At 38.6% G+C, this 130,274-nt stretch overlaps 1 protein-coding gene across 3 annotated transcripts; it reads left to right on the top strand.

The window, feature by feature from the left end:
• The first annotated feature begins 17,095 nt into the window (after positions 1–17,095).
• Positions 17,096–89,974, top strand: Glrb (glycine receptor, beta). Of its 3 annotated transcripts, none has more exons than NM_053296.2 (10): positions 17,096–17,226; positions 18,563–18,713; positions 53,485–53,591; positions 55,130–55,197; positions 71,948–72,177; positions 72,284–72,366; positions 74,130–74,270; positions 78,147–78,299; positions 82,685–82,977; positions 88,278–89,974. In NM_053296.2, exons 2-10 carry the CDS (start codon positions 18,592–18,594, stop codon positions 88,569–88,571), a joined length of 1,491 nt encoding a protein of 496 aa, NP_445748.1. In that variant the 5' UTR covers positions 17,096–17,226; positions 18,563–18,591; the 3' UTR covers positions 88,572–89,974. The 3 variants fall into 3 exon arrangements, with proteins under 3 accessions (NP_445748.1, XP_063137429.1, XP_063137430.1); XM_063281359.1 differs by lacking the exon at positions 17,096–17,226 and adding an exon at positions 17,304–17,579 and having other exon boundaries at positions 88,278–89,970; XM_063281360.1 differs by lacking the exons at positions 17,096–17,226; positions 18,563–18,713 and adding an exon at positions 38,464–38,602 and having other exon boundaries at positions 88,278–89,970.
• The last annotated feature ends 40,300 nt before the right edge of the window (positions 89,975–130,274 follow it).

Genomic DNA, 130,274 nt, shown 5'->3' with positions numbered 1-130,274 from the left:
CTATGATCAATCTACATTAGGAGGACTTGAAAGGGGGAATGACTAATTCTTAGTGCCAGCTTATCATATAAAAAGTGTAAAATGTGTTTTGCAGCATGAGTGTTACAGGCATTCTGTGTAAATAAGGCTTCTGTTTGTTTCAATCCTTCATGATCCCCACCCGAGTTTCTTGTTTTCACTCATCTCTCCCTTTAGGTGACAGACAGCCACTTCTGCTATGCAATTGTCATTTAGGAGAATTCTTTCCTTCACATTCACGATAAGGCAGTTTATTCCCTCATCTGTATAAATGATTTTATGTTTACTTAGTTTATTAAATTTATATTATTTAAACAAATTCTAAATATATTTTGACCATATTCTTTCTATCCCACAAAGACCTTCCAGATCCTCTCTTCCTCTCCACTCAACTTAAAGTTCTTACTAAATAAAACAAACAAAACAAATAAAATCAAACAAAAACTCAATACAACAACAAAACCTCCAAAGCCAAGAAAATGAGATAACTCCCTTCCCAAAGCCACCAAACAGTAACCAAATAAAAGCACACAATAAACTGTGGAGTTCACTGTATGTTCGTCAACTATCCCTGAACATGAGGCATGCTCTGAGTGTTTGATGTACCCAGTGTCACTTGATTGAAGACAACCTCTTCTGTAGGTATAAGTGATTGTTCAGTTGTTAAACTAGTTATAGGTTTCTATGCGTTCATTCATTTACTCATTCATTCATTCTCTTTTTAAATATAACAAAATATAATAAAATAAAACAACAACAAAAATCCTATCACAACAACATTGGACAAGACAAACTAACAGAAGGAAAAACAGTTCAAGAGAAGTCTTATGAATCAGAAGTTCACTTGTTTGCACACTAAGGAATTCCACAAAAACAATTAAAATGGAAGTCATATGCAGAGGACCTGGTGCAAACCTATGCAGGCTATTTTAGTTTCTGAGTTCATATGAGTTTTGTGTATATGATTTAGAGGGTTTTTTAAAAATATTTTTATTTTATTTTATTACTATTATTATTATTATTATTATTATTATTATTATTATTTTAGTTTTTGGTGTTCTCTATTCCTTCTGGCTCTTACACACTTTCTGCTTTCTTTTCTGCAGTGTTCCCTGAGCGCTGAAGGATGAGATTTTTTGCAGATATCACATTCAGGGCAGAGTCCTCCAAGGTCTCTCACTCTCTGGCTGTGGGTCTATACAATTGTTCCCATCTTCTGCATAAGGAAGCTTCTCTGATGATGGCTGAACAAGACATTGACTATCATTGGAAGTCATTTTATCACCCCCCCCCCTTTTTTGACGAGTGTCTGGTTCTTGGCCACCCAAGAAGTGTTGTATATGTGTTCCCTCCCATGGAGTGAACCTTAAGTAAAATCAGGTATTGGTTGGTTACTCCCACAAGTCCTAGCATATCTTGAAGGCAGGACACCATTGTAGAAAAAGGGTTTGTGACTGGATTGGTGTTCACATTTATCTTTTGAAGATGTACCAAGTATGTGCCCAATCCAAGATACTGGAATACAGTGATGAAGGCTCTATATAGGCATCAGCTTGAACTCTCCATGTTCAGTGAGTTGTGTAGGTGTTGGCTTCAGTAATGAGAATTTGCTGGCAGTTGTGGAGGGAAACCTATAGTCTCAGCAACAGTCTGGGTTGTTTTTGGATTCACATGAGATGGCTTTGGCCAGCAGCTCAATTAGATGTAACCCATCTCAGTATTGGAATCTTCATTTGGCAACAAGAGATGGCCAACTGGGACTCTGTCTTCCCCATTATTTAGGATTTCTTTTTAATCATCATATATTTATATATTTTAGAAGTTTCTGCTGTATTATCGTTCTGCACTGCCCTCAAATGCCCCTTAATTTTAGTTGTTTCTTGCTTGGCACTAATGAAGGCATAATGGAGGAACAAAACTGAGCTATTAGTAATTGTGTTTTTGTGCTAGTTTCTGGGCATTGAGGACTTGAAAGATTATAATTCTAGATCCTAATATCTGGTTTTGTCTTTGTTGTCTGGGTTCTTTTTCCTTGTTTTTCATTTTCTGCCTGATTCTTAGAAGACTGTAGTAGGAAAATAACTGTGGTTTTTCTGGTAGGAAAATATCTGTGGTCATAATAAGTGTGTCCACTGGTGGTTCCAGGTAAAATGTGTTTCTGGATTGTCTTAGTTAGGGTTTCTATTGCTATGATGAAATACTATGACCATAAAGCAAATTGAGGAGAAAAGAGTTTATTTAGCTTGGACTTCCATATTACTGTTCATTATTGAAGGACATTAAGACAGGAATGCAAACAGGGCAGGATGCTGGAGTCAGGAGCTGATGCGGAGTCTATGGGGAGATGCTGCTTACTGATTTTCTTCACATGTCCTGTTCACCCTGCTTTTCTATAGAGTCAACGACCACCAGCCTAGGCATGGTACCACCCACAATGGGCTGGGCCCACCCACACAGGTCACTACTTGAGAAAGTGCCTTAAAGATGGAGCCCAGGGAGGCATGTTCTCAATAGAATCTCCTTTCTCTCTGACTGTAGCTTGGGTCAAGTTGACACACAAAACCAGATGGTAAATGGATATTGGGCTTTGAGACTTAGGAATGAGGAATAGGCTGTGGGTAATGAAGGAGCTTCACAAGAAGAAGGAAACCAGGGTTTTCTACCAGGTTCTGTTTCATTGGTCCATTTGAATGGGTGCAGAAACACTTATTATCTAATCCTTTCCTCTTTAGGTTAATGGTAATTAACTTATTAACTTATTGCTAGTTTTCAACAAAAATGTATAATGCATGAATGTTATAAAATGCACTGAGTGTAAAAATGTATCTGTTTCTTGATTCTTTTTATTATCCCCTACACAGACACCAAACCCAGACACTACTGCGAATGCCAAGAAGTGCTTGCTGACAGGAATAAGAGGCCTCCAGGACCCTTAATCTCCAGGATGAGATTAGTTGAAATGCCCAACAAAGGGGAGGGAGAACCTGTAGAGACCATATCCAGAGGTAAGGAAAGGTCCTTGGTTGGGGGCCACACACTCATCCAAAATTCTTAACCCAGAATGGCTCCTATCTTAAGGAAATACGGGAACAAAGTGTGGAGCAGAAACTAAAGGAAAGGCCATCCAGAGACTGCCCTACCTGAGGATCCATTCCATATATGGACACCAAACCCAGACACTATTGCAGACACCAATAAGTGCTTGCTGATGACAGGAGCCTGTTACAGCTACCTCCCAAGGCTCTGCCGAAGCCTGACAAATACAAAGACAGATGCTCACAGCCAACCTTGTACCTTAATGGGACCTCAATGGAGGAATTAGAGAAAGGAGCTGAAGGGGTTTGCAACCCCACAGGAAGAACAACAATATCAACCCCCCCCCCTTCCAGCTGGAATGAATCAAACCCAATACTGTTTATTTCCTTGAGTATCTTCTCTGTACTAGAGGGCCAATGGATATTATAGTTCACTATTGTATTGACCATAATAAGTGCATCTGGCTCATACAATGTGGTCAAGCTTCCTGAACTCAAGAGGGAGTTCTTAATCAGCTTCCCGAGCAGAGAAAGCCTTGCTGTGTTTACACCGATCCTTCAGATCAGTGGTCAGAATGAGCAAAAGGAAAAAGAGAAATTCTAATTAGTTGCAGAAGCAAAGATGAAGACAGATATAAAGTATGTTGTGCAGTGACAGTTCTCTAAAGAGGTTATTTTGCTAGGACATAAATAACTGGTGATGTAAGAAAAGGAAAGTGAAGATAGGACATGATACTTCAAGAATACCTAAACATACCCTGAGAAATAACAGCACCAATAGACATGCTACAGAGGAAAGGGGAATCTCAGGCAGCCCCACAGCTAGACAAGAACAATAGACAACTGAGATCTCTTGAGAGTGGAAGACTTAACCTTCCCCACTGAAAAGTTAAGTCCCTAATTGGCTATCTAAAACTCAGTGATCAACCCTCAAATATATATCCATACTAATAACACTAAATGAACTCAGCAGGCTATATGTACACAGTAATGTTCATGTATATGCAATATATTATAAATGTGTATATATGTAACAATAATAAAGAAAAGGAGGCCATCAAGTTTAGAAGGAGTGGAGGAGCATGGGAGAGGTTGCAGGGAGGAGAGGGAGGGGAGAAATGATATGATTTTATTTTAGTTTTTAAAATAAAAAATGAAATTGACTGAAAATTATGTTGAGGCATTATTTGAAACTATATTTAGTATCTTCATTCAAAATGGTGTTTATTTTAAAGACTGGAATATATCAGAGAATGGTCTTCAGAAGGCATTGTAAGATTTGTTTCCTTGATTTTCCCATAGAAAGAGACATTGGAGAATGTAGGTAGGAAGAGGAAAGAAGGGGAAGAAGAAAAATAAGAGGAGGAAGGGGAGGAGGAGAGGAAGAGGAGCAGGAAGAGGAAGAGGAGGAGGAAGACGGGAAGGAGGATGAAGAGGAGGAGAAGATTATTGATGGACTTGAAATGCCCTTCTCAGAATAACGTGTACCAGAGCATAGGCAGAGTGTCGGGACAAAGAGGAAGGCCAAGGAATAGCAGAGATTATAATGAAGCAGAATCTCCAGGAAGAGTGTTAAGGAAGGATGGAGGTGAGGAACTGGTTGAGCAAAGAAGAGACTAGAATGAAGCCAATCCCAGAGTGAGGACAAGGAAGTTGGCATTAGTTTGTGTGTTTTGTTTGACTTTGTTTGACTTTGTTTTGCTTCATTTCATCGGCACAGAAAAGAGTACAAAGTGTGGTCAGACAGTTAAAGGAATAGCTCTCTAGCAGACAGTATGAACCCCAGTGCTTTGTCCTTCTGCTCCGTTCTTACAACACAACTTCAATAGCTGCACATGAGCTACTTCACTTGCAAACTGTGGAGAGAGGCTAATAAGCCATCATTAAGGTTCCAATGAATTATAGTAAGGGAACTCTATATTTGCTCAGCAATCTTCGTGGGTTGTTCTTTTTTGGCTTTCCATGGTTATTTCACAGATCTAAGTCTTCCCACACTTCTACACAACCAAAGCAGGTGACAAAATAGAAAAGACAAGATTATAACTTTTCTGATGTGCTCTGAAGAAGTCTGTTTGTCATATGAACTGTTCTTGTTTGCTGTTAGACAATTAAAAACTCTTTCGTTTCTTCCCCTGTGCTTCAAGTATCATCATGTCTCAGGTACAGAGAGACATCATTTCTCTCCCTAACTTTACATTCATACCCATCGTTTCTAAGGACATCATTGGACGCCAAGGCTTTCATCACTTAAAAGTAGAAATCTTTTTCTGCCTTTCCTGACCTTCACTTGTTTACTTGTCTGTCTACGTTTCTTGAATTTAAGATGATCAGACTCCTCCTACCAGCACCTCAGGGGCACACACATCCTCTCTTTTACTTCTCTGATTTACTGATGATTCTTGTTGGTCTAAAAGCCATGATTTTTGCCTACTCTTCCTTCCTTGGCTAATTTTTCTCTCTCATCTCATTGAATGCTCCTTTCAGTTTTGAGTTCCTGTGGGTCCTTTCTGTTCTTCAGTCTTTGTCCCAGCTAACTGTATAAAACCCTTCTCTTCATTTCATACATTTTGGCCACGTCAGTTGCCATCTAGATGAGGATGACTTAGTTCAGATTGATATAGGGATTGATATAGCAGAATCCCATAGAATAGGTGGCTTAAACAATTTCTTTTTTTACAGTTCTAGAGCTATGAAATCAAAATTAAATATTCTCTCCCTGCTCTTTTTATAATAATATTTTAATGTAGAAAATCCTGAAACATTTCTTGGTGACTACTTTCATGTTGATTACACATTCATTTTATCATTTATGTTCTCAAGAATCCTTTCACATCTCCACAGGACCAATGGCGTCTCCTCTCATTGATGCTAGACAAGGCCATCCTTTGCTACATATGTAGCTGGTGCCATGGGTCTATCCATGTATACTCTTTGGTTGGTGGTTTAGTCCCTAGAAGCTCTGAGTGGTCCTTTTAGTTGATATTGTTCTTCAACTCCATTGGTCCTTCCCCTAGCTCTTTCATTGGGGTCTCCGGGCTCACTCCAGTGGTTGGCTGTGGGTATCTGCATCTGTTCTAGTCAGACACTGGCAGAATGTCTCAAGAGAAAGCTGTTAGCATGTGCTTCTTGGCATCAACAATAGTGTATGGGTTTAGTGCCTACAGATGGAATGCATCCCTATGGGGTGGTCTCTGGATGACCTTTTCTTCATTGTCTGCTCCATTTATTGTCCCTGCCCAGGAACTATTCTGGGTTAAAAAATTTAAGATGAATAGTTGGCCCCATCCCTCAACAGGGGGCCATGACAATCTACTAGAGGGGGTCTTTACAGGTTCTATCTCCACTTTATTGCGTATTTCAGCAAATGTCATCTCCGTTGAGCCTCTGGATTCCTGGGCATCTAGGACTTTCTAGTGGTTACCTCCAGTTCCCCATCCCTCACTGCTACATATTTTTATTTCATTTCCCGACCCTCTGTAATTCTCTCCTGTCCCTTCCAATACCTGATCCTGTTCCCCCTTTTCTCTTCCCCCTCCTCTCTCCCTCTCAGGTCCCTCCCTCCACCTCCTCTGATTATTTTGTTTCTCCTTCTATGTAGGACTGAAGAATCCACACTTTAGTCTCCCTGCTTCTTAAGCTTCATGTGGCTTGTGAGTTATATCCTGGGTATTCTGTACTTTGGGGCTAATATCCACTTATCAGTGAGTACATGTCATGCATGTTCTTTTGTGTCTGGGTTACCTCACTCATGATATTTTCTAGTTCCAACCATTTGCCTGTGAATTTCATGAAGTCATTGTTTGGAATGTTTGAGGAGGAGAAACTGGGAAGGGGGATGGATATCCTTTGAAATGTAAACAAATAAAATGATTAATAATAATAATAATAATAATAATAATAATAGAATCATCTTATATTGCCTGAAGGGGTATGTGTGTGTGTGTGTGTGTGTGTGTGTGTGTGTGTGTGTTATTAGTGTGTATGTGTCTGTATGTGTTATTAGTACCGGAATGGAACACATTACCTTATGAACTTATGAACTTATGAACTTTTTGCCAATTGTTTATCACTGAACTGGCCCCAGCCACTGAAGTACTTTCAGATCTATATTTGGCTACATGTCAATCAGAACTTTAAGGTTATTTAGCAATGATGCCAACTCCATTTTCCAGAAGAATAAACCCAATTTATTTTTCACTGGATATTTACTATTTCTCTGGAAGATCTATGGAGTTCAATACTTTCTATTTCCTTTTATGACTGATGCTTAACTTAGATTTGCCCCTCACATTGTGGGACATGTAAGATGCCTAGACAGACACCATATCCAGTTCTCCTAGAACACATAGATTCTGCCTCACCACTCCTTTCTTCCTCCAGCACTACGTTTTTACAGTTTGGCCTTTTTTCCAGAGAAACATTTTCTGTATGACATTAGTCATTTTTCATGGAATCTTTGACTTATGAGATATATCTATCTATCTAAAAAATTATTTCTTCATCAAATATTTTCAAACACTTGATATCCCAAGTTGCTATTTAAAAAAAAAGTACCAGACTGAATGACTTAAACACATGTTTCTTCCTAACAGTGGTAGAGTCTGAAATTCAACATGAAACAGTTGGCAGATTTGGTGGGTAAAGGGTTCCATGCTGGTTTGACTGTGTTCTTTTTTTTCTTTCTTTTTTTTTTTTTTTTTTTTTTTTTTGTGCTGCCATGATAGACTAAGGAGGCAGGTGAGCTGTCTGGAATTCCTCCATCAGGTCATTAACCAATTCATTAGTCTATTCCTTTAGGACCTAATTCCTATTCAAAGTTCTTTTCCCCTAAGACCGTCTCATTTTCAATTAAATAGAATTTCAATATAGATAGTTTTGAGAACATAAACTTTCTAAAGAGAGATTTCTCTTTATGTGATAAAAATTGGCTTGGTAATTATCATATAAGTCTTACAAAGAAAATATGAAAGACAACATTTTCCTTTATTTTTACCACAGCAATCATCCTAAGTGCTAATATTGTGTTTTACAAGATGGTGGAGTGTTACATTTTATCTGAATAATTTACTCTGCATCATTTTTCCTGACTGAATTAGTTACTCTCTCAAAGTGACTAAATATGTATCAGGTAGAAACTGGAAGGAGACAGAGCTTATTTTGGCTTACAGTTTTAGGGAATACAGTCCCTCATAGAAGGGAAGGCATCTGGACATACAGAGTTTGGACTAAAATATATACTTTTGATATAATTTATATTGGAGTTCTGGTCTAATTGCTTATCAGCATGTAAAAGTATGCAAATAAATCCATATTTATCACTCTACAAAGCTCAACTCCCAGTGGACCAAAGACTTTGCCATAAAACAGATACACTAAACCTGACAGAAACAAAAGTGAAGGGTAGTCTAGAATGCATTGGTACAGGAGACAAGTTTATGAATGGAACAGCAATCATTCAAACAGTAATATCAACAAATAGTACCTCATGAAACCAAAAAGCTTCATAAGGCAAAGGACATCATCCAAAGGATAAAATAGCAGCCTATAGAATGGGATTTTTTTTTTTACCAGTTCCACACCTGACAGAGAGCTGACATCCAAAATATATTAAAAAAAACTCAAGAAATTAGACATCAACAAACCAAAAAATCCAATTAAAAATGGGGTACAGATCTAAACAGAGAATTCTCAACAAAGGAATCTCAAATGGCCAAGAATCATTTAAAGAAATATTCAACATCTTTAGCTATCAGGGAAATACAAATCAAAACTCTGATATTTCATTTTATACCTGTGAGAATGGCTAAAATCAAACCCACAAATGATACCTCATTCTGGCGAGGATGTGGAGTCAGGGAACATTCCTCTACTGCTAACAGGAATTCACACTTGTACAGCTGCTTTGGAAATCAATATGATGGCATTTCCGAAAATTTGGAATAGTTCTACCTCAAGATCCATCTATACAACTCCTGGGAATATATCCAAAAATGTTCCACCATACCACAAGAATATTTGCTCAACTATGTTCGTAGAAGCTTTATTCATAATGGCCAAAAACTGGAAACAACCAAGATGTCTCTCTACTGAAGAGTGGATAAAGAAAATGTGGTACATTTACAAAATGGAGTTTTACTCAGCTATTAAAAATAATGAAATTTGCCAGCAAATGGATGGAAGTGGAAAGGCCATATTGACTGAGGTAACCCGGACCAAGAAAGACAAACATGTACTCACTTATAAGTGGATATTAGCTATAAAGTAAAGGACAACCATGTTACAATATACAGACCCAGAGAAGCTAAGTAACAAAGAATGAGGACACATGAGTCTCTTTGTGAAAGGGAAATAGGATATCTCATGAAGAGGGGTCTGGAAAGGTAGGGTGGGGAAGAGGAGGGATCAAGCTGGGGAGGATGGGGGGACAGAATAGTAGGAGAGACAACTGGAATCAGGAGGGTATCTCTGGGACAAGCTAGAAATTTAGTGCAATGAAAACTCCCAGGAATCCATGAGGGTGACCCTAGCTAAGACTCCTAGCAGTAGGGTGATGTGTAGCCTGAACTGGCCAACTGAACAACTTCCAACAGACTGAACAACTTCCAACAGAGGTGTTGGGAAACAAGCCTAGCCACAAAACTTTCAACCTACAATTTCTTCTGCCTGCAAGATGTGCTGAGGTAACAGAGTTGCAGAAATTGTGGGAGTGGAACTGTTCCAGGTTGAAATCTAAGCTAAGAAAGGGATCCCATCCTGACACTGCCTGGAGGACAAGACTGGATAGACCATAGATCTAGGATAGATCTGAACAGAAATGGAAAAAAATCCACGAAATGAAATGATTCCTAATGATATTCTTCTATATTCATAGATTATTGCCTAGCCCAATAGTCATCAGAAAGACTTCACCCAGCAACTGATGGAAAGAGAAGCAGAGACCCACTGTTGTTGTAAAAATATAAAAAATAAAATGTCTTTTATCCCCTACTAGGTCTGTCACCACAGTGCCTCAAGATATCTGATAGATATCTTAAAACTCAGTCTGCAAAGCCTCTGACCCGCTTTGCTCCATCTTCTATCACACTGCTGAAGGCCGCTCTCTGAGCCTGGCATCAATCTCTCTACCTATCTAGTTCCTAAGGCAGGTTTCCATGCCAGAAACACACATCCCATTTTCACGGCAGCCCAATGTCTCTAGCCACTGCACACCTTCTTACACTTTAATCACTACATGAAAGATCACACAACACAATAACCTTTGATCCAATTGATAAGATATAATTGCCCACTTAAACCTCCATCCATTAAGAACATTCATAACAATCTGTAAAGGTATAGCATGGACTCTTTAAGGACAGCCTCCATGTTGTCTTCTCCTCCTCCCTTCAGTTCCCATCTGCTCCTCTTCCTTCAAACTTTTCTCCTGCTCATCCTTCCTTCTCATCCAATGACAGGCCTCCTTCTATCCTGTACCTGCCCTCACCTGTGACATCATCCCACAGATCCACAACTAAATATTGGGCAGAGCTTGAGGAATTCTGAGGAAGAGGGGAAGGAAGGATTGTAGGAGCCAGAAGGTCCAAGATTGCAACAAGAAAACCCACAGAATCAACTAACCCGGGCCCATAAAGGTTCACAGAGACTGAACCACCAACCAGGGACACTGCATGAACCACCACCAGGGACACTGCATGAACCACCAACCAGGGACACTGCATGGTACTGACATGGCCCTCTGAACATATATTACAGTTGTGCAGTTTGGTCTTTTGTAGGATTCTTGATAGTATGATCAGGGGCGGTTTCTACTCTGTTGGCTGACTTTGGGACCCTTTGTCCTACTGGGTTGGCTTCTCTAAGCCTTAATAGAAGAGGAGGCTCCTAGTCTTATTGCAGCTTAATAGGCCACAGCTGGTTGATATCCTTGGGAGGCCTGCCCTTTTCTGGATAGAAATGGAGGAGGAGTAGATGGGAGTCTGGGGAAGAATGGAAAGAGAGAAGGAAATAGAAACTGTGGTCAAAATGTTAGACAAACAAACAAAAGGTTAGAAAATTACATTGAAGTTAGTAGTCTTCCCAAATTGAATAAACAATATGCCTATTTTTTCCTAAGGCTCATTTTAAAAACAGTAATAATATGTCATTTACCTAGACGGTGATGTTTCTTTTTTTTATTTTCACCAAGGGTTTAGGTCATATACCTAAATTACCTAAGCGCTGCATCGTATCATGAAAATGCAATTGTACTGAGAACTTCAACAAAATGATACACCGCAGAAAATTATTTTAGGTCCATACATCATCAACTATAGATTGTTTTTCCCTGTGGGCAGAGCATGAGCATGGGTTAGTAGATATTATGATGGGCCACGTGCTGGTTCTAAGCAGTGCCCTCAGTGTTGACAGAATATATATTGAAAAGCAAGTCTCATTCATTTAAATCTCACTCATTTTGTAGATGCAGTATCATAATTAATATGAAGTTTTCCTCGAATGTCATTTCTATTTTATTATGTGATGATGTCAAATAGAAAATATTTTAAGGACACAGTTTCCACAATCAGACATATGTAGTTACATGTTTCTCTAAATAATTTATTGGCAAAGTGACTTTGGAAAAATTGCATGATATCTTCTTAACTTCATCTATAAATTAACACAGAATGTATGTGAATCTCAGAAAATTGTTGAGGTTATAATAAGTTGAACATACTGCACAATAATGAAGAATCGTAAGTTATATACAACCTTAAACAATATACAAGAAAATTTAATTTATGCAATTTCCATTATCATTCCTACATTGAGCACAAAACATTTTAGTAAAAATATTGCCAATATATTAGCTAATACTTAAATTCCAGGTGGAGCTTGAGATAACAGCCTGCTTGGCTTCCCTTTTTCTGATGCACATAAACATATCTTTGTCTAGATATTGAGCTGTTTTCTTTGCTTTCTCTACATGTAACTAGAACCAATTTGGGGCGGAGCATTCTTGGGATTGAACAGAGGTCCTCATATGATGAAGCAGAAGGAGCAGCACTGGGTGACACCTGAAGTCCCTAGAACCAGTGTCTTGATATTGCAACAGACATCAATTCTGAAGTAACATTCTCATTTTCTTTCTTGCTCTATTACTTTGGTTAATTTAATTTCCCTTTCTGGCCCCAGGTTTGAGATAAAAAATAATTAATAATAAATAGTGAAGTTTTTAATGTACAACACTAAAGGTATGTTTTGCAATTAGTATGGGATTAAGAAAATGCACCTCTTATTTGAAAGTGAGCTTCAAAAGTTAATTATATGATTGGAGAGTAGGCTAAGTATAATCTGCTGTGTCAGGAGAGTATGTGGAAGTGACCATGGATTACCAAATACTATTCTCACTGTTTTAATAAGGCTGGCCATTCATTGTCTCTTGCTTTCCTTTACAGCTTATGAATAGTGCTTAACAGAGGCCAACAGGCCCAATGCTCCCAACTTCATCACTTGTAATCTTCTCCTTTACATTTATACTTCTGTCTTTAATTTTCATAAATTTTAGAAAATGATGGTTCATGAAAAACACATCTCAAGCAGCTGGATATCCTTTTTTTTTTGCTATTATTTGATGATTCTAATGCCAAATGCACTGTAATGGATAAAAAATGTCACAAATGGTGACTCTATCACATGCTCTCATTATGGAATGAGTCAGGTAGAGCTGAACAATAACGAATGAATTCGAACTTAATGTTTTCTCTATGTTCTGAAACTACTTAAAAGGATGAGTAAAATGTGCCTTTCTCAAAGGCCAATTGATATAATAATTACCTCTCCTATTCCAGTGTTCAGTTTAAGATATCAATGAATATATTTAAATTACATGGCCAGGAAATATGAGATTGACGTATTTTAGGGCTGGTCGACCTACGTAGAGCACGTGCTTGCTGTTGGTGGTTTTGAGATGGGCCTACAAAACATCTGCAGCTAGTTGGAAACAAATGAGACCAAGAGCAGCAGAATGTAATATCTAACTGGGTTCCCCCAACCTCACATCTATCATTCTATGAAGCAAAGAGAAATAAACATAGATGGGGAAAGGTATTCTGTGTGGCTTCTCCTCTCTCTTTTTTTTCAAATATATAACATTAATTAATCTGTTTGGTACTGGAGCAATTCTCCAAATTATGTATTGTCATTTGCATTTTGTTTGAGCAATATCAGTAGATTAAAAAGTCAGAGAAGCTCCTGCTGTCACTGAGCTTAGGACCCAATCCGAGGGGAAAACACAAGAAGAGTAGTCTATTCATAGTATCTTAGAATGTTATATTAACATTGACAGTATACTAGAATGTAACAAATACCATGAGAAAGAAAAAGAAGGAAGTCTAAAGTTATCCTTAAAAGTTATCAGAAATCCTTAAAAGTTATTAGAAATCCTTGGATGGAGGAAGATGTTGAACTTTTAAATAATATTTAATGAATCTCCATGAGATGTTGATATCTGAGAAAAGAGACAATGGTATTAAAGTATAAATACATGGCTTTCTGAGGGAAGATTACTTTTATTACAGGGAACAATTGGAGACACCCAAGGTCTGACAAGGATGGAGAATATCAGAGCAGCTGAGAAAGAGAAAGTGGGAGATGTAGTACAGAAGCAGAGTCACAGGGGTGTGTGGGTGCGAGTCGGGGTGTAGAAGATCATGCAGGCAAATGTACGCACTTTGGTTCATAATGTCCAGGGGTCACATTGCTGGGATTCGAGCTAAGGAGTGACATAATACAACATGAAATGCATTCCAAGTATATGCTGGATCATCTGCTGAGAAGATTCAGAACAGGAGAATAGTAGGAAGCGAAGTGTGTGTATCACTGTTGAAGGACAGCTTGGGGATAGTTGATGGGGACCCATTCTAGGGTGGTTGCAGTACATATGGTCAAAAGTAATTGGATTCCAAGATTTCTACATTAATGGTAGATGTTAGAAAAAAAAAGAGAAAACTTGAACAGCTTTACAATTTTTAGTCTTGCCATCACAGACAATCAGTTTCTGTCAGTGAAGAAGAGGAGGGCTGCTGTGGGTCAACCCATTTTAGAGAAAACATGCTCTTAACATGTTGAGGCCAGCATATGCAATGGTTAGCAGTAACTGCCATCTTGAAAGGCTGTAAATTTACCTAGGAGACAAATATCTGGGCATGCTTATGTATGAGGGTGTCTTCACACTATGGTAACCTGGGTGAGAAAAAGGACCCTAATTTGGGTCCATTACAAGGGCTGAGCTATCAACTAAACTTAATACACAGGAATAAGCAAGCTTGGGACCAGCATTCATAGACCCCTGCTTCCTGACTTTCGATGCAATATGACCATTTGCCTGGCATTAGTACCACCAAGCCTTCCCCACCATGATCGACTATATCCCCAGGACTGTAAGCAAATACGTCATTTCCCTTAAGTCATTTCTTATTGAATATTTATTCACAGCAATGATAAAAACAATCGATACTGCATATACATTATACACATGCATACACATAGATATAAAACATAGGAAAGTTTTGATGTTGAGAAAGCATTTGGATATTTAGTGTCTAAAGTTCTGGAGAGAAGTCTAGTCACATGAGGAAAATTTAAAAATCAACACAGTATTTAAAAATGTGTAGATCAGGAATGGAGAAAGAAAAATCTAGAAAGGCAAATAAACACTTGACAAATTATGAAAAATTAACTATATTCTGACACTGATTTAGAAGATTATTCTTTCACAATATCACACTCAACAACCATGTTACTATACGATGATCTTTTTCATAGAAAATATTCAAAATTGTGAGTGTAACTATACTCATGCAAGACCATTAACTCTGTTCCCTAAGATTTGGGTACAAATCCTCCACAAATCCACCACAACTCCTTGGTACATTTTAATAAAGTCTCTTTTTCCTTTGTAATTTTAGATTGTGGAGTGCAGAATACAGAAACAAAAGGCGGGAAAGAGATGAAAGTTTGACCTCAGCAGACAAAACTGCACCTATTAGGACAGCAACAAGGAGTGTCACCTTTCCTCACAGGAAGGGAAGTGTGTGTCAAGGGGAGGGAACTCCTGTGGGCTCTTACAGGGATGGGCAGGGTTCTTCAGTGTAAGGATGTTGATGGAGCTGCGAAGGGTACACGTGTGGTGCAAGACAGTCTTGAGTAATTTGTGATTGTCTTTTCTTGTGTGTCAGCAACTGCTTCCTTGGGCAAAGAAAGCAGTGTAGCTTGAGAAATGTCTCAACAAGCAGTTCTCTCTGAGTTATGGAAGTGGCCGACCCATAACATCTGAGGGACTGGAACATGACCGCTTAAGCAGCAGGACTTCTAGTTTTCTGAAGCCAGGGCATACCTTTTATAATACTTCATATGTGTGTGTATTCACACCTTTAGCAGGAAAACCAAACTGGTTGTGGAGATTTTGAGCATGCGTACAAACATGACTGGATAAGAGCTGAGTCTATTTCATTACTCAGACTCCCCTGAGTAAAAGTTAGGTTTTACTCAGTTTCAATACTCACTTCTTCTTCCTTCTTTGATCTTTTCTCCAAGTGTTACATGGTATAGTGTAGTAAGCCTTTCTATCCTGTATAAGCCTTTAAAATGCATGGCCATATTTAGAAACAATTTAAGGTGTGCTGTTCTATTTAGTGAAGCCTTAAAACAAGGCAGCCATGACTTAGCGCTGTAAATAATGTTTGCTTCCTAGTTATCACTGCCCTTGTGAAGCAGAAAGCTTTGTGGAACTGAAAGATGATGGCTGGGTGCAAGGAATGTTCCTCTCCCATGGGACAGGTCTATACATGTATTAGTGGACACATCTGCACTTCTACAAACAATGCTGGGCCATGCTCACTTGATTTCTAATCAGTTAGGCTTCCCTTTGGAGTTACTATCAGGTGGCATGGGGACACAGGTGTAATAGTGTTCCAACAGTAGCCTGACAATGCAAGAGCATCTGGACTTCCAGGCCAGGCAGCCTGGGCCACATAGGAGATTCACATTTCAACACACACACACACACACACACACACACACACACACACACACACACACACACATACACACACACACACACACACACACACACACACACACACAGTGGGAGAACAGGGAAAGAGACAGGGAAAGGGCACAAACCATGTCTCTAATCAAGGAGCCCTACATCCAAAGCACACAGTCTAATCTCAGCAGACAAAACTGCCTTTATTAGGACAGCATCAATGCGGCATCAACTTTCCCCACAGTAAGGGAAGTTGAGTGAAGGGGAGGGAACTCCTGTGGGCTCTTATAGGAATGGGCAGGGCGCTTAAATTTAAAAGGAAGTTGTTTCCTAACTATGGAAAGGAAAGCTAGAGTAGTTTAGTACCAAGAGGCAAAAACCAAGTAGGACTGTGCAAAATCATTGTGCATTTCTGCTAAATCCTTTCTAAGATCTGTAACCCCCAAACGAATCTCTTACTGGCACGAATTTCAATTTCGCTGTCTATAAAATTGAGAAGGATGTGCAATTGTCAGTAGAGACTCCGTGATCCCAGCGAATGAAGGGTGCCTGTTGTGTACAATGTCAATTGTGCAACCAATGTTAGGAGCAGCATTCCTTGCACTGTACTACTGGAAGGATTCTGACCAGATGAAGCCTGCATAGAGAGGCCAGACTTCAGAAATCGGAAGTATCATTCTGACATTAAGTTAGAAGCCGGCAAGAGAAGGAGATGATGAAACCATAGGAACCTGGTCCAGTTTGGTTCAGGAAGGCCAACCTCTGTCCCACATCATATACTGGTGTCACAAGCCTCCCCTTGAGCCCTGTTCCTTTATTTTAGCTCTTTTTCTCCTAGCAGTCTCCCCTTAGGGTCCTGTGATGGTGCCCCCCGCAAAGAGCTCTAAGGTCCATCCCTCCTCCCTTACCCCACTCCCAACCAACACCGTGAGGTGTCTTGTCCCTTTCGGTGGCGACCTCCGCCCGTGGTCCCCGCAGTTGTCCGCGGCGCGCCACGGCGCACGCTCGGGGGCGGAGCAGACGCGTCAAGCTCGGCGGCGGCGGTGGCGGCGGAGGCGCGGGCGGCGGCGGGACTCGAGGGTCACAGCTGCCTCTGCGCCCGCCACCTGCGCCGCCGTCACCTCGGCGGAGGGCTGCGGGGCGCGTGCGGTAAGGCCTGGCGGCGAGCTCAGCACAGCGCGGGCTCCGGGTCTGCGCACTGCGGCGGGGCCGAGCTGGGGCGAGCTGGGGCCCGAGGCGGGCTCGGTGCAAGACGCAGTGTCCGATGCCCGCGGGGGCCGGGGCCGGGGAGGGGGACCCGAGACGCTGAGGGCCCTGGAGTGCTGTGGAAGGGCTCACCTAGCCCTTCAGCGGCCGGCCGCACTGGAAAGCCACTGAGCCTTGGGGACAAGGGTCGCCGGAGCCTAGCTGTAGCGGCCAGCATCTTTCCTGAGGACAGGGGGCTGTGAGCCAAGGGGGTCAGCCTTACTGCAGTGCTGGGACTCTCATCCCCAGGGACAGAGGTGGCTGCGAATAAAAGACCCAGTGACATGCCCTTTGGGCCTGCTTTGGGGGTGTAGAAGATAAATGTGGGGTAAACCTGAAGGGGGGGTAAAAACAGGGCACTGGCGTTGCAGATACAAGAGTGGGATGGGAATTGGGTGTTTCGGTCTCAGATTGCAGAAAACAATTTTATGGTCTGAAAACAAGCACGCAAAAGAGGTTTTTTTTTAACTATTCCGCGGTCAGTAAATGCTTGGTGGTTGCTTTAGTGTTTATTGTACTCTGGCATAGATATTCTCTTCTGGGCATACAGTGATGATAATTTGTAGGTAGGAACATTATCTGAAGCTCACTTGCAGTTTTGTTTCTTTACTATTACTCAGAACTATCTTTTTTTGAGTTCCCACATGAATGGAAAACTAACAAGCCAACGTACGTTACTGCATGGCGTTTTCAGGGTACAAAGTAGCATGCAAATGTAACGATAGTTTGTAAGCAGTGGGTTTAGAGTGTGAAGCTGTTTCGTGCTACTCTTCCTGTGTATGTCTTTAGCTTTACTTTGAATTAAGTCCTTTAGTTGTTTTTGAAAAAAACAAAAGCCTAAAAATCCACACAACATAGATTTTAAAATTTGACATCAAATGTTCTAGCCAGAGTGAACCATTTTAACAGAGCGTTCCTTACAGGTATCTGTGTGAACCTATTTCGGAATACCCTCCAATTTAATGCCAAATTCTAATTTCATATAACCCAGATTTGGAAATTGTACAATCCCCAATTGCCTCTTACTGGAATCTTGTTTTCTCCATCTGTTTATTTAAACTGAGTTTTACCGTGAGTTTAAACTCGCTTTCCTGCTATATAGAGGACACTTAAACGTTCAGTGATGTAGGATTTGAGATACGCTTGCCAGTTGGGTAGCCTTGGTGAAGCTCTTTAAAGAGAAGTCACAGGCTTGTCACATGTTCCTTAACTGTGAACTCCTTCTTGTTTTCTCTTGTAGATTGAGCGGCTGTGCCTTCAGTTTTCAAGATGAAGTTTTCGTTGGCAGTCTCCTTTTTTATTTTAATGTCCTTGTTGTTTGAAGACGCTTGTTCTAAGGAAAAGTCTTCCAAGAAAGGGAAGGGGAAAAAGAAGCAGTATTTGTGCCCATCGTACGTTCCTCACATCTTATATCCTTCTGCAGAACAGTGTGGCTGCTTTCCTTAGAGAACCAGACAGGTTATTAACGTGCCCGCCCACATCGCTTTTTGCGATGATGCACCTATTGTGTCCTGCCCGCAAGAGATCAGAGTAGACAGAGGTTTCGGATGTGATGGCCCCTTCCTGGTGGTAAACGGGTCATTGTACATACACCTTTACAAATGGTTTGCAAAAGTGAAACAAGTTATTATGGCTGTCTATGCCTGGTATGCAAGTTTTAATTGGATGCGGTGGGCCCATGCTTTGAGCAAATACTAGTTTAAAAGATAGATTTAAGAATAATCTGAAATGAGAATTCATTAAGAACCAGATAAGTATTATCTTGAGGTCTATTATATTTGCCTTGATACACATGGTGTAAGTAAATTTGAATGGAAAATCTGAAGGTTTTATTTTTTGTTTTTTGTTTTTTTGTTTTTTGTTTTTTGTAAAAGACTTACAAAAGGAATTTAATGTATCCCTCAAAAAGTGTGTGATAAAATATAGAATTACTTTTGTAAAAAAAAAAATCCAGTTACAGTCTCCCAGAAGTCAAAGTATATCAGTCCGGGGTCTTTTCCAAGAAGGGTTAATATTACTGGTCAATAAAAGCTGAAAATATCCAACTGTTACAGCAGATAATCACTATATAAGGACTTCTAAAGATTATGATGTGTTTTTAGGTAATGATAACAACACATGTAGTTACTTTGCTGATACAGGCCACTTTTCAGTTGTGAGAAATTATATTGACCACAGACACCATTTGAATCCAGCTTCATGACTTATGTATGAACCATTGAAGTTTTATAAATGTCTGTAAGAAACAAAATGTCTTTTATGAAGAAAAAGTTTGTAAATCAAGGATTTTAGATTTGATACGTTCCAGTTGATACTTTAGAGGTGTGAGGGGCTTAAAAGTCTGAAGGCAGTGACATGAAGACTAATATCTATCGTTCAGTAAGTTTCACATCCCATCCAGAGGCATCTTTACCATTGTCAGCCTATCTATTTAGCAGTTTTATGTCAGGATGAAGTGTAGGCTATCCTGAATTTTGTGCATACCCTTCCTCTGCATCATTAGGCATCTGCTGAGGGGTGAGGGGCAGGCACAGGCCTACCATGAACTCCACAGTGTTACGATTTTTGTGTCCTAATCAGAAGATCAGCCCTTGAGGGAGCTAAATGATGTTGGGCCTTTTCATGTGCAAGACACATTTTTAAGTTGTAAATACTTTTTGTTGATACAAGCTGGTATATTGCCTTATAATCATGGTGGTTGGGTGTGGTCATGGTAAGTATGGACCAGTCATGCTTTTTTTCCAAGTAAGTGATGTTCTGGTTGTTTCCTTGTGGTCAAGCCTCTGCCATACTTCCCTGACAATATCAAAGGTCATATTGTTTAAAGATCATAACAGCAAATCTTGTTACCTCCTTACAGTAGTATTTAGAGGACACTTGTTCTTTTCTGCAACTGCACTACTAAATTGCCCAACATATATAAATGGTCAATATATATGGTGTCTATGGTTATTTAAGAGAGATTTTTTTAAGTTAGGGTAAGATAATAGTTTTCTTGGAGAATGTGAAAATTGTGAGGTTTGGTAATATGCCACCTATGCCTGTTGATCTCTTGTCACCATACTTTATGAAGTTATATAATGAGTTGAAAATCCATCTTTGCTAGTTTCTGCCATTTTTTTTATGAGACTAAGTAAAGTTTCGTTGACCACTGTAGTAATCCTGTCAAACATCTGCCTTATCAATGTGTAACTAGGGCTGAGATTAGCCCTCATGAGGTAAATGTGTTCTGCTGAGTTTGATTGCTGGAAGGCATACAGTGGAAGGAGAGAATCAGTTTCTACAGAGGTCCCCTAACAAACACATGCTTTCTATGACACACATGCACGTGCATAGATGATCATTAAAATAGATAGAGAAATGTGCCATGGTAAATTGCACTTGTATATTTTGGGCTGGATTCACTTCCTAAGTAAGTATCTCTTGCCATAGGACTATAATTCTATAATCCCAGCACTAGGTAGGAAGATTGCGAGTTCCTTGCCATCCTGGTTTGCACAGTGAGACTGAACCTAAAAAACAAAACTGAGGTAAAATAAATGAAAATCAGCCTTAAGACTAAGAGCATAAGAAATTCAGAAGTGTTTTCTCTGGTCGGAATTTGGTCTCTTATAGGAAAGTTCTCTTAAAAACTCAGGTTAGAATCTCAGCCAAGGTAATGTGCTGTAAACATATACAGTTATTTGTAGTTTAAAATCTAAACTATCTATTTTGTGTGAATTTATTTCATGTATTGATTAGCAGAGTTGGAATTAGAAATCTCAGAAATTGAGGATAGAAAATGAATGCATAATATCTTGGGATTCTTGCCTGGTGAACTTTTGAACACTTCAGAAGTGGCATGAGCAGCCATGGGAGCCTATAAGCCTAGCTAATATATTTGCAGTGAACCAGAGTTAACTCTTTGTTTTTCCACTAGAACAGTAGTTTCCCCCCTATGTTATGAGAATGCACATTTTAAAATACAGGACAGGGGCGGGAGAGATGACTGTGTGATTTTTCCATTCTGCCGGTAAGAGTTCACCTATACCTGTGTATATAGCTAGCTGCTCACTCACCATACATGAAGCATAACATAAAGTCCCCGAACTTCATGTCTAGTTCAGACTTGGGTTGAGGGTAACACCCTTCATCCGGCCTGTCCCATCCTGTTCCAAAGTGAAACTCAACATGCAAAAACTGCTCTCAGACCTCCTCCACAAGACTCCTAACACAGCGGCCCTTTGCCAGCAAACGACCACACCATCACCTTTGCCATCCTTGGATAGGTTGGGCGGATCGCTCTTGGTCTACCCTTCCTGTGTCAGCCTTTCAGTGTCAGCACCAGGACTCAGCATCTCAGTAGCTCTTCTTTGCCACCTCTGGAGTCCTGCCACGTTCACCTCTTTACAGACATTGTTTGAATTATTTTCTCTACAATCTGTAATACTTTTCCTTTTACTTCTGTTTTAACTTCACCACCACTTCTTTTTTTTTATTTCTCTTAATTGGCTTTGTTTATATAGTAAATAAATAAAGATTGCCACTAATGTTTCTTCCTCTGGAATGATCATTTCAAAGATGGCATTTTATAATCAATTTCAGAAGACTTGAGTTTTAAACTCAATTTTGGTGAATGGAAGTTTGATTTTTTTCTTTTTTCTTTTTCCTTTTATTTTTTTCCATACTTGTTATTTTTATTGGATTTTTTTTACATTTCAAATGTTATCGCTTTTCCCACTTTCCCCTCCAGAACCCCCATCCCATCTCTTCTCCCCCTGCTTCTATAAGTGTGCTTCCCCGCCCACCCACCCCCCTTCCTCCCACCTCCCCACCCTAGCATTCCCCTACACTGGGAAATTGAGCCTTGACAGGACCAAGGGCGTCTCCTCCCACTGATGCCCTACAAGGCCATCCTCTGCTACATAGGTGGCTGGAGCCATAGGTCTATCCCACTGTGCTCTTGGGACACCACTTTTTTTTCCTGGCTATTTCTGCTCCACACAGATTCTACAGTTTTTGTTGTTGTTTTGGTTTGGTTTGGTTTGGTTTGGTATTTTCCCCTCAGATCTTGCTTCTAATAAGGTCATTCCAACGTTGAGATGCCTTGCAGGAATTCCATGGCTTTTTGGATATGGCTGACATTTCTTGTCTATACACAGAAGATCTTCAATGGCTAGAGTCCGACATCTTCATCAGTATCTTCTCCATTCCAGTCTGGATCACCCAGTGCCCACATGTCTTTTCCCATCTCCACCAGCTTCTTCTCAATAGTTAAAGCACCAGGGTTCTCTGTCTGTGTTAGTTAACTCCCACCTCAAGGCTCGGCTTGAAATTCACAGCAGTAACTATCACTTTTCACTATTGAACCTCAGTCTGTATGCCTAGACCTTTACAAACACTGATGCATGTGTCCTTTCCATTCAGCATTTTAAACTGACAGTTCCATAATGATGTCAAAATCAACTCAAATGTAAAACCATGACCTCTACTGAGAGCCCATGGTGTGTGTGTGTGTGTGTGTGTGTGTGTGTGTGTGTGTGTGTGTGTGTGTTTGTGTGTGTGTAGGCTGGCACTATGCTGTAATATCTGTAGTGAAGGGATCCTGATCTCTTTCCTCATTTTGCCAGACTGATTTTGATAATCACATTCTCCATTTGTACAATTGTCTTTATATTCATGGTCATGATTGTTCCTGGAGCTTCTCCAGCTCTTTGTAAACTCATGAGAGAACATGCTTACTTGACTCATTACCAAGAATCCACAGAATGCCTGGCACAAAATATACATCAGGTGAAGGGAAATCTAAAAGCCTTTGTTTGTTTCTACTATGTCTGGATTTTACAGCAGTTGACATGGTCTTAGCATATGGACAACTAGATTTATTCACAACTAGACTAATGAGTGGAATATTTTTATCCCTGGTTATGTTTGATAGGGGTGGAATTTTGGCTTCATCATATTCAACATTTTATCAGCTATTAAAAGGAAATATTAAAGAAAACAAAAACTCACAAACTGAAATTTGTAACATTGGAAAATATAATTTGAGGTACAATTGGGGTACAGTATAACCCTGAATTAAAAGACTAAGACCCAGAAAATAAGAATTTCATACTAAATATTATATGCAGTATATATCCATATATATAGATATAGTAATATATATATACACACACTATATGCATATACATATGCATATACATATAATACACATTTATACACTATATGCATATACACATGCATATACATATAATACACATTTATACATATTTATGTATATACTACATGTATATACATAAATCCATATATATTGATCTATCAATAAATCTATCTATCTATCTATCTATCTATTCATGGCAAGGAATGTGAAGTGGTTCTATCTTGCAGGAGGATAGGGGGCTGACAAGAGTGTATACTTGGATGAATATGTATACTTGGATGAATACAATGATATACAGATAGAAAAATGTCACAGTGAAACCCATTTTTATGATAATAATAACAAAATAAAAATAAAGTGATGGACAAAGACCTAATTAGATAGGGAAATTTGTTCACCTGCTATTTATGCAACCACAGTAAATAGAGTATTTGGAAAATGCTTGATGGTGTCATCATATTGATACAAACGTATGCATGTATACATGTATAGTGTTTATTTACATGTTCAAAGCAAAGTTTATGGGCATTTCTGCTTTTTACTGCTTTTTACCATACGGTAAGTATTCCCAGGACAGAGAAGTAATAGTAGAAGCAATTAAGATCTTTTCGTACTAGAACGTGCTAAAGGAACTGACATAATTCAAGGGTGTTTGCAAGCGTTTGTAAATCTGTGATACGAATAAGAAACTGGACTTTACAATAAGAAACTAGACTTTACGGCTTGGCATCAGCTTAAAGCCAGGCTGATGAATAAAGGCTATATGGAGCGAGACTTTTGGCTTCAACTTAAGAAGGTTTACTAGAGATCAGATGACATATAAGTGACTGGGTCAGGGTATTGTCATTAGAGCCACTGTGGTATGGGAAATTTGTTTGGCTGGCCTATGTTAGGGGATTTGAAAATGAGTAGTTAGGTAGATCATATATTGTGTTTAAGGACATTTCAATTTGTGAGATTTTTAAAATTTCTGTGAACCTGACATTGTATTTGATTACCTAATAATAAGAGAAAATGGAGTCATCATTCTACAAATTTAAATTTTATCTGGCTCCAATTAGGCAGATCTGCCTTTATTGTTTTTGGTGGATTGACTTGGAAGGTTCTAGTGTATAAAATACATATGCCTTGGTCTTAAGTGAGTAATAAGGATTTGGTGACCTTCCTTAACATAATTTCTGTTTAGGACAGACTTGGTCATGCCATTAATCCCAGTACTCAGGAGGAAGGGACAGGAGGAACTCTGTGAATTCATGGCCAGCCTGATCTACATAGTGAATTCCAGTCACACAGAAATACATAGAATGGCACTGTCTCAAAAATCCAAACCCAGCAAGCAAAAGAAAACAAAACGCTATAATTATCCTCTGAAATTTCATATCCAGTTTTATTTAAATCTCCTTCAAGCCCAGAAAAAGCTTTCTGACCTAATCCTGTAGGAAAAGATAAGTCGACCAACCATACCTCCTCAGAAATGACTGCGGGGGACAGATGCAAATGATCAACACTTCCATAGTCAGAAGCCTTGTGATTATGGGTTTGTATTTGCATATTATAAAAACCAGAACTGAAATATATTTAACAATACCAACAATAAAAATACAATTTCAAAAACAGAGGAACATTGATTTGCATCTCAGTTTTCAGTCACGGGAGAAATGGCCATTCCTTTTCCTTGATCTTGCCTGGGCAGCATCCTGGTATGTATCACTAGTTTTGCCATTTCTGAACTACAGGTGCTCCTTCTTATAATGAGGTCTCTGCATTCCAACCATCTGATCTGGCAACTGATAATTTTAAGTTGAAGTAGTGTGTTTATGAAGTGTATTAGAGAACTTCTTGAACATGCTGCATATGTCGGAGACAAGCATGTAGTATGTGTTTTTCAAATGCATGGTTTATTATGCAAACATTACAGATGTGGGGCAACTAACAGAAAACATATATAACAATCAAAAATGTTGCTGTATATGACAAAACCAATACTTGGAGGCAGGGTCCATTCAGAGACTGTGGGTAGAAACAGTAGGAAGTAAGCTGAATGTCAGACTGCTGGCACAACAAGGCACCACGATATGTCCAACGCTGTTGGAGAAGGATAGTTTGTGGGTGTTGACACTGTATCAGATTCTTAAGAACCATATTATTACTCAAGAGTGCTGGATATTAACTATTTGTGGCTTCAGTTGTACTTATCCAGGACAGTGAGGGTGCTGGATGGTCACCAGTGGTCACCAGAGTCAGAATAGGAGATCCTCCTCGTGGGAGACATGATCACTGGAAGGGTCCACTTTTGCTGGAGTACATGGCTCACGTGTTCAGGTGTTTTGGAGGCCAGCGTCGACTGAGGTGCTTGGAGCCTAGGTTTCTGTATAGCTTTGGAGCCTCATCTTGTCTTCTCAACCCATTTAGCCCCTGCACAAGACTGATACAGGCTGCCAGATCCCAGGACTTTTCTAGGTACACACGGGTGCTCACTTCTGCCATGGGCAAGGTCTGGTATCAGGACACAGCAGGGGTGCCACCATCTTGTAAAATACTTGGTGCTATTCTCAGAGTTTTGATCTAAGTGTTTCCTACATAATCTTTTCTTCCTTTTCTGGCCCATATTATGTCTTCCCTCTGAGGAGTTTCATATGAAGCCTGTAGAGACTGAGGTAGCTCTACCTGTAGCGGTGCAATCATGTCAGCCCATGTTTACCATGTCCTCTACGTGTTCTCCAACCCTTGACACTCTAGTATGAAAACCATGACGTAAGTAACTCAGGTTTACTTTTGCTCTTGTGCCCACACTGGAAAAGAGTGGGAGATATTTCTATAAATTTCCTCATAACCTAAATTATTATGTATAAGTATAAATGCACTTGATAGCCTCCCTGAGAATTTTTGTTTCTTTTAACATTTAATGCTAGAATATATGCACGTCAGTTGTGTGTATTGGTGAGAGGAAAATTTACAACGAACAACAAAAGCCATCATGTTTATGCAAATTATGGCAGTCATTAGTCTCTCTAGTTTCTTTTATCTAATTTTCATTAGCAGAGTAGATGGGTCTTTATTTAGTTCCAGTTGAGGTTGTGCTTAGTTGTACTTTCTTGTAGTAATGTTCAAGATGAAAAAGTTGGCCAAAGATGAGAGACGTCTGAAAAAGATATGACTCATGTAAAAATTGGATGCACATGGAGATTGTCTGTCATCATTGTACACTTAGGCCAGGTTTTTCCATTTTCTTCTTCTAGTGTTTGGTTCTGTATTTTCCTACTATCTATTTTGCAATTTCTCTTTGCTGGCATACTGTTATTTTGCGATCACTTAAATTAATGATCTTGTCCTTCCAAACAATTCTTCAGCTTTTCAAATTGGCATCCCTGTTACTCCAGTCAGTCAGGTGTGAAGCTCAAGTGGGAGATGCCTCTTCCCTTTGAAGCAATCTCCTCTATCGTCATATTCAGGTTTCGTTTCAATGCCTCTCCTCTTACCACCATTGTCAACAGATTTGTCATGGTATTTTCCTGGTGACTCGCCTTATTGTTATACATCTCAGCATACTGTTTTCAATCTTTTCTTGATAGTCTTACAGTCAGTGACATAATTTCCAACACATTTCCTTTATCCCCAGATTTCAAGGGACTCTCAAATTGATATTCTAGACTTGTTTTAGAAAGGTTAATCTGCTCCCACTTCCTAACCTTTCCTTGCTATTATTAGTAATTTTATTATTATTTTACATTTAGAAGCATAACTTTGTTTATCTAGGTTTTAGGTTTTACCAGTTCTTTAGGATTTAGCTGAGTAAATATCGCTTCGTCCTAACAGATTTTTTTTTTTGTACTAACAGCTTCAGTCTGGAGTGGGAGTTCTGTGAAGTAACAGTATTCTGTAGAAGGGTATCTAGTTAATGTCTTGAAAATTGATTGAAATTCAGTTTTTAGAAGGAAAAAAGTATCCATCTTCTGACTTATTCATCCATAATACTGTGCTAACTGTCTGCTGTTGCTATTATTTTCAATAGTTAAAATTATGTGGAAGTTTGTTCAGAGAGTCTTGATTGGTACTTGCTTGGTCGTGAGTGTCTACTGTGTGTTGCTGGGTTTGTTTTACTGTAGTTTGTTTTTATTAAAAAGTAGAAAAAGAAATAACTTCTGATTAAGGCTTTATCTTATGAAGTAAATTAGACTGTTTTTGGATAAGCCAAATTATAGAGCCATGAGTAAGGGAGGAAATGTAGAAAACATAAGTAAATTAAAGGATACTTTAGATGCCTCTAAAGAGAAAAGGAAAATTTTTAGTAGTTAGTTTTTTGTTTGTTTGTTTGTCACCACAGTGATTTTAAACTGGAAGAGATACAACCCAAATCAAGTATTCCTAGGATATTAATAGTATTTAAATTGATTTTCATCATCCTATGGTTAGGACTGACGTTGGACTTTTTTCCTTTTCCAGAGTCTTTTTCTTTCACACCAATATTTTCACAGTTGATTAAACTAAATCCTTCATAAGATGAGGTCTTTATGTTCTCGTTAATCATATGCATGTTAGCAATCTACATTGTAAACAGTTGAGAGGAGGCGGCCGTATGTAGTTTTAGCACATGGCTATTTAAATGTTTGTGCCTAAGAGCTCCAAGTAAGGTTAATAGTACAGTTGAATCAAATAAGTAAGTAATAGCAAAGGAAAACCAGAGTTAGTCTTTTGACACATCCATAGTTTGGTAACAGTGCAGTTGGACGTGATATTGGTAAGATGAACTCACCTTGAACATCTCTTCACACATGCTGGACAAGACATCGGGGCATAGCAAGAAGAATGTGGCACACGCTGAAGAACATTAAGCCAATCCATTTGGGTTTCAGTTTTCTTAGGTTTACAGTAAAATATTTAATTGTATTCAATCAATCACTCACCTGTTAATGTGAGACAAATTAGTCTTGGAACTTATGTTTTTATGATTGTTTTATAATCTTCTTAGTCAGGGTTAACTTATGTTCCTTTTTTTTGTTTTTTTCTCTCATTTATTTTTTTTCAGCTTTCAAATAATAAAGCCTGATTTTTTAAGCTTATATAAATTCAGGTTGTTAAATAAGTTAGATATAAGTGGATCCAGTTTGAGATTCAACATTTCAAAGTATAGGTATTTAAAAGTAGGATAATGCATGCAGGGTTGAACTGCTCAGGTCTTCAGCATCTCATATTTTCACAAATTAAGGAAATTGACTTTCAGAAATGCATCCTCTTCTTTTGCAAGTAAATAATTTCGTTGGTGTAGTAAAGAATCATATATATATACACAAGTCTCCTGCATTGCTCTTCTAGCTCCTTAAAGAAATATTTGACCACCCTGCTATATTTTATGGAAATTTACACTCAATTCAGGGAGCAAGTTATATAAGTTTATGCACCTATACATTGCAGGTCTGAGAAGTGACATACACCTGAAATGAAATTTCTAGGGTAACAGTGAACTATGTAATAAATTGTTAATACCGCATGTTAGATAACACGTCATCTGATGTTTGTCACGGCTTTTCTATTGACATGTCCTGTGTTGGTTTGTCTCACCCGCTGATATGCTCATGTGTTTTGGCTGTGCTGTCTGTGTGCATCTGAAGCCTTACCCCAGACTCCTTCTCATTCTGTGCCTCACTTTCTCCAGCACTTCAGCCTTTCCTCGCACTCGAGTCAGTTCCAGCATGATATTTTAACTTTTTGTTATAGGGCAGTGACTGTCAATCATCGGGGTTGGCAGCCCTTTTACAAATATTTACATCGCAACCCATTACTATAGCAAAATTACAATTATGAAGAAGCAAAGGAAATAATTTTATGGTTGGGGGGTCATCACAACACTAAGAACTGAATTAAAGGTCACAGCATTAGGAAGGTTGAGAACTGCTTCTGTAGAGGAGAGATTTGGCAAACATTCACAATGTCTGTTCCTTCTTTACCCTGAGGTGCCATTCCCCTTTTTCCCCCTCAGCTTTGAAAAGAGTCTCCCTTACTGAGGAGCCCCTGGGATCCCCTTCCTGCACTCTCCATTGTATTTATCTTCTATTTCCTTTGTCCTTAAGGGTTTAAAACATTCTGAAGGGGCTTCCACCTGAAATAAATATGGAGTGTATTCAGATTTCCTTAGTGGTTCCCTCTCTTAATTGTTGTATTTCCTAAACTAAAATGAGCTGTTTTCTGAGCTCTACTATGCTGCTGTCTCCTTGTGGGCCCCCTTTAATTAACCACACATTATCTTTAGAAGTGAAACACTTTGGTCATTTATTTATTAATGTGCACACCTCGCTCTACTACTTTTTGGCGCAGTTATAAATTAATCTAGTCACTTTCTTGAAACCATTATTCCTTGGTAAGGACAATGTGTTTTTCTCTACATCCTGGTACATCACTATGTCTACCTCTGGGTCTTTTCCTTGTTTCATGGTTAGCTTCTAGAATTCCCTAGTCTGAGCCTTTTCCCTAACATTTCTGACTACTGATAGATTGCTTTCACTGACTCGCCAACCACTGGGTCTTTCCTGATAGTCGTTTTTGACTCTTACATGACCTTCCCATCCATATTTTACCCAACCATTCATTTTGCATTTCCTACTATATTTTACTGTACTGCACTGCACTGTAAATGCATGGGACAGAGCTCAGTGGTAGAATAATTGTGTAAGGTCCTAGTTTTAATCTCCAGTACAGTACAACAAACAAATAAGCAAAAATTAGATTTTATGTACTGTAGACATTAAATATTAACAAGAGCAGCTCACTTTATAAAATTTTCATGGTAAGTATTATCTTAAAATTAGTGAAAATAGCATTTTGGTTTGCAGTGTTGTGTGTTAGTTTTGGGGGCTGACTTCATTGAAGGATGCTTACGTGCACTCTCCCATGTGTGTTTGCATTAAATTCACTGTGGTATATTAATTTGGCTGACCATGAGGAAGAGATGAGCACATGGAATTGGAAAAGGGAAGAGCACTTAAATATCTTTTCCTAATTTTGAAAGTTCTTTTTTTTTAAATATCACCCTTTTATTAACTTTCCAATAAACAACATCAGTACTTTATGTCATTGGAATTTTTTTACTTCTACTTTTGTATGATAGTTTTTCAAAAAATCATTATAAATATTAGTATGATTTGCTAAGCAAAAGGGAATTTGAAGCCAGCTTTGAACAGTATTGTTTGCCCCTATACTATACCATACTATATTATACTATACTATACTATACTATACTATACTATACTATACTATACTATACTATACATAAAGGTTGTCAGTGACATCTAGGCTAATCCCCCAACCCCATTTTCTACATTTTGGTTTGTACCTGGGCATTCTTTTTTTTATTATTATTATTAACTTGAGTATTTCTTATATACATTTCGAGTGTTATTCCCTTTCCCGGTTTCCGGGCAAACATCCCCCTCCCCCCTCCCCTTGCTTATGGGTGTTCCCCTCCCGACCCTCCCCCCATTGCCGCCCTCCCCCCACCAGTCTAGTTCACTGGGGGTTCAGTCTTAGCAGGACCCAGGGCTTCCCCTTCCACTGGTGCTCTTACTAGGATATTCATTGCTACCTATGGGGTCAGAGTCCAGGGTCAGTCCATGTATAGTGAAAGTTCTTTAATGTTGTGCCAAAGTTAACAAGTTTCCTTAAGAGAGAGTTTTTATGTGAAGCCCACAATCAGATCAGTGAACATTTTGTTCTGTTTCATTGCAATTCATTGGTCGGGCATGCACATTGAATGGACTCTTTTGTCCAGAAATGATTTTGTAACAACATAGAGTAGCAGCTAGAAGATACTGGCTTGCCTGCTTTGGACGTCGTCCAGAGGTTGATCCTGTCATTGCACAGCATCAAATGACGCTGCCCCTCTTTGTGTCAGTGGAGAGAGGACATCCACATTGGGAAGTACTCAGAGTCATAGGAACTACTGTCCTTCTCAGACTGTGATTTGCATTAGAAAATGAGAATTTGTCACTAGCAACTAATACAGCAATGTTTTATCTTTTTATTACTTAAAAAAAATAGGCAACCAACCAAAGAACAACAAAACAAAACAAAACAAAACAACAACAACAAAAACCCCACCTCTGGTCACCCTAGTTTTGTTCTTGTTTTGTTTTGTGTTTTGTGAATGACCTTCTGTGACGAATAAGAGTCTAATTTAGCCCTTAAGTCAAACTACCAAGTGCTTTTCTCCCCCAAACTCTTCAGTTTAGATTACAGCACTAGCACCATGCAGGTTGTCGGGAATATTGTTAGCACAAGGCTGATTTCAGTTTTAAAAGGCAGCTTATGTTTATCTGAGTATTTCTTTAGAAACACTGCTTAGAGACCTTAAAATTTTTGCCTAAGTTGCTGTCAGGTATTAATGTTTGATATGTTTTAAAGGCATGTGGTGTCATGTATAAATTGTGCAGATTTATATATTGGGGGTGTGTCGTATATTTAGATTTTGTGGGAACTTAGGTTTTGGTGTGTGGCTTATGTTGGCAGTGTGTGGTATGTTCTGATGAAATCGGGTGTTAGGTGGGTTTATGTTTTGGTGGTGTGTATTGGAGATGTGTAGCGTTATGTGTTGGTAGTGTATGTCATATTTTGGTGCTGTGTGGTGTTACATATTGGTAGTGTGGGGTTTCGTGCATTGGTGTGTAGTGCTATAATTTGGTGATATGTATTATGTTTTAGTAGTGTGTGGTCTTATATATTGGTGGCGTGTGGTGCAATGATTTGGTAGTGTGTGGTGGCAAAGAATGCATTGGCATTGCATTTAAATGTTTTCTTGGTGTGTGCTGATGAGCAAGCAGTTTTATCCAACTTTGCACCATGAGCACAGTTGTCAATATGTAGCCAAGTAAATCATGTACTACTGGTTTTATGAGAGTGGTTTTGACTGTGGTATGGACAGTCGGCAAGTGGGCAAAGCAGGCTTTAAGAACTGTTGTTCTGGTGTGCAGGCACCTTTGATGTTTGGAATAGAGACAGCTGTTTGCTCATCTGCTATGGCCAGCCTTTTCCCCTTCTAGATTTTCTCTGCATTGCCAGCAACTTGTTCTCAGATAAACTACCCGGCTTCTGCTTTACTGTGATATATTCTGTGACTTTTCCCTGACATTTGCCCTGCTTCTTTCTCTTAACTTGTCCCATCCCTTCATATCTTACTACTTCCAGCCAAAAGCCACATATTATTCAGAGTTCCTGCCCTGTAACTTGTGCAAAATTCAGTACTAAAGATACAATGCCAATAATTACAAGTCCCAAGTAAAACTAATCGAGCTAGTTCTGAAGAGAAGAGAAAACTCTGAGCTCCCAGCGATATGGGTTCCTTTCAGTTTTGTCTTATGCCCTCCCACTGACCACATCTGTAAAGTAAAGGCGTTGATAGTAGGGATTAATGAATTTCTCAGGGTAACTGAAGTAAACTATTTTCTGCAAGTTTTTTCTTTTCCTTTATTGGATATTTTCTTTATTTTCATTTCAAATGTTATCCCCTTTCCTGGTTTCCCATCTTAAACTCCCATACTCCCACTCCTGCCTCCATGAGGGTGCTCCCCCACCCACCTACCCACTCCCTCCTGCCTCCCTGCCCTAGCATTCCCCTACAATGGGGCATCTAGCCTTCACAGGACCAAGGTCCTCTCCTCCCATTGATGCCCAACAATGCCACCCTCTGCTACATATGCAGCTGGAACCATGGGTTGCTCCATGTGTACTCTTTGGTTGATGGTTTAGTCCCTGGGAGCTCCAGGGTGTCTGGTTCATTGATATTGTTGTTCTTCCTATGGGGTTGAAAACTCCCTCAGTTACTTCAGTCTTTTCTCTAACTCCTCCATTAGGGACCCCATTCTCAGTCCAATGGTTGGCTGTGAGCATCTGCCTCTGCATTTGTCAGGCTCTGGCAGAGCCTCTCAGGAGACAGCTATATCAGGCTCCTGTCAGCATGCACTTCTTGGCATCCCCAATAGTGACTGCATGTGATCCCCATTATGGTAATCTCTGGATGGTTATTCCTTTCAGTCTCTGCTCCACACTTTGTCTCCATATTTCCTTCTGTGAATATTTTGTTCCCCCTTCTAAGAAGGACTGAAGCATCCATACTTTTGTCTTTCCTCTTCTTGAGCTTCATGTGGTTTGTAAATTGTATCTTGGGTATTCTATGTTTTGGGGCTAATATCCACTTATCAGTGAATGCATATCATGTGTGTTCTTTCGTGATTGAGTTACCTCACTCAGGATAATATTTTCTAATTCCATCCATTTGCTAATAAATTTATGAAGTCATTGTTTTAATAGCTGAGTAGCATTACGTTGTGTAGATGTACCATATTTTCTTTATCCATTCCTCTGTTGAAGGGCATCTGGGTTCTTTCCAGCTTCTGGCTATTATAAATAAGGCTGCTACGAACATAATGGAGCATGTGTCCTTGTTATTTGTTGGGCCTCTTTTGGGTATATGCCCAGGAATGGTATGGCGGGGTCCTTAGGTAGTGGAATGTCCAATTTTCTGAGGAACCTCCAGACTGATTTCCAGAATGGTTGTACCAGTCTGCAATCCCACCAACAATGGAGGAGTGTTCCTCTTTCTCCGAATCCTCGCCTGCATCTGCTGTCACCTGAGTTTTTAATCTTAGCCACTCTGACTGGTGTGAAGTGGAATCTCAATGTTGTTTGATTTGCATTTCCCTGATGACTAAGGATTTTGAACATTTCTTTAGGTACTTCTCAGCCACTCGATATTCCTCAGTTGAGAATTCTCTGTTTAGCTCTGTACCCCATTTTTAATAAGGCTGTTTGATTCTCTGGATTCTAACTTCTTGAGTTCTTTGTATATATCGGATGTAGGATTGGTAAAGATCTTTTTCCAATCTGTTGTTTGCAGTTTTTTCCTATTGACAGTATTCTTTGCCTTATAGAAGTTTTGCAATTTTTACGTGAAGTAAATTAGCCTCTCCTCCACAGGCATTGAACCTGTCTGATCACTTCAAGTGTCTCTGACATTAATGGAGCAGACAGTGCTTCCGAACACCTTCATTTCCCTCTCTGGTAATGGGCACAGCAATACTCTCGTGCTGCCCAAAACAAAAGCTCTAACGTGGGTTACTTTAGCTTGTGATCGCAGAACACCTGAGGCAGAGTTCAAAGATTTGTATTTTTAATATCACCCTTAATATCCTTGTACTTTTGCTTAATTTTGAAAATAGAAAATGGAAATGCAGAAAAATCTCTGCATAACTTTATTAGACATGGCCTTCTTTGTAACCTTCAACTCTGGCCAGGTTAGAGACAGTGTCTGTGGTGTATTTTCCTGTGTGAGAGTGAATGCCTGGTGTGATGCCGCCCCATCTTCCTGATGCATATACAGAGTGAAGTTGGTCGTATTGCTTGATGGGTCACTGTGAAGGTGAGGTAGGCTAACATTTTTATGATTCTACATATAGCAGCGGACATCCTGGTTATCTGGAAGATTAGAAAGCAGATCTTAAGAGGTGAGCACTAGTCTTCCCTATGCCTTCAGAGATGAAGACAAGTCTACCATTGCACTGAGGTGAAATCTGGTCCAGGCAGAGTTTCTTCATTATCCATTCTGGTACTGGCTTGTTTACTAAACACCATGTGAACACAATTCCTCATCGTCAATCTTTGTATCTTATTTATTTTAATTACTGACTTTCCTTGAAGGCTTTAATGAACTTTAAAGTTCATTGAAGTTTTTAAGACGAATAGTAGAATGTTACTTGCTGAGTACATAATTTTACAGGATTTCTTTTTCAGACCTGTGTTCTATTACATGAAAACTGGTTGTGTAGGGTGGGGAGAGGGCACAGTGTTTAAGAGCACCTGCTGCTCTCCCCAAGGAGGTAACTTTGGTTATCAGCATCTGCATCAGGCAGCCCACAACCATCTATTACTTCAATATCAGAGGATCCAGTACTCTCTTCTGGTTTCTGTAGACATTCTGACACGTGTGCTATATATTCTCTCTCTCTCTCTCTCTCTCTCTCTCTCTCTCTCTCTCTCACACACACACACACACACACACACACACACAAACACACACAAACACACACAAACACACACAGACACACACACACACACACACACACACACACACTCAGGCATACTCATACATACATTTTCCTTAATGGATTTTGCATTGCTGGGTACCCACATCATCGGTTCGCAGCTGTGACGAATAGATTTAGATCTAGAAGGAGGGTTTTTGGTTTTTGTTTGTTTGTTTGTTTTGTTTCCTATAAAAATGATCAGTTTGTGTTTAAAATGTTGATCTGGACAAAGAACTTTAATTCATAAGTTATTAAATTTTATTATATATTGTCTATTTAAATGTTGGTTCATTTAGACATTCTTAATTTTATTTTTGCTTTAAAATCTCTGCTTAGCGGGGCTGGGGATTTAGCTCAGTGGTAGAGCGCTTACCTAGGAAGCGCAAGGCCCTGGGTTCGGTCCCCAGCTCCGAAAAAAAGAACCAAAAAAAAAAAAAAATCTCTGCTTAGCTACACTCATTTATATTGACTTCATGTCCTCATGTGATGTCCTGCCCAGATCCAGTATGCAGGAATGTTTTCTGGTTATTTGATATTAACGATTACCTTACTTGTGGCCTTTGCTTCAGCAAACCTTCCCAGAAGTTTAGTGTGCTTTAGGCCTGGTCCTCAGTGTGGTGAGTTGAGGTGATGGTACCTTAAGAGATCTCCCTTGATGAGACTGGGTCCTGGTTCCTCTAGAAACTAAGTAAGACGATTTGTGTAGAGCGAGTTTGCTTTCAGGACAGCAAGTTGCTAGAAACAAGACTGCTTTGTGCTTGGCTTTCCTTGTGATGAGCCCTTCTCTGCTTCTTGACATGCTTGGCACTCTGCTCTTGGACTACAAAACCTGAGAGATACGTGAACTTATTTCCTTTATAAAGTACTCAACCGCAGCTCTGATTATGATGACTGAATGTACTAATACTATTACTTATATTTCATTTTAATTAAATCTTAGCATTTATATTAATCTAAATTATGTTTGCAACATAACATAACATTTTCTGTTATTTCTGTATTTTCTGTTAAGAATGCCATAGTGGATAGTTAAAGGTTTTCCAAAAGACAATAATGAATATATAAAAAATGGAAGATCTCTTCTTCAGGCAGTGAAGGCTAGGAAAGGAAACGTGGCATGGTGACCTTAGCTCAGTATCTCCTCTTCAGGATTTGCCAGGGCTGAGGAGACATGGCAGACAGTATTCAAGGAAGCCCTGAGTGAGCTGCATCTCCACACTGTGACCATTGAGCTGTAAGGAAAGTGCATTTCCTTCTGGTTGACAAAGTGAAAGGAACACAGAGGAGGAGTCATGCCTGCCCCTGGTGTTTTGCAGGCTCATGGCAGACTGCTTACTGAGAACTCTTGGGGCCATGGAACAGAGATGTGGGCTGTGTGGGATGGCAAGAACTAATGCTGGAAAAAGAGAATATTGAATATTTGCTGTTCCTCCGATGTGGATCATAGGAAGGAGAAGAGAGTGAAGGCAGCGGAAGAATGGGGGAGTTTAGAGAGAAGCAGACATAAGCAATTTTGTCCACAAGAACCTAGGAGGGGGCTGCAGTCCAATAGCACCAATGTGGGGTGTGCACTTGGGGCAGGCAGAAGCTGAAGCTGGAGAACAGCCAAAACCTCTTCTTAGCAATTGATGCAGAATTGCTGTGAGCTTGAGGTCAGCCTGGGATATACCGTAGGATCTTGCTACAAGGAAGACAAAAACTAGACCAACCAAACAAAACCTTCAAGCAAACAAATGAAAATTTCAAAGACAGGAAAAAGGCACAAAGAAAGTATAGATCAGTAAGTACAGGGCCAGTGAACTAGCTATGATGGGGCCAATGCTCTTATCTATCTACCTCTGTCTCAGGGCCTGGCTGGGGATGGAGGAGGTTTAGAAACCATCCACTCTTCAGACCAGGACTAGACAAGTTGCACATGCAGTGACAATTCTGAGTTGTAAGAAAGTGCCAGAAGAGTTTTCATTCTCTGAAGGTGGCCGAAACATCAGGAAACTTGCTGGAGATTTCATCACATATGCTAAGAAGTGCTAATCCACAAGGCAATCAGGATGTGGTGTGGAGGGGTAAAGTTTCTTTCTAAGGCACCCTGTGGGTTTTAACTTATCCGATCTAGGGTGTTACTGATTGCTAAGCAATGATTCATAGAGACAGAAAGGGCTCTCTTTCTTTTTTCTGCACTGAAAGGAAGTAGGTAATCTAGTATTCAGAATAACATCTGTATTTGTTGCTCCTGCTGGATAGTGAGTGAGGTTTGTCTGTCACTGTTCACATTAGCTCATGGGGCTATAATAAAGTAAGTCATTCAAAAAGACAGGTTTTTTTTGTTGTTGTTGTTTGTTTTGTTTTTGTTTTGTTTTGTTTTTGTCTCTGGTAACAGATTAGATCTGACATGAGGGAAAGGGAAAAGATCATGGTAACAGAGCTGGGTCAGCTGTTAGGGGTGACCTTGGGCTTCGCCACTGGGTTCTGACAGGGACAAAGCCTCTTTAGCTGTGTGATTTGTGGTGTCCCTGGAGTGACTTACTCAAGGAGCTTTGAAGTTTAAATTATTCATTTCTCAATATCCCGTCTTTACTTCTTTTAAAAATTGGCTTGTAGTGGCAAAGAAAATATTTCCTTTCAAAACTTAGTCTCATCAATTTTGGGAGAATAGTGGAATTAGAGTGGGGATTTGGAGGAAAGAAGATACATGAATATATAGCATGCATTTTTATAAGAAGGGAAATACTCAGCATACTTGCTTAAATAAGTCCCATGTCCATGGCTTTCTTGTGGCTGAGAGTAAATTGTGTATGTCTATCATTCCGAACAGTTACTGCTTTCTTTTCCTGCCACATGACACAAAGAGGCTCCGAGGAATGGTCCCTCTCACAGAACATTACTAATGTAGCTTCTTTATTTCACTGCCATAATTCATTCCTAAGACAGGCCTTTTGTGAATTGGTTTTCTGCAGTTTTCTTCTCTGTTGACAGAGAAGCTCACAGAGGCAGCTACCAAATGTCCAGAGCCACAGTGCGTGTCAGCCGTAAAGTCAGTCCTCCAGTCCAGGCCTGCTTAACTCACAGAAAGGTCAGCTATATATTGATTTTCTATTTTTTTCTTTCCCCTTCCTGCCCTCCAGTCTTCTCTCCTCCTCCCCCTTCGTCCTCCGATGTCTCTTCCCCATTCCAGCCTCCTCTTCCCTTCCTTCACAGAGATAGAAAATGTGCAGAGTGGAGTGCTCGGAGCCCTAAGTCCTTTCTGGATCTCTCCATAGTTAGGACAGGTGCTGCTAGGCAGCCTGGGCTGGGCTGGACTCACCATCATCTCACCTCTTACTCTGAAGTGTTGAGACTGCAGGGTTTCACCATTCCTGGTTTAAATAATTTCTTCTTTTCTGTCAGAAGAGAGACCAATCTTGCCTTTGATATACAGTTAGGAAATTTCTGAATGATATGTTGCAAAGCAGCATGTAGCAGGATAGATAACTACATGAATTTAAACAAAATCAATACCTATTATTTAGTTGAAGAGCTGAACATGGACATTCACGTAATATGTTTTCCTGAACAATACAAATCGCATGTATATTATAAATATTAGCTTGCAAAATAAATGATTATATGATTAGTGACTCTTGCTTTTTTACAAAGATTTATTTATGTTTGTTTTATGTGTATGAGCTCTTTCTCTTTTTATATGTATGTGCACTTGTATATCCAGGAGCCCAGAAAGGGCATCCAGCCCTGTGAAACAAAATACAAATGGCTGTGGGACACCATGTTAGTACTGAGAATGAAACTGAGTCCTCTGAAAAAGCATGTAGTGCCATCTACCCAGTTTCAGATTTGGTTGGACTATAACCTGTGATGCCAAAGTTTGTCTGATTAAGCCATTTGCTGTTTTATTGACTAGTTATGGTATTCAGCAGAGCACACAGGTAACTATAGTATAGGACAATGACATTTAGATATGTACACGTCCCATCTTTTGTGAATTCTCCTATGTCTATCTCCCATCTCTCTCTCTGTCTCTCTCTCTGTCTCTCTCTCTCTCTTTCGTTTTTGCTTTTCATTTTTATGTTTTTTATATATATTTTTATTGGATTTTTTATTTACATTTCAAATGTTACTCCCTTTCCCTGTTTCCCCATATAAACCTGCTATCCCATCTCCCTCCCCTTGTTTTATGAGGGTGTTCCCCTCCCCAACTCCCCCCCTTCCCACTTCCCCACCCTGACATTCCCCTACACTGGGGATTCCAGCCTTGGCAGGACCAAGAGCTTCTCTTCCCATTGGTGCCCAACATGGCCATCCTGTGCTACACATGCAACTGGAGCCATGGGTCTGTCCATGTGTACTCTTTGGATGGTGATTTAGTCCCTGGAAGCTCTGGTTGGTTGGCATTGTTGTTCATATGAGGTTGCAAACCCCTTCAGATCCTTCAATCTTTCTCTAATTCCTCCAATGGGGACCCAGTTCTCAGGCCAGTGGTTTTCCTGTGAGCATTTGCTTGTCAGGCTGTATGAGTTCCCTGTTAACCATGTCCTTATAAGCATTTGTTGTCTTTTTGATAAGTTTCCACTTAACAGCCCCCCCCCCATCTTTTTTCTTTTTTAAACAAAGGACAACTTGTTACTGTTTCTTTCATTCTGCACAGTATTTTTCTCTAGGTCAGGAGGATACGTCTGCTTTGGCTTAGATTTCTAGCGGCTTTGTTATTTCATGACACACATTCACTCTGTGATCCTTCTTCTGCCCTGCTTTGACTCAGGCAGCCTGCACTTTCTGTGTCTCTGAAATCATTGCCAAGAGCAATGTCATGAGGACTTTCTCCTCTGTTTTCTTTTGAAGTTTTAGATCTTCTGTTTAAAGCTTTAATGAATTTTGAGTTGATCTTTGTGCAAGCTAGAAGATAAACATCCAGTTTCTTTCTTTTTCTCATAGATGCCTGGCTTTCCTAGCACCAGTTGTCAAATGCAATGTTTTCCGCTCATTGTGCATTCTTCTTGGCTGATTTCTTGAAGATCAGTTGGCTATATGCTATATTTATTTATGGTTCCCTTCTGTTGCATCAGCCTATAACCATTTTAACTACATACATTTTGGTAAATATTTTAGGAGAATTTATTTAAAACACGACACACACACACACACACACACTCTCTCTAGCTAGCAGTGAGAATACTGAATAAAGTTCAAGTTGCCATTTATTAAATTATAGAAGAATTTCAAAAGGAGAAGGATCTGATAAAATGGATGTGAAATCTGAAACATTCATTGAGGAGAGCCAGGCCTTAAAAAGAAAATTTAAAAGCAGCTATTAATCACAGCGTAAATTTTCATATTATAGCTCATGACGGTGGAAATTAGCAAACTTCTACAGGCTGTCTCCATACACTTGCCCGGAATCTATTTCATGAATACACCTTTTGCTTTGTAATGTATTTTTAATTTAGAAAATTGTATACTTTCTTAAAACACAATCTTTCTAAAATGTTTGATTATTTCGTGTCTGTGAAGCTAAATCTTAATTGCCAACTGCATTAGATTGAGAATTACTTAGATTTATACAGGACATCTTTGGGTTTGCCTTTTCCCTCAAAGTTTTCAGAGAGGACTCACTGAGTGATGGTGCTATACCATGTATGTGGTCACCACCAGCTCATAGACTGGGAGTCTTGAAAGAATGATTGGTGAAACAGAGGGAGGAAAAGGGTCATTGAGAGATGTCCTGTCTTTCTCTGCTTCCTAGACCACTCTGCACGATATAGTCTTCTGAAACCATAAGCACAAATCTTTCTTTCTTAAGCTGCATCTCTTAGCCGTTTGCCCAAGCATCAGAGTCCTTTTTGGTTCCTTAGAAATTTTTGAATGTTTGGGTCTTATTTCTGTCATAATTTTCATCAGAGTATGGGCTTCTTTGTCTTAGAGATAGAGTCAGAGATAAGGACAGTATTCCATGTTGGCCTTCTGTGTAGCCAGTAATGTCTGTGGACTTTAGATCCCCCTGGCTTCACCTCCCAAGTTTGACGATGATGGGGGTTATGCTACTATGCCATGTTTATCCGGGGATGGAAATTGAACCCAGGGTCTCCTGACAACACGATAAACTGAGCTACTAATGAAGCCTCCATTCTGAGGATTTTGATAGGTGATTGTCTTGAGTCTTAAATCTCTTTTGGGGAGTGTGGACATTTAACAGCACTGTCTTCTAATCCATAAACTTGTACATCTTTCTGTTTGTTTCTTTAATTTATATTTTTTAGTTGCTAATGTACAAATATTCCATTACCTTAATCAGGGATAACATTATTTCTAAATATGTAATTCTTTTGATGCTGTTGTAAATAGGATAATTATCCAAATTTCCATTGCCCAGTATATTAATGATTTTTTTGGAGTTAATGTTGTTTCCTGCAGTGTCACTTTGTCAGTTCTCATAGGATGTTTGGACAAGTATGTGACAGTGTATGGATATTAAGGAATTCTACAGATAGAACCGTATTTTTTCAAACAGAGGGATGAATTTATACAATTTGGATTCATTTCTCTCATTAAATAACTAGCTAAGTCTTTTGGCATGTGTTGAGTAGATGTAGTAACAAAGGACATTTTTGTTCTTGATCTCGGTGTAACAGCTTCCAATTTTTCACTACGGCCTGTGATGTTAGATGTGGGCTTTTTAATCCATAGCAGTGGTTTTCATGCTCTATGTCTTGACCACTTTGGGTAAAGGGTCACATACTAAATAGCCTGCATATCAGATCTTTACATTATAATCTAAAATAGTAGCAAAATTACAGTTATGAAGTAGCAATGAAAATGATTTTATGATGTGTGTGTGTGGGTGGGGAGGGATGGGAGGGTAATCACAACATAAGGAACTGCAGTAAATAGTATTAGAACTGTTGAGGCCTACTGATCTATGGCTTCTATTACATAGAAATGATTTTCCTTCTATCTGTAGTTTCTTGAGTATTTTTAATCTAGCAGGAATGTTAAATTATATCAGTTCATTTTTATGCACCTGTTGATATGATCATGTGGATTTTACCTTCATTTCTGTTATAATGAGTGAGGTATAATACTGATTTGCAAAGGCTGAGCTATCCTTGCACTCAGAGGTAAGCCCCACTTGATCATGGCACGTGAGCATTGAAAGTGCTGTTGAGTCTGTTTTGCTAGTCTTTGTTAAGGATTCTTGCTTATGAGGAACATTGGCTCATAGTGTTTTATGGTGTATTGTCTGGCTTTAATATCAGGGTCACAGTGTCCTCATAAAGTCCTTGGAAGTGCTCTGCCTTTCAGTGTTTGGGCAGATTTTGACAATTACTGGCTTGAATTTGTTTTTTAGCTGTTCAGGAGAATTTGTCAGTGAAGTCATCTCTTCCTGGGCATTTGAAAACAAATTCGTTCTCTTTGATAGTTAACGATCTGCTCAGATTTTTATTTCTTCATGAGAAATCAGAATGCTGGCTGCATCTAGAATTTTACTACTTGCTCTGAGTTCATCCACCTCTGGGCGTCTATGGCTTGTCATTGCTCATCAGCTTCCTCCCTGGCCTGACATCGCTTGTAATGTCTCTTCTTTGATGTCTGACTTTATTTACTTTTTGTCTTTCATTCCATTATTATTCTAAAGATGTGTTCATTTTTACTATATTCTCAAAGCATTGCTTTTTATTTTTTTCTTTATTTCTTTATTTTGTTTTCTGCCAACCTTTGGCTTATTTTGTCCATTTGCTCCACCAGATAATTGATATATGTACATTTTGATAAAATTTGTTCAACGAATTTTATCATGTTCTTTTCAATGGATGTCACCAATATGTGTAGTAGAAAATACCTCCCTTTTTTCCTGCTTGGTGTACTGATCTCATGCAAGAGACCTTACTCTTTCAACCTGTCCACTCTTCTGCACGAAATTCAACTTTCATGATAGTACGAATCCATGATTTTTTTTTCCTAGTGGTTCCCAAGTATGGAGGTATGTTATGTCCCCTTTGTCTTGTGTGATTGGCAGGCCAGAAGCTAGTCCCTTGACTCTTAGAAAAGTTGAAAAGCTGCATCTGGGTCCTTCCCACCTTGGTAAGAATCGAACGCATGGTTTTATTTGCTTGCTCTGTGTTGAGTTAGGAAAGGTCTTTTATTGACTTAAAAATGCTGGTCCATATCAATGCTTTGAGGCAAATGATTTAAAACCTGGTCCTTTGGGAACACCAGAAATTACTGTGTTGTTAAATGGGGAGCTCAGCTGTTCCCTGCTGAGAGCAAGGCAAAGACTGTATTCCTCTGGGTTATAGAACGTCTGCACGCTGGTCAAAGTAATACTTTGTCCTCTGTATCCGACAAGGAACTGCCCTATCCAGGGCCCTAACAGTTTTCCAAGCTAGAGAGACCCAGGCTTTCAGGTCTCACTGAAAAAATTAGGCACTAGAAACCTCATCTGATAATTCCTTTGTTTCAGAAAAAGATGCGGAACTGAAAATTTCCTGCTGAGCAGGTCCCATGCTAGGATGAGATTAATGGCCTGAGAGTGTTTCACTCGTTTCCTTACTAGTCACATTGTGGACAATTTCTCTGGAGCCTGAGTTGCAGAAGAACCTCAACTAGCTGCAAGGTTTTTCACAAGGGAAAAAACCCTGATGTGTAGGCTGCCATGAACTTGTGTGTGCACATGAAGATGAAAAAAAAAAAAACAGACTTTCTCATTTTGTCAATTCATGTGAGCACAGTCGGTGTATGCCTATAATCCTAGTTACTGGGTGCCTAAGGTAGAAGGATCAGGAGTTTGAGACTAACCTGGACAACACACTGAGATTCTCTTGTAAAAACAGATGAAAAAGCCCAAACATATTTCATGCTTAATAATAAACAAACAAAACAAAACAAACACACACAAAAACATGGTGCTCTATTAGAATAATATAAACAATAGCCATAAAATTAATGGAAATAAATTATATTTGTAGGAGTCTTATCATAAGTAATTTCAAGCTTTATGTGAAAATATGCTACCATTAACCGTTTTTCTTATCTGAAACAGTGTACACTGTATTTCCATGTTATTTTATATTAGTGATTGATTAAGGAGAACTGAAGAAACTGCTAATCTGAGAACAGAAGTAAGTCTTTCACATTTTAGGCCTTATTCCTGGACACAATCATTTATAGGATAGAAATCAGTAAGGATAGCCACCTAAGTCCTAAGTTCAAATCTCTAACACCCATGTTTTATTTAAAAAAAAGTGTGGTAACATGAACCTGTAACACCAAGGCATGAAGACAAAGATAGAAAGGTCTTAAAACTTCACTGCCGGGGCTGGGGATTTAGCTCAGTGGTAGAGCGCTTACCTAGGAAGTGCAAGGCCCTGGGTTCGGTCCCCAGCTCCGAAAAAAAGAACCAAAAAAAAAAAAAAAAAAAAAAACTTCACTGCCTGGCACACTAATCCATTGGTTAGCTCTTAGCTTTACAGTCAGGGGAAAATCAATCAACCAGTCAATCTATCTTTCCTCTCTGTCTTTCTCTGTCCCTCCTTTCCTTCTTTCCTCCCTTCCTTTCTCCCTTTCTCCCTCCCTCCCTCTAGTCTGTCTGTCTGTCTGTCTGTCTGTCTCTCTCTCTCTCTCTCTCTCTCTCTCTCTCTCTCTCTGTGTGTGTGTGTGTTTGTGTAGTTGGAAACTGATACAGGGAAATATACACTGTGAACCTCTGATCTCCATACATGTATGCATGCATGGACCTTTATATTTATACACCCATGCATACAATATGTATACACACACACACACACACACACACACACACACACACACACCAGTATTTTTCTGCTGAGCCAAGGGTGTTTTAGAGGTCCTTTCAAGTAGTTGATAAAAAGTTAGATAGAAAGATTATTTTCTCATCAGCAGGATCCCTTCAGTTTTTATTTGGTGACCAAATAGTATGACTAATCATTTTGGCTCGCTGGATACCAAGAGCTATTGGCATTTAAGCATGAAGTTCACAGGAAGATGTAGAGAGTAGCTGCCTGCCAGGGTCTAAATTATCTCCTGGATCCAAAAGGGTGTCTTGGATTTGTTCTGAAGAAAAGAAAGTTAATGTCTGAAATGTCTGAAAGCTGCCGTGTCAGTTCATCCTTCTTGCCCCTGAAACATTTCTTTTATGCTTTTAGACCATATTTTATCCTGCATATTTGTGCAATGATTTCTTGATCACCATCCTTGTGTGGGAAGAATCAGTATCATTTGCTTCAGGAAATGGGAAATTCCTACTGAAGACTCTCCATTCTTTTTCCTTGAAAGTTTTATTCTTCATTATTGTGTGTGCTCATAATGTGTATGTGCTCATAACATGTGTGTGTGTGTGTGTGTGTGTGTGTGTGTGTGTGCATGTCATGTTACATGTGTGGAAGTCAGTGGATAATTTCATCAAATAGGTTTTCTTCTTCCACCTGTGTGTGGAGTCCAGGGATTGAACTCATGTCAAGCAAGAACTTCTGCTTTCTGAGCAACCTCACTAGCCAGTCCAAGTTCTTTTTTTTTATTGAATTTTTTTATTTACGTTAAAAACATTATCCCCTTTCCTGGCTTCCCATACATACACCCCCTATACTATCCTCCCTCCCCCTTCTTGTAGGAGGTCGTTCCCTAACCCAACCACCCACCCCTTCCCACCTCCCTGCCCTGACATTCCCCTACACTGGGAGGTCCAGCTTCTCCTCCCATCGGTGCCCAACAAAGTCATCCTCTGTTACATATGCAGCTGGAGCCATGGGTCTGTCCATGTGTACTCTTTGGTGGTGTTTTAGTCCTTGGGAGCTCTGGTTGGTTTAGTTCTTAGACTTAGCAAATTACCTGCATTTGTTTCTTTTTCATGGAAAAGTCTTCCCTGGGGGTGTATGTCATTTTATAGCTGTGGTTTCCAGAGTGTGACGTTGATAAGGGCATTGTGGAATGCGGGTTGATAGGCACTGCCTTAGCATAGCTTAGTGTCCTGATGTCTCAGAAGCCAGAAGAAGAGGCATCTTCACTCTCGCCATCATTTAAAGACAGACACATCATAAGTGTACTTTTCATGTGGGTCAACACATCCTAACTCCATAGCCCTAATTTCTAAATTATTCAACGGACCATGCTAGTGACAACTGAACAGTGACAGTGCTTCTGAGAGGAGCAATGATCACAGCCTTAATTGTGTGCGGCCCCTTCCACCTTGGTGTACTGTTCAAAAGACTATCAGATAGGCCTCTGGTGTTCTTTTTAAATTTTTGACTCTTAATGCATACACTTTTTAAGTAGTTTGGAGGAAAATATTTGGAGATTAAGAACACCATTGGTCCTGGCACTTTAAGACATTTAGCAGTTTTACAGCTGATGATACTTATTTCCTTCATGTGTCTCAGAATATCAGTGAGATGTTGCCATTTATGATGTCGATTGCCAGCTTGGTCTAAAGATGCCAGAAGCTCATAGATTATCAAAAGCTGCTCCGTGGAAGTCAGTGAACCCAACTGATTGCACATGGCCCATCCTTTCTCTGACTAAGGCTGATTAATATGATGTCAAGAGATTTACAGACTGATTATCGTCTGTCTGACTGGACACAGTCCCCATAGAAAGGTCATCCCTGTGAAGTTGTGAGGCTTGGTTTTCAGTGGTTTCTAGGTACAGAGAAATGCTGTCAGTAAGTCTTTCAACAACTGGATGAAATTTTCCCAGCTGTTCTGGAACTGTGTGAGACGTCTCTCTGTAAGACTCAAGCCTTGTTCATTAACAAATACCAGCTGAGGGTGCTTTTCTTTTTCTTTTTCTTTTTCTCCATCTTTATTAACTTGAGTATTTCTTATTTACATTTCAATTGTTATTACCTTTCCCAGTTTCCAGGCCAACATCCCCCTAACCCCTCCCCCTCCCCTTCTTTATGGGTGTCCCCCTCCCCATCCTCCCCCCATTACCACCCTCCCCCCAACAATCACGTTCACTGGGGGTTCAGTCTTGGCAGGACCAAGGACTTCCCCTTCCACTGGTGCTCTTACTAGGCTATTCATTGCTACCTATGCAGTTGGAGCCCAGGGTCAGTCTTTAGGTAGTGGCTTAGTCCCTGGAGCTCTGGTTGGTTGGCATTGTTGTTCATATGGGGTCTCGAGCCCCTTCAAGCTCTTCCAGTCCTTTCTCTGATTCTTTCAATGGGGTCCTGAGGGTGCTTTTCATTTAAGTCTCTGGCACTTGTAAATTTCTTCCTGAGTTTCCTAGCTTTGTTGTAGTTCTATGTAAACTCTAAATACTCTATTAAATACCTAAAGGTCTGCTCTTCAATTTTGAGATTGGGGTTGTTTCTACAGTTGCTTGAACACCATGTTGATGTGCAATAGTTTAGTGAGAAATGTCCTCATAGGTTCAAGCACTTGAACACTTGTTCCTCAGCTGGTAACAGTGTTTGGAGAGGTTATGGGGAGGGACAGCCTTTCTGAGGAAAGAACATCATCGTGGGTGGAGTTAAAAAGTCTAAAGCCTTCTCTCTTCCAATGCAGCCTCTTCTTCCTGATATGATCCCTCAGACTCCTGTTCCTGCTGCCATGTGTGTCACTAGCTGTTATGCCTCCCTGCCATCTATCTCCCTGGAACCATAAGCCGAAATAACCTCTTTCTTCTATAAGCTGCTGTGATCCTGGTGTTGTATCAGAGTAACTCAGCATCAATGAATACAAGCTCCAAGTATACAATGGTTCTCTCCATAAAGAATTTTGTACGGACATCTCTTCATCGTGGCCTCTATGCTGAGTCCAGGTCGCAGCCTCTGACAAGGTCATCATTCCCTTGCAAACATGAAAAGCTATGGACTGAATTTGTGATTCTTTCCCCAACTCCCTCCTCAGGGCATGAAGAAGAAGGTACAGGTGCTCACATGCAGTCCTGGTGAGCTAGTCACAGTGCTCTGTGAGGAAAAGGGGAGCTCCTGTATCGGTCTGAGAAAGAAGATAAGGGAAGTTCCTGTATTGGTCTGAGAAGATCAAAGGAACACAGCAGCTTATGGAGAGCCACTCTCCTGCGAGCTCTCACCCCAACTTCTCATTCACATCCAGGGAGACCACCTTGCTTCTCAGGTGCAGCTGCATCCTGTGAGCAGCACCCCTGTGTCAACCATCCCCTGAGAGCCAAGTATCTTCCTCTTGAGCCCACATGCTTGCATGACTCCTGTTTCACGACCCTGGGATCCCCAAGCCCTCTCAGTAGTTGGATGTTCTATTTTATTCCGTCTTCTTACTGCTTGCTATTCTGTCTATCCCCATCTTGCCCTAGGCTCCGCATGTCCACAGTGTCCTTGTTGACCATTTTCAGAAGTATGTAGCTTTATTTTATCAGATTTCCATCGACATCTCTCCCAACAAAGAGTAAAAACCTCACAGTCTGTGCCCTCCTGTTTGCTTCTTCCCTCATATGTTTCCCTCATACTTTGTGCTTGAGTTAGGTCACGTGCAGAGCAACATCTGCAGCAGGTTTCTCTCCCACAATGCTTTCAACATGAAAAACCCCATGGCTGTTGCTGCTGCATTTTTACACTGTGAAAAAAAAGAGGCATTCTGTTAGACAGAGAACTATGGTTAGAGGAAAATTGAGGCAATGTGCTTATGCAGACCGTTTTAGATTGATCAGTTTCAGAGTTGTCACATAATGATAAGATTATTCTCCATTTAATGGAAAGTCAAGCCTCTGTTTAGAGATTTCTGTATTTTTCTGTGAGTACTGGTAAGCATTACATCATACAGCCATGTAGGCTGACACATTCTTTACATAACTTCCCATGTTAGTAATGACATTGGTTCAAGCTTAGACAAGTGAACAATACAGGGGTGGTGGTAAAAAGGCTTGTTATATAAGACAGAATTTCCTCACTCACTTGATTACTTTGCCTGAGTGAGTTATTTTCTTAATATCATATAGCTAAGAAGTAAATCTTATTTTGTAATACATTGGAATTGCTGACAGATGGAAATAAAATATTCAAATGGATAAAACATTCAAAATGTGAACATTCATCTACTGGAGCTGCTATTAATTTGGTTCCACTTAAAATCACTAATAACACACTTTGCAAATTATGTGTGTGTGAATGCGTGTGTGTGTATGTATGTGTATTATTTATGAACAATCAAATACTCTGTGCACATTGTACTTTGTCTTTTGGAGAAAGTAGCTGCAGCCATCTAATCTCAAATTAATAGAAAGTATTTTATGTAATTTTAGTGTAAGTAAGGTACAAAAATGTTTACTATTTTTATGATTACTATTTTTACGTGGATAAGAAAAAACACTGAATTCAGGCCTAAGAATATAAACTACATGTGATTTTTTGTACATTTTAGCATGAATTTTAACATAAATTTCTAACAGAAAAACCAAACCCCTTATTAAATATTCAGGTCAAGTTGTATTGAAACAAATGAGGGAGGGGAAAAGGACTGAAAAAGATTTGGTATATCCCCTGATGTACGTGTGTGTGTGTGTGTCTGTGTGTGTGTGTGTGTGTGTGTGTGTGTGTGTGTGTGCGCGCATGCGTGCACCCATGTATGCTTGCAAGTGCCTGTATTTGTGTGTCTAGTTGAATTTTGATATTTTTTTTATTTTTTTTTTTATTAACTTGAGTATTTCTTATATACATTTCGAGTGTTATTCCCTTTCCCGGTTTCCGGGCAAACATCCCCCTCCCCCCGAATTTTGATATTTTTCAATTGATACTGATTCTATTTGTTAAACGATAACAATTTGTCCTCACTCTAAGGGGAATTGAAAGCATTTGGGAATAGCTACAGTGTGACCATAATGAAGTTCAGAAGGTAATTCTCATTTTTAGCAGTACTGAGAACAATAATTAGATCAATAGAGCCTTGGATGCAGCATATGTACCCTGAATCTGGACGCTGCTCACAGAAACTATTGTAGGATGCTGCTTTGGACCAGTAAAACCATCACAGTGCTGCCGTGCAGGCCACATCCACAGGGACAAGCCAAAGTTCCGAGGCATGGTTTACCTTTGAAGAAATCAGGGGAGAGACATCATTTCCAGCTTCCTTCAGTCGGCATGTTAAGGAGGTTCCTCTTGCCTTCTCCTTACAAAACAAGGTTACAAAACTGTAACCTGATATTGGGAAGTTATTTTTCCTGGCTCTGTTTCTGTGTCTCTTACAAAGAAAGTAACAGGGGTAGGTGCCAAGTGACTAGTCTTCATTGTTTTTTGTTTCTTTCTTTCTTTGTTATTTGTTGAGAATAGGATCTATAACCTAACCTGACTTAGAACTTTTGTCCTCACGCTGGCTTCAAATTCAGATCCTGCCACTTCTGTCTCCGAAGTGCTAGGATTGTGAGCCACAGTGCCTGGTTTGGGCTATTTATTTACTTATCTATAAAACTAACATCCTTGCCAGGATTCATTGGGAACTTTGGTATGTTTTATAGAAAGAAGCTTCCCTTGATTCTGTAATTCAAAATCTGAGCATGTACAATATTAAAGTTAAATGTTGTCCTTTAGTTTTGACAGTGGTAATGAGAAGGTAGATAATATTTCACTTACACCATGCTGGCTTTCCCAAGGGCTGAGAAGTCAACCAGTAGATGAGTCAAGCTTTAGGTTTTAAGTATTTATTTATACACCACCCTAATGTTTCCATTATTATCATCATTATTATTTTCTGGAGCTGCTGATAAACTGCCAAGTTTGCTTACCCATCAAATTTCCCAATTCATCAACAATTTTTTGCCCCCCCTCAATTGAAATATAGTTTTCTGCTTAGATAAATAGCTTTTCTGTTTAATCAAGTAACAGTATGCTTATCAATTGAAAGGCTGAAATGGATATGCAGGTCAGTTCTCCCCTACCAAGTCCATGCTGCAGAACTGTCCTGAGCCAGTGTGGGCAGATGGAAAGTATTGAGTCCTTTGTGCCTTTAATGTTAGTACGGGGATAACTCCAGGTTAGAAGCTAGCGCTCCCTTGGTAATCATGGCTTCTGGTTTGAATCTAGTTCTTACTCTCTAAATAGATTTGAAGAAAAGCTACAAAATTGTCATCAAATGATTCATTTATTAGCTTGTATTGCCTGGAATGTGATTGCATGGTTGAGGCAAATTTTTAGAAACAAGATGAAAGTTAAGGTAATTTTTAAAGTAAATGAGGTTTACAAAGGCACAATTAGAAAAAGGAGTTACAGTGTTGAATGTATGAGGCTGATTTTGTCTCAGTGGACAGAGGAAGGGCACAGTTTGATAAACACAGTCTATTTTGAAGAAAATACAGTATATCCTGAAAGTTCCAAACTACAGTTAGATGAAATTGTCTTTATAGCCTTTTCTCTTTGGAAGAATGTAATTGTAAAAGATTTCATATCAAGAGACATAATAATAGCAGTCCTTAATTGATTCAATAAAAGTATATCTCATAATTAATTCTATTTTCCTTCCTTGAATGAGAAAATCGATAGATAGGATTGAACACTAATTTGCATCCTAATATCCAATTTATCCTCATCTCCTCATTCTCTTTAGAGTGTCTGATCTTGTGATAAGGGATGACAACTGGCTCTAAGGAGGTTACAATTTTACCTGCAGAGAAATAGCAAACCTCATTACCCATGCTAAGATCCCGGGAGGTGTGGTATTGCAGTCGATATGCCATGAGAAGCAATTGAAAAGAAATCTATGCAATCTCCTGCGCGTTGGGAAATTTAATTAATTGGTTTTCATCTGTTGTTTAATATGTTACACTCAGAATGATTTCTGGCTGAAAGGATTCTCTGTAGCAATTCATAGCTACAGTTTTATTTTACAATTTTAGCTCTTTCATAGACTTGTGCTATCTTGTTTCTCCTTCAGTGGCCTCCTTGTGTCAGAGATGACCAGGAGGTATTTGAGTTGTGATCAAAAATCAAGCCACTTGCATCATAGTTTGCTTCACAGAAATTAATGTCATTTATCACAACATCAGTACATATTAGATAATACCAGATGTTGTCTCCTTTTAATCTTTCTTGGGATTGTCATGGGGGCTGTTCTCATGTGTGTTTTATCTGTTTGTTATTGGTGTGAAATGATTGTCTGATAAAACTTCATGGGTGGTACAACAGAACAAACAGAAACAACATAACATTTATAAAATGTGCTGTTAACCTGTCAATGTTGTCCTGACTCATTATTCAGAAATAAGAGGAAACTGGCATGCAGTTAATAATTAGCTAACAGCAAAAGACAAAAACATGGTAGCCTACTCTCTTCTAAATAAAGGGCTTATAACAAATATATACAGAAAATATGTAATGAGTTTTTTGTTGGTGATTTGTTTGTGTCATTGGTCTGCTGGTGGCAGGACGACGCTTAACTCCTGTCTCTCCTGAGCAGCCACTATTTAATTTTGAAGGGAGAATGTTATTGTTTCTTGAGAATAACATTTTATATATAATCCGATTGTCTATGGATCCTTAACTGTCTCTCTGGACACATTATCTCACAACACATAGATTTTCCTTTGCTTAGACAAGTTAATAATACAAATTGTTCAACAAACAAATCAAACAAAACCAACCAACCAACCTACCAGTCAACCAAACCTGTTCTTTGCTCTCTCACTGACTTGTGTGCATTATGTAGATTGTGTTACTTGAGGACACGTTAAATATCTGCCTACTTTAATTGAAATGAGGAAACCTGGACAATGCTTCTACAATACTGCTTCATGCAGTTAGTAAACTCCTAAGATATACTTATTTATTTATTTATTTATTTATTTATTTATTTATTTAGGTAAGCAAATGGCCCTGGTTCTGACACTATTTGCAACTCTTTATTTACTTCTACTTGGAAAAATCTTTGTGGAATTGTATATTTGTCCTAAGGGAGCCAAGCCAGTGCTACTGAGGGAAATGACTGTTTTCTGTTGAGTGTTATTTTTCCATACTTACTGGCTTCTCTGTCTTTTCTCCTTTAGTCAACAGTCGGCCGAGGACCTTGCCCGTGTGCCCCCCAACTCCACCAGCAATATCTTGAACAGGCTGCTGGTCAGTTATGATCCCAGGATAAGACCAAACTTCAAAGGTTTGTTGTCCCTTTGCTCCCCACAAATTCTCCCCAGGCTTCATACCTATATAATGCTGTATTTCTAATGTGCAAAAGGATATGATTTCAAGTTAACATTTAACTGTCCTGCAATGTGCTTAGGGAAAGAGATATTTAATGTTTAAAATACATTTTTTGTTATTAAGAAAAATATTAATTCTAATAGTGTTACATAGTTACCAGTTGAAAAAAAGTGGAAAGGAATATTCTGTGAATTAATAGGCTGACCTCTGAGATCGATTTTCTAAGAAGTATGTGTCCCTAGTCTTAGTGATTTAAAGGTTAGGCTCTGGACATTGATGTGGTATTCAGTAATAGACATAACAGTTAATAATTCGTAGACCAACCATTTACTCAGAGAAAATGAACAGTTTCAAATGTATATAAATTCTCTCTGTTATTAGTATTTCATATTTATAAAGATACTCTATGTTATTTTGCTGAAGATAGATGGCCAACTTGTTTTAAAAACTTGTTAATTTTCTGCATAAAAATGTTCCAGAACAAAAGTCATTATGTCAGCAAAATAGTCCCACTGGACACAAGTTTTAAGGAAAAGTAAAGCCATGGTTAAAATAAAAACCTTTATGGCCAGATTGCGTTATTGTTCTCTGGAAGACTGTGATTGTTATTGTTGGGAAAGGACAGACATTAATGTACACAAGATTAGCATTATAAGGCTCGATACTTTTTCTGCCTTTGCAGAGAAAAAAAGGGGGGCAGGGGTCTTGCAGCTGCTTCTAGTCAACTAAGGGTTCTACAGCGATGTTGTAAAAAACAGGGATTTTGTTCATTACCAGAGCCTATTCAGTCCCTCTCCACAGCAGCCCCAGTCACAGTCTGGTTTGTCACATGCCTAGCATGCATTGATTCACACCTGTTTCTCATCAGCAGTGCTTAGGAGGCTAAAGGCGAAATTCACATGTTCCCTTTGATAGGCACAATGAGTCAGAAAAGAAAGAAAATTGCAACATTATACCTCAGTTCTCACTCCATGAACTTTCAAGTTATTTTCCAAGAGGTCAGACAGAAATCGTTATAATGGCTCTATTATAAGTCTGATTAGCTTTGTGTTTTCATGAAATAATATAATAATTATCAGTAAAGTCCATTGAATACTGGCATAGCAGTCAATTTAAAGATTTGAAATGGTTAGAAATAGCAAAAAATTAAACTAGTTTAAAAGTGAATTTTACAGAATACTTTAGTGAGTAGACCCATTAAATTATGCAGTTGGCAATTAAAACATATATTCCAGAGTTTATACAACTTAAAACAGAAATATTTCTTAATAATGTACACAGCTGAATATAACCGAAGTTAAGTTTTATTTCTATTAGGATTTTTACTCGGAAAATGAAATCAACAGCAATTGTGACCATGTTATATTAAGAAAAAAAGATTTTTGCATCTAAATGTACATTTAAAAATATAGAAGTTAAATATGTACATTCTATTATAACAATTCTGACCACGATTTTTGCAGCTGCTAAATCTATCCTTATTTTTTTCCATAGGCATTCCTGTTGATGTAGTAGTCAACATTTTTATTAATAGTTTTGGATCTATTCAAGAGACAACAATGGTAAGATGATAATTTCATATTTATGATTCCTAAACTTTCAGACAGAGTAAACCAGTGTAAACCATAAAGACTGAAAACCAGTGAGTGCCTGTGTAGAGAAATGCACACAATGTAGCATGGAAAATTATAGTTTCCCAGGTTGTGTTAAACCAGAGCTTTTCAACACCTGTGTAATTTTACAATTCAAATTCAGCCTTGGAACATTTAGGCTTAGGAAATATGCATTCACCCTGAAAAACTGCACATTCCATCTGGAGAAAGGACTTAGGTCTCAAAACACTCTGTGTGTGTGTGTGTGTGTGTGTGTGTGTGTGTGTGTGTGTGTGTGTGTGTGTATGTGTGATCCAGCTAGACTGGCTGACCAGTGAGCCCTGGGATTTTTCCACCTTCACCTCTCCAGCCCCCTGTGATTATAGATATGGACCACTGTGGTCTGGCTTTTTTGTGGGTTTTTAAGCATCTGAAGTTAACATCTTTGCTTTCGTGTTGAACACTTTAGAGAGTGAACCATCTCCTAGCCCTCAAGAAGCCATTCAAAAAATGAACTCTGTTGATTCATTCACCAGTCTATATGAAGTTACTGAAACTCTTGGAAAACATTTTCTCCTTTTAGTCTTTAGATTTATAAATTTTCGGATGATGTTTTAAGTTTCCGGGAAGAGTCTTTTTTCTCTCTCTTCTGTTCATTCTGAGAGAACTGGAATGACCACAAGGGAGAATTTACTTCGTAAAGCAGACCTGAAATTCCTGGTAGTGGAACAGGCACACAGAAAGACAAAGAGGGAGCAGTGCCTGTGATCTTGAAGAAAACAGAAATGTGTTTTCTTCAGATTCTCTCAACAATGAGTAATGTAACCAACACCCCCACGGGCCTCTTAAAGAGGACTTTAACAAAGGCTGTTGTGTGGCCATGGTTTCAGAGGAGCTTGTGCTGTCTTCCTTTGTTCATAAACCAAATACTGAAATAATACTTAAGTGGGAGAAAAAAAGTTTTCATTGTGTTGTATTTTCATTATATTTTGTGACTTACTTTTATTCAGTGATGCTTGAGAGTTTAGTTGTAATGACAGTAGAACTGCTGAAGTATCTTATAATCTCCCAGAATATCTCAGAATACAGAATATCCCAGAACACAGAATATCCCAGAACACAGAATATCTCAGAACACAGAATATCTCAGAACACAGACTATCTCAGAACACAGAATATCTCAGAACACAGAATATCTCAGAACACAGAATATCTCAGAACACAGAATATTCCAGAACACAGAATATCTCAGAACACAGAATATCTCAGAACACAGAATATCTCAGAACACAGAAAGGGTGATCTAAAGTAGCTTCTTCTTTGTTTTTAGCTTCAGAGCTATTAATAAAAACAACTAGGTGTTGTGCTTACTTTCTGATACTTAGAGTAACAATTGTGATGGATTTATTGGAGTAGAAGTACATAATTCAGAATGTTTAAGCTCCCAAGCAGTTGATAGTCATTGATAGTTAAATGGCATAGACATACATTATAGGTCACCAAAACACTCCTCTGAAATATACTGTCATTTGCCACTTAGGAGAAAGACATAGTGCTTATTAATTTAAGTATGTTTTATCTACGTGAGCCCTTCCTTTCACAAGAATAGGAGGTGTTTCTTGGAGGTGAAATTTTGAGGGATCTGTTTGGTCTGCGTTGTCTCTGCAGTCTGTCCTATATCTTACTAGATTTCTTCCTTAGCAGTCCTTGAGCTGATCCTAAAACACTGCTCTCCAGAGTCCTCCTTCTCTTGGAAATCTCCTGATTTTGTGTTTGTCATCTCCACGAACATGTCCATAATGTCCGGAGCAGCTCAGTAGCTGATCTTTTTATTTTTTTTTATTGATTTTTTTTAGTGTGCTGTCATTCAGCAGGTGACATAACACAAATGTTTGGCTCTGAACCTCATTTTTCAGGTAGATTGTTCTACTCTGTCAATGTTAAGTGGTGCTTCTTAAGTACCTACAGAATTTCAGAGGATGTCTTTTGAGGATGCCATATTTTATAGACTCATCGTGGAGATCTGCTAAATTTTGTTGCTTAATAGAAACGCATGCATGTGCACAAACACACACACACACACACACACACACACACACACACACACACACACACACACACGTCTTTTGGAAAAAATGGATCTGGACAGAGCAGTTGTACCTTACTTGTTATAAATAGTGACCAGAAAGATAGAACTGAGTCTGGAGTTGTTCAGGAGCATGCTTGTATGTGGGCAGGAATGATAGTGTCACAGACTACTTGTTAAAAGCACTCTAATAAAAACAAAACTTTCCCCCAAGCAAGATGTTGGGAAAGCAGAAAGATCAGCTCTGTCAGCAAGCTGGTTACATCTTCATGACAGTGTGATGTTGATTATCCCAGTTGTCACCAATACACTTGAACTTGAGCCTGTCATGCCCACCTTACAAACAGGAAAGACTACACTACAGAGGGACAGTGCTTTTGCAAGCATCCTAAAGGTCAGCATGATTTCCTAAAAGGCTATAACATCTCAAGGCACTAAAGAAGGCACGACAGCTTCCATGTGCACTTGTGGTTTTCTTAATCAATGGACAAGAATCTTCCTGTGAGGAACTGCCAAAACAAAACAAATCTTAACGTCTTGGAAGACCAGCATGTCCACTCCATTTTAGGCTTTTCCAGGATAGACAGGCAGTTGCTTATTCAAATCTCAATGCAAGGCACGGAGCTGAGGGCTGGATTGGACAGTAATAGCCACTAGTCAGGTGGTAGACAGATGTAGAGCAACTTCTGAAAGGAGAGGGGCAACTCTTTCCTCCAGTGCATGAAATTGACATGGCAGCCTTTGCCAAGGTCTCCTAGCGTTGTGGGGGAGGGGAGGAGAGAGGTGTCCTCCCGGCTTATTCATCTCTTTACTTTGATTCCCGCTGCTTTTGCCTACGTTAAAAGTCAACCCGATTCATTTGCAAACCCTAGCTGTGGAGTGGAGGAAGCACAGCAACTGTATCAGTCGTCTGCAGGTTGTTTCTTATCCCTGCGAACCTGTGCCCGCCTCAGTTGTCCCTGCTTCCAGTGTCCATGTGGTTTGTTTGCATTCTGCTACCTGCTGTTATGGGGTGTCGTTATCAGTGCCACCGGTGATACTTGCTCACAGGAATCACAACATCACACAAATTATCAAATAATAATTACCGCCCCAATATGAAATTGCTAGGAGTGGTGATTCTATTTTCTTCAGCAGTTTCTGAGCTGTGGCAAATAAGAGTTCTCGAAGCAATGAGAAGAGTGTCTAGGGAACATATGCTCTACAGCCACACTTTTAATATTTGTTGACTTTTCCATGTGTTCCCTACCGTTTACTTAAGACAGTAGGTTTTCTTAAATGAAAAGAGAACCATTACTCACTGTGGAAAATTGGGCAACACAGTTGATTGTAATAGTCCACACATGAGCACGTCGTCTCACCAGAAACATACAAGAGCTCCTTCATGGAAATAAAAGTCTGTTTATACAATCGATTTTCTTTCTTTAGGCATGCTTTGTAATTATATTGAATTATTGCTATGCTACAATTCATGATCCTGTCTGGATTTCTATGCCATTCTGCTGCGTGCCTGTTGGTTGTTTTAATAATAGACTTCAAATCATTCTGGGCAACACAGCTGTGCTTGTCAAGAAAAGGAAAATCATGTTTGGGATCGGCTTAAAGAGCTTATTTCTAATTCCTTCCAATTGCTCATCTTTGTTATTTTAAAATGATTTTATCTTTCCTTGTATGTATAGATTTAAAATCTATTTTAAAATCCATCCTTTAAAAATCCATTGCATTGTACTATTCTTTCTATTTTTTTTTTATTGGCTTCCAACATATTTATTTGAAATCTTAGATATACTTGTTGAATTTTTCCTTTACTTCTCATCTAAATTATTTTTTGTCTTGGGTATAAAATTGGAAGTGATGAAATATTTTTTATATTCTTTAAAAAAATAATTCTCTCTCTCTCTCTCTCTCTGTGTGTGTGTGTGTGTGTGTGTGTGCGCGCGCGCGCGCACTACAACATGCCTTAGGAGGCCAGAGGACGTTGGGGGGTAATGGTTCCTGACTTTGACCACGTGACTTCTACAGATTGAGTTCAGGTCATCATGCTCAGCAGAAAGGGCCTTGCCTTCAGAACCATATCTCCAGATCCTCTTCTCTTTTCATGTCCTTAATCTTCAAGGTTTTCTCCTATGATGCACTGGTTATTTGTCTACAGTGCTGCCCATGTCCTAATCACAGGAAAGGATATGGTGGTATTCATGGGAAGGGAGATGACACTATTAACTCAGGATCTCAGGAAGGGGAGTGGGTAGGTTCATTGTAGTTATCCACGGGAGAGGTGTAGTAGGAAAAGCACAGGAAGTTCAGACACACTAATCATTGCTGTAATAGAGGAAAGATGGATTGGAATGGCTTGAGGTAGGGCCATGACCTAAGAAATACAGAGAGCTACCAGAAGCTAAAAGGAAAAAGAAATATTTGCTCAACTCTATGGAAGGCACCAGCCCCATTGACAGAAAGCTTGAGTGTCAATGTTGTTACCTTGTTATTTTGGTGTCTGAAGTGCGAATCTATAAAATATTGAACTTACAATGTTTATTAACCACATTTTTATTTTGCTTTGACAGCAAATAGGACACTAACACATAGGCTCTTGAATATTTGTAAATAATACTTTCATAGGCCTCAATCCTGCTGGAGGAATATGTACTTAAATAAAACCTCTTCCTAATCCTGCTAGAGGCTTATCTGATGGTGTCTGACTCTAGATGTACTAAGCATCTCACTTGATTTCTACTGAATAATTCCTAAATTATTGTCTTTAAAGTAAATTTGTGAAAAAGTTGGAAGGGATCTATTTAAAAATCAATATTTAAAATTATTGTATCTCTTTGTCAAAGTTAGTCGTTTAGAATACTGTTTAAAGAGAAAATTGGTTTCTTATGGATACTTTCTTTTATACCTCTTTTCCCCCAACTGTATCAGTGAGCAGAGGTGATTAAACTTCATAGGTCATAGCACCTATGGTAATTTGGAAGGGGAAAAATAATTTAAGCTTGATTTTTCTCTTTCTAGTAAATTATCATTATCAAGGCATAGAAAGAAAATTCGGTTTGAATCTTGAAACACGTTAAATGTTAGACCCTTTCGCACTCTCACAGACTCCATCACTTCTCTTCTGTATTTAATAGACATATATTGAACATTTTCTGAACATGCAATCCTGGAAGTCCTGCTTGCTATCCTCCTGCCCTTCTGTTCCTTCCAGAGCTAGCTCCTATACGTAAACTAAACACCAATGCAATGACTGAAAGGGACTGAAGACAGAGTCCTTGATGTTGTAATTCAAACCCTGTGAGGAGAACCAGAGGGAGCTTGTTTTCCCATTCCACCTTGTGAATAGGACAAATCAAGAGGGTGCTTTGAGGAACAGCTCTTCATCTGACTTCCACGCTCAGAAGTGTGGTCTATACATTTCTTTTTTTTTCTTGCAGGTTCCTTATTTTTATTGAGAGTCCATGCTACATATGTGTGTTGAGAAACCCTTCAGAGATACACACACACACACACACACACACACACACACACACACATATACATATATATACACATGCATATGCACACCATATACACATACATATACATCATACATATACCTATAAATCATATATATGCATATATTAAACCTATTTATATACATGTATATAACACATACATGCATATGTATATCATACATATATTCACATACCCATCTGTCAGCCAACTATGTAATAGAAGTGCATTGCTGCACAGTAAGGATTCATTTTCATGATAGTCATCATCTTTTTTAAAATTACTTTTTATTTATTTTTACACTCCAGATTTTATTCCCCTCCTGGTCCACCTCCTCCCTGACTTTTGCACATCCCATACCTCCTCCCCCAACTCCCCTTCCCCTGTCTCCACAAGGATGTCCCCACCCCACCTACCTATTAGACCTCTAAACTTTCTGAGGCCTCCAGTCTCTTGAGGGTTAGGTACATCTTCTCTGACTGGACCCAGACCTGGAAGTCCTCTAAGGTGTATGACATGGGGGCCTCATCTCAGCTGCTATATGTTGCCTGGTTGGTGATCCAGTGTCTGAGAAATCTCAGGGGTCCAGATTAATTGAGACTGATGGTCGTCCTACAGGGTCGCCCTCCTCCTTAGCTTCCTCCAGCTTTTCCCTAATTCAACCAGAGGGGTCAGCAGCTTCTGTTCATTGATTGAGTGCACGTACCTGAATCTGACTCTTTCAGCTGCTTGTTGGGTCTTTGTTGGGAGTCATGATAGGTGCTTTTTGTGAAGGCTTCATAGTCTCAGTAACAGTGTCAGGTCTTGGGGCCTCCCCTTGAGCTGGATCCCACTTTGGGCCTGTTGCTGGACCTTCTTTTCCTCAGGTTCTTCTCCATTTCCATCCCTGAATTTATTTTAGACAGGAAGAATTATGACTCAGAGCTTTGACTGTGAGATAGCAGTCCTACCTCTCACTTGATGCCCTGTCTTTCTTCTGTAGGTGGGTTCAATAAGTTCCCTCTCCCCAATGTAGAGCATTTCATCTAGGGTTCCCCCACTTTGAGTCCTGAAATTCTAGAGCATCCCCCTAACCCCCTTCCTCTCGAGGTAACCTGTTTCCATTCTTTCTGCTGGCCCTCAGGTCTTCAGTCCTTTTCCCCCAACCAATACCAGATCATGTTCTCCTTTCTCCTCACCCTCATCCCCTTTCCCTCCTCTGTCCATCCCTCTCCCCCTTTGTGGTTCTTTCTTCTATATTTCTATCACTAGAAATTGCATGAAGTATCTTGATCTTACAATAGGAGTGGATTAAAATGTTAGCTTCATGGGATTTACAGTCTGATGTCAATAGTCCTTAGTGAAGAGCTTGTAATATAAATGGGAAAATGGCATAGATCTGAAAAATATAAACAACAATAAAATAATGTTCAAAAGAACTCAGTAAGAACTTTAAAAAGTGACATCTTTGAGAAAAATCATTAAAATATGAACAAAGAACTTCGAATTAGCATTTTCTTAACCCAACAACTCTCATGGGAAACTTCTAGTCTGGCAAAAGACTATCTTTGGCATCATTTTGGGCCATTTTCTAAGCAATCATTGACAGAAAATTAATTACAATGATGCCAGATGCTACAAGACTTGGTCATTTTATTTCCTTGCATACTAATTTTATTCTTTATTCCAATATAAAGAGAACAAATAAGTTAACAGTTGCTTATATGAGAAGCAGGTAAAAGTGAATCACAGAGGTTTGGCTAATGAGTTTGTGAAAAAATGATAAATAATTCTCACTATTAAAATACCATTAATGGAACATAACTGGCTATAGTGTCTCATTGTGAAATGTTTTATTGCTTTGGAGAAACAGTTTAATTTGAGTTTTAATTGGTACTGAAAATTTGGAGAACATCCATTTCCCAAATAATGACTAATAAAGAGTTATTTTGAATGAACAATGAGTAGAATTTGTCACCAAGTGCTTAATAAACAATTAAGTCATTCTTCATGGATAAAGTGGCCTGTTTCTGATGGAAATTTGTTTAACACAAAATAAGCAACAGCACTATAATTATTGTAGATTGAGCAATTAGAAAGAAAAATAATGGATTTCAAAGATAGCTGTCTTAATAGAGAGCATTTGAAATGTCAATAACTAGTAATTATTTGGAGTTTCACATTAAACATTAACCAAAGGTTACTAACTGATAAGTTCTTATCTTTTAATGAGTGTTGAACCAAACTCTTAATTTTAATAAAACATTTAGAAGATGTATGATTTTGTTGCAGTTCATGCTGAAATCCAGTAATAAGTAATTATCCCACTGATAGAAAAGTAGCTTTGAAGCTTTTTCAAAATAAAACAATAAACCATAAGAGTAATCAGTGAGAGATAGATTGAGACAATGAAGTCAAGGACCTCCAGTTGGAAGAGTTGTGCCCTGGAATATTATTTCCATGGATACCTGTTAAATATAAGAAAGTAGGCTGTGGATAATTCAGTTGTTAAAGTGCTTGCCATGGAAGCATCAGTCCCCGAGTTTGACTTACAAAATCCAGGTTTTAAAAAGCTGGGCATAATTGCATGCATTCGTAATCCAAGCATGGGGAGGTAGAGATGGTGAATCCCTGGGCTTACTAGTCAGTAACTCCTGTCTACTGGATGAGCTCAAGCCTATGGGAAACAGTATCAATAAACAAAACAAAAATGCTAACAGGATGATGGCTCTAAGGATTGACACTAATGGCTGACATTTGATTTCTACCTGTACACATCCACAACCACATATTCATCCACACTAACACCTACCCACTTATACACACACTAAAACGGATAATCAAAGCAATCTGAAGTTAATGTAGTATACTGTGCTTTACCCTAGTGGATCTTCAGGAAAGGATGCAGAGAGGTACCAAAAACAGGTTAACAGAGTGTTGTCACTTGTTACTTAGAGGTTAAGGTGCTGTTATAGAATGTTGACTGGGGAACAAGGTCGAGCACGTGCTCTATTAGTTACACTGGATACAAGAAAACTTTCTGAAGTATACTCCTATACTCAGTTTAGAAGACTAAGAAGCTAGCTCATGGTCAGTGTTTAAAATATAAAGTGGAGATATGAATCAGGACCTTTGCATTTACAGGTCTGTGATGCCATAGTCTTATCAATTAGAGTGATGTATTTTCTTTCTGGTGTATCTTCATTTTATGTGTTTTTTTATTCAAATACATCACATGTTTTAACTGTATTCATCCCATTCCTAACTTTACCACTCCTCCTTTCAGCCTTTCTTCTTCAACATTCTGATTTTTATTCTCTGGTGATCAGTGGGAAAGCCTACTAGTAAAAGGAGAGAGAACAGTCAGTGCATGCTGACAGGAGCCTGATATAGCCGTCTCCTGAGAGACTCTCCTAAAGCATGACAAATACAGAGGCAGATGCTCGCAGCAAACCACTGAACTGGGTTCCCCAATGGAGGAATTAGAGAAAGGACTGAAGGAGCTGAAGGGGCTTGCAACCCCATAAGAACGATACCAATCAACCAGAGCTCCCAGACAAAATTAAAAATTATCAAAAGAAAAATTTAAAAAATATCAAAAGAAAAAAGGAGAGAGACCAAAGATGGCAGGACAAAACCATCTATAAAATTAATGTCATTTGCTTTCACTTTTTCCTTTTATTGAAAATAGACTCTTTTCTCATACAATATATTCTGATTACAGAGTTTCTCTTCCTTCTACTTTTCCCAGTTCCTTCCCAACTCCCTTCCCTTGAGATCCATTTCCTGTCTGCCTTTTATTACAAAAGATCAGGTTTCTAAAAGATAACCAAACATGGCAAAATAAAATATAATAAGATGAAGCAAAAACTGTCATATTGAAGTTTGACATGACAACCCAACAGGAGGTAAAGAGTCCTAAGAGCACGTAATAGAGCTAGAGACCCACTCATTCTTACAATCAGGAGTTCCATGAAAATATGGATCCAATAGCTATATTAAATCAGAGGACCTGGTGCAGACCCATGATGGTCCTATGCTTGCTGCTTCAGTCTCTGTGTGCTCGTATGAATCTTGCTGAATTGATTCAGAAGGCTTTGTTCTTCTGGTGCCTTCCATCCCATCTTCTGGCTCTTACAATCTTTCTGCCTCTTCTTGCCCAGGATTCCCTGAACTCTGCGGGAGAAGGGTTTGAGGAAGACCTTCCATTTAAACTCCCTTTCCCTGTAATGTCTGGCTGAGGTTCTCTTCCTCTATTCCCATCTGCTGCTGCCTCTCTGATGATGCCTGAATAAGACAATGACCTATGACTATTGCAGATTATCATTAGACATCATCCTATTGATTTTTTAAAAAGACTAGTCAGTTTGGTTTTACCTTAGGTATCTAGGCTAGCTCATCTCTGGTTCTTTGTTACCCAAGTAGTGTTTGGTATGGGTTCCTCGAGTGGACCTTAGGCCAAATCAGACATTGGTTGGTTACTTCAACAAGTTCTGTGCCACTATTGTCCTAGCATATTTTAGGCAGGACAGATTGTAGGTCAAAGGTTTTGTGGCTGGTTTGGTGTCCATGTTTCTTTTCAGAAGCCTTCAGAGTACTTTCCTGGACCAAAGAGACTAGAAGATATTAGTGAAGTCTTTATGTAGGCACCAGCTTGACTTTTCTATGTTCAGTGAATTGTGTATGTGTTGCCCTTGACAATGGGGCACTATTCTTGGTTGGTGGAAAGCAACTCTTTATCTTAGCCACAGCCTGTGTTGTTTGAGAATTTCCAGGGGAACACTTTGGCCAATAACTCATTTGAATGTAATCTAGTCCTCCAACTAGAAGCCTTGACTGGCCAAGAAATGACTAGCTGAGGCTCCACATCCCTATTACTAGGAATATTCATTAGGATCACCTTTGTAAGATTACAGAAACTTTCCAAGGAACTAGGTTGATACAATATCCCCTCAAATGCTCCCTAATTCAAACCTTGTCCCATTGCACTATCTCACTCAAGCCCATTCCCAAAGACCTGACCTCTCCCACATCTGTCCCCACCTGCCCCAAGTTTCCCAGTAAAATCTATTCTAATTCTTCCTTCCAGGGAGATTCGCATGTTCCTCCTAGAACCCTCCCTTTTCCAAACCTCTCTGGGTCTATGGATTGTAGCTTAGTTTTCATTTTCTAATACCCACTTATACATACTGTTTTTATCTTTTGAGTTTGGGTTACCCAGTTCAGGATGAGTTTTTTAATAGTTCCATCCATTTGCCAGTGCATTTTATAATGTCATTTTTAACAGCTGAGTAATATTCCCTGGTGCATTGTATTACATTTTCTTTATCTTTATTTTCTGCTGAGGGATATATGGGTCCAGTTTCAGGATATAAATCTGCAATGAACATAGTAGAGTGAGTGTCCTTGTGGTAGGATGGAGTGTCCTTTGTGTGTATGACCAGAAATTATATCTCTGGGTCTTGAGGTAGTTTACTTCCCAACTTTTTTGAGGATCTGCAATAATTATTTCCAAAGCAGCTATAAAAGTTTGTGCTCCTACCAGTAACTGAGGAGTATTCCTCTTGCTCCACATCCTCACCAACATGGTCTTAGCCATTCTGACAAGTGTAAGGTGGAATTTCTAATTTTGATGTGTATTTCCTTGATGAGTAAGGATGTTGAGTATTTCTTTAAGTGTTTTTCAGCAGTTTGATTTTTCCTTTATTGAGTATTCTCTGTTTAGGTCTGTACCCCATTTTAAATTGTTATTGTTAATTTTTGGTATCTAGTTTTCTGAGTTCTTTATATATTTTGGATATTAGTCTTCTATCAGATGTGGAGTTGGTAAAAAAAAATCTTTTCCCATTATTCAGGCTGCTGCTTTATCCAATTGACGGCATCCCTTGCCTTCCAGAAGTTTTTCAGTTTCATGAAGTCACATTTATTAATATTTAATCTTAATCTTAGTGCCTGCTCTACTGATGTTTTGTTCAGAAAGTTGGCTCCTGTGCCAAAGTTTTCAAAGCTATTTCCCACTTTTTCTTCTACCAGGTTCACTGTATCTGGTTGAATGTTGAGGTGTTTGTTCCCCTGACCTGGAGTTCTGAGGTTAAGCAGAGTTTGTCTCTGTAGTTATACCTCTGTGTCCAGGTGGGGTTCTTGCCTGGGCACAGTTGCAGACTCTTTGTTACGAAGTCACTTGATTGATAGGTATAGACTGTGTGGTTACCTGTCTGATCATAGGTGCTGAGTTTCTGGCCCTTGCACAGTCATTGATGCACACTGTCTGTATAATGTCACTTGACTGGCACATGCAAACTGACTCTGGTCACTCCCCAGGGCAGAAATGAGGATCCTATTTAAATGTTATTTTTATTTTAGTTTCATTTCTTTGGATTGGCGTCATCCTGTAAGAGCGGCAGCTTTGTGATGTGACAGTTCCTGTATTGGTCTTTATTTTATTTGTGCTTTACCTAGAGAGTTCAGGTCATGGGGTAGGCAGTGGTTGGTATAACTAGAAGTTCCATGCCCTTGATGCTCTCACATTTAAGCACTGGGCTATTGTTCCTTTCCTTATAGAGAGCTGACGAGCCGCACTCCAGTTTGGGGCTCCAATGAGATTTCTACTGGGTAAAATTCTGCACCATTCTGACTCAGTTTTATTTCCATTTCAGATAAATGTATTCAGAGTAGTCCCTGATTCTCCATGGTGGATCAGGCAATTAGGGAGGGATGTTTTCTCCTTGCAGCCACCTAGCTGTGGAAGCAGCGAGGGTCTTTGTAAAGCCACCTTTTGCCTTTCCTTTGATAAGGTGTTGATAGATTTTTCTGCCACTTAGGAGGTATAGAGACCTCAAGATCTTTGTCTGAGCACGTGCCCGCTCAGTGAAGGACCCGTGTTGGTGGTGCTTCTGAATCTCTTTGTTTCTTTTCCATTGGTCTTTCCTCTTTTCCGCTACCACAGATGCCATGGGATTTTTTACCCTTGTATTAGCCTCTTAGGTTCTTCTCTGTGACTTATCTAGTTCTGAGAGTCAGGTTGGAATTTTCTGAGGCTCTTCTGTGTTTTAAGGTGTTCTTCCAACCACCTGCATTTGAACTCCATCTACCTGCCCATTTCAGGTCAAGGTGCCTTAAGGATCTTGCTCTCCTCCTGTTCAAAGCTTACTGTCTTTCTTTAAAACTGAAACCATTCTATCTGTACCATTCAGCTCATAGGCCAGCTGCTCTCTTACTGTCTCTAGCTTGTTCCACAGATTCTATCAGTCGGTGTCTGGTATCACCTGCTACCTTCTGCTTCCGGATTAGTGCAATCTTTAAAAAGTCATTGGTGTAGCAACAGCATCACACAATTGCTCATTTTCCCTACAGATGGCTTGTGTGTTTTCAAGGTTCCTGATGCTTCGTAGGAATTTTCTCTGTCTTCAGCCAGTGTCTACTGATAAAATATGCTTTGAACTTAATGTGTTAATAAGCATCATGAATGTATCTTGAGTTATGTAGACATTTGAAAAGAGCTAAAGAAATAACATGGAGAGACACTTTTAAAACTGTTGTAATTATTCCTTAAAAGGTTGATTTTGCTTAAGTTAGCTCTACAGTTTTGGAAATTGGTAGAACATACAGCGTTTCCAGTATTACCAGTTGGTGTATGGAAATTTCAATATAGTGTGTAATAAATTTCTGAACTTTAACCCAAAATATTAGAAACAGCTTATTCTATAATTATGCAAAGTATGCTAAGTTAATTAAAGGTTAGCATTGCTATAATCCCTCCCAGATATCATCTTGAATGTTATTATGAAATATTGATATAGTATTCATAAAATTAATTAACAGTAAGCAAATTGGCAGACATATTCCACAAGGTAATTGGTTTAGTGTAAAGAATACTAATGAGTTTTTAATATTTTTATCTCTGCATGTATTTATACCAGCCTACTAATACAGGAAAATCTAGTACTAAAGGAAAGTACAGACTCCTTAATCTGTAAATGTAATAGGGAATTTCTGGGAGCCATGCACAGAAGATAGTGGTAGACTCCCTTTAAGTGCATGGTATTCTTTAATTGTTATTCTATTTATTTTCCATCCACACCCACTTCTAGTAATATAGGGGAAAATAATTGAAGTTAAAATGAATATGTCACACCATGGTGACTGTACCAAGGAAAGGAGAGAATCTGTGAGTGTGGGTGGCTCCCAGTTAACTCTCCATTTCCTAGTCTCCAGAAGAAAAGCAAATCAAATAAGACACTTTCCCAGGATTTCCCAGTAAAAGGAAGCCTTTTAAGTCTCTAATGATTAGATGTGTTTAATATTGTGTCTTCACTAAATATTTCTGTACAAGAAAATAACTATAAAATGATGCGACTGTACTTTATTAATTAACAAATACATCGCCAAGTAAGAAAGAGAAGACTCCATTGAACTGCAGCATTGTTTCATATTGACCCTTGTTAAGAATGGGTCATCTATAAGAATACAGTTAATAAATATTTAACTTTACCAGTTTAAATATATAACTACGTGATGGTGTCCCTTGGCAAAGCATCGCACTTAGAGAAGTGGATTAAAATCATCTTTGACTAAAAACTTTACAGTGTCAACGACTTGGGTAGATCTGGTCAGGGCCAGTTAACTGTTTGAAATAGAGTCCTAGTGAACGTTCAGTATGATCTCAAGTTGAATATTACCATGTGCTTATGTGAAGGACAATGATCAAAACTTCATGAGAAATTGACTTTGAATAAGGCGTATTACTCCTGAAGCGAAGTCATAGATGACTGTGGAGTAGATACGAAGGTTTGCCATATATTGTGTCTCCTGGAGGCTTGGAGTTGTCATAGTTGTTTTAGTAAATAATTACTTAACCTTCATTAGGATTGTGTATGTGTGTGTGTATACACGTGTGTATGTGAGTATGCACAAGTGTGCTTGTGTGTGTGTATGTGTGTGTACATGTGCTCACATTTGCAGCTGTGCTAATGCTGTGTACTTCCAGTCTTTGTATTCTGATGAAAAGACCCCTTTGTTCCATTTGGGTCCCAGTACATTTGAGTAACAATGTGTCTTCTCTGATCACTGCTGCTGCTACTGCAAAGTCAGGTGTTCAGTCACACAGATGTGCTCAGAGAATCCTTAACTGACGTGACTTGGAACCTCTATAATCTTTATACAATACTCAAGACAATTTATATGTTGAATTCTAAAATCATTTTTACTTTTATATGATATGTTAATTCCTAATGATGTGGAATATGGTGATATTTCAGCATGCTTGTGGAATATACAGTGGTCATTTATGTGAAATTGGCACACCTAGTCTGTCAGCATGCTGCAGTTTTTCCTGTATCCAGAGCAGTGGGCCGATGGAGAAGACTAGGCATCATGGTACTTTCTAGCTATGACTAAGGAAGTGCACAGTTACTCAGTGTCTTACCTTCTCTGAATACTGAACAGAACCTAAGTATAAAAACAAGATGATAACAAGATAAGAAGAGTAAATTTCCTGGTTTGTTTTTCCTCTTCTGGAATCTCTGCTTATCGCTGCTTCAAAATATGTAGACATATGCAAGGCATATATATATATATATATATATATATATATGAGAGTCATTGGTTTGTTTTTTTATTGAATATCTTATTTATTTACATTTCAAATGTTATCACCTTACCTGGTTTCCCCTCTGGAAACCCCCTACCCATCCACTCTCTCCCTGGTCCTATGGGGGTGCTCCCCCACCTACCCACCCACTCCTGACTCCCTGCCCTGGAGTGGTCTAAGGCAATGGTTTGTTTTTAATAAAAATTGACCTACTACTTCTTTGTATCTACTTACTTAGATTTAGGGTTTAATTTTATTATTTAATTAATTGTCCAGAAGGTTTTGAAGGGATGATATATGATCTTTGGGTTATTGACTATTAAGGTCCTGAGCTCCAATATAATGTATGCCTTGAATACTTTTTTATACAGTTTGTGTGTGGTGGACAAAGCGAAACCCATTAATGCTGCATTTCCGTGTGCTCTGATGATTCGCATTGTGCCAGAACTTGTCTTTCCTACCTCTTCCCCCTTCCCCTGTCTTTTTTGAAATGGGGTCTCACTCCATAGCACTGATTAGCCTAGAATTCATTATGTAAACCACTTCAATTTGCCTCCCAAGTTCTGGGATAACAGGTGCACACCAACATGTCTGGCCAGAGATCTATATTCAACTTGCAAACTTAAAATATTTTTGGCAATCACTGTTTTTTGAATTCATATACTTTTAGCAGAAAATGTCCCCAAATTGGTTCGCATAATTTTGTGGAATTAAGGTTTCTGAACATGAACTAAGAACTGACTAAACTATATTAAATGTAACATAATATTTTTAAATTTTTGCACCCATTTTGGTCTGTTTCACATAGTCCAAAACTCATTTCACCATATGCTTCAGGGTTTGTGTTAACTCCTGTGTTTGAATGGTTTTGAATAGATATTTTTCTTTAAACATCACAAGAATACATATCAGTCCCCTGAATCTGAGTTCTTTATATGTGTTCATTCATGTGTAAATGGATTTTTGAACAAAAATTGCATATTGACCATGTTTAGATCTGGGCATGGATAGACTTCAGTTTCCTTTTACTCTTCCTTAAACAATACTTTGTAACAACTTTTTCTGCAACAGTATTAGGTGTCACAACTAATGGTTTAAATATATATAGGATTGCATAGGCTATATGCAAATTCAAAGCCATTTTATATAGAGATTCTGACATTCACAAGGAGTTTTGAAACAATTTCTAGTAGGTATTAAAACACAATGGAGTGTGTAGAATAGTGTGTATGTGTGTTTGTGTGTGTGTGTGTGCATGCATGTGCACTCACTTAGGTTTGTCATCTTATTGTGTGCTTTCTTTTTTAATGAAAGGCAAATAGAAATGTTTTCCTTTTGTTTTCTATTAATTTTATCCTTCTTTGGGAACAGGAAGAGTGATTGGCATCTTTCGAAGTTTTCATGTTTAAATGATGCTATCAGTCAGCCATGTGGAATTATTTGTTTGATGCTCTAACAGTAAAATACTTTTATTTTAAAAAAAAAAGGTCTGTAAAAATGCACACATGTTATGCATATGTTTGTTTTACTTTTACACAATTAAAATATCAGTGGAATATGCTTTTCCCTCCCCTCAGGACTATAGAGTTAATATTTTCCTGAGGCAGAAGTGGAACGACCCCAGACTCAAGCTCCCTAGTGACTTCAGAGGCTCAGATGCACTGACAGTTGACCCCACCATGTATAAGTGCTTGTGGAAGCCCGACTTATTCTTCGCAAATGAAAAAAGTGCCAATTTTCATGATGTAACCCAAGAAAACATCCTGTTGTTTATTTTTCGGGATGGAGACGTCCTTGTGAGCATGAGGTACCCTGTTTTCTTTAGTTCTTGTGTATTTATATTTTCCTTTTAAAGTCAACAGATCACAGAAATGTCTACTCAGTGATTCCAACTTTTTTGTTCCTGCCTTCAGGTTGTCCATCACTCTTTCATGTCCTTTGGACTTAACTCTGTTTCCCATGGACACACAACGCTGCAAGATGCAACTTGAGAGCTGTATGTAAATGAGGCTATAAATGATTTGGGGGAGAAAATGTTTATATCTAGATAAAATGTTATATTATTGTGTTATATAACTGTAAAAACCATAATGCTTTTTTGACCACACTAACATCATAGCGAGTACAACAATCTTAGAGAGGAGAAAGATTTCTGTTGGAGTTGGCTTTTTGGCAAGTTGATGGTCTGTGTACTTCTTATTCTGAAGGCTAGACTTACTTGGATTGGCAATGTGGAAAACATATAAAAAATTATGGTTTCCTAAAAAATAATTCCTCTATTAATTGTCTCATAGTAAAAAATGGAAAACATTGTTGTTCTTATGGGGTTGCAAGCTCCTTCAACAATGTCAACCAACCAGAGCTTCCAGGGACTAAACCACTACCGAAAAACTATACATGGACTGACCCAGGGCTCCAACTGCATATGTAGCAGAGAATAGCCTTGTTGGGGCACCAGTGGAGGGGAAGCCCTTGGTCCTGCCAATGTTGGACCCCCATTGTAGGAGAATATGGGGGAACAGTAAGGGGGATGTATGAGGGAAATACCTGTATGGGGGAGGGGGAGAGGAGGGGATGGGAGCTTATGGACAGGAAACCAACCGGGAAGGGGAATAACATTTGAAATGTATGTAAAGAAATATATCTAATAAAAATTTTAAAAGAAATCAATTTTGAAAAAATGGAACTAAGAAAAAAAGGAAAACATCAAAATATATGTAAGCCCAACCAAGTGTGCATTTTCTCTGGACAAATAGAAAAAATATTTTATGTCCCTATGACTGTATTTTTTAGTTTATAAAAGACATACTAAATTCTATTACCTGAAATTTCTATAAAACATACTAATTTTATATGACAAACATTTTTTGGAAAATAATAAGACATAAACCTTGATAAATGAAGACTAATACCATAAAAACTCTTTAGTATAGATGCTTAAAGATTAGGCTAGTTTCATGAGTAATGACAACCTTGTAAAGTATTCTGTGTGTGTTAAATTACATGTTATTTAATGGTTTTCTTGGTTTTTAATGTGCTAAAATGAGTCCTATCTTTCAATAATATTTCTAACAATGCGATTATGTTTGTCTGTGCAATGTTTTACTATATATGTATATATATAATCAGAATATATGTTTACTGCAGATTTAATAAGTCCACACTCACTCACTGCACTCATTTAAACACTGTGTAGTATTTTAGAATCCAGTGATCCTTGCTACCCTTTGTTAGATCCTTCCAGGGTGTAGTTCTGAGTTGATGCTGCATATCCTAATTCTAGACCATGAACTCCTGGTTACTTTAAGGATGACCATCTGGACTGCAGTTTTACTGCAGGTAGACTGTCATGATGCAATTCCTTCCAGGAACCTGGAGTGATTTATTTAAAATCATACCTTTTTTAAAACCTTAGCTGCATAGCGCATGACTACAAATGGGAATATTTATATGACTATAGACAGAGAACTTCAATCTCATTGTCACTTTTTCTTACAGGTAGGGATATAGAAGACATTTTCTATACGTGATGACTTAGGATTGTATCTGATTTTGATGATCATTTAACTTAGTCTTTATGATGATGACAGGGTAGTCTTGTGCATGCCTATAGATTAGACTACTGTTAATTTTAAACTACAAATCCATAACATGATGTCATGCTTTCTTACCTTCTCTGTGTTTCATATGGATTATTAAAATAAAAGGAAAGCATTGATAAGCACATTTTAATCGAATGTGTTTATTTGCTTATTGTAGTTGGTTACACCACTGATGATTTGAGATTCATCTGGCAGTCAGGAGATCCTGTTCAGTTGGAAAAAATTGCTTTGCCTCAGTTTGATATTAAAAAGGAGGATATCGAATATGGCAACTGTACAAAATACTATAAAGGCACTGGTAAGTGATGGGTTAGAAAATAAAACTGACCAACCTGGTTTCAAAGTCTTGTTTTAACTTCAATTATATATTAAGGGAAAGAATTGAACAAAAATGATTAAAAATAAGACAAATGCAGGCAATTTATCCTCACAACCCTTTGTTAAATCCCTTTGCACAACATATTCACTGAAGATGTCTGAGCCTATAATCGTGAAATGGATGGATCTTTTTCTATGTAATTCTGTTGGTAAGAGGCTGCCAATATTTCATTATAATAACACAAATTTCCTCAAGTAATGGCTTTCTTAGTTGTTGCCAGGTTTTGACAAGATTGTCTTTGGAACTAAGCATTTAATATAGCACGGTATAATCTTTCTTTATTCATATGTTGTCTTGGTGAGCAGTTTTATTTAGATGGCAATGACACTTTCTTGTTAATTTGAAAATCATTGATGTCTGTGGTACAGGAGGAGCAATACGAGTGTGAGAAACTCGGACATTTGTGAGGATTCCTGGCACAGTGTTATTTATCTAGGTGGTGGAATATGAAAGGCAAAGCCAAGTAACCTTAGTCATCACATTGCAGTGAACTCTTGAAGAGCTTCTGTCACCGCTCTGCTCTCTTAATACGCAGTGCTCAGCCTCAGCTCCTCACTGTCAGCTCCTGTCACTGAGGGCTCCAGTAGCACTAAGACATTTAAAATTTTAAAGTTAAATAATACAGAAATTTGGAGGCTGCCTACAATTCTACACTGGATGACAAGTCATGAAAAAGTTATTCAGAAGTAGAAAGGAGTTAATTTTATGGTTTTGGAAACATTTATATTACGGAAGAATCTACTATTATGATGTCATCATCAAGGGAAATATTATTAAAATGAGGGAGGGAAGAGGTTTCATACTTACAGTCCTAATATAGGCAAGGTTAGGAAATTCTGTGGTAAACTTAAATTAAGCATCTGTTGTTGACTATCAAATAAATTGATTAGATTATATACTTTTATGGGGAGACTTAATAGTAAATTATAAGATAAAGTAGTAAGTAGTTATTGAATTTAAATGGTAAGAAGTGAAAAATTCTTATTTCTTAGAAGGGAATTAGAACATGTACTACAAAGAAATAATTTAGAGGACTTCTGGAGAGACCTGTGAGGGCTTTGAGGTATATTTTTTTTATTAATATGAATAAGACCTTATAATTCTAGTAGCTGCAGGGTGACAGTGACAGCAAGGTTGTGCCTAACGTACTTTGGACATTTACTATGTCTCATATTCCTTTCAGTATTTATGTAAATTATAAGTAAAATATGCAGTATTTAGATATTGGTGAAATTTCGTAATATCAGATAATTCAAAATATATGTGATATTAAACATGCAGATTTGTATAAAATTATGTAGATGTATACGTATATTGACGGTTTATAGACAGTATTGGCAAAACTAATTGGAAAAGGCAGTCTGAATTGGCATTTGCCTTACTGAAAGGATGTTGTTGCCTGACTCGCAGAGAGTGAAGGTGAAGAGTGTGGGAACACAAAATGAAAATACTTAAATTGGGTGCCTAAGTGAATAATGAAAGAAAATGACACGGGAAATGGAAAGTAAATTGAAGTTTCCCAACGCACATTTATATCAATTAGCTGCCCACCTGCCTCCCATAAATATAACGGACTAGAGAAAGATCAAAAAGACCAAGAAAATGTTTCTAATAAAAGTTTATGAAGCAAATCACTGTAATATCCAACATACATTTTACGACGAGGTGCATCGACAGCTCGTGAAGTCTCCCAGTGAGGACCTTTATGAAAGTACATGGTGGAGTCCTGCTTTAAAACACATGGGACATGGCATTTAGTCAGGCTACCTTGAAACATACTGAGGTGGAATGTACATTTTTATTTTAAATTATACCAATTTATAGTGACTATGTATTACTATACATAGTATGTGCATTAATATATTACGAATAAAATATATACTAAACTATATGTATAATATATAGTGACTGGAGAAGCTTCGTGTATATGTGTATTATATGTAAATATACACATATGTACGGTTGCCTATAGGTACAAATGTTTTGTTCATCATTTCATATGCAGTAGGTGAATGCATAAATGTTACAAAGTGATATGGTTACTGCATAAAGTGATATTATTATAAACAAGGTTCTTTGAGCTCCACACTTAGGGAGTGCTATGAGTCTCTTTAAACTCTCACTTGTAAGTACAAAATGGTTTCTGTTATTATGAAAGGTTATACTTTTGGAATATTGCACATGGTCACTGGTCAAGAGCATATGGTTTTGTTATCAGGGGAGGAAGTTTAAATGGGAACCAGTATAGACAAGGGCAATTTTATTAACGCTCCCTCCTCATCTTATAAGACCTGTGGACGATATACTATACTGCTTTGTTTTTAATGAAGTTAAAACCAGAAAGCTGTGCGTTTTGTTTCCGACGACACTGCCAGCATTTGCTCCCATTCCTACCCACTCACTGCTTCTGTTCCGTGTTATCACCTCTCTGATCTCCCTGAGACAGTGTTGGGTATAATTCATGATTATATATATATATATATATATATATATATATATATATATATATATATATATTTCATTCAGAGTAGCTGCCTCATGTAACTTAAGACGCTTGTAATTACGACTTCTGTATGGAAATCTTGTTGAACAGATATGGAGTTTATTTTAGTGTTTGAAACACAGTTGTTTTTCCCAGTCAGAATGACTATTATTTTTTAAGAATAGGGCAGTAGATCATAAGAATATTCTTTTTTCCATAATTAGTTCACTTATGCATGGTTTACATGGTTTAAAATAATTATGCACAGGCCCAACTGAAAACAACAGAAGTCTTTTAACCTTTGGTATTTATACATAATCTTACTTTTATTAAATGGGAAATGCCATTTTTATCTAAGTTAACTATTTGGGTGGGGGGTAGTGATGCATGCCTGTTATTTCAGAGCTCTGAGGTAGAAGGAATATAAGTTTGAAGTCAGACTGTCCTGTACGGAGCAACTAGTTTAAGAGAGAATTAAACCTTTTAAACAATAAACATTATATGTAAACTGCTGACCAAAAGGACCTAAATATTTGGAAAACAATCTCCAACTTGGGAATCTGTCTTCTTCTCAAGTGGAGTTTTGTCAAAATATTTCTGTCACTTGCCTTCTTTCTCTTCCCTCCTCCAGGATAACAAAACCCTCCACCAGACTGCCAATAGTTCTGAGTAGATTTTGTTGATGTTTTGGATGTTCTAGAACGATATTCTAGGGCAATTTCTGAACTAGTCTCAGCACGAGAGACAAAAAGATGTAGAAGTTTGAGAGCTGTGGAGTACAGGTGGGGAGAGGGTGGAGAGGAAAGTCCTGTCTTCCCACGTCACAGCCCTTGGGTGGTTTACTGAAAACCTCAATCCTTGCTCTCCCTACTGTCTAATGCTTACCTAAAGGCTTAAGAGTTAACTCTGACGGTGACCTCTCAGAGACTGTGGTGTCTCCTCCCCACCAGTGTCTTTCCTCTTAACATTAAACTGTTGCTTGGATTTGGGGTAGGGTCTCATAGGTTCATCCTCCATGCTAGCGCCTCTGACAAGGGAAAGGTAAAGGATTGCAGACTCTCACACAAACTTAGTGCCTACGGGTGACACTGAACAGCCTGCACTTTCTCCTTCTCAGTGTCACGTGAGTTATCCATTCAGGGAAAGGAGGATCCATCCTCTTTATAAAGTGTCACCAACTAAAGGAAAAATGTTTGCACTGTTTACTTTGTGAAACTGTCAGGGGTGGGAGTATCCTTTCTCCTGACGGCCTTCTAAGCTACGGTTCTATGTTGGTGGGATGCTCACAGCTGTCACTTATCTGACTCTGACAGGTTACTACACCTGTGTGGAGGTCATCTTCACCCTGAGGAGACAGGTTGGGTTCTACATGATGGGTGTGTATGCACCAACCCTGCTGATTGTGGTCCTCTCCTGGCTCTCTTTCTGGATCAACCCTGATGCCAGTGCTGCCAGAGTACCTCTGGGTAAGCCTCCCTGCTTCTCTTCCACCATGACTGTAGGGGTCTGGTCGAGCAGCCTATCCTGAAAATGTGAGACTCCAAAAGTCCAAGTGCGACAAGTATAAAATTGCACACTTTCACTTGCTGGGAGAGCATAATAAAAACACCATGTATAAAACTACCCTCAGGCTTTGTGTTGAACGGTGTACATGTGTATGAACTGTAAATGAATATTTTTTTGGACTTGAGTCCTGGCCTTAAGACTTCATACAGTATATGCAAATATTTTAAAGACTGAGAACTCTGAAATTGGAAAGGCTTCTGGTCAATGCATTTCTGAACAGGGATACTAAACTGTGCCCTTTTGTGATGTAGTCAATTTAAGCTTATTCCCAATATCTAACAAATAGATGAGACTCTGACTATGATTATTTTATTTGGCTTGAATAATTATAGGGGGTTAACTCCTAGTCTACATTTCCACCTGCTGGTCTGGCCACTCCCCAGCAGTGTTCCCCAGATACTTGCTGTTTCTCCTGACCGTGTGGTCATGGTGTATCTTGTTTCATAGCACCTTCTTCTTGCCCCCTGATTTCCTGCCTCAGACCCCCAAGCCTAGGAAACTAAACCCCATCTAACTCTCTCCTCCCCAGTTATAGGCTATCATCATCTTTATCCAACCAAAGTTTAAAATAAGGAGCAAGGTCACATAGTCTTACTTTGGTGTAGTGATGATTCTTTCATCCCCGAGGGCAACCTAAACTTGGGGGCCAGTATTTGGTATTGCAATACATAGCAAATGACCAAACCGCAACACATGCTCCATGCATCAACAGCTACTTTGAAGCAGAGAATTTAGAAATGATAGCTCCCTGCTGTTTGGAGGGGAGCTCCGTTCAATGTTGACACTAATCTATATTTTCTCAGTGTTTATGCGGTTGGTAATTTTTTTTTAATTTTTCCTCTTCTGAGAATTTTGCAGTGATTGGTTTATTCTATTTTTTAAGGAAGTACTAATTGATTAGATATAGCCATCTATCACTAAAATATAAAATCTTCACTAGTGCCAACGTTCAAAACAAATAATCGTGTTGGTGGAAATCATTCTAAGTAATATACGTCCCAGGCTCAGAGGATAAAATCATGTACTACTTACCTGACATCTCCTCAATATTGCCTGCATGTATGATAGTGTGTACCTCATAACCTGTGTGAATAGAAGACCATACTGGTCTAGATTTGCGTAGTTACACTCTGATGTTCACACAGTAACAAGGTCACTTGATGATATATTTGTCCAAGGCATAGATAGCTTCATCTTTAAATATCAAGTGTTACACTATGATTTATTATTTTAGAAAAAACCTACTAAGTTCCATTTAAGTGCTGTTTCTCTTTCCTTGTAACACTCATGTGCTACAACTTATTATTTTCAAGGCTGGTGACAAAGAAACACCATTTACTTACCATTTAAATGACACCATTTAGTCATTCAAATTTGTATTTGTTTAATGATCCTTAAGCAAATGCTTTGGCTGCAGAAGAAGCTCACTGGTAAGGAGCAGGCGTGCCATGCATGTACAAAGTCCTGGGTTCTATCCCCACTAACCCCTGCCTCCCCTTCCACTAAACAGTGCTGTGTGAGAAAATAAGCATGGACTCTCTCTGTGAGGAAAGTAAGTACAGGTCAAGATGTAAACATTAGGGCCGGCAAGAGGGACATAGGGAAAATGTGAAACATTTCCGTTGTGTGTGCTTTCTAAATCTCACCAGGACCTCGCCCAGATGAAACTCTGGTATACATGGCCTCCCATCAGACGATGGGTCACAACTTTTGGAATTTTTTCTCCTTCCAAAAAGGTTTTGTGCATACCTCACTGTGAATTGTTGAAGGGAATGAATGAGATACAGAGTTTTAGAAACATACACGTTTTAGTCATGTACATTATATAATGTATAATATAATATAATATATAGAGAGGGATATAACATGGACAGGCATGCATGCCTATCTCTCTCTCTCTCTCTCTCTCTCTCTCTCTCTGTGTGTGTGTGTGTGTGTGTGTGTGTGTGTGTGTGTGTGTTAAAACACAGCTTAAGGTTGTGGGTTCTAGAGAATGAGAACAGGGATAGTAAGTCTTGGTAAATGACTTTGTAGCAACGAAGCTATGTCATTTATACATTTTAAAGGTTAAGAAACCAAAGAAGCAATGAAAGTGGTTATTGTATTTAAATAAGCAATATGATCAAAATCAATCAAGGAACCTTAAAGTCAAAGTCTTTATTTTTGTTATTCTGTGGGTGGCATTCGTGTGTTTGTGCAATTGTCATCTGAGCTTAGATGTTCACATTCAGAAACCACAGTAGACATTGGGTATGCTCTTTGATCACTTTCCACCTCATTTTTTCTTAAGACACTAAATGTGGAGCTCATGGACTGACTAAACTGCTTGTCTCTATCTCTCAGTTCAGTGCCATATAACAGGCATGTGCTACCATATCTGCATAGGAGTCAGGGATCTAAACGCATGTCCTCATGCTCACATAGCAGGCACTATACACACTAAGTCTGTAGATTAATAATTTAAAAAATATATTTCATACTAGAAGTTATGTGTATGTAATATATATTATGTGTATATGAAATTTATACTATATATGTGCATTACATATATGTGTATATGTATCATATGGCTAACAAGGTACTTTGTGATATTTAAATTTATTCAACACATTTCTTTTTAGGGACTATTTGCTGGGAAGTAATCAAGAAATAAGAATGCAATCATGAAAATGAATAGCAATTGTTAGTAAGATGGATTAAAAACATCATATTTCTAATGCATCTATATTTCCTTGCAAAGCAGCAGATGCCAAATAAGTATGATATATACCATATGAGATTGTGATATGAGGCAGAACAACATTGCTTGTCAGAAAAGCCTTAACAAGAAAGCATCGTAACTAAAGAGAGGAAGTGAAGACAGTAATTCATGTCATTTGCTGGGAGAGAGGAAAGGAAGAGCTTGAGTCTGATCATTTGTAATAGTGAGGGCTGGACCTCTGGAAACCTTTTTATCAGACTCCAATTTTGATTAGCTTTGATTTTGATCCTTGCCTAGTTTATTGTGGACTGACTGATAAAGGAAAGGTAGACTCAGGAGAGCAGTTAGGAGATGGCCCATGGGTCCAACTGATAGTTGTTTATGGCAATGATTGATAGTACCTCAGACTTTCATGTTAATATTCCACCAACGGTTAAAAACCATTGAGACTGATGTTGATTTCCAAATGTATGACTCACGAATGTTATGCCTGAAGTAGGAAGTTAGATGCTGATCAAGTCATTATTCCAAAATGTGATGAAGATCTAGCAGAAACAAACAAACATATAACCAATAGGAGACAGGGAACTTGCTGTCCAGGAAGCTGGGGGTCCTTATATTGACTGACAGCATCTCTCTATCTCTCTGTGGACATCACTGAACACTGTGTTAGTCATAGTGTGCACCGTGTGCCAGAAAGCCATGTTTCACCACCACCTCCTGATGACAGGAAGGGAGGTTGGAAGAGAGGAAGGAAGAGAAGGCAGAGTGACTAGAGAGAGAAAGACACTTGTAATTGCCCCAATTCCTCTCTGGAGTTTTATGGTTGCTTAAATTGTCTTATGTTACATAAACCTAAGTACTGAGTGATGGTTACACATGCTTGTATGTAATGCTGGTCTCCATCTAAAGTTAGTACTTCCTGTAGCAGGATTGTATTCCTTTTTAAAAGGCTGAGATTTTCTTTCTGAAATGAGTAGGAATGTGCCATACTATATCTTCTCTGCTGGGTATTATATAGTAAACAAAGCAAAACAACCAACAAAAAAAATTCTCAAAAATGTCTATACTCTATTCTTGTTTGTGGGTGAAAACTCCTTCTACAAGTAAAAATCTCTCTCTTAAAAAAAAAAAAAAGCAAGAAGGGGTTGGGGATTTAGCTCAGTGGTAGAGCGCTTGCCTAGGAAGCGCAAGGCCCTGGGTTCGGTCCCCAGCTCCGAAAAAAAAGAACCAAAAAAAAAAAAAAAAGCAAGAAATCAAAAAACAAATGAATCACAGAAGTCTTTGGTTCTTTCAGAGTCACTCACAAGGTTCCTGACCCGATTAATTCTCAAATAAAATCCATCTTGTGCTTCCAAACTTTGGTTTAAAACTATTTATCTTTTAGGTGATGCATAGTTAAAAATATTTCCCGACCACAGTTACTACTTCCTGTAGTACAATACATTTCTTCCCGTCTTTGAGCCTTAAAGACCCCTAAGGATTGTTTGCAGTCTATTGAAAGTCATCAGAGCTCAATAGTGGGGGAGCAGTGGCTGTAAAGCGTTTCCCAGGAATAAACCCAGCTGATTCTCCTGTTGCTAGGCATCTTCTCCGTGCTCAGTTTGGCCTCAGAGTGCACCACCCTCGCAGCGGAGCTTCCCAAAGTGTCCTACGTGAAGGCACTGGATGTGTGGCTCATTGCCTGCCTGCTCTTCGGGTTTGCCTCCCTCGTGGAGTATGCTGTTGTCCAGGTGATGTTGAACAATCCCAAAAGGGTTGAAGCTGAGAAAGCCCGAATCGCCAAGGCTGAGCAAGCAGATGGGAAAGGTGGAAACGCAGCTAAGAAGAACACTGTGAACGGCACGGGGACCCCTGTTCATATCAGCACTTTGCAGGTAAGAGTGGAAGGAACTATGGAAGTGGCTCGCCCATTCTCTTCAGTGCCGGGAAAGAGACACTGTGTGAATGAAATGGTGGGGTTAGCATTTACTTTCAATCGATGAAACAGAACTGAGTCCAGCAGAGATTTTGAGAAGTCTTCTCTGAAAACATAAAACATGTCAAGAGCTTCTAGGAAAATCTAATAACTTAAAAATCTTGAAAACTCTCAAGTGAGTTTAAAATCATGACTTCACTTGCTCAACATTGAATGGAGAGATATTTCAAGAGTTTATATCTCACTATATAAACATAGGTAAGAAGGCAAGGGACTTAATGTGTTTGCACAGGCCTTCAGCTCTGAAGGTAGGAGAGCCAGGCTGTTGGTCAATCACTTTCTCGTTCCTCCTATGTTAAGGAGCTTCCCATGGTTTGTCAGCAAATCACTTACCAACTGGATGGCTGGCCCACAGACACTCTCAACACACAGTTAAGGATTTTTCTAGCCTATTCTTCTCAGATAGAGAAGGCCTGAATAGCCTTTCTGCCCTTAGCCTGCCTTGTCATGTATCATTGGCTTAAAAATGGATTCAAGTAATTGGTCCCAGAACAACCTGCTACTTAGCAGATTAAAGTTACCTGTGCACTTACTCTTGCTTGATGTTCACTGTTTGGGAAGAAAAGTCAGCCAGAAGGCTATTACCATGGAGCTAATAGCTGTACACTCTCCAGGAGACCAATATACAGCCATGAATACTGAGCCTACTCTGACCATGTCCTGGTCCCACAGTGTTGCCCTCCTACAAGGAATTCTAGAAAATACGCTATAGAGAATTTTTAGACAAAAGAGCACACTAATTCTTCCTATATTGCTTATCCTGTGGTTCCCTGTGTGTGTGTGTGTGTGTGTGTGTGTGTGTGTGTGTATGTGTGTTTACTGTATTCTTCCTTATACCCTAGTGTTCCAAAGTTACGTTTTACTTTTTAACACAATTCTTTTATTCACTATTTTGTGTGGTATGCATGTAAATTGTCTTCTGCCGTCTGAGACAGCGAGAAAAATCAATCAGGAAGCAGAGGAAAGAATTAGTGAACTGTAAAATCTACAGAAGACACTACCCAATCTGAGCAACAGACTGAAAATTTCTTGAAATTTTAGCGGAGGTCCAGAAAAGCATAGACATCTAGCAGTGCACCCCACACTATGTTACTGCAGTCCTTAAAAGAGGAATGCATATTTGTACATATAGTTCTTATCACCGGACTTTTATAAATTATATCTAAAAAAGAATAAAAAATCATGATCCTGCTATCTATGATTCTGAGTGAATATTGAAGAAGAAATGGTGAACTCTCTTCTTTTTTTTTTTTTCCGGAGCTGGGGACCGAACCCAGGGCCTTGCGCTTGCTAGGCAAGCGCTCTACCACTGAGCTAAATCCCCAATCCCTTGGTGAACTCTCTTCTATCATCTCTTTGGTTATAGGACTGTACAATGACAGTTAATTTCATTTACTGACTCACATGTATGATGACACTTCCTTCTTTCTCTATGGCTTTCCATGGGAAATAAACATTCTGGTTCTTTTTCTTATATGTAATGAAACTAATCTCTAGATTTCAATGAGATTGCCTCCTTTACCCTCAGAAGGTCATATCTGCCTTAAACTTCACCCTTCACCTGGTTCTTTCCTCTGCTCTTGCCTTTTCCTGCTGATTCAGCCATGATTTTTATAACTTGCCACTAACTTTTCAGATTCATACATATTTTCTCATCTCAATTCCTGTTTCTTACTGAGATAGTCTAGCCTTTCATTTTTACAAGTATATTGGTTAGAGATACTTGTTCCCAATTTTTAAAGTTTTGATATCTTGGATTTGACATTTATTTTTCATTTCGTTTGAGATGTACCCTAGAATGGCTGCCAAATCCTAGACATTTTATATTATGAGACTCTGAGTCATATTTAAAACTCTGTTTTAGTGGCTTTAAATGTCTTATCAGGGGCATGGACAGTATTGATGCATTGCTACCCCCAGGGGAAGTAGAAGTCTAAGTTCCAAATCACTAAGGTAGGCCCACTTTCTCCTGCTGAGTAGAGAGGGAGGGCTCGATCTCTACGTGGTCTGTATAGACACAGCACATGTTACTGCTTGACTTCCATTCTTCATAGTCCCCTTAGGTGTCACCCCAGTGTGGTAGAGGACCATCTGTCATTTACCTAGCCTCACACCATTTCTGTGTGGAATGTGGGACTTATTATGGCCTTCAAAAACAACAGCTACAGTCCTCCCACAGCGTTCGTTGGTGTGTGTAGGAAAGATTATTTGTGTGTGTATCTGTGACATTTGGGTGGAATAGAAGATAAATCATAGGCTCAGCAGTTTATGAATTGTTAGGTTGTTCCTACTTTTCCTTTGTTTAGACAGAGCAGGATCCTTGTGAACTTTTCATCTGGCCCTGTTAGTACATCTACAGCTCCCAGTCAGAAATGTGTAAGGGAAATGACAATGAGAGAATTTGTCACTGTGTGAGTTCAGGGGTTTAGACGTCCAGGGTCTCACCCATGCCCTGCACCTCTGCTGTGGTCCTTTTGATAGTCTTCCTTCTCCTCCTCTCTCCTGTTCTTCCTGTCCTTCTTCCTTCTTCCTCCCACATTAGCATTTCTTTTCCAGTCCACTATTCATTATTCTGCCTCCTGATGCTTGCTTCTCTTAAAGTCTTTTCAATATAAAAGGTAGGGTTTCCCCGGAACTCAGTGAGAGAAAGGAGGACTAAGTCTGCTCTCTCCTCCCAGAAACACAAGTTATTCAGACCCACGGACTCTACTTTTTCTGCACCTCACCCCACTAACGATTAAAGCTGTTCACCGATGCACTATGTGGCTTCCAGAGTTAGCCTCCTGAGACCTATGATTGCAGGCTTAGGACACCACATCTGTTTCCTAACACTTTCCTAACTTTTATCATGCACCAGCCAAACTATTTTCAGAGAAATTGTAGTTCCCTTCTCCAGGGTTTGACTGTAGTTTCTTTTGCCACCAAGACCTCATGCTGGCATTGAGCAGAGCTGAGATACTGTAGGGTATGCTTCTAGACTTGAAAATTCTGTAAGGGAGAGTAGCGTTCTCCTTTGCTCCCACAGCACATATGTATTTCTTATTATCTGAAATTCAAACAGGAGCCTTGAGGACGCCTCCAGGTGGGGAGATGTTCATGGTTTTCTAACTGCAGTACCCTGCCATTCTGTTGTTATCTCAGTGTTGAGCCCTTGCCATTGTCACCCCTCTTTGACCCTCCTGACATGCTATTATCATGCCTTTATCAGTAACATGAGACCCTAAATAAGTTGCTACTAATATACCCACTAAGTTTACAATAATTTATAACTGGGTAAGTTCACAGAGTTGGTTCATGTTTGAAATAAAATAAAATTAGAAATTGTTTTTAAATTTCACAGTTCCAGGATGAAATGGATATATAATTACAGCTTTAGATTCATAATCCACTTGTTTCCATGTGTTTTGCTTTTGAAAACACAAGAAATTCTCAAGTAATTGCAATCAGAAAGTAGGTCACTAATTTTTGATCTAAGTAACAACAGAAGCATAGTAAGATTTGAGTTGTAGGAAACCTAAAGGGCAGTTTACAAGATAACAGTGTGACTGCTAAGGAAAAGTATGACCAAAAGCAGAAAAATATGACCCAGATTTTGCTAGAAGAGCTTTTAGGAAATACACCTGCGTTTGTCATGCATACTTATTTTTCAACCATGTATTTGGCTATGGGTTCCCTTCTGTAAAAACAAAAAGATGGTTCTGGCTTAGCCATCTTTCAATATTTTGGTAGCTGATGTATTTTCCTGTTCGTTTATAAAAACAGCTTCAAACTTTTTGCTGTCACCATCAACCTTTCCCTAACTCTCCTCACTTGTCGTACACAATGAGTTCATGAATAAAAGACAAAACAGCCCCATGCTCACAATCTTCAGTAATTTAATGAACAAAAGCTAATGTCTGACCATGGGAGTTGTTTCTTTACGACAAAGTTATGTTTAAAACTTAGCATTGGTTTGGATTCCGTTAAAATCTGTCCAAATTGTTTCCTCTGGACATTTTCTAACATCTAGAGAAGACATCTTATCTTTAATTCTAGAAGTTCTATACAAAATCATTTGCTTTTACATGAACCACACATAAAATTTTAGAGGTTAAATTAGGAAATATTACAGTTTTATTGGCTTGTTGGTGTTGTTCGTGTTGCTTCTGGCAGCCGCATTTCTGTTAGCAGCACTTGGCAGGGGCGACAGTGTACACTCAGAGTAAATGAGATGTGTGCAATAATGGAAAACTGATGAATTTAGGATTCGAGCAGACAAATTAGGAATGTGTTGAGTAGGATTGCTATCTTACTCCTGTGGTTATGGCTACTTGCGGAATTATAACTGCTGAAGAAGACAGTTTATTGTAAAATCTTTTCTCCTGCCCTATTTCCATTTGAGTTAATAATGAGTTCAAAATAACAAAGAACATTTGTGCAAAATCTCTGATGAATGGAACAAAAAGAGATCCACCAACTAGTAAGTGAGTCATGACTTCTTAAAGGAGGTCTGAGGATCCTTTGTGGGCTGGAAACCAATCTCACTCCTTCAGCTGTGTCGTCACGCATGCCTTTCCTAGCACACACATGACACATGTGTACCATGCCACTTGTTCTGAACATGGGAGACCAGCACAATGTCACCAAGAGTTTCCAGTGAATTGAGAGTGAGAAAGAGACAGCTTCTGGGAATTCTTCATAATGTGCTCATTATGATATTGAAGTCGTGCTCTCCTTACTGTTGTGAGTAGATATTTAAATAATATGGATTTTTAATAGGTGTGATTCAGATGCTAATAGTCTTATTGCAGGACAAATGGCTCTGTTGTTAATCAGCAGTTCTGTATGGAAGCAGGAAAGGAAAAATGAGGGCTCTGAATTCACACTTAGAGTAACAGTTTCTCTGGTTCAGGGGCAGATTTTTATTATTTTAGTATTTAAACTGAGAAAAGTCTTACGATCTAAATAGTAACATAAATTAATATTGTTTCACGCTTTATTTCTTAATACAAATTAATTAATAAAAAAGAAGCCCATTCAACAGTATGAACTTTGGGGTTAATTGGACACAGTGTCGGAGCTTTCTTAAATGTCCAGTTGATCCGTTGGTTGTTCGGTTGACTTTTATTCCTGCTAATGTATACACTCAATTTTAAAGAGATGTGGTATCTATAACACTAAATTAAATTCTGTTACACCGTCTTTCATTTTTGTGCTCAGGTTGGTGAGACCAGATGCAAAAAAGTTTGTACTTCCAAGTCTGATCTGAGATCCAATGACTTCAGCATTGTTGGCAGCTTACCAAGAGATTTTGAATTATCCAATTATGACTGCTATGGGAAACCCATTGAAGTCAACAATGGACTTGGGAAACCACAGGCAAAGAACAAGAAGCCTCCGCCTGCCAAGCCTGTCATCCCCACGGCAGCCAAGCGCATTGACCTCTATGCAAGAGCATTATTTCCCTTCTGCTTCTTGTTCTTCAACGTTATATATTGGTCTATATATTTATGATAAACCATTTCCGTTTGTATGAAGTACAACACCATTTCATTGTGACCAATGCAATTCATAATTGCTGATCTGTGAAAACTTTGCATTTTCATAGCAATATATTGCATTTTGGATGCCACTTGATTATAATGAAATGCAGCACCTTACTTTGAATGGCAGCATGACCCTGTAACGTCTGTGCTCCAACCATGAGATAGATAGATAGATAGATAGATAGATAGATAGATAGATAGATAGATAGATAGATGTACATTAAGCATAGTACTTTAGGAATCAATGACAAATACACATACTGCATAATCTTCATAATGTGCTCTTCGGCTACTGTAACTCTGTAACTACAAATACTTCCAGTAATCCAGATGGAAACATGATGTGCACGCTGACCCCTGTCATGTTCACTATTCTATGTATGCAGTATCTTACATCCCCTTCCTTGTAAGAAAGAAAGCCATCTTATTAAATAATTTTCAATAGTATTATTACAGATTAAGCAAGACTATATGGCATAGTGTTTAAAGTTTTTAAGAGAGATAGATCAGTAATAGTTATGCAGGTTCCTTAAGAAATAAAATCAAAATTATACATTTATACAGCAAGCTTATTTTTAAGTGTGCTTGTGCTGTCAAAATGCCAGATAATAGAACAGTAAGCATTTTTGAGGAAAAGAGAAACCTGGGCTAGTATAAATGCATAGTGAGTTCTGGCTTCTGGCAAAATACAAACAAATAAAGGATAGATGTATTAGTTAAATATTTTGGATAAAGTAAATTCTTTAATCAACCTTAAAAATCAAAGTCTATTTTCATGCCTTTCATTTGTTGATATGGAGAGCATTAAGCATAAGCCTTAAAAAGAGTTGCACACATTTCAAATCTAAGTGGTGTGGTGACATGTGATTCCAGATCACTGTTAGACTCCAGGAATCATCAGCGTGAACTTGAACTGGAAAAATCATCATCATTGGAGGTCTTAGCTTGTTTATTTTATTAAAATGTTTCTATATTTCAAGTAATATTCGAACTGTTTTTGAAATTTTTTATTTATTTGAATGTATTTGAATATGTTATAAACCAATGATTTAGTTAATAATATTTTTTTTAATTTAAACTTGAGACTTCTTTTCCCTTCTTGCTGAAAGTCTAGATATTGGGGCTAACTTTATCTTGATTCTACCTGAAAAGAACCCCTAAGCCTCATCTTATAAAGCCCCATTTTCTAAAAGAGTCATAATGAAACTGTTTATTTCTGTCTTAGCTAAAATCGGAGGTATTAGTAATAATGTAATGTAAACATAGACCATAAAACCGTTTTACATTATTTGGAGTGCTTTTGTTCTTGTTGATAGTTTGTACAGCCAACTAATACGATGCATTAAAAGTATTATTTGTGCAACTGCCGTATGCTATTCACTGCTATCTGATTTATTGAAGATTTTTTTAACTTTGGAACATCCCCAGTGGTTGTGATCTTCTTTAAATGGTATATAGAATAATCCTCTGTAGTCTTTCAGCACCATCCAGTTACAAAAGCATGACAATCTAAATCATTTTAAAATGCCACAAGTAAAATCGGAGATTGCACTTCTCTCCCAAGACCTGGGGAAGTATTAGCTTGATGGGCCGGCAGTGGGAGAAATGTCTTGAACATGTATCATTTAAAGAATCTCTTTGTGGTGACGTTTCCTTACGTTTGTTTTTATAACTTTTCTTTCATGTTAGGGCCTTTGATCTAGGGTTTTAAGTGTCTTATAGTGAAAGCATTGGTGTGATATAGAAATGTATTGTGAAAACAGTGGGGATGGGTTTTTGTCATATGATACAATATAATATCAGACAATATCCTTGGCCTACAGCCTCTCGCCACTACTTATTTTGAGCTAAATATGTAGATGATGTAGATGTGTTTTGACCCAGACACATCTGTTTAGGGTAGCACATGCGTTGCTATCCTTGCCGTTATTTTTTCTTTTTCTCTTTTTAAGCTTCCCAGGGTTCATTGTGCCGAGATTCTAACCCAGATCTGTTTTTAGGTATCTCTAACCTCAGTTTGACTCACCCTGCCCCCCAGTTTGACTTTTGACTATAAAAAGTAATTTAACATAAAAGCATGTAGAATAAATGGCATTTAACCTACCATTCCTTGGATTTTTCACATTATATGTGTCAAGATTCTTTCTAGGTGACAACATACTTATATTCACGTCTCTGAACTTAGCCTCCTCTTATCCTGGGGAGGACTTTTCCCCCCCAGGCAGAAATGAAATTGTCCTTTTACAAATACAAAACTATATTACACTAGCTCTTTGTGTATGGATGTGGCTGCTTATGGGAATGCCCAAGGTGAAGCTGCTTGAAAAACAGTTACATTTAAAACTCTAGTGTGTTTCCTCACGTATTTCTACTAAAAGATGCTAATGTATGCTTTCACCAGAACAGGCTCACACTCTCCCCGTGCCAGGTCCCACCCAATTTCATGTCATTGACCTGTTTCTTTTCAATGTCTTTCCTTTGGCATCATTTCAGGCTGTTCCAGTGAACTTGAAAACGTACAAAGAATTCCTGTGCACGTCCGAACTAAAGTTTGCAAACACTTTCCTTTTCTCAGATGTGTTTTCTTCCTCTTCTTTCATTATGTGTGCAGGAGAAATGGCTTTTCAAAATTTTAAATGGCACATAGGATGTCTTTTTACCTGTGCAACTTCAGCGTGTGTTTCCAAATTGCAAGGACCTTTTATTTTATGACGGCGGTGATAGAGTGAGTCCTCATCCGGAAGTGAGCATTGAAGGAATTAGTAACTCTTAAAGCTGCCTCTCTATTTTCTGTTGCTCTCCTTCATAGTACAATCCAGGGTCATGAGTTTTGTTTCACCGTCATGACATCTTTAACACGACTGGGGTTATGTTAAGTTAGAGATGGTTAGCGGTTGGGAATGCTTGCTGATCTTGAAGAAAGACTGTAGCTCACTTCTTAGCATCCGTGTGTCGCAGCTCACAACTGCTTATAACCGCCATGCCAAAGAATCTTGACCCTTTCCGGCCTCTGCAGGCCACCCACATGTGGAACTCATGTGCACCTATGCATATAATAAAGTGTTTTTCAAACGTGATTATGAACTCTCCATACACTGCTACTTAATGCCTTATGGTGGGCCTCATTGGACTAAACAAAACATTCCCTTATAAAATTATCATAAAGTTATTTATACCCTAATATCCCACTAAATTGAATTCAACCATTTTCTCTCATGTTTAGACTCAAGTGAAGTGCCAAATTCAGGCATCCCCCTTTATGGAAATGGTTAGCGAAATGTTTTGTTTCCTCTAAGTAGACCAGTCATGGAGGTCATGTCTGCAAACACTCCTTTCAACTCATATGAATTTCATTCAGAAGTAAGTGTGTTTCAGTCATACTATTTCCTCTCTGGTGAAAAATGAAGTTAAAATATTTCCCTCTGGAGGTGCAGGACTCTAATTAAGCCGCTCTAAAAATCACTCAATTTATCATTATTTATATTACTGAAGATTTCCACTTACGTGTACAGCGAATGTGAGATTTAAGCAGCCAGTTAAGCTAAAGCACCAGTTTGCTGTCTTTTCTATAACCTTTACTAAACACATTCATAGTAAGTGTTGCCTTGCTATAGAAAATGAGTGTCATTCAAATTATATTATCAAACTGATGGCATATTTATGCAGTATAACAAGGGGTCAGAACTCACTAGCTTGCTTTGTTTTAAAATAAAACTAATCTTAACCTTCTAAGGGGGTAAAATCAAGCTCTTGGAAAATGTCAACCACATCACCAAAGGAATAGGAACCTTTTAAGAAACATTTGTGTTATTAACAATAGTGAGAACTTTATGCAGGTCACATTTAATGTTCCTTTTTTTCCTAGTGTTCATGCACGCATAAACTAGAGCCTTATATTCTGATACATTTAACACTTTCTCTGAAGATATATCTGTGTCTTTCACCACCAAGGATACTGAAGTTCACGAATTCTGATGTTCATACTCTATTACACTCTTAAATATTTTTAAGCGTCTCAAATCTTACACACTACACCCCAAATAATTCTTAATTCAACAATGTGTAGATTCTTTATTTTTACCAAGAGTTTGTGTGAGTCCAAAACTGTTGAGCTGAATAGAGCAGAGCTCCCACTGAAAACTGAATGCCATACAGCGTCCAACAGTGTGAATAGCATATGCTAAACATCGAAATTACTGTAATACAGATAGCAATATAAAACATATTGACCAAAGGACATGAAAAAGATCTAAGCCTTTGGTCTAAGGAAGCTCCTAGGTATACAGAGATAGTAAGCAAAGTGGCCCAGCTGCTAAGATGTTTGCAGCCAAGCCAGGGGCTCTAAGTTGGACCCCTGTGACCTACAGAGTGGAAGAAGAGAACAGACTCTCACAGGTTGTTCTGTAATCTCCACACCCGTATCATAGCACATGCCTCCCAATGAATATAATCAGAAAAAGAGGAAATTAATATGTCTGACTAAAGATGGTTTAATAATGTATTATACAATTTTGAAGCTAGAGGCTAATTCAGAGAAGAGTTACAAATTGTAAGGTGCAGGAACAGCTCAGTTGAAAAAAAAAATCAAGAGTTGTTGGGTGAGCGGCAGGCAAATTTTCTTAGCTCATGGTGTTCATCTATCTACCTAATTTCTTAACTAAAATCCTCATCTGCTCTTAATCCTATAACGTCAATTTTCAGCAAGTCTTAATTTTCAGTGGGAAGCAGTTCAAACAGTTGCCATGGTGAGCGAAGAGCAGTGAAGCGGAGCGTTCCCCCACCCCAGTGGCTTCCCAAGTGTCTAGGTGCACCTACGGCTTCTCTGCCAGTTACCTCTGAATGGCTATTTTATTGGTCAATTACTATTGCCTCACCCTAAGCCACCAAGGACAGAAACAGAAATACCTTGTGTGAACTGATTGGCAAGAGGAACTGCCAAACACCCTGGCTCCGAAAGTCTCCACTCAGGTTACCCCGTGTTAGAGTTGTAAACGTTGCCTCGCCAGAGAAAACTGGCTTTCTGTGACAACAGACATCATTACTCTTTGAAGACTACAACCGTGTGCCATACGATTTACGGAGACTTCCTCTAAAATGTGGGTCAGATCTGCCTGCTGGACTCAGACACGCCACTGTTTAGCATCGTTCTAAGTAAGCATCGGCCAGCTTGACAGCTGTGAAGATATCTTTAGTTTATTAACTGAGAGCATATTATACAGGACTCATTAAGAGGGAATAACCTAATAAATTCTGCTTTGGACTATTATAAAGCCTCTTTCTAGACACAGCTGCGCTTTTCCTGTTCATTCATTCCTAAGCTCAAAAGCTCTTTCATTCAAAAAATCAGGAGTTTCCAGTCAGTGTGCTGGCATTTTGGAAGTTTTGAAATTTTTTAGGTGAATTAATTTCAATGTCCAACATCATATACAAGAGTAGAGGAGACCGTGATGGGGCAGAGCATGGACTGGCAGCTGGCTTTGCTGCCAAACTGGCATATTTGTTAAAGAATCTTTCCTTCCGTTTTTCTACTTTTAAAGGAGGAGAATCTATAATAATACATACATCTGTATTTATGGTGGTTAAAAGCAAATATTTGGAAACAGTTAAGACTACTACTTACTTTTTTTAAAAAAAATCCTTATAAAATTGGGTGTCTGGCTAAATAAAAACCTTTATGGTCACTTAGCTAAAAGTTTGAGGTTGATTCTGTTCCTAAGGTAGATTAGCATTCCTGGTTGCCCAAACTAAAAGGAGCTGTAACTTATATGAATGAGATCTTCTTGGATGTTAAAATTTTAATCTGGGGACCACACTTATGAGTCTGGCTATGTGTATGACCAAACAATATCCTAACACCAGAACTTCAGGGTGTACCTACTTTCCACCCCATTAAATAGAAGGCATGAGGAAATGAGGGGGCTTCCGAACATTTCAAAGAATGAGGACACATTTCCTGGATCTATTAAACAAGCTGTACAAATTGAGTTCAATTTCTTTTATCTATTATATACATCCATATATATTTGATATATTAGATTATATATATGATAATTAGTTCTCATAATGATTACCCTGAAAAACTATGATTCTGAGTTTCTGAAACATAAAATGAATTTTAAATTATGTTCAATAGAATGGTAATGCTAAAGTATTTTATTATATGCCAGTCCTTTAAAATGAGATAATCCCATCAACCAGAATAGCAATTCTCAATCAATATATGAAATTAACACAATTCTGAGCAAACGATAATGTTTTATGTCCTGGGCTTGCCTTTAAGTGTATGAGGCAAACTTCCAACTTAAAAAGTCACATTGAATTCTCCTTAACACAATATGCTACATTATAACCACCGTGTCTGTCATTCACTAAGGAAATACTTACGCAACTCCTGACATATGAAAGTATAAGAGGCACAAACTGTTAACCGAGTTTTAACTTTGGATGCACTTTGAAGGATTGTGTGTGTGTGGGGGGGTCATCACTCTGAGGGAAGCACATGAATAGTTTAAAAATCCAACCACACATTACCTACAGATCCTTAAGAACAAACAAACCTGAAGACATCATTGTTTTTTTAACTAAGGAAAAACAATTAGGAAAAATAGGGAAAGGCTCTAAATATGGAATAATTATGAATGACAGTAGGTGGAAGTTAACCGCTTCAAATAAGGATTTTAAAATACAACAAAGATAGATAACTATTTTTCTTCATAGCCAAAAATACCCTTGAAATTTGATCTATTATATTTTAAGCTTTTAAGAGCATTCATGGATGAACACTAGTGTATTCTTTCAAGAGATAGATAGTCCATTCTGTTCTCCTGACTTTTCCATAACACCATTTAGGATGTTGTTAGTCAACACACAGATGCATACATATTTTTATAAATATTGTCTGTGTATAATGCATTCCAGGTGCTGCATATCTTTGTATAGTTACGCATACACACACATACAAATGACAGCATTAATTAGTGTTCTCCTCACAAGCATGTGGCGTAATTTTTCCTTTTTTAAGTTCTGCAGGGTATACATTTTATGTTTGTTCCAGAACAGTTTCACATTATAGCTGCATTAGGAGCCCTTTCCAAGCTTGCCTATTAAAAGATCAAGTAAAATAAGTGTGCGCTAATTGATATGAACCAGATGGCCCACAAAGAAAGACTTAGTCTCAACAGATTGCCCCATTTACTTACTTGTATGTTTATTCATTTTAAAAATCTGCCATTCTTGAATGTACCCCAGGCTCATTCTTCTGCACCTCATAAAATGAAGTGTACCCCCATCTCCTTCAAGACGCCAAAAGAATTCCCATTCCCTATGTGCCACACAGTCCTTGGAGGAATCTAAGTCATTTTTTCCTCCAGTCTTCTTCTACTCTAATTCTTGTAGACTTGAAAAAGAATCCAGTACATTTAACTCCTTCCATGTAGGCTGTGTCCTTCAGGGGACCTGGTGAAGTTTCCTATGTTGCATTACGACAGGGCATGTTCCCAACTCTTTTTTCACTCCGGCGATGAAATATTTTGGTTTCCTCTTCCTACATGCATTCCTTGGTTACCCTCTTTTTTTTTTTTTTTGGTTCTTTTTTTCGGAGCTGGGGACCGAACCCAGGGCCTTGCGCTTCCTAGGCAAGCGCTCTACCACTGAGCTAAGTCCCCAACCCCCTTGGTTACCCTCTTAAATACTGTGTCTGCATAATGGTCCACATCCCCAGTTTTGATGTGCTCCACTGCTTGTCTCCCTCATTTGTAACTTTCCACAAACTGTTTAAGTTAGACTCTAAACTATATAATACACATCTAAATCTGTCGAATTCAAACAGACACAGAATTTTTTTTCTCACGTGGATTCACTTGTGGGATTTGGAACCTTCACCTTGCTTCCTAATAATGTTCCTGAATTCCTGCTTCACCTATGCAAACACCCTTACTTTTGAAGATGGTGCTGGGTTATGCCTCTGTGTGTGCATGACAGAATAATGGAAGGGAGGAGTAGGGAAAATACCAATCGAGAGAGCTGTGTTTCAAAGTTTTACGTTGGCATAATGTTTTTATATTTTGTATAGCCACCAAAGAGCCAAATTGACTGTATTTCTTAGAAATGTTAAACGAAATTGGCTTTGTGACATTAAAAATAGAAAGGAGGGGACTTACGATTCTGAGCTCATTCTGAAATTCTTGACTTCGGTTGTTGTTTGCTTGATGGCTGAAGATGTTCAGTAACCTGTTCATGGCCCTGTTAGTCATTTATGTATCTTCTTTTGAGAAATGTCTAATTAGGTGCTTTGTAAGTTTTAAAACTTGTTTTCTTTCTATGGATTTCTTATATGTTTTGAGTGGTAAGCATTTATATGTATTGGTTGCAATAGGCTTTCTCTTTCATATGCTCTTTTTTCCTGTGTGGTTGTTTTCCTTGCTATCCATTGACTTTGGCTTGACTTAATTCCCCCCTTTCTAATTTCATTCCCTGTACTTTGAGAATCATATCGAAAAATTCACTGCACTGAAAATGTCAGAAAGTCTTTTCTTTATGCTTGCTTCCAGAAGTTCAACAGCTCCTATTCTTATTTTAAAACTGAATCTATTTGAAGTTTATTTTTATATATACTATAAAATAAGGATCTAATTTCATTCTTATCAATGCACATATTCTGTATTCACAATACTATCTGTTGAAGAGATTAGTCTTGCACTTTTTCTTCTTCCTCCTCCTCTTCCATTTCTTCCTCTTGGTACCATTGCGAGAAGTCAATGTCAGTAGATCTAAGCAGTTAGTTTCTGCTCCAATGGCCTTTGTGTCTGCGTTCATTTCGGTAGATGCTGCCTTGATTACTGCATATTTTTATAGTGTTTTGAAAATAAGGAAGTGTGGCTCCACAGTCTTCTTCTTACTCTTAAGATTGCATTTGCTAATCAGAGGTTTTTGTAGCTTGTTTGGAATCTGTTCATAAATATATCACTGGTTCTGTGATAGGAATGACACTGAATTCTCAAAATAGAGTAATATGAATACATACTAGGACAAATTATTTGAATTCATGTACAGAGAATACAGTTCTATCTTTTGTGCATCTCCTTTAATTCTTTATCAATGCTTTATAGTTTTTGGTACACAGGTGCTTTTGTTTGCCTGATTTTATTGCCTAAGATATTAATAAATTAACTTGTTGCTTAATTAACTTTTAAAGATTAATTTTATTTTTAACTGTCTGTGTGTGTGTGTGTGTGTGTGTGTGTGTGTGTGTGTGTGTGTGCACCCAAGTGCAGATCCCTATGGAAACAGATGAGAATGTCAGATAACTCGGAACTTGAGTTACACACAGACTGTTATGCACTACCCAATGTGGGCACTGAGAACCAACCTCTTCAGAGCAGCAGATGTTCTTAACTGTTGAGGCATCTTTCAATCAGTATAAATTTTAATTTTTTAATTGGCACGTATTTGGGATATGGGAGGGAAAGGAATAGGAAGAAATACAGGGAGGGATAACGAACATCAAAGATATATCAATGATGTTCTATAGAAAGTTACTACTATAGAAGCCCCATAAAATATATACATTTGCCCAACACATATGCATGCATGTATATAGAGACAATAGGTTAATAAATAACAATCTCGGTGCCAAGAATAGGTTACCTCCTTTGGAGTTGTTGGGCAGTGAATGACCATCAATTCTCTAGACATCACAGGTTTGTCACATTTGTTATCCTCCAGTACATAATAGTAAAATACTATTGAAGAACCCATATATTTGAGTCATGGAAGACAGAAAAATCAAGTTGGATTTCTGGAAGTGTCATAGCTAATGGCTAGCTTTTAGAGTGCTGGAAGTATTTCACTTGCTACAGAAAGAGATAAAGAGATCATCAGTCTTACCTAGCTGTTACCTTAAGAGCTATAATAACAACTGATCTGGCAAGATGTGCCTACGGGTGCCCTCATGACACAAACATAGTGGGAAGAACCAACTACTTTCTAATTGGACTTGATTTCAGTTCCACAAATCGAAACTTGTATTTCATACTCTTATTGTTGTCATGGACCTATGACTAAAGAAGTCATAGGACCTTCGGGAAAACCATAGGACCTGGTTTTTCTTTTAAATGGGCATAATATAAAACCAACTTCCAACAAACTATTGGTATGCTCATAGAGTGATCCTATGTCAACCTTCACCGGAGAAGCTTCTTTCTGAATTATACAAGGGACTGACAGAGACCTACAACTTGCAAAGCTATAGAGAATGAGAGATTGTAGAGTACTCAGATCTAAATGGGGACATCTGTAGCATTGATTTTCCCTTAAAATTCAGGAATCATTCCAGAATTGGGGGTTGACCAATCAGAAGAGCAGAAGATTGGGCTGAGTCCACGAAAACAGCTTTTTAGGGACACAGCAAGCAGTTGCCAACACCTAGCGATTGTGACAGCAGGCACCAGACCTGAATAGGCTCAGCTCAGACAAAATAGCAGCATGGTCAGGGAAGGTGGACACCCACCTTTAGCTAAGGAAGCATTGGCAACTGAGAGCCGCTGGAATGAGACGTCATTTTTCAGGGTGTGGCTCCAGACAGCTCAGTCAATCACACTCTTGTGAAAGGTCACCCATCTAAGAATAAATGGGCAGGGAAACTGTACTTCCTAGTTTATTTTATTTATTTATTTTCTTAAGGACACAGTGTGGGGTGAGAAGGAAAAGGGATGGATCCGAGAGGATTTAAGGGAGAGCATTTGTGATGGTTTGTATATGATTGGCCCAGGGAATGGCACCATTAGGAAGTGTAGCCTTGTTGGAGTAGGTGTGTCACTGTAAGTGTGGGCTATAATACCCTTGCCCTAGCTGTCTGGAAGTCAGTATTTTCCTCACAGCCTCCAGACGAAGAAGTAGAACTCTCAGCTCCCCCTGTCCCATGCCTGCTTGGATGCTGCCATGCTACCATCTTGATGATACTGGACTGAACCTCTGAACCTTTGAGCCAGCCCCAATTAAATGTTGTCCTTCTAAGAGTTGCCATGGTCACGATGTCTGTTCACAGCAGTAAAACCTTAACTAAGACAGCAGTAAAAGTAATAAAAACCCTTAACTAAATCCTCAAGTGATAACTAAAGAGAAAAATTGGTGTCTATGTTGAGTGAGATTATTTGTGGATAGTTCATGGTTAATAAAAACATTTATATTTTATATGATATTTTTAACCCAGAAATTTTATTATTTGTTCTATATTCTACCCATCTTTTGGGAGAATCTTCTGGAGTTTTATTTTCTATATATTAGAACAAATCATTTTCAAATGGGGAATTTACCTTCTTTCAAATTTTGATTTCTTTTTTTTAAGATTTATTTTATTTATATAATACACTGTCTTTAGACACACCAGAAGAGAGCATCAGATCCCATTACAGATGGTTGTGAGCCACCATATGGTTGCTGGGAATTGAACTCAGGACCTCTGGAAGAGCAGTCAGTGCTCTTAACCTCTGAGTCATCTCTCTAGCCCCAAATTTTCACTTCTTTATCTTTGTTCTCTTGCCTAATTGCTCTGGCTTAGAAGTTTTTTGTTTGTTTGTTTCATTTTGTTTTGTTTTGTTTTGTTTTGTTTTGTTTTGTTTTTAATTCGCCCTACCTTGTATTTTCCAAAGAGGTACTGTGTTTTATAATGCAATGTTTCTGGCGAGGTGTCAAATGTCATTTTAACTCCCATTTTTATAGGCCAATTGCTATTCTCTCCTTTGTCTAGATACATTGCTATTTAGTTAGCCGTTTCTAACAGTTACTGGATTTTCAAACCTGTTTTTATGACAATAACATGCTGATTTTATTAACAGAGCTCTGTAATACAACTTGATTTCAGGAATGGTGCTACCTCTGGCCGCTCTTTTATTATGCAGGATTGTTTTAGCTCTCCTGAATTTTTGTGTTCCCATATGAAACTGATGGTTTTGTTTTCAGTTTCTGTGAAATATGGTGCTGAGGATTGCCCTGCATGTTTAGATTGCTCTTCCATAAGTGTGGGGATGTTTTCATCTTCTGATGTCTTCTTCAGTTTCTGTCTTCAATGCTTCAAGTCTTTTATTATACAAGCCTTTCCCTTGCTTGGCAAGAGTTATTCCCAGATATTGCATTATTCTTTTTGATCTAGGTACTGTGTTTTTCTGATTTGTTTTTCAGTGTGTTTTTCATTTGTGTGTGTGTGTATATATATATACATATGTATACATATATATTTATATATACATATATATACATATATACATACATGTATGTGTATATATATAGAGAGAGAGAAAGAGAGAGAGAGACAGAGAGAGACAGAGAGAGACACAGAGACAGAGAGACAGAGCGACAGAGGCTATTGGGTTGGGAGATGGCTCAGTGGTTAAGAGCACTGACTGCTCTTCCAGAGGTCCTGAGTTCAATTCTCAGAAATTATATGGTGGCACACAACCACCTGTAATAGGATCCAATGCCTTCTTCTGGTGTGTCTGAAGACAGCTACAGTGAATGCTTATAAATAAACCTTTCTCTTTTTTTTAAAAGAAAAGGCTATCAGTTTTTGTGGTTACTATTATATCCTGGTCCTTCGTTGAAAGTATTTGTCAGCGTAGGAGCCTTCTGTTAGAGATTTTGATGCCTTTCATGCGTAAAGTCCTATCACCTGCATACAATAATACTCTCTCCTTCCTTTCTTATTGTATCTCACTGATTTCTTATTGCTCTAAGATTTTAAGTAATATATCAAGTATGGAGCGAATAGACAACCTTGTCTTATTCTTGATTTTAGTGGAAATGCTTTGACTTTCTCTTCCTTTATGCTTATATTGGCTGTGGGCTTGCTGTAAGTCTCCTCTATCATGTTGAGCTAAGTGCCTTGTATCCTTAATCTGTCATGGAAGGATGCTATGCTCATCAAAGCCCTTTTCTGCATAAATTGAGATAATCATGTGGTTTTGGTCTTTCTGTCTGTTTATGTGCTGGATTATACTTATTGATTTGTGTATATTTAATCATCCTTGCATCTCTGTGATGAAGCCTAATTGATTATGTTGGATAACTTTTTGATGTGTTCTTGGATTCAGTTTGCAAATATTTCTTCAAGGATTTTGCATTTATATTCATGAGGAATACTGGTCTTTAATTTAATTTTCTTTTGTAATTAATTAGAAATCACAGGGAGGCAAGTCTGCTGCTGGTAACGTCTCCTGAGTGCAGTAGGATAGACACTGCAGGCTTGTTCTCCAAATGTAAATATTCATTCTGATGTCTTATGCATGCGGAAAGAAGTGTGTCCAGTATTTATGTTAGTTATTTTTCTCATTGCCATGGCAAAATATTGTAGAAAAGCAACTTCAGGAAGTGCTTATTTCAATTCATGCTGAAAGAAGTAAAAAAGAAATAAAAGGAAAGGGATGGAAACGTGACTGCTCCTAAGTATGGTGGAGGAAAAGATTTTTATAGATATAAGGGACATAGCCAGAAGCAGACAAGTCTGGGGAAGTTGAATCTCTGAACTATGTGGGGGAAAGGGGGGAGGGTAAAGGAGAGGGGAGACCACTGAGTGTAGCAGCCATTAAGTCAAAGTTACAAAAGAAGAAAAAGAGGCAGAAAGGGGTAGAGAGATAACAAAAAAATATGACTAGTTTATATAGGGAAGAGCCGAAAGGCAGTTCAGTCCCTGGGTTGGAAGGTTCAGGGTAGGGTGAGGAGTATGCCAGCCATACTCTGTAATAAGTAGAGATTGGGGGGGTGTGATGCTGGGAGGACCTGTCGGCCAGCACCCCAGCTGCTTGTCTGGGTCTGAAACTTTGAGGATTCATGCCTTCATCATAGCTATGCCAGCACACAGAATGTAGAGAAGCTACACTCACTTTCTCCTTTATTAGTCTGAGACTCCATCCTGTGCAATGGTGCCACGTGAATTCAGGGTGAGTCTTCTAACATCAGTTAAACCTCTCTGCAAACACATTCACAGATGTACCCGGAAGTATGTCGCCTGTGTGATTCTAAATCCCATAGAGTTGAAAGTTTGAATTGACTATCACAACCATGAAACAGTTCCCTTTCAGACTCCAAACCTTCAAATTTCCCTAGGTAGATTGTTGTGCTCACCGCAGGACACTGCAAAACTAAGAACCTTAGTTCTTAAGAACCTGATACTAGGGTGTTTGCCAGGTAGCTTTTACTCAGCATATTTACCAATATATCTCAATTCCAGGCTTTTCCGCACATGCCCCACAAAGGGAAGGAAGCTTTCCTGTATCTATTGCTAATCTTCAATCTCATACTCCACCTCTTTAATTCAACCAGATGACCTTGATGCATATTTCAAACTACTAATACATTTTTATGATTTATTTTGTGGACTATTTTATAGTAAAAAATATAACTTCCAAGCCCTTTGACCTCCAGGATATGAGCTTTATCAAGTATAGAAAGGACTCTTTCTAGAGAGTGTGTTAACAATGACCATATACTGTTTCTTTTCTTTGAGATTTTCTATTACTGGTTCTATTAACACCATGTCTGTATTTATTTGAATTTCTTAAGAACAGTACGTGTTAGATAGAGGCATTTTTAATAGTTCCAGGGGAAATGATTTTTGCATGTTTGTTTGTTTGTCATAAACTGGTAAATTATTTATGGAAGTGGTTTGAAATCATTCCTGTTTTTAAACTTAGCTCTTAAAATATTTTCCCCAAAGGGAGATCATTATCCATATTAAGTGTGATTTTTTTTTAAGTTTTTCTACTTTTGGCCTATGAGTCTTTTGTTCCCTGGTAGAGTGGCAGATGAAAGGGTTCTCGGGATAACACCCTTATATTCACCAGAAAATGTTGGTACTATTTCTCACCGTTTATTAGTTGACACCATGTTCTATAATACACCTATGTCACAACAACTAGAGACTCAATGCTATTGTACGGTAAATTATGAGTTATATCTGGCCTGTGACTTAACTGTGTCCTTGTAATTATAATTGAATTTTCTACAAATTCTTGGGTTAAGACAACAAACTGTAAATTTACTGATCTGTCCCTGTTGTAACATTGAGATATTCTTTATAACCCATACTATTAGAAATATGAAATGATAATATCTTCTTTTAAAATTCATGGCATAGGCCATTACAGAACAATACAGAATTAACAGGTCTTTAACATTTCATTATATTTGTCTTACATTTACCAATATGTTTCCATAAACTTCCCAGTTACCTTTTGGTATCTAGATGCTTGGTATTGGACCAGGACAAGGGAGTAGGGTGAATATTTTACATATAAAGCAGACTGGCTTCCAGGTTCTTCCAGCATCCATCACTCCTTACCTGGCAACACTGTCCCCAACCCTGAACTTTCCAGCCCAGGGACAGGGGCTGCCCTTCCCTCAGGTTCTTTTCCCTATATGATCTCTATATGAGAGACATTTTGTTTTCTCTCTCTCCTTCCCCATCTCCTCCTCTCCCTCTTCCCATCTCTCTTTTCCTCACTCCTCCTCTTCTTCTCCTTTTCTTCCTCTACCCCTCCTTTTCTCTTTCTATGACCATGTGCCCTTTCTTTCTTTCTCTTTTCCCTTCCCACCCCCTCTCTCCTTGGTGACGTCCCTGGCCTCCTTCCTTGGGACCAGTCAATTTGCCCACACCAGAGCAGCTTCCCAATAAATCTGCCTTTAATATATTCTAATCTGCCATGAATTGGCTCATTCCACCTGCAGAGAAAACCAATCATTGGCATTCCTGAAGCTAATCCTTAAATGTATCACAATATATTACAAATCAAAAACTCTATCTTTGAGAATGTTGTTATTGTTGATGGGCATGGAGTTCTATCGGAGTAATTACTGTTAAAAGCTAAAGACTATTTAGATTTGACTACGACTATTGTAAGTTGCCAAGGCACTCCACGGTATCCCCATTCCATGTTTTGTGGGTATTCTGCTGGCTTCAAGGAGAGCATGTATGTCCATAGAAATCCAACCCCAGGCTTCCAAAGAGCATATTCAGTGTTTCTCTTTCAACATCAGACACTCTAGATGTGTAAAGATATGGAAGGAATGTTCTCTGCTTTCTAAGCATTATTAGGGAATGCTCAACAGAATGTATAATTGCATTCATTTCTCACGAAGGCCATCAATTAGGAGTGGTTAGCATATTTTCTTTTGTTATTTCATTTATTTCCATCAGAAGAGCATTGTCTAGCTTAATTTTTCTATCCAGCCAAAGATCTGTCGACAACAGTAAATCTGTTAATCTCCTCTTCACACTCCTCCTAAGGAGATGTAGTAGGATGTGACAGATAAAGAATCCAAGAATAGTCCGTCCCATTTGGTAATTTGGTCTTTTGTGACACATTCAGACCTATTCTTAGTTTTCCTGAATATGTTAAAATTGTGAGTGATATGAGTGAGCTTTTACAAGTACACGCACTCAGGTTTGACAATATTGATATCACCTATTTTGTATAAGTCAGTCTTTGATAAAATAAGTTGTGATTTGAATGAGAATGGTCTCCAAAGGATAGTATATTTGAATATTTGTTTTCAGTTGGTGGGATGTTTTGGAAAGATTAGGTGTAGCCTAGTCGGAGGGAGTATATCACCAGGGGCAGTATTTGAGGTTCCAAAATCCTGTGTCGGGCCCAGTCCACTCTCCATCTGGCTCCATCAGGCAGATAAAATGTAAGCTTTCAGCTACTGCTCCAGCACAATGCTTGCCTCTCTGCTGCTATATTTCCAACCATGATGATCATGGACTCACCCTCTGAGACTGTAAGCCATGATGAAATGCTTTCTATATAAATTGCTGTATTCGTCAGGGTTCTCTAGAGTTACAGAATTTATGGAATCTCTCTCTGTATTGAGGAAATTTATTGTGATGACTTACAGTCTGTAATCCAACTAGCCCAACAATTTTCAGCTGTGAATGGGAACTAGCTAGAAGCAAGAAGCAAGAAGCTAGAAGTTGCTCAGCCCCATGAGGTTAGTTGTTTCCACTGGTCTTCTGCAAAAGTAGGTTCCAACAGATGTGCTGGTAACTAACTAAAGGCAAGCAGGAGAAGAAGAGTAAGCCTTCCTTCCTCCAATGTTCCTTATGTAGGCCTCTAGGAGAAGGTGTAGCCCAGATTAAAGATGTGTACCAACACACCTAGATCTGGAATTTGCTTTGTCCTAAGCTAACCTTGAACTTAGAGATCTTGCCTCAGTCTCCTGGGATTGTTATTTTGCCTGGACCTAAGCTTTTCATGGTCACTATGCCTTAAGATCTCCACGTCAAGATTTAGGTCAGAAATTTGGGTCTTTCAGCCTCAAGATCTGGATCACAGTTGAGTTCTCCAATTCTGGATTGTAGTTCATTCCAGATATGGTCAAGTTGACAACCAGCACCAGCCATTACAGTTGCCTTGCTCATGGAAGAGCCCAGGGTAATTGCAGGCATTGGTTGCCACGCCATCTTACTGAATGTGCTAAAGCCCTAAGTTCTTTTCAGTTGCAGTAAAACCACCTGGCCTGTGGGTGCCCCACAGAAGTTGATACTGTAAGGGTCCATGATTGCCCGAAGAATGATACCCTGGATTCAAATAGTATGTAAATACAGTGTTTTATTCTGCAGAAGTCAAGCATGCTGGGGTCTCCCATTACCAAGATAGAGAGACAACCAAGTAAGTTTGCAGGCCAGATTAAAATCACATTTTGGGAATTCAGGGGTAAGTGACCTTTATCTCGCTCCATTTCTAGGGACAATCCAGAACCATTACTGGGGTATGGGAACTGGAAACTGTTGCTGGGAAGGTCTGGAAATTGTTGCTGAGGAAGTCTGGAAACTGTTGATGATACATTGCCCTTGCCTCAAGTCTGGTGGCAGGGCAGCTTCTGAGGCCTGGACTTTCATGAACTTACCCAGTTCCTGATTTATGCCTCATCTCCTGAACTGCAAATCTGAAGTCTGTTTTGGAGTCAGCCCAGCCTTCTCAATATAAGCTGCTGCCTTACCTGTACCAACACCCTGCTATCTGCCATACCCTGAGCTTGAGGACTAGCCCTCAATTTAAAGATTCTTCTTTATTATCCCCTGAGCATCTGTTCTTAGATTTATGCTTCAACAGAAGACTGTTCAAGCCCTTTCAAGGTTCTGTGTCAGCTCCAGAGATTGACCACAACCCTAAAGATTAGAAACACCTCCCCCTATCCAGGGTGAATAAAGTTGCTTTTGGTTTATTTCTGATTTCATGGTCATTTCCTCTTTATTTGTGAGCCCAGCAGTCATGATGTCCCTTCATAGACATAGAGAAGCAGCGAAGACACTTTTAAGTCCAAATATGAGAGTATTTAAAACAGTAATCATTTACATAATTATTAGTTCTAAAAGATACTGTTTCCGCATTCCACAAATTCTTTTTTTCCTTCAAACTTTATTAAATTGGGTATTTCTTATTTACATTTCAAATGTCATTCCCTTTCCCAGTCTTCAAACCAACATTCCCCTAACCCCTCCCCCTCCCATTCTATATGGGCGTTCCCCTCACCATCCATACCCCCATTGCTGCGCCCCTAAAAATCGCATACACATGGGGTTCAGCTTTGGCAGGACCAAGGGCTTCCCTTCCACTGGTGCCCCTACTAAGCTATTCATTGCTACCTATGAATTTGGAGCCCAGGGTCAGTCCATGTACACTCTTTGGGTAGTGGCTTAGTCCCTGGAAGCTCTGGTTGGATGTCATTGTTGTTCTTATGGGGTCACAAGCCCCTTTAGCTCTTTCAGTACTTTCTCTGATTTCTTCAACAGGGGTCCCGTTCTCAGTTCAGTGGTTTGCTGTCGGCATTCTCCTAGGTATTTGCCATATTCTGGCTATGTCTCCCAGGAGAGATATACATCCAGTCCCTGTCAGCTTGCACTTCTTTGCTTCATCCATCTTATCCAGTTTGGTGGCTGTATATGTATGGGCCATAACATGGGACAAGCTCTGAAAGGCCATTCCTTCAGTCTTTGTTCTAAACTTGCCTCCCTATTCCCTCCCAAGGGCATTTTTGTCTGCATTTAAAGAAGGAGTGAAGCATCCACATTTTGATCATACATCTTGAGTTTCATGTGGTCTGTGCATCTTGGGTAATTCGAGCATTTTGGCTAATATTCACTTATCAATGAGTGCATACCATGTTTGTTTTTCTGTGATTGGGTTACCTCACTCATGATGATATTTTCTAGTCCCATCCATTTGCCTATGAATTTCATGAAGTCCTTGTTTTTGATAACCAAGTAATACTCCATTATGTAGATGTACCATCTTTTCTGTATCCATTCCTCAGTTGAAGGGCATCTGGGTTCCATCAAGTTTCTGGCTATTATAAATAAGGCTGCTATAAACATAGTGGAGCATGTGTCTTTGTTATATGTTGGAGAATCTTTTGGATATATGCCCAAGAGAGATATAACTGGGTCCTCAGGTAGTATATGTCCAGTTTTCTGAGGAGCCTCCAGACTGATTTCCAGAATGGTTGCACCAGTCTGCAATCCCACCAACAATGGAGGAGTGTTCCTCTTTCTACACATCCTCGCCAACATCAGCTGTCACCAGAATTTTTGATCTTAGCCATTCTGACTGGTGTGAGGTGGAATCTTAGTTGTTTTGATTTGCATTTCCCTTAGGACTAAAGATGTTGAAGATTTCTTTAGGTGCTTCTCAGCCATTCTATATTCCTCAGCTATGAATTATTTGTTTAGCTCTGAACCCCATTTTTATAGGGTTATTCGTCTCCCTGCAGTCTAACTTCGTGAGTTTTTTGTATATTTTGGATATTAGCCCTTTATCAGTTGTAGGATTGGTAAAGATCTTTTCCCAATCTGTTGGTTGCCATTTTGTCCTAACGACAGTGTCCTTTGCCTTACAGAAGCTTTGCAGTTTTATGAGATCCCATTTGTCAATTCTTGATCTTGGAGCATAAGCCATTGGTGTTTTGTTCAGGAAATTTTCTCCAGTGCCCATGTGTTCGAGATTCTTCCCCAATTTTTCTTCTTTTAGTTTGACTGTATCTGGTTTGATGTGGAGGTCCTTGATCCACTTGGACTTAAGCTTTGTACAGGGTGATAAGAATGGATCAATCTGCATTCTTCTACATGCTGACCTCCAGGTGAACCAGCACCTTTTGCTGAAAATGCTATCTTTTTCCATTTGATGGTTTTGGCTCCTTTGTCAAAAAGCAAGTGACCATAGGTGTGTGGGTTCATTTCTGGGTATTCAATTCTATTCCACTGGTCTATTTGCCTGTCTCTGTACCAATACCAGACAGTTTTTATCACCATTGCTCTATAATACTGCATGAGTTCAGGGATGATGATTCCCCCGGAAGTCCTTTTATTGTTGCGGATAGTTTTAGCTATCCTGGGTTTTTTGTTATTCCAAATGACCTTGCAAATTGTTTTGTCTAACTCTATGAAGAATTGGTTTGGAATTTTGATGGGGCTTGCATTGAATCTATAGATTGCTTTTGATAAAATGGCCATTTTTACTATATTAATCCTGCCAATCCATGAGCATGGGAGATGTTTCCATCTTCTGAGATCTTCTTCAATTTCTTTCTTCAGAGGCTTGAAGTTCTTATCATACAAATCTTTCACTTCCTTGGTTAAAATACACCAAGATATTTGATATTATTTGAGACTATTATGAAGGGAGTTGTATCCCTAATTTTGTTCTCAGCTTGTTTATCTTTTGTGTAGAGGAAAGCTACTGATTTATTTGAGTTAATGTTATAACCAGCCACTTGGCTGAAGTTGTTGATCATGGTTAGTAGTTTTCTGGTGGAACTTTTGGGGTCACTTAAGTATACTATCTTAGCATATTCAAATAGTGATAATTTTGACTTCTTCCTTTCCAATCTGTATCCTTTTGACCTCCTTTCGCTGTCTAATTGCTCTGGCTAGGACTTCGAGAACTGTATTGAATAAGTAGGGAGAAAGTGGGCAGCCTTGTCTAGTCCCTGATTTTAGTGGGATTGCTTCAAGTTTCTCTCCATTTAGTTTAATGTTAGCTACTGGTTTGCTGTATATGGCTTTTACTATGTTTAGGTATGGGCCTTGAATTCCTGATCTTTCCAGGACTTTTATCATGAAGGGGTGTTGAATTTTGTCAAATGCCTTCTCAGCATCTAATGAAAGGATCATGTTGTTTTTATCTTTGAGTTTGTTTATATAGTGGATTACGTTGATGGATTTCTATATATTAAACTATCTCTGCATACCTTGGATGAAGCCTACTTGATCATGGTGGATGATTGTTTTGATGTATTCTTGGATTCAGCTTGCAAGAATTTTATTGAATATTTTTGCATCAATATTCATAAGGGATATTGACCTGAAGTTCCCTTTGTTTGTTGGGTCTTTGTGTGATTTAGGTGTAAGAATAATTGTGGCTTCATAGAAGGAATTCGGTAGTGCTCCATCTGTATCAATTTTGTGGAACGTTTGGACAGTATTTGTTTGAGGTCGTCTGAGAAGGTCTGATCGAATTCTGCACTAAACCCGTCTGGACCTGGGCTCCTTTTGGTTGGGAGACCTTTAATGACTTGACTGCTTCTATTTCCTTAGGAGTTATGGGGTTGTTTAAATGGTTTATCTGTTCCTGATTTAACTTCGGTACCTGGTATTTGTTTAGGAAATTGTCCATTTCCTGCAGATTTTACAGTTTTGTTGAATATAGACTTTTGTAGTAGGATCTGATGATTTTTTGAATTTCCTCTGAATCTGTAGTTATGTCTCCCTTTTCATTTCTGATTTTGTTAATTTGTACACACTCTCTATGTCCTCTTGTTAGTCTGGCTAAGGGTGTATCTAGCTTGTTGATTTTCTCAAAGATCCAGCTTTTGGTTCTGTTGATTCTTTCTATGGTCCTTTTTGTTTCTACTTGGTTGATTTCCGCTCTGAGTTTGATTATTTCCTGCCTTCTACTCCTCCTGGGTGTATTTGCTTCTTTTTGTTCTAGAGCTTTTAGGTGTGCTGTCAAGCTGCTGACATATGCTCTTTCCTGTTTCTTTCTGCAGGCACTCAGCGCTATGAGTTTTCCTCTTAGCACAGCTTTCATTGTGTCCCATAAGTTTGGGTATGTTGTACCTTCATTTTCATTAAATTCTAAAAAGTTTTTAATTTCTTTCTTTATTTCTTCCTTCACCAGGTTATCATCGAGTAGAGCATTCAACTTCCATGTATATGTGGGCGTTCTTTCCTTATTGTTATTGAAGACCAGTCTTAGTCTGTGGTGGTCTGATATGACGCATGGGATAATTTCTATTTTTCTGTGTCTGTTTAGGCCTGTTTTGTGACTGATTATATGGTCAATTTTAGAGAAAGTACCATAAGGTGGTGAGAAGAAGGCATATCCTTTGTTTTAGGATAGAATGTTCTATAAATATCTGTTAAGTCAATGTGGGTCCTAATTTCTGTTAGTTTGTCTATGTCTGTTTAATTTTTGTTTCCATGATCTGTCCATCGATGAGAGTGGGGTGTTGAAATCTCCTACTATTATGTGTGAGGTGCAATGTGTGCTTTGAGCTTCAGTAAGGTTTCTTTTATGTATGTAGGTGCCCTTGTATTTGGAGCATAGATATTTAGGATTGAGAGTTCATCTTGGTGGATTTTTCCTTTGATGTACATGAAGTGTCCTTCCTTTTTGCCATGCCCAACCTGGACCAGCAAGGAAGACACGACCACAGGAGATCTTCTTCAAGCAGTTTTATTCAGGAACCTTGATTCAATCTTCTGACCTCTCTCTCTTCTTGCTCTCTCTCCCTGACTCTCTTTCTCCTTCTCTCTCTCTCTTTCTCTCTGTCCTGACTGTCTCTCTTCCCTTTCTTCTCTCTCTCTCTTTTCTTTTCCAACTCTCTCCCTTCTTACTGTCTCTCTTCTGACTCTCTCTCTCTCCTGACTCTCTTTCTCTCTGACTCTCTCTCCTGACTGTCTCTCTTCCCGGGGAACGCCCTGCACCACACTTAAATAGCTAGCACTGGCCAGTCCTAGCAAGCCACGTGGGTCATGTAGATAGGCTGTCATTATGTGGAAGCTAGTGGGCCAGGCAGACATAGCCAAATAAGGACTTGTTTACTGCAAGGAGCGCTCACCTTTGGAAGGGTGGAAGGCGGAAACCAGCGCTATCTTTGAGGCGCAGCACGTTGAAGCTCTCTACACCTTTTCTTTTTTGATGACTTTTGGTTTAAAGTCAATTTTATTCAATATTATAATGGCTATTCCAGCTTGCTTCTTCAGACCTTTTGATTGGAAAGGGGTTTTCCAGCCTTTCACTCTGAGGTAGTGTCTGTCTTTGTCTCTGAGGTGTGTTTGCTGTAGGCAGCAAAATGCTGGCTCCTCATTACTTATCCAGTTTGTTAATCTGTGTCCTTTCATTGGTGAATTGAGTACATGGATGTTGAGAGATATTAAGAAATAGTGATTTTTGCTTCCTGTTATCTTTGTATTTGGAGGTGAGATTATATTTGTGTGCTTCTCTTCTTTTTGTTTTGTTGCAAAAAGAGTAGTTTCTTGCTTTTTCTAGGGTGTAGCTTGCCTCATTTTGTTGGACTTTGCCATTTATTATCCTTTGTAGGGCTGTATTTGTAGAAAAATATTGTTTAAATTTTGTTTTGTCATGGAATATCTTGGTTTCTCCATCTATGTTAATTGAGAGTTTTGCTGGATACAGTAATCTGGGCTGGCATTTTTGCTCTCCTGGTCTGTATGACATCTCTCCAGAACCTTCTGGCTTTCGTAGTCTCTGGTGAGAAGTCTGGTGTAATTCTGATAGGTCTGCCTTTATATGTCACTTGACCTTTTTCCTTTACTGCTTTTAATATTCTTTCTTTGTTTTGTGCATTTGCTGTTTTGACTATTATGTGACAGGAGGAGTTTCTTTTCTGGTCCAATCTATTTGGAGTTCTGTAGGCTTCTTTTGTGTTTATGGGCATCTCTTTCTTTAGGTTAGAGAAGTTTTCTTCTATGATTTTGTTGAAGATATTTACTGGTCCTTTGAGCCGGTAGTCTTCACTCTCTTCTATACCTATTATCCTTAGGTTTGATCTTCTCATTGTGTCCTGGATTTCCTGTATGTTTTGGGCTAGGGTTTTTTTCCATTTTCCATTATCTTTGACAGTTGTGTCGATGTTTTCTGTGGTATCTTCTGCTCCTGAGATTCTCTGTTCTATCTCTTGTATTCTGTTGGTGATGCTTGCATCTATGACTTCTGATCTCTTCCCTAGGTTTTCTATATTGTGAGTTGTCTCCCTTTGTGCTTTCTTTATTGTTTCTATTTCCAGTTTTAACTTGTTGATTGTTTTATTCATCTACTCCTCCTGTGTTGTTGTTTTTTTCCAGTTGTTCTTTAAGGGATTTTTGTGTTTTCTCTTTAAGGGCTTCTAGTTGTTTACTTGTGTTGTCCTGTATTTCCTCAAGGGAGTTATTTATGACCTTCTCAAAGTACTCCATCTTCATGATAATGTGATTTTAAATCTAGATCTTGCTTTTCTGGTGTGTTTAGATATCCAGGCAGAATTGGCTCTGGTGATGCCAAGTAGTCTTAGTTTCTGTTGCTTGGGTTCTTGTGCTTGCATCTCACTATCAGGTTGTCTCTGGTGTTAGCTTGTCTTGCTGTTTCTGACAGTGGCTAGACTGTCCTGTAGGCCTCTTTGTAAGCACTGCTTTAGACCTGTTTTCCTGTTTTCTTTCAGCCAGTTATGGGAACAGCGTGTTCTGCTCTCAGGTTTGTAGTCATTCCTCTCCCCTGACTTTCAGCTCTCCCTGTGGGCAGGAACCAGAAGGGTCCTGCCCCTACTTCTCTTAGGTCCCTCTGTTCAGGGGGCATAGAGGGCACAAGGTGTTTTCCTCTTGAGTCGGGAATGTGGGCAGAGAGTAGTCTCCTCTGGTTTCCCAGGAGTGTCTTCCCTCTGAATGTCTAGCTCTCCCCACCACTGGACTTGGGTGCAGGGAGCTGTTTGACCAGTTCAGTTCAGATCCGGGTGCAGTCTGGACCACGGGCTCCTGCAGCTTGGACTGCTCCTATATTCCTCTGTCCAGAGGCACTATGCAGTTTCCTCTTGGGCCAGGGATGTGGGCAAAGGTGGGCAGAAGTGGTAGACTCTCCTGTCCTCCCGTCTCAGGATTGCCCACACTTCTGGGTGTTCAGTTCTCTCTCACACAGAGTTTGGGAGCAGGGAGCTGTGGGCCGGAATCAGCAAGGTTCAGGCGCCAGCTAGAAACTAGATCATTCCACATATTCTTACCTCATTATGCTAAGAAGTCTATCCAGTTGAGCCCCTGCCATTAATCCTCTCAGAGTTGATGCAGTTCCACATCAATTTAAGATATAAGGCAGCCATTCCTATGACCCCATTACTTCTTTGGGTAATCATTTTTTTAATAGCCATTAGAATTAAAATTTTTACATTTTGATGGTCCAGATTATCATCAACATCTTCTTCTTCTTCCTCTTCCTCTTCTTCTTCTTCTTCTTCTTCTTCTTCTTCTTCTTCTTCTTCTTCTTCTTCTTCTTCTTCTTCTTCTTCTTCTTCTTCTTCTCCTTCTTCTTCTTCTTCTTCTTCTTCTTCTTCTTCTTCTTCTTCTTCTTCTTCCTCTTCCTCTTCCTCTTCCTCTTCCTCTTCCTCTTCCTCTTCTTCCTCTTTCTCTTCCTCTTCCTCTTCCTCTTCCTCTTCTTCTTCTTTTTAAAATTTTTCTTAATAATATTATCAAAGTACTCTGATCAGATATTTCTCTGCTGGTGAAATGAGCCAGTTCAAAGTATATATGCATACTAGTTTATTGGGAAACTGCTCTGGGAAGGTTGGGTTCACTGGTCCCAAGGAAGGAGGCCAGGAAAGTCGCCATGGGAAGGAAGACAGAGGTGAGAGGAAAGAAAAACAGAAAAATTGTGCCTGTAGAAAGAAGGAAAAGAGGGAAGAAAAAGAAAAGAGGTAGAAGCTAAAAAGACTGAATTATATAGGGAAAAACATCTGTTGGGTGGGGGAGGACAGCATAAAAGCCTTTTACTTATCACAAGAAATATTCAGGAGGCCTGAAACAGAGGAAAATTTGGTATTCTAAATTTTAATAAATTTCTCTAAGGTTTTTTTATGTGAGATAAGAAAAATATGTTAATCATAGTCTGTAGCCATTCCAATTAAAAGCCATTTATGGCGGCCAGATGTTACTGGTTGAGCACCAGTGTAATCAGTTCTGCAGATATCTATTCTCTTCCTGTTGACATTTGACACAACTGCTTTTCTCATCAAGCCTTTCATCAAGTATCAGAGAAATATTCCATTCATGCCATGAGAGCATGTCCTGACCATTTGTTAATAAACTCATCAGCCATGTAGGCATTTATTCTAACTTCACAATCTACTGCACAATTGTCAATGATGTTAAACTGGAGGGTATCATCATGAACTAGATTATTTTTTCTTCTAAATCTCATAAAGAATAGCATACCTGAACACTCGATCTACAGGAACATTTTTTTGTGGGCTCATCCAGAGCCCATTTGTCTGGCTTTTAAGCAAGTCTTTGGTACAGCCAAAGTCTATTCAAAAACTCTTAAGAGGGTCTGAAATCTAATTCCTGTTTCATTTTTAATTAAACACTTCTCGGCTTGGTCTCCCAAATGGACATGCCATTTTTCATTAACTTTTTTCATCTGAGGAGTATTTTGTAACACATTCTAATTGCAGTTTGGTCTTGATATTGAGAATTACCACCAGTGACCTGAAATCTTTGTTTTTTTTTCCTTCCCACTGAGAGAGAACTTGTTTCTGCCTACACAGCAAAAGGAGTAAGAACTCATTTCAAGTATAAAATTTTATTTATTACAGGATTATATATTGAAGGTAGATGGTGATGTTGTAGAAGGTGCTGGAAACTTTGGAAAGTGGCACTCCAAGTGGCAAAAAGATTGAGCTTGTCCTTGGAGGATACACTTTTGTCTAGGAATATCTCTGTCTCTGTCTCTGTCACTCTGTCTCTGTCTCTGTCTCTGTCTCTCTCTCTCTCTCTCTCTCTCTCTCTCTCTCTCTCTCTCTCTCTTCTTATCTCAGGACCAGGAAAATAAAATCAGCAAACCATGGATGGATACCTCTGAAACTATGAACCAAAATGAGCAATCCTGTCCTGTCTCTAGAAAGTTATACAAAACAGATAATTGGAAGTAGGCATGAGAGGAGTAGTGGGGTTGTTGCTGATAATTTTCATGATCATGTGGTTCTTTCACCTCTGGAATTTCTTTTGGGAGGTATTTGGAAGAGTTTGAAAATGAATTACAGTAAAACCTAGATCACTTTAAGATGCCCATGATGATAATTCTGGTGTGAACTCAGAACAGAACACTTATGAGGTTTCACATGAAAATACGGACTAAACTGAAAAGTGGAGTAGGAGTCATTTTGTATTACATTCTGACAAAGAACTTGTCTACCTTTTTCTGCAGTGAGACTTATATAGTATTAAATTAATACTGACGAATTGATTTGACGGAGAAAAGGTTATAACAATTAGTCATTCAGACCATGACATGGTTGTTCTGGACATCTTGGAGCAAATATGTAGTAGAAAGATATTAAATGCTTGTTCTTTCATAAGAAAAGGCATCAAAAGTTGGGATTAAGGATGCCATAATTTTTAAAAATAAACTTGTGCCATTTAAAGAGATATGTACTTTAAGGATAATTACTAAAATATCTTGAGGGCATCTTGGGTATTTTCTAAAATATAACAATACAAGGAGGACCTGAGCAGACAGTCTCTTTGACTCTTTTATTGATGTACCTTCCTCTTAACTTCCTTGTCATTGTAGTCTTGTTTTGACGTGAAGATATTCCGCCTATGTGGTATCTCATTTCTGTAGTTTTCTACAGTCTTGTGACCTTGTCAAGGTTAGGGCTCATGCTTAAGAAAGAAACAATGCAGTAGCTTTCATGCACCATCACTCCTTCTCCCTGACACTGCCCTGTGAGTAATCTCCTGGGCCCGTGTCTTGACGGCACGATTTGATAAATGGTAATGTAGGGGCTACATGTACATTTCTCAGACTCTCTCAGTTCCCTTTATCAACATTGTAGTCCTATCCTTCCGGTGTCCTATGGTTTTCCTCACACCATTGGAGAATGACCTTTGACCTACTGAGCACTCTGAAGAAGAGGAAGTATAGAGATTTCATCTTTGTGATCATCGGTAGCCTGAACCTAGTCACTGACTGCATTGAAGGATGCAAATTCAACCATTCTCAAGTCACTTATTTTAAACCTCCACAGGTCTTGAATATGGGATTTCTCCTGAAGTTATATCCTTTTGTGACCTACTCCTCTTCCCAATTTGGTTTTCCTGTTTTCACAAGGTTTTCTGGAATTTAAAGTCTTAGTAAGATTCTGTTCCTAAGGTGATCAAAAGCACCAAGATACATTCAATTTGTTTCATGACGTTCAAAATTTCCCATGATTTAGAATAGGAATAGTAAATGGGTAGCCCTGGCTGATGACCTTCCTTCCTATTTCCAGTCTGACACCTCACTCCACGATATACATATTGACCTCTTTTCTACTAGACTCAGATATGGCCATAGATTATTTTTGTCACCTGTGCCAGAAGGCTACTGATAATCCTGAAATATTTTAACCTAAAATAAAACCAAGAACAATAGGTGTTTTCAACGCTCAATCTCTCAGTCTACCAAATCTAGACCAAATTATAAGTGATACAGAATCCATCATGGTTACTGTGGTAGGTAACTTCCTCATAAATGATTACTGATATTCTCAACATAGTTTCAATTAAAGATTAATAAAGAGATCCTATAGCTCTCGAGTCCAAGTGAATGAATAGGCTGCATCATCATGTCGATCATCATTGGGATGTTTTGGCATATTCACCACCTTATTTGGGGTGAATTTCTCCCCGTTGAATCATTTAAATTGACATTACAGGTAAGGTATTGAAGATAATGACTCCTGTAGTTTTTCAGACAATTTCACTTTGACTTCTCAATAACTATTCTTTAAAAGACCCGATAAAGGGCTGGAGAGAGGGCTCAGTAATCAAGTGCACGTGTTGCTCTTGTAAAGCACTTGGGTTTGGTTCCCAGCAACCACATGATAGCTGACAGCACTGTTAATCAAATTCCAGAGGAAACAACTGCCCTTTCTGGCCTGTGTGGCATGAGGTACACCTGCAGTACACATACATACATACATACATACATACATACATACATACATACATGTAAAATACTCATACACATAATAAATCAAATAAGTCTAAAAGACATGGTGACTGAGTCATGAAATTTTGGTATATATATATATATATATATATATATATATATATATATACAATGGAATGCCATTCATATGTAAAGAAAAATTATAAAATTTGTAGAAAGATGTATAGAAATGGAAAGCACATAAAAGTAATAACTCAGGCTCAGAGACAGAATGTCTTTGTTCTCATGTACTGGGTGAACTCTAGCTTCTTCTTTTTTATTGGATTTTTTTTATTTACATTTCAAATATTATCCCCTTTCCCCCAGCTTCTAACAGTTAAATGTGCATATCCAAATGAGAATGTCAGGAAACTTTGAATAAAGAATTTTTAAAGGAATAAGAAAGGGAGTGGGAAAGACAATGGAGCAAAACAGGAGAGAGAATGCCAGAGGGTGAGTAAATAGCAAGGAAAAGAGTGGGGTCAGGGAGATTGAAGGGGAGAGCTAACCAAAACAGAGTATAAAACCCAATTGGGGAACTTAGTCTTTTATAAGCTAATTTAAAAAATAATTAAAGTGCAATCCTCTTCCCTTATGTTAAGGGCACTGTTTATTCCTTCTTGTTCCTTATTACAAGATATAAATACTTGAGCTTTTGTATTTATGTTTTATTGGTGGTCCTCTGATTTAAGACTACATTAAATATTATTGTCAAAAGATCAGTGATCACATTTGAGTTGTTTATTGCTGTATTTCCCATGGTGCATTGTTGTGGTTTGCCCTGAAGTTATCTGTATTTTGATGCTAATTACACTGCCCCAAGGACAGCTGCCTAGTCAAGGACTCAGAACTCAGGTGACTTCACCAGAACCACCTCCCCATTGAATGTGTAAAGTAGAGGTGAGGAGGCTTGTCATTAGAGGAGAAGGAAGGATGGGTGGGAGAGAAGTTTGAAGGAAGAGGAGGAGACTAGAGGAAGGAGGAGAGACAGGACAGAGATGGAGAGAGGGGAGAAGCTATGGTAGGTGATGTTAAGATTCTGCTCTGTGTATTTACAGGTTGTAATCAATGTTCCTAAGGGATGGATGGTACCGGGCTTTGTATGTATAAGTGGGCAATTATAACTTACCAATTGGGTCAAAGATTATTGTGTTGTGTGTTCTTTTATGTGAGGGTTTGAGTGTAGGAAAGTGCGGCTGGGCTGTGTTTCCGCCAAGATATCTAGCAGATATCTTGGGGCACCGAGGTGTAGACCCAGCGGGGTAAAAGACAACCATACTTTTTTATTTTTATATTTTTACAACTACAGTGCATTGTTCTGCCTGCAGAGGTACTCAGAAATTATAATATAAATGACCAGTGAACCTGAAGGAAGAGGTTTCTATGATAAAGGCTGGTCTACATGTGGATTGTATACATGTTTTTGAGAGTCAAAACTTCTGTGTCACTTTTGTAGTTTTATTGTACATTTATATGCTAAATATATGATGAACAATGGACTATATATGATTTTATATATGTATATACATATATATGATTTTAGGAGTTAGATATGATTTATGTATATTTATATCCATGTCTAACACATACTAATTTAGAGCTGTTGAAAATGACATACCCCAGTGTGTTATTAGTTGAAACAATTTTATGCTTAATAAGATTGCTCTGATTTATGAAATTATGAAGTGTTCAAGTATCTACTGTTTGATATTTGAAGCTTAGTGAAAATTTAACAAAACAGTTATTTTGAATGTTGATATATATTCTCGATTCATTTGATATATTATATGAACAAAGGGAGTCAGTTAGTTATTACACACACACACACACACACACACACACACACCAACTATACTCCTTAGGGTGCACTCAGAACTTTATCTGAATAACAAATCCTTGGCTATGATATGCCAACTAATAATCCCCTTTACAGTAGTTTTAAAAAATCACCTCAAAATTAATGTGAGCAAGATAGTGGAAGACCTTTACAATGAAAATTTCAAAATACTAAAGGAAGTTTAAGGAACACTGTTCTGTAATGCTCTGGAACAGAATTAATGTTGTGAAAATAGTCATTCTCCTATAAGCAACTTATAAGATGTAACAAAATACCCACATCATTTCCAATGACATCTTTTACAGAAATTCTACAAACAATCCAGAAATTCATGTGGAAGCACAAATGACTCCAGACGGCCAAGACAAAAAGTGGGTGTCAGAGGGTTCCATAGTTCGCACTGATTTTACACCGCCATTGAAAGGATAAAACAAAACAAAGGAACAAATGATCAGCCAAGCAAACAGGAAATCAAAGTGTCACCATACAAATATTCTTGTGGATCAGTGGAATAGAATCTGTGATCTAGAAGTGAGCACACATAACTATAGGTCTACGATTTTTAAAATGTCATTTCTTTGACAATTTCATGTATGTATATGCTGTCTTTGAGTCACTTGCAATGTTACTTATCTCTCTCCCACTTTTATTTTTTCCCTTTCTTTTTTTTATTGGATATCTCTTTATTAACATTTCAAATGTTATTCCCTTTCCCAGTTTCCTGTCCATAACCCCCCTATACCCTCCCTCTTCCCTTCTTCTACAAGGGTATTCCCCTCCCACCCTCTCTTACTGCCCCTCCCCTACATTTCCTTGCACTGGGGGTCCAACCTTGGCAGGATCAAGGACTTCTCCTTCCATTGGTGCCCAACAAGGCCATCCTATGCTACATATGCAGTAGGAGCCATGGGTCACTCTATGTTGAAGCTCAAGAAGAAGGATTACCAAAATGCAGATGCTTTACTCCTTCTTAAAAGGGGGAACAAAAATATCCATAAGAGGGGATATGGAGGCAAAATTTAGAGTAGAGACTGAAGGAACACCCATTCAGAGCCTGCCAAACGTGGCCCATAAAAATACAGCCACCAAAACTAGATAAGCTGATGAAGCTAAGAAGTGCATGCTGACAGGAACCGGATATAGATGTTTCCTGAGAGACACAGTCAGAGCATGTCAAATACAGGGGCTAATGCTAGCAGCAAACCACTGAATCCCCATCAGAGGAATTAGAGAAAGGACTGAAAGAGCTGAAGAGGAATTAGAGAAGAGTTGAAAGAGCAACCCCATAAGAAAAACAATGCCAATCAACCAGAGCTTCCAGGGACAAAACCAACACCCAAAGACTAGATACATGCACTGACCCAGGGCTCTCCCACTTTTATAAGCTCATCTGCTTACCTAGCCTCTCTCCACATTTCTAGGCTGGGGAATTGTTTTGTGACCCATTTAGTTTAACCATGTGCCTGACTGTTGAATTGAGACTGTCTACTGGAGCCTGAGGGGGTCACTGGGCACACAACAGAAGGTAATGATTTCTTCTCTCCCTGAATCTGTCAGGAGCAAATAGTTCAGCAGCAAGAAATGGGCTCCTCCTCTTCTTCTCTCTGGTCTCCATGGTAGCAGATTCGTTGTTATACACAGCATAGTCACTCATAGGAATTGCTTCTACTGCCCTTTTTCCTATCCTTTGGCTCTTACGCTATTTTCACTGTATCTTACGATGTTCTCAGACTCTTGGAGGGACTGCTACTGATGCCATGTTTAAGTTACAGCTAAGCACTCAACTATTCTTTATTTATTTATTTGTAACACTTTGTACAAACTGTGCCGGCATTTACTGCAGGTCAGGAGAAATAGACTTCTCTGATTATGCATGAGAGTGGTAATTGCCTATAGACATTAAAGTATATTTCTTTGAAGTAGTAGTTTATCACTAGGTTAATGAACTCAACCAAATAATTAAGTTTTGCTTTGATCCTATAACTTTCCATACCATGAAGTAGTAAACAGATTTTCAGTTTCAATAGACTCTACCCCTCCCAGCTTCAAATCTATCAGTTAGTAGTTAGATATCTTTATAACAGTCATGCCTCTATAACTCAAGTGAGTATAAGGTTGGTCTTAAAGTTTGTAAGAGTCATAGCTAGGTAAGATCTCTGATGTCTCTGACTCTCACCACCCCACTTACTAGTCCTCTCATAGCACTTTCCAGAACTGTAAATGCTGCCCAGCAGGATGAAGCTTTCAGCTCAGTTTCATTTTGAATTCTGTATATCAAGCAACAAAAGTTTGTTAGCCACTTGCTTTATAACAAAGATGACAAAAACATACACTAGAGAGAAAGGAAAGCCCTTTCAATAGATGGCCATAAGAATTTGGCTAGTCTAAGAAAAATAAAGCTAGATATCTATTGTTTACCCTGTATAAAGACTGATTCAAAATGAATCAAAGACCTTAATTTAAAGCCAAAACCTCACACCAGTCAGAATGAGTAAGATCAAAAATTCAGGTGACAACTGGAAAAGGAGAGAATGTAGAGAAAGAGGTACACTTCTCCATTGTTGTTGGAATTGTAAGCTGGTACAACCACTCTGGAAATCAATCTGGCAGTTCTTCAGAAAATTGGACATAGTACTACATAAGGACCTAACCATACCACTCTTGGGCATATACCCAAAAGATGCACCAACAAGGATGTAACAAGGACACATGCTCTACTATGTTCATAGCAATCTTATTTATAATAGCCAGAAGCTGGAAAAAACCCAGATGTCCTTCACTAGATGAATGGATACAGAAAATGTGGTACATCTACACAATGGAGTACTACTCAGCTATTAAAAGCAATGACTTCATGAAATTCTTAGGCAAATGGATGGAACTAGAAAATATCATCCTGAGTGAGGTAACCCAATCACAGAAAAACACACATGGTATGCACTCATTGATAAGTGGCTATTAGCCCAAATGTTAATCCAGAGACTGCCCTACCTGGGGATCCAGCCCATATACATATAGTCACCAAACCTAGTCACTATTGCTGATGCCAAGAAGTGCTTGCTGACAGGAGCCTGATATTGATGTCTCCTGAGAGGCTGCCAGAGCTTTACTGATACAGCTGAGAATGCTTGCAGCTAACCATTGTACTGAACAAGGGGACCCCAATGGAGAAGTTAGGGGAAGGACTAAAGGAGCTGAAGGGGCTATGCAAAGAGTGTATCTGGCATCAATGGGAGGGGAGGCCCTTGGTCCTGTGAAGGCTCGATGCCCCAGTGTAAGGGAATGCCAGGGCAGTGAGTTGGGAGTGGTTGGGTGGGTGGGGGATCACCCTCATAGAAGCAGGGAGTGGGGGTGGGTCTGCAGAAGGGAAACCGGGAAAGGGGATAATATTTGAAATGTAAATAAATAAAATATTCAATTAAAACGAAGCCCCGAAATTCTGAAACTCTTAGGAACACTTAAAAAACACTCTAAGATAGAAGTGTGTGAGGAGACATCCTGAGAAGGAAACAATAGCACCGGACATAATACCAAGAACTGACAAATGCAGTTGAACAAAATTAAAAATATGCCACACAGCAGAGGGAACCAGTGGAAGAAGAGACAGCCTACAGAATGGGAGAAAATCTTTGTGACATCGGAGAGAATATTAGTGTCTAAAATATATAAAGAACTGCCAACAAAGACAAAGCAAAAAAAAAACAAAACAAAACAAAACAAAAAACAACAGCAAACAACTACAATCCACCATCAACAACAACATAAAACTCTTCAGGGTCCTGGAGGAAGGCTCGGCCGCTAATGTACTTGGTTCCTAAGTATGAGTCTCAACAAGTATGTTAAGACAAAGAAACAGAAAACATGACTGACCATGGCACCAGATAAATGTATCTGGTAAAGTAAACATCTAGATCTGGCTATCTACATCTGTAATCCTGGAATCTGGGTGGCAGAGACAGGAGACTTTAGGCCCGCTAGTCTCTTCGAATCTTCCAGTTCCTGGTGAGGTGAGAAAACCTAATTCAAAAATATGGCAGGAAATGACCAAGAAAAATATTCTGTGTTGAGCGCTAATGTGAACATAGGCGTGTACACACACATGTATACCTACGCCTATACACAAATAAAACAAACAAAAGTGACATAGTAAGAGGCAAGTGAAATGAGAGTCTTAAAAAGATGGCCTACAAACAGATCATAAAGATATGAAAAATATTCAACATTCTTGCCCCTCAGTGAAATGCAATGTAAAAAGCAAATTCAGAATGGCTGCCATCAGTAGAAAGGCTGGAGAGAATGCTGGCACAAAAGAACATAGTAGAGAACTCACAGAAATCCAGATTTGTCTAGCTACTGTGGAAATGAGTACAGAGTTGCTCAAAAACTGAGAAAAAAAGCTACTACGTCACCGAGCTACTGCTCTAACTTAATTCATCCCAGAGATACCTGTACTCTCATGTTTACTGGGTAACATACACAACAGATTTTCACTCATTTTTACATTCAATGAATGATATTGTTTGTAACAAAATTGATGTAATTGGAGATATTAGGGAAAGTTTGGGAAGGGCTGTGACATGACTTGAAAGTAAAGGTACTTGTTTCACAGGTAGCCATCGAGTCCTGAGTTCCACGTGAAACCCATGTGAAGGCAGAAGAGAAAGCTAGTTTCACGAAGGTGTCTCTGGTGTTCACATGAGCTCTGCGGCATTTGTGTTTCACAACACAATGCACATACACATACTTCACAATCATAATAATAAAATTTTAAAAAGAAAAAGTAAGCTAAAGACTGAAAGATAGATATTACACCTTCTCATTTGTGCATTATAAAATACTTTATAAATATGTAGAACCATATGTGTGTGTGTGTGTGTGTGTGTGTGTGTGTGTGTGTGCACGCACATGCATGTAAGCATGAAAAGAAAAGAGACTGGGCAAAGAAAGGAGATCAGCAGGAGAGGGAAAAGGGTGGGTGGAACAGGACAGTGTGAATAAGACTGGAGTATACATTGTACTTGAAAGAAATTTTATGAAACCCAGCATTATATGCAATAGATATGCTCTAATAGAAAAATGAAAAAGCACTGAACCTTAAAAGCTACTTTGACTTTTTAATGACAAAATGTAACAAATAAAAATGAAGGCTGTCATGGAAAAGAATGGCAGAGTTCATGGGTCTTCTGAAAGGAGCAGACCCCCTGTTTATGCTGCAGCTTATAGAGAGATCTATGCAGCAAAATTTTCAGTCTAGCTCATTTTAGGTTTTTTTTTTCCCCAGTACACTGTCCTTTTCACTACTGGAAGTGAAGTAGCTTAAGTGTTTTCTCTCTGCAGCTCTAGAAATAGTATTTGAAAAGTGTGGTCACTCAAATAGCTCACCCATTTGTCCTCTCATTAACTCTCAAAATTTCTCGGAGATCAAGTATTCTAAGGTTGGCCCCATCAGAGTCTGAAAGTGCTTCCTGGGAGCAGAAGTGCCTCTGATTCTTCTGCCTGCAGTTGAGACTCTTTTCCTCCTACTGGGTTGCTTGGTTGAGCCTTTATATGAAGGCTTTTCACTTGTCTTACTGTATCTTACTTTTTAATGTTCGATCTTGTTTCTTGGAGGCTTATTTCTTTCTGAATAGAAATGGGAGAGAGAGAACGTAGAGAGGAGTTGGTGGGTGTAGGGAGGGGAAACAGTGGTCAGGATGTATTGTTGTATTGTATGAGAAAAAAATCATCTATTTTTAGTTAAAAAAAACTCTTCAAGTGTATCCTCATAACTCTTATGTTAAGGGTTTTGCATCTTACTAAAAATAATTTTTAATGGCTTGGAATGCTGTTTAACATCTGTATTAAGATTCTGTATAGGAACAGAATCAATAGAACTTATATATAATTGTATTAGGAGATTTATTAGATTGCTTCACATGATCAGAGACTAGACAATTTAAACAAAGAGTTTGGAATTTCATCAGATTTAATTTTCTAATAAAGGAGATTTTAATGTACTTAAAGAAGTATGTTGACTAAGTAGATGTGCCTGTTTTCTCTAATATTTAAATTTTGAAGAAGAAAATTGTTTTAATATTCAGAAGCCTTCCTACTGAAAAGGAATTTATTTACTGGTGACAGACAGTAATGTTGTAATACTGATCAAAAGTATAGTGATAATGATAGTGAGTATGATTTTCACCCATAATTATAAGGGAGGTCACTGTACCCTCATTTTGTTCAATAAAATTAAATCACCACTCTTACTTCCCCACTATGGTGAGAAATTCAATTTAGTTGGATTTTGAGGGAACTGTTTCTTAGGGTCAATGTAATAAACCTCTGAACTTAGTAATTCTCACAAAATGAAGAAGTACTCTGCAGTAATCCTAGCTTTTGTCGAGAACTTCATTTTCGGAAGCATGTGCATCTAAAGATGCATAGCAGGAGTAAAAGCAGTGAAGTCCAGGATCTCTCTCATTCACAGTCTCAAGTCCGCCCCAGCGATTGGTCTCCTAGCTTTCCAATCCCTCTGGTTGTCTCTGTCTTGTGGAGGAGCTCGACCTTATCACTCTCACAAATCAAACATGCAAAAGAAGGAAGTGAACAAAACATTCCTCACTGCTCTTCCCCTCCAATGCAATGTCTAAATATGTAAACACACTGATAGAAAATCTTCTAGTAACCTTAGAAACAGACTTTGACCTTGCGGAGAGAAATTTAATGTGTTAATAATCGAGCAGCTTCACGCTGCTGATGCAGAAATGGATGTCAACTTTTAAATCCAAGTTCACTGAAGGTTTGGATAAAGGAGAACTTAAATCTTGGCCCCCAGCTGTGGTAACATTAGAGAAGGAACATGTCTTTTTTCCTAAAGACTGTAGGGCACCTTCTCTGTGGGACCCAGCTATATGCTTCCCTACAGTCTGACCCACTTACACTGGAGATTGTCTATAAACCCAACCCCCACCCCCACTTTCTCATCCTGATTTTATCTCCTTCATGATTTTGCTTGAACCTCACCCCTAACAACTTTTTAACTTTTCTTTTCCCAAGATAGGGTCTGTCTGTGTAGCTAAGGATTCCAAGCTGGTGTCTCACTCAAGCCTGGACTCAAGCGATTTTTCCTTCTTCAGCCATTTCCTATTTGACAGCAGGGCAATGGAATCCTTCTGCCTCCAGAACACACAGGGCAGGCACATATTTCACAGAGGGTGCATACTGGAAAGAAAATAGTTCTCATACCCTCTTTATTAGAGGAAAATCACAACATAAATTACATCTGTAAATTATCTAGCCGCTAATGGTACCAGGACTGTTCCTCCCGTGCTCTAGTTTCTAACGGATTCCAGTGACGGAGAATGCAGCCTTTCCAAACTAAGCTTCTGTGTGTTGTCTGACAGGAGCATTTTTCTAAAATTAATGATGAATTGTAGGATTGTGTGCATTTACAATTAACTTTTCAGAGCACTGGGCTGTTGGTGAGATTTATTTGGGGGTTTTCTTCCTTATTTCAGTAAGCTACTTCAATGCAATCCGATGTACTTAAAGTAGAATCATGACCCTGATGTCACCACGTAGAAGTCTCTGCTCACTGTAATGTTAAAGCATTCCTCATACATAATGTAAGGTAGCAAAAGTTTCTCAATTGTATAGCAGTCACTGGATTGCTATTTTATCACTGAGAAACCAGCACAAAGAAGAACAAAGAGCAGCAGATCAACGAAAATCCAACCCTGTGTCTTTATTATGATGGGGTAAAATGTTTCTATTTTAAATAGTTGGCCAAACGTGGGCTGCTTTTAAAATGGTGCCTAACGATTGCGTACATTGCCATGTAGAAGTCATGACTACTGGGAGGAATGCTGACAATAATGCTGGCGGGTTAACAATTCTTCTGGGGAACTCATTAGCATCACAGACTCAAAATATTTGTAAAACTTAAAGCTGTTAGAATGAGGGTACCATCTGGGGTTTATTTGGACCTCAAGCTTCTTTGTGACTTGGGAATTGCTGAGTTTGGGTACATAGTAGCAAATGATGCTGTTCCAAGTGATTCACTCTGTCCAGACTGATGAGGGCATAGCCGAGAAATGATAGAATATTGCATTCACAGCAGATTTAAAAGCTTCTAAGATTAGAGTTTTTTTCTATACAATGTTATATGACTTCCCCTTTATTACTCTTAGTATTATCTATTTGTGTACTTGAGTATAAATAATATCTTTCTTTTCATTATCTCTTTCTCAATCTCTCCATTTCCAAACAATATTTACAAGTTCCACCTCTTCCTAGCTCCAGTGATGACTCTCAAATAATGATGATTTAAGTACTAATTTAAAGTGGGCTATGTGACCTAAATGCTGGGACATCTGAACTCTGTAAAGGATGTTTTCTCTAGCAGGAGATCAGATTATACAAACATATGAGGAGTTAATCACAGGCTTAGATTAAATTCAAGTCTCAGAAAGTGAGAGTGGTTAGATCAAGCAAACTCTTGACACAGGTTTGTCATGGAGTTCTATCTGTCAATATGTTTTTGCTCTGTAAGGTGCCAGGAGGTATTTTCAATATTGTCAAGTTCAAGTAAGTTATTTTTTTAGTTCATAGTTTATAGGTTATTTTTTCACTTATAATTTTCTATACTTATATGATATCCTCTCCTTGAAAATGAGATTATTAAGATAAATGTAGGGTTATATTGTCTTTTTAAAGAAAAAATTATTCATTTATTTATTCATTTATTCATTCATTCATTTATTTAATGTATATGAGTACGCTGTAGCTATCTTCAGACACACCAGAAGAGGGCATCAGATCCCATTACAGATGGTTGTGAGCCATCATGTGGTTGCTGGGATTTGAACTCAGGACCTCTTAGAAGAGCAGTCAGTGCTCTTAACCACTGTGATATTATCTTAACATCCCAATTCCTTCTCTTTACTGACCTTGAAGTGGAATCAACTTTCATGACAAAGTTATTCTGAAGATTTTGTCGAAGAGCCGAACAAATCCTATGAGTCATTTTGGATAATGGCACCACCTTTCACATGGGTAGCCTATGTCTGCTGTTCCAGAGGTTTTGACCAGCTTCTCTGTGGAAGCCAGACTCTCTGCTGCTTTATTTTGCTGTTGTCTGTGTTACTTATCCTTGGCAATGTCTCCAACTGCAAGTCTTCTTTTTTTCCTTCCCATTCCGCCTGTCCCTTTTTAGATGAAGTTCATTATGATATGATTTGCTTTGGCTTCCAGGTTCATGTGTCAGATTCCTGAAGTTACTACTAAGTTCATAGACACAGATCAACACCAACACCACGTTAGATGTTTGCTTTAATATGTATCTGAGTTCTTTCTTTTTTATCTGTAAGTGTATCTTACATCATCCAAGGACTCCTTGTTGATTTTTATTAAATAAATTATCAGCCAAGCTGAGTGTTTTTGTGTAGTTCAGGCTGACAAAGACCTTAAGATCAAATTTCTCCTTAACTTGTTCTTTCATAATTTGGTGGAAGAGGGAGCTGATCTTCTCTGATATTTGAATCAAGCTACTTCTTTTTGGAGCAAAGGTATTGTTATAGAGGATGTCTAGCCCTTGGATGCAATTTCTTATTTCTTACCAGGAGTGCAAATTCTGTAAGAACAAACATCTTTTCTTCATTGCTTTTATATTAATAAATATTCAGCAAATGCTGGTTTGATGGATAAAATTATAATATAAAAAATAAAAAGTACACTGAGTACTTAAGGAACATAATTTGACTTCAAGTCACAGGCAGTAACAGAATTTTAACCAAGAATTATATCAACTTATTTTTCTTACTATATTAGTACTGTTATAGATGATGGAGAGGTGATACAGTTAGTTAAGGATTTGATATAAATGGAACAAGCTAAATTCAGGTACCCAACACTCATGTAAAAAGCAATGCATGGTAGCTTGCCTCTGTGACGGCTACAGGCCAGTCTCTTGAGTGATCTGGGAAGCCAGTGTTGCTAAATTCAGGATGCCCAGATATATATGTGCACATGAGATTGTTATTATTAATAGAACTTAGATTGTTCCGTCTTTACTCTTACTGCATTTGGACTGAGTCTTTTATAAAGCCTTAAGAATGATTTCCATTAATTTTTCTATACAAATTATTCTTTATTTATTCCAGTAGAAAATTCAACCTACAGATTTGTTGTATGCAATGTTTTTATTGAAAACAATGGGAATTCCTGACTAATGAGAATTGATCTTATTTTTCTACATAACTCTAACCATGAGTGATTTCTACCTAACTTACTAGGACTGCCTCCCTCTCTATGAAAAAAAAAACAAAGAAAACATTCAGAAAGCAAGATAGATTTGTGCTTTAGGTCATGGATGAAGGCTAATTGATCTACTAAAACTAATCTCCAGCAACAGTCCAAGTATATTGCTCAGGTCTTCCTAGTCTCCAGAATCAAAATAAATAATTTTATATTCCTTAGTCATTTTTCATTGGTAGGGGTGAATCCAAGATCCCATACTTATGAAGCAAGTTGCTTTATCCATGAGACAAATGCTCAAACCCCAGTGGGTAATATTATTTTAATTTTTATTAGACATATTTCTTTACTTACATTTCAAATGTTATTCCCCTTCCCT

The sequence above is a fragment of the Rattus norvegicus genome, chromosome 2, assembly GCF_036323735.1.
Source record: "Rattus norvegicus strain BN/NHsdMcwi chromosome 2, GRCr8, whole genome shotgun sequence".
In the NCBI taxonomy this organism is placed as follows: Eukaryota; Metazoa; Chordata; class Mammalia; order Rodentia; family Muridae; genus Rattus; species Rattus norvegicus.
Note: the sequence above shows the minus strand (reverse complement) of the source record. Positions and strands in the feature narration are given on the sequence as shown.

Coding starts and splice junctions, on each gene's coding strand:
- Glrb (NM_053296.2), top strand. CDS start 18,592: ATGAAGTTTTCGTTGGCAGTCTCCTTTTTTATTTTAATGTCCTTGTTG. Junction 18,714..53,484: donor AAGCAGTATTTGTGCCCATC/GTACGTTCCTCA, acceptor TTTCTCCTTTAG/TCAACAGTCGGCCGAGGACC. Junction 82,978..88,277: donor TTCATATCAGCACTTTGCAG/GTAAGAGTGGAA, acceptor TTTTGTGCTCAG/GTTGGTGAGACCAGATGCAA.